This window comes from Eleutherodactylus coqui, chromosome 2 (assembly GCF_035609145.1).
Source record: "Eleutherodactylus coqui strain aEleCoq1 chromosome 2, aEleCoq1.hap1, whole genome shotgun sequence".
Classification (NCBI taxonomy): domain Eukaryota; kingdom Metazoa; phylum Chordata; class Amphibia; order Anura; family Eleutherodactylidae; genus Eleutherodactylus; species Eleutherodactylus coqui.
The window spans coordinates 16414326-16558504 of record NC_089838.1 but is presented as its reverse complement, the minus strand read 5'-3'; the positions used below and the strand labels follow the sequence as shown (position 1 = coordinate 16558504).

The 144179-nt window shown below is 43.9% G+C and overlaps 1 protein-coding gene across 1 annotated transcript; it reads left to right on the top strand.

The window, feature by feature from the left end:
* The first annotated feature begins 41550 nt into the window (after window positions 1–41550).
* On the top strand, window positions 41551–94985 carry LOC136610205 (neuropeptide Y receptor type 2-like). Its single transcript, XM_066589446.1, has 2 exons — window positions 41551–41732; window positions 93653–94985. Exon 2 carries the CDS (start codon window positions 93666–93668, stop codon window positions 94815–94817), a length of 1152 nt encoding a protein of 383 aa, XP_066445543.1. The 5' UTR covers window positions 41551–41732; window positions 93653–93665; the 3' UTR covers window positions 94818–94985.
* Window positions 94986–144179: the final 49194 nt, after the last annotated feature.

The following is a 144179-nucleotide window of genomic DNA, read 5'->3' as shown; positions in this document are numbered from 1 at the left end:
ATTCCCAACTACTCCTCCTTAGTCAGACCTCATATGGAATACTGTGTCCAGTTCTAGGCACCCTGATTTGGAGCAAGGTCAAAGAAGAGTTACCAAGATGGTGAGCGGTCTGCAAATCATGTCCTATGAGGAACAGTTAAAGGATCTGGGAATGTTTAGCTTGCAAAAAGGAAGACTGAGAGGAGGCTTAATAGCTGTTTACAAATATCTGAAGGGCTGTCACAGTGCAGAAGGATCAGCCCTATTTGCATTTGCAGAAGTAAAGACTAGAAGCAAAGGGATGAAACTGAAAGGGAGGAGACACAGATTAGATATTAGAAAAAACTTTCTGACAGGGTGATCAATGAGTGAAACAGGTTACTACAGGAGGTGGTGAGTTCTCCTTCAATGGAAATGTTCAAATAAAGGCTGGACAGACATCTGTCTGGCATTATTTAGTAAATCCTGCATTTTAAAAAGGGGTTGGACAAGAAGACCCTGTAGGTTCCTTCCAACTCTACTATTCTATTATTCTATGAAAGATAAGGCAGAAGACAAACAGCAAAACAGAGGACAAAGCAAAAACCCCAGGGTGATTAGAGCCAATTTTTGGGATAAAACATTTCCAATGTGACTGTTACGAACAAAGGAATTATGCTGCCGACTCATTATCTTCTGCTTTGTATGCTGTTATTGTGGTAGTTACTATGCAACTGTTCCCACAGCTGAACCACTGGAGGAGATCTGCTGACCTCGCTACTCAGAACACCTAATTTAGACAGGAGTACCTCATTGGCTAGCCTCCCTTTAAGTTTCCCTAGCTTCTGCAGTGTGGTTACTGGTGACAGCAGTAATAATAGGCATTTACATACAGTACTTATAGTTTTTTTTTTTCTAATATCATGTTCTAGTCTATTTTGTTCTTGTTAGTTTGGTCTTGTTTCTATGATTATGTTTAGTGTACTCTTGTTTCCTAGCCAATAATTTTGTCTGCTCGTTCCTTGTTTGTAAATGTCAAGATTTGGTTCATTTTTCTGCTTACTTATTTGGCTTACTTTCTGTGTCCTGGTGCCCTCTATTCTCAAGGAATTTAGGGCCGCCATGGTCATAACTGGCGGTTATTTAGGGACAGTGGTGTCTGGTGTTAGCGTCAGTGTCAGGGTGAGATTAGGGAAAGACATAGAGAGAGCTAGTGCTAGGAATAGGATTTCTCAGGTTATTTCTGCTCTATACCATTGGCCTCAATCTCCACTGTTAGGTTCATCATCATTTTCATCTTTTTCAATTACCATCACCTTCTGCCTCCTTCATCTATTGGTGAGCCCCGAATTTTGTATTTGTTTTTTCTATGGTGTTAATACATTCTCCATATCTATATTTATTGTGAAATCCAGCTTTAACAATATTCAGCTCTACTGTAAGTACTGGGGATATTTGAATACTGAGAGTCATGGTTAGTACTCAGGAAAGGTTACCACTATACATGAAGTTAAGAGGGTTGTCCAAGTTAAGGAAACCCCTGTAAATGGGTTCCCCATGCATTAAAATGAAAAAATGTTCAGTTACTCTCTTCTCTCTGCTCACCATGTTCATCCTCTGCCACTAGCTCCAGTCTCCCAGTGACATGCTAAGCCCATCTACAAACAAGCTGCAGCAGCGAAGGACAGTGCTCAGCATCAAGGCGGAGCATTATCATTGGCTGCTACAGCAAGTGTATGGGACATTACAGCTGCCTGAAAGCAGATAGTGAAGACCAGAGCCAATGATAGAGGATGAACAATGGGAGAGGTGAGTAAGTGCTATTTTTTTGTTTTAATGTTTGGGGGACCCATTAACACAGACAACCCCTTTAAGTTCTTCTGCTTAGTATCCAGTCAGCATTACTACAGTGACCACACATGGCAGTCAAATGCAGGAGAGTAGAGTTAGTGAGAATCTGGCAGAGTTTGTTTTAGGTGATGAGTGTTCGGGGGAAGGTGTAAGTTGGGCATTTTGCCTTGGCCTATGTTTTTAGATATAAGACTAGAGCCACAAGATGAATCCATGCACCAAGTGACAGAAGACCTAGCTACTGGTTGCATACACTCCCTGGAAAAAGTTGCAGAAACTTCTACTGGATTTTAAGAGAAGATACACAGTAGAAATCTGATTGATTAGCTGGATGAGCAAGACATGCTGCTATGCGCTAAAGACTTAATTTACAAGAATCCATAGAGACTGAAGTTGGGGCGAGCCTGAGGCATTCTGTGTTTCGGCATGCCAAAGGAGCTGCTCTACTTCGCTACGTACTTTCATGAGTAATTAACCCCTTATTACTCAAGAGGGAAGAGTCATGTATTGTTTCTTGTTTTCATAGACAAATAATCACTTTGCCTTCGGGAAAACTGAATCTCATTGTAAGTCTATTACAAGCCCAGTAGAAGAATTCAGTGAGTGCAATAATAGTTCAACATATTGAAAGATCACAAACCTCTTCTGTTTTGTTGTCATTTTCATTAAGTACTATTTTATGTCACTAATACAAAATACATTGCTCCTAAATGATAAATCGGCCCCTACTCTTGTAATAGAGGACCTTAGGAAAACCGAGTTACAAGTTCCCTGCAGTAGCTACAAATGGCGATTAGGGCTGGGTTAGGGCTCCCACACACTTTTTGTGCAATGCATTTTTAACATTAGAAAGTCCCATTAACATTTGAATTAAAGGGAGGACGCAGGGGATACATGCTCTAGGGCAGGGGTGTCAAGCTCATTTTCACGGAGAGCTACATCAGCATTTTGGTTGCCATTAAAAGGTGGTGTGCAATTGTAAAACTGTACTTTAAAGAATATATTAAAAAGCGGTGTTGGGGAGAATAAATTGACCAGAACAAGGTTCCATTCCATGAAAATTGAGGAACAAGTCCCCCAAAACAGACTCCCAACGTATGGGAGTTAGCTGAACCTGGTGAAAGGTTCCCAAAAATTGCTTAGTTCAGAGCCCAACTCACTGAATTAAGCAGCAGTATAGCACAATGATGTCTCTGATCTGTGCAGCAGGCCCACAGGATATAGACAGGCAGGCTGGAACAAATTGTCCCTTCCAAGATGATAGAGAGGACCAACCAAGATGTACAAGCTGCCTCACCTTCTGATAGTCTACAAGCAGCACTGGTACTGCAAATTAGGTCAGGCAGGAAAAGCAGACAAGTGAGTAAACAAAGCTATGTTGGTTGCAGTAATTGCCACAGTGCTCTGTCCACGTGCCCGATATCACAGTGTAGTGCCCAGATAGATCCCGTTATCCAATGGCAGGCCACAAACGAGTCTACAGTGCAGAGGGTCTTCCTGGCACAGTTCAGGAGCTTCAAATCTAAAAGAAGCTCTTCTGCATCCAAACCTTACGGGCCAGATAAAATGACGTGGCGAGCTGGATTCAACCCATGGGCCTTGAGTTAGTCCACACACAAGGATAACTTTCTGAACAAAACTGGGATGGTCGGTAATGTCTGTTTACTGTAAGCGTTGATAACAGTTCAACAGTAGATTGGTCCAGATACAGCAAGAGAAGGTGGTTTGATAGAGAGGATACTCGGGGCAATCCAGACAATCCACAGTCATAGTTATCTGTGAGATCCCGATCCTGGTGACTATCTTTCTCTCTCTCCAATTCTCTACCAGTACACACTCATGCTTCCTGTGCCTGAATACGCCAAGCAGGGATCCTTCTCCTCACTCGGTACTTAGTGGTAGCACCGGTACATCCTAGGCGGAGTACTCCTGGGCTGCACAATAGGGAATCACTCCGCCTCCTCCATGCCACCACACACTGACTGATAATGCAGTGTCTGCAAGTGGGTAGACTCCTCTCTCACTGGCTAGCTTTCAGACTCTTGCCAGACTCACACTAAAGCTCAGAACTCATTTGGATTCCCCTTCCAAACACATATATCACACAAGTTCACATGACACACAACATGATACATTTCTCAGACATAACCCAGACATTAAACCATTCAGTGCTGCAGAGGTGCAATACACATTAAATGCATACACATAGAAGACGCTGACAATACTATTGCACAGGACAAACACTTTACCTCATGGAGGGGTCCTACTAACTCTGGGCCACTACACATATGCTCTCCCATCTCTTAAAGGGCCAGCATATGCACCCATCTTTCCAGTCCAAAATCCTAGCCATTCCTGGATTATCTAAGGCACTTACTCCCACTGGAAGGTGCCAGAACAATAGGTTCCTGGTGGTTTTATGAAGGTGAATCTGTATCCTACTTGAGTCTAAGTTTTCTGCCTAATTACCCAGTTCCAGAACTCTGCCTGTCTTGACTTCGGTCCTTTTATATTCCCTTTATGTTGACTATACTTTGCCTGAATGCTGTCTGCCCTGACCTTCTCTCTGCTAACCGTGTTGATTGAACTGTGCCTGCCCTGACCTCAGTCTGTTGATCTGACTATTTTCTTGCCTGTCCATTTGTTACCACACTTTGGGGCCTTTTAGTTTAGTTGGTTCAGCTGTCACTGTACTGAGGCTACTCCTGGGAGTTCCCTGCAATGAATACCAGGTTCCTCATAAAGGGGTCTAGAGGTGAATACCAAGGAACCCCTAAGAGCAGCCCTCAGGAGTATTTCAGTCAAATCAGTCAGTGACACACTGGGTCCACACCTGCCGTGTTACACTCTCCCTACCTGTCTCGCTAATGTCTCCCTGACACTGTCCCTTGGCACCAGACCCCACTGACTCTAAACAGCTCTAACTCTCTATAAAACAACATCCCTGGCTTGGAGGGCCCAGATAAGAGGCTAAAGAAGCAAATGCGAGAATGACCTAAGAACATGAGAGATAGTAGTTGCTATTAATTGCTGAACAACCATAGACCACTGAGAAGAATAATATTACTAACCTATAAACCACCCTACCGTATGTAAAAATCTAATTTATGTAAAAAGCTGGAAAAGTCTATATAAAGTGGGGAATTTTATATTCTACATTAATGACACTAACACACTTAGAAACCCCCTCTATAAAAAAACATACATTGACTTAGTACCTGTTAGAATAAATAGATTCTTCCCCTTCGCTACACCATGCTGTTTCAGGGGATGTACGGAGATGGGATCCCAATTACATATCTGGTGGACGTGTCCGGAGGTAGTCAGACTCTGGTCACAGGTACATAGTTTAAAGCATAGATTATTCATAGGCCCATTCCAAAAATCTCCAATGATGTTCCTACTGGGAGATCGCCTCCCCGGAATTAAGCACCAAGCTCATAAGCTTATTCAAAAAATATCTATGGCAACCAGGATCCATAGAGCGGCTAGATGGAAACAGCCCACCCTGTCATTTAGAGAAGTGCTGAACAGGATGCCACAAAGTATGCGAGGCTACATACCATACAGTCTGACACCCTACAGAAATATGGAGTGTTGTGGAGACCATGAATTGATCTAGCCGATATCCCAGGTTTTAGACAGAACCTACTTGCAACCTAGAACTATCCCGTTAACCAGATATTAGTGATTAATTATCTACTGTTCAAGTCTACTGTGGTTGAAGAACCAATGAGAAACAAGGTGACCTGCGTTAGGGTTTGTTTAGTTTTTGTAGTTTTGATTTATAATTGAGGATTATATCGAAATAATGCAAAGTTTTGACAATTTATGAGAAAGTTTATGACTAGAGATGAGCGAACCTACTCGGCCACGCCCCTTTTTCGCCCGAGCTGCGATTTTCGAATACTTCCGTACTCGGGCGAAAAGATTCGGGGGGCGCGGTGGGTGAATGGGGGGTTGCAGCGGGGAGTGGGGGGGGAGAGAGAGGGCTCCCCCCTGTTCCCTGCTGCTACCCCCCGCTCCGCCACGCCTCCCCCTGCCCTCCGAATCTTTTCACCCGAGTACGGAAGTACTCGAAAATCGCGGTGCTCGATCGAGTAATTACTCGAAACGAGTATATATGCTCATCTCTATTTATGACAAAATTTCCAATATGTTAAAAAACAAAATGTTTCCTCTTGCTCTGCCCCCTGCGTGGGGAAACTAAAAAAACATACATTGTCTTTTACCACCCGTTCTTTGTAAACCCATCCTCTCTAGCAAAGAGGCCCATCTGGCAGCCTTCATCTTCCTAGTTTTGCTAGGATCAAAGGGTAGTATTGGACCAAACTAAGCCCTCACCTGACTACAGACCCCAGAACAACCCAGGCATTACCAGCCTATTATAGCACTGCTCTAGTACTGGACGTTTATTCTGAAGCCCCTTACTAAAAAAAAAAAACCCTTTTATCTAAGGCCATTCTTCAGTGCTTTCTGGGTTCCATGAAGCATGATAAGGTAAACTACATAAAAATTCTTTAGACTGATTTCTCCGGCTATCTACAATGATAGAGAAAAGCAAAATCACTACGCACTGACATGCTCTTTATGGGTTCACTAAAAACTAATTAAAAGACAGTAGAAAACATATGCAGAGTCACATTGATCCTTAATAACCATATCAGGGAAGTACAAGATTTACCATTGTCCTTATCAGGCACATAGCTGTGCTGCAGCTAATTGGAAGACCATTGTTATTGTCTACAGGTAAACTAGTTAATTTCCTATTTAGCTCTATTTTAAGGCTCCTTTGGCAGATGCAAATACACAATAGGATATCATTATGCTCTGAGAAAACACAATACAATATAATAATGACCTGGAAAATATTGGAGGCCTGAAGTGGTCTTGTAGAGTATGAACAATGGACCCTTGTTCTTAAAAAATAATACTACTGAAGTATCTAAATTGCTACGTCCCCATTTGACTGTCTTGTTTGCATCTAGCTGTCTAAAGGACTACACTGATAAAAAGTGGCATTCTCATTTTAAACAATTATGGCATAGCCACAGGCTTTCTCAAAGGAGAGAAACTAGAGTCAAATAGACCCCAAGGGCAAATTTTGGACCTTTCTTCTCCATCCAGTGCAGACCGTCATGATAACTTCTTTTAGCCACAACTGTTTCGCTCAGACGGCCACGGTACTGAAACTAGCAGTCTGCTGTTATAGCGCAACCATGCTAGAGAATGACACTTTGTGCATTTGGACATTAGTTGGAGCACTAGTGTTGTATTTAGTTGCACTTTGATTGCGCAGCGTCTGTTCATCAGAATGATTCCTGACCTACTTCTCTGACCCTTTCATCATGAGTTATTTCCAGCCACAGAATGCCTTTTGCTGGATATTTTTCCTTGATCACTGTATTCTCTCAACAAGTTTCATAATGGTCTCCCATTTTTGAAATCCAGACCTCGACTAGTCTAGTGCCAATGACTTCATTGGACGTCGCTCAGTGTCTTACAGCAAGAACAAATAGCTTCACATACACAGGCTAGAAATTAATAAAGTTTGCTTAAACTGATTTAAAAAAGTGGATATACATATAAGATATCAAAATTAATGGAGATAAAAAGACATCAAAGATATCAAAAAAACAAATCAGATCGTGTCACAGTGCAAATACTATGTCTGCAACATACAGAAAAGCAAAATAATATTATAGTTAGCATAGGTGAGCAGGCACTCGTTGGGGTAGATCTGGGGGTGGATGGTAGTTCGGGGGAGCAGTATGACCAGGCAGCTAGCTGGGTGACAGGAGGGGTAGAGAGAAGAGAACCAGGGGGGCTAGTCCTGAACTGGCACATCCCAACAATTTTGCAAAGTTGGTAGATGAGAGAGTTGCCATTACAAGATTACAACTGCTGCAGCACGACATGGCCTCTGACTGCTAGGGAGATGACGTCATTATTAGGGAGAAAGACAGGGCAATCTGACGATCCCAGTCTTGGTGGCATATGGTGTGTTGTCTCCCTGGCCCTCAAGTTAGACACATCACGGATCGGGTTGGCAGATTACTGGGAGTGGATGGTGGATCCAGCGCTCATGGTGCACATTTGCACAAATGACAATGTTAGAGGTAGTTGGAAGGACCTCCAAAGTAGTATTTTCTGAAATACTACCTGTACCACGTGACACACCAGAATGGCAGTGAGAGATTAGAGAGGTAAGCAAGTGGCTCTAGAGTTGGTGAAGAAAGGAGAGGTTTGGGTTCCTGGAGAACTAGGCTGACTCTGCTGTCTGCTACAGGCTCTACTGTAAGAATGGGCTGCATCTCCATGAGGAGGGTGCAGCTGTGCTGGGGGAGAAGATGGCTAGAAGGTTGGAGGAGTGTTTAAACTAGGGACTGACAGGGGGAGAGCAACCAGAGAGATAGGGGGAAAGACAGTATAGACAGTGACCTGGGACTAAGTAATGGAAATGGGGGTGGCACGGTAGGAGGGGTTAGTACATTTAGAATAACCAAAACTTTCCAAACTGTATGGTGGGCACTAATTTTATTTATGGGCGATTAATTGTGATTTGTTTTCTCTTTTTTAGTTTGGATGCCAGTGCCCTTGGGCATAATTTGTAGTAGTGAGTAGTGAAGGAGTGAAGGAGTCAGATAGTTTGCTTAACTTGTTGTAAATAAGTTGTTAATATTCAATAAGGCAGGGAGATGAGGTAATTTTCTTCAACACATACAGTGAATAATAAATTATATACAATTTGCAACATTAGAGATATTTATGTCTGGTACTGGTGTATCTTAATGCCATGGCTTCCATGGAGGAACACCCCCGTCCCAGCCCTAGCTCCTGATTGGTGTAATAGCACAAGATCCTGGAAGGTGCTGTGGTGGATGATGAGCAGTGGGTGATGAGCGCTCTCTGTGTCTTAGCTGCCGCTCCACCCCTGTAACCTGGCTATGTGTAGCAGTACCGGTGCTGTTGCCTGCGTACTTGAGAGAGCCGCGCTCCCTGAATGTTACCCGATGCTCTGCTCCACCGCTGTTACTCAGCTGTGTCTAACAGTCCAATGACGCTGGGGCCTCCCTGCTGTCCTGATGCTGTCATCGTTGTGTCCCATGGCGCTGCAGTCTGCGGCCACCAGCTGTGACTGTGTCTACCCCCGGCGCTGTGGCCTCCTTACTTGCAGCCAATGTGCAACTTACATGGGGGGGTCTGCCTTTTAGCCCTTTGCTGGGAAAGAGGCTTTAGGACACTGTGGCCTCCCTGCTGCCGACACCACTCAGCGCTTCACAAGTCAGGGGTTACCGCCTTGTGGGCCACCGGCAGGGAAGCTAGGGCTGCATGGCTGAAGCGGAGGCCAAGGTATGCATGTAACATACATCCTTAGTGGGCTGCCAGGACCTGCAGCCCAGCCTTCTGTGCAGCCAATCACTTACAGGGGGCCTCATTTCCCTATCAATCTTGTCTTTACCAGGACTTCCTGGTGGCGTCAAGATACATCAGTACCCTTGTATCTAACACATTCATATCTTGGGAGAAGAGTTACCAAGATGGTGAGCGGTCTGCAAATTTTATTCTATGAGGAACGGTTAAAAGATCTGGGAATGTTTAGCTTGCTAACAAGAAGGCTGAAAGGAGACAATAGCTGTCTACAAATATCTAAAGGGCTGTCACAGCGCAGAGGGATCAGCCCTATTCTCATTTGCACAAGGAAGGACCAGAAGCAATGGGATGAAACTGATAGGGAGGAGACACAGATTAGATAATAGACAGTGAGGGTGATCAATGAGCGGAACAGGTTACCACAGGAGGTGGTGAGTTCTCCTTCAATGGAAGTGTTCAAACAAAGGCTGGACAGACATCTGTCTGGAATGATTTAGTAAATGCTGCACTGAGCAGTAGGTTGGACCAGATTACCCCGGAGGATTCTTTCAACTCTACCATTCTATGATTCTTAAAACCGGAAAGGGGGAGGGGTTTGTCTTTATGTAAAATACTGTTTAAAGCCCACATTACAGGAAGATATGAGGGAGGGAGATGAACATGTGGAGTCTCTATGGGTAGAAATACATGGAGGAAAAAACTATAATAAAATCTTCATAGGAGTTTTCCATAAGCAACCAAATATAACAGAAGCTACTGCAAATCTATTATTGAAACAAATTGATGAAGCAGCAAATTACAATGAGGTAATTATTATGGGAACTTTAACTAGCCCGATATAAACTGGGAAGCCGGAACCTGGGGATCTCATAAAGGTAACAACTTTCAGCATTGGTCCAGGAAAATGTAGTATTGCATGGTTAAAGGGGTTTTCCAGGTAGCACCCAGTGTCAGACTTAGGATACATCGGGGTCGGAGCAGAAGCTGCTGCAACGAACCCTGTGTAGTGGTCAGCACTCGTAATTTCAAGTGCAGCTCTCAACTAATTCAACGGGAACTGCGCCTACAACTACAAGCGCCGGCCACTACACAGGGTTGGAGCAGCGGCTTCCGCTCTGACTCTGGTGTGTCCCAGGACTGACAGTAGGTGCTGCGTAGAAAAACCCTTTAATCATTATCATCTCATTGTTTACTTTTATTTTCATGCTCTTAATTAAATATTGTGCCCTCTAGTTACTCCATCTGCTGCATCGTGTCTTAAATCCTGCATCACCTCCACCCACAAAACTAGTGACACCTGACTGCTGGGTCGGTGTAGTCTGTAACCATGCAGACATATAGGACTCATTATGAGTTTTGTACCCACAACTGTAGTATATTTTAATGAAAATGTTTTGCAAATATGCTTCCTTTGTCTATTTTAGATACACCAACGCAGTTTCCTATTCAGAGTAAATTAGTATATGACTAATCTGAGATCCACAAATATGAAGGGATATCAGTGAGGTGATTTACAGTATCTATAGTATAAATACAGCTCTTTATGGGTGTAGTTGTGAGCACAATATCAGCCAACGGATGTAGCACTTCTGTTTGGAAATTACATCTGCTTCGCCTCTATTCACATCTGCATTGAAGGCTCCATTCAGAACCTTTAGCATAGATTCAGCATGAAATGCCAGACAATAAAGGTGTGCATGCAAGAAGTTTTCATCCGGTAAAAATGCTGGACAGGTGCCAGAACCAAACGGACCCCATTCTAGTCAAAGGGGTCTGTTTGGCACAGTTTAGTTCTGTTATGAGATGGATACGTTCATCCAGGGGATTCCGTTTTCCTATTGTTAAGAAGAGGGAATTACTATCCCATATGTGAATTTCTCTCTTTCTTCTCCTGCACAACTTGCCTTACAGACCTGGTAAGTGTGAATTGACACCTTTTTTTCCCCTCCCATTGACTCCAATGAGGTTTCAGAAGACAAAGAGCAAGGGAAAGGTTTCCATTTGCTTTTATTCTGTTAGGTTTCTGGATGGATAAATAGCGCAGTCTGCAGCATTATTTTTTTATCCCCAAAAAATGGAAACCTAATGGAATAAATGCAAACAGAAACCTCTCCATTTGCTTTACAGAGAGAGACAGAAACCTGTGGTTTCCCTGCTGGTAACCATTGAGCTGACATCAGTGTGTGCACCCGGGATCCTCCTCCCCTGACCTCTCCTTCTGCGGAACCAAGTCCAATTCCCTGCTTGAGCTGACGGTGGATTTCTGAGGATTTTGTGTGAAACTTGCATGGGTGCACTCCATTGTTTCAACTCTTACTGGTGGACGGATGGATGTTTTTTGTTTATAAATGCAATCTTTTCCTTAAAATTGGAGTTACACTTACAAATTGTGCGCCCGCTGGGGCATCTTCACCAAACTGTGTTCAAAGATAACATTGGACACTAATAGCAGACTGGTAGACGTGTCTATTTTCAATGTTGTCTAAGTGAAAGGTCAAGTCTCTAAGTTGCTTCTGCTGTTTTTCCACTGTTTGAGCTAATTGTTGAAAGTCCATTGACGGGGCTACCACATTCTCCTCCAGGGCCGTAACCCTTTCTGTCAGACTCTGTACTGAGTGGTGAACCGCCTCTATGGCTATTTCATGTTTCTCATCGATACACTGCAGCTGCTCTTCTAGGTCCGTTCTAGTAGTAGAACTTGAATCATGACCCAAACAGCCTGCAGGGTTTGAAAGTCATACGACGGCGGTTCTGGGGGGTTATTTGCCGTGGCTGTTTCAGTTATTCTGCGCTTTACTGCTGTGTCCTCAAATGCCATGCTAGTGGTTACAGAGTGGACTCCTCTGTTAGCCTTCCCTATGGGACTGCGCTCCTGTCTTGGGGCCCCGTAGGTGTCTTGCCCAGCTGGTATGGAGGCTGAGAGGGCTGGGGAGCCTGGATATATACTCGTTTCTCCTGCCCAGTTCCCCACATGACCGCGTTTGGTGACTGAGGGTCCCAGCTTGGAAGCAGAGCTCCTGCGTCCCCAACATGCTGCAGCGCCGGCTCCACATGAAGACTGGGCACCATGTTGGAATGAGGCTTCCCTGCTTCCGTAGCACTCCCTCCGTGCAGAAACCTGCTCAGCAGGGTCCCGCTTGCCAACGGCTGGCCTCTTCTCCACTTCCCCAAGCGTGTCATAGTCAGGTACAGCTGCAGTTGTCTGTGTCTCAAGTAGTGTGAGTGTCGGTGGCTGTGGAACTCCATGCCGTGTGTCCTCACTCACTCATGCCTAAGCCACGCCCCCGCAGGAACAAATTTTCTGATTTTATAGAAGTCTTTACTAAAGGGTGTGGCTTTTTTGGAGCGTGTATCAAAGCTTCAATTATCCGAAAGATCATTCACATTTTTCCATTTTCATTATAGTTTCATTTAAAGTGGTTTTTTTGTCTCGTAATCTTGTATATATTATATTTTTAGATATATCAAATTCACTTTCTGTGGAGCAAGCTCTTGTGAATTTCCCCAATGGAACTGCATTAATCGTATGTTTTGGGTGAGCGCTGGATGCTTGTAGGATAGTATTCCCCGATGAGGGTTTTCGAAAATAAACAGGCGTCTATCTTATGTGTATCAACATTCCCTCTTAGTAATAAATCCAAGAAGGATTCCTCCTCCTTGTGGTAAAACGCAAGTTAAATGCATTATTATTAATGTATTTTTCAAATTCCACAAGAGCACTTTCAACACCATTCCTCTGTATGTCATCATTCCATGTGACGATGACATCGTCTATGTACCGAGCATACCACACCATGTGGCCACAAAAGGGATTATCACATGAAAAAATAACTCCTCCCACCAGCTCATGAGCTCAAGGTTAGAGATTGTCGTAGAGAATTTGGAGCCCATCAGGGGCTCTTGAAACCTGTAAAAAATAATTACCGTCAAACATAAAATAATTGTGCTTGAGAAAAAACACGTTCCAAGATAAACTCCTTCAAGTGTGCTGTTTATTTACTATATTTCTCCAAATGAAATTTAACTGCCTCAATGGTCACATGGTGTGGTATGCCCGAGTACAGATTTCTAACATCACATGAAACCAAAAATAATCCGAATTCCATACAATATTCTGTATTAGCTGTATAACACTCTTGGTATCTACTAATAATCCTGGGGTCTGTGTACCAGTGGTTGCAGGGATCGATCCACCCACAAGCTCAATCTCTCACAGAGTGAATCGATCCCTGCAACAATAGAACGCAGGGGGGGGGAAGGGTTTCTTTGTGTATCTTCGCAAGTCTATGAAAAATGGCCACCGATGGATTTTCAGGGCAGAGAGAAGCAGCCTCTTTTTCTTCTAATATTCCTGCCGTTATTCCCTCCTTAAAGGGGTTGTCCCGCGAAAGCAAGTGGGGTTATACACTTCTGTATGGCCATATTAATGCACTTTGTAATGTACATTGTGCATTAATTATGAGCCATACAGAAGTTATAAGAAGTTATTCACTAACCTGTTCCGTTGCTAGCATCCTGGTCTCCATGGTGCCGTCTAATTTTCAGCGTCTAATTGCCCGATTAGACGCGCTTGCGCAGTCCGGTCTTCTTCTTTTCTGAATGTGGCCGCTCGTGCCTGAGAGCGGCTCCTCGTAGCTCCGCCCCGTCACGTGCCGATTCCAGCCAAACAGAAGCCCTGCGGTCCACCGAGGGTGAAGATCCCGGCGGCCATCTTCACCAGGTAAGTAAAAAGTCACCGGAGCGCGGGGATTCGGGTAAGTACTATGCGGTTTTTTTTTTAAGTCCCTGCATCGGGTTTGTCTCGCGCCGAACGGGGGGGCCATTGGAAGAAAAAAAAAAAAACGTTTCGGCGCGGGACAACCCCTATAAGCAACTTGGATAACTGTAGAATACAGTCTTGTGTGGGATTTCTCCCAATTTTCTTGTAGATCTTGGTGTCATTTAATATATAGGCCAATTTTGAATAGAAATCAGTATCCAAAATGACTAAGTTTCCACTTTTGTCCAATTTTCTGCTAGTCAGATTTTTGGTGCTGGATATTTTCTTGAATTCCTTCCTTTCTTTGGCAGAATGGTTGGCATTCTTGGTTTTTCTAGTTTCGTTATTTCTTTGTCATTTTAGTAGTTCTTTTTCCATGATGAATTGAAAATCGTCCATGCATTTTGCTCTTGACGCTTTGGGGTAGAATGTCAGATTGGGCATTGAAAACTCGATGTTGTTAATAGGGTCTGAGTCCATGTGTGTTCCATATCTTTCCCCCTCTAGATCTTGTAAGTCTAATAATGCTCATGTTTCTTTAAAGTTCTTATTCATAAATTCATTAGAGAAAAAATAGTTTTATTGTTTGTTCAATGTATTGGGTCTTTATTTGATGCCATTTCATTTCTAGAAAAATGTTTCTTTACAGTTAAAGTTCTAATAAACTTATTTATATCTAATAAGATGTTGAATAAATCAAAGTCTGAGTCAGGTGCAAAATTTAAACCTTTATTTAACCCTTTCCAATCCACTGTCTGACCTCTGAAGACTTTATGATTTAAGGCTGTACACCTCTGATGTTGGAAGACGTCCGTCGGGGTTCTCTTACTGTATATTGCCAGCCTCTCTGCTGTCGGAGCCTATCCAAGTGTCATCTCATGCAGTACTGGCTTTAGCCAGCAGATAGCGCCATTGTATAACGGCAGAAAAAGAGTAAGCCCCCTAGGAAAACCAGGATAGAAATTGGATTGGAAAGGGTTAATATAGACTCCTGTTCTTTTGAAATAATAAATGGTGTTAGGAGGATTACATTATTGTCTTCTATTTTCTAAATCTGCTTGGATATCTTCGTATGCCTGGTGTTCCTTCTACTGCGTTTTTTAAATTACTTCTGTGGTTGACATATCTGCTTGTTGTTGTTTCGGGTCCCGATAAGTTACAGCTGGAAGTTTCTCATTCTGTAGTAAATTCCTCGGTATCCGAGGTGGAGAAAGTTACCCGGTTATTAGTTTTCTTTTTCTTTCTATCTTTCAAAATGGATCTATACCTCTTATGGACTGGATTTCTTCTCCAACTATAGACCTCCTTATTTTCAGAATCTCTTTTATCCCTTTCTAATTTCCATTTTTTAATTGTCATAATAGAATCATCCATTTAATTAAATTTTCTTTTCATTTTCTATTCAAGGTCTCATATTCCTCTGGTTTAAGTTTGTGCAGTTTCCGCTTTTTTAACGTCGACTTTCAAATCAGCCAGTTTTGATTCTTCATATTCTACAATGAGATTGATTAATTTCATTGAACATTCGGATAAAATGTCATTCCATTTGTCCATAAATTCTTTTGAGTTCTCCGTTCTAGGTAATTTCTTTATTTTCAGACCTTGGGGTATCATATGTAATTCTACGTATGTCTTTAACCCTTTGCAATCCAATTTTGGATTCAGGGTTTCCTAGGGGGCTTTCTCTTTCTGACATTATACAATGGCACCATCTGCTGGCTAGAGCCAGTACTGCGGTAGAGGACATGCTTGAGAGGCCCCCCCGACAACAGAGAGGCCAATAATATACAGTAAGAATACCCTGCCAGACGTCTTCCAACATCGAAGCTGTACAGCCTTCAATCAGAATGTCTTCAGACGTCAGACAGTGGATTGGAAAGGGTTAAACTATGCATGTCCCACCATATTTTCAATTCATTCTTCTTTGCTTTTTCGAAAGTATTGTAGAGAGTTTTTATCTCTCCATTGGATCTGTGGAAGGCTGTGGTATAATTAAACATCTGCAACAGCCTGGAGTGACGTGCTTCAATCTCTGGATCACAAGAGGGATTCATGTAAGAGGTTAATGGGCACTTGTTACTGCAACGTTAATTCTATGTTGCTTATTTCACAAAAATGTAACAGAGGCAACCCCTTTACATCTTGAATGTCTATGCAATGTAGGGGTAGGCGTTGGAGCTAGACTGCTACACATATAGAGTGCAAAAAAGAAGAAAAATGTTGCTCACCATCACGCTCCCCATAACATTCAGTTCACAGTCGGCAAGGCTTCTTCACATATACAGCTCCACCGCCCAGTCTTCAGCGGTAATTCATATGTAGTATATAAAGGAAAAGAGGAAGCTGATTAAAGTGATAAAGATTCTCTTGCCTTTATTTAGATAGTGCCATATATATCAGAGTAAAATTCGGACGTGTTTCTGTCCCAACCAGGACATTGGTAAGCTGTATTCACAAATATTCATAGACACATAATATAATGACATCAATTCATTGCACAATAAATGTAAGATTATCAAAACATTAGGAAAAATATAAAAATGTAAAATCAGCAAAAAACAAAAAAATAAAATCAATCAATATATAATAAATCAGATTTCATGTTTAAACCTTTCGGAAACTGTGTATCTAATGTGAGTATCCAGAAGGCTTCCCGTTTTAGAACCTGTTCTTGACTAGTTTTCAACTTCCAAGGTGTCTGACCCTGACCTCAATGAGATGCCGGAAATGTACAGCAATAGGAGGCAGTGCTCTAATTGCTTTCAATAGAAGAAAAGCCCTCTATGGCACTTCTACCTTCAATCCCAATAATGATGATATTTGGCCCTGCTGCATTGACAGAGGATATTCTGAGGATAGGTCATCAATAGTATTTGCCCAAGAAATTCCTTTAAAGATGGCTGGACCATTGTACAGAACAAGCACTATCACCTTTTTTGTCACTCCTATCCCCTCATAGATTGTAAGCCCTGGCTACTATTTTTAAATTGATGATTAATATGTTAATCTCTTTTGTTTGTGCAGGTACCTTTTGATTTGTAAAGTATTGCAGTAAATGTTGGTAGTATGTAAATAAACATGATTATTAAATAAAGGCACACAAAGCCTGGTTACTGATGACAGGTGAGACAAAAGTGGAACTTTTTAGCACAAATGCAGAAGATTTTGAACATTTGGTTTTGCGGAAAAAGAACTTTACCCATCCACACTAAAACCTCATCCAATTGTGAAGAATGGTGGGGGCATTATGGTTTGGGGCTGCTTTGCTGCCTCAAAACCTGGATGTTATGTGATCATCAAGAGAACAACAAATTTATTGTGTCAAAACATTTTACAGGAAAATATAAGGGCAGCAGTCCATGATCTCAAGCTAAAGAGATTGGGCGATGCAGCAAGACAATGACTCAAAGTACACAAGTAAATCCTCTAAAGAATGGTTGAAGAAGAAGATTTGTGTTTTGGAATGGCGAAATCAGAGTCCTGATCTTACAAAAGTTTTCCAATGACTCAAAATTTCTCCACAACCACTCTGTCCTTCGGGTTGCTGCTGACTAGGACATGTGACTGCTGCAGCCAATCACCAGTGACTTTCTATAGCCAGTGATTGGCTGCAGCTGTCACATGTCCTGGTCAGCAAAAACCAGGAAGCACAGAAAGGTTGTAAATAGAGATGAGCTAGCGTACTCGGAAAAGCACTACTCGCTCGAGTAATGTGCTTTATCCGAGTATCGCTGTGCTCGTCCCTGAAGATTCGGGTGCCGCTGCGGCTGACAGGTGAGTCGCAGCGGGGAGCAGGGGAGAGCGGGCAGGAAAGAGGGAGAGAAAGATCTTCCCTCCGTTCCTCCCCGCTCTCCCCTGCAGCTCCCCGCTCCGTGCCGGCACCCGAATCTTCAGGGACGAGCACAGCGATACTCGGATAAAGCAAATTACTCGAGCGAGTAGTGCTTTTCCGAGTACGCTCGCTCATCTCTAGTTGTAAAGCAATATTAAGTCATGGGGAATCCCCTTTAATCCTGTGGAGATGCTGCAGCACTACCTGAAGAGGACTGTGCATACAAAGAATCCCAAAATAATGATGGACTGAAACACATTAGCAGGAAAGAATGATGCAAAAGACCTCCTTAGCATTGTGTAAATCTTGATTGCACCTACAGGGAACTTTTGGTGGAGGTGATTGCCGCTTAAGATGGATCTAAAAGTTATTAAATTCAAGGGTTCACTTACTTTTTCTGTCTATATTGTGGATGTTTACTCAGTAAAAGACAAGAATGGTCCAACTTTTGTGTGTTATTAGTTACATTGTGTTTATCTATAATTGTGACTTAGATAGCAATCAGGCCACATTTTATTGGCAATACATGCATAAAAGCAGGTAATTCCAACGGGTGCACTTACTTTTTTCCTTGCAACTGTTGACTTTAAATTCTACATTTAGTATTAATTTAATGTTGTCCATCGGACATGCTTGGAGCAAAATTCTTATGTTTGAGGAAATACAATGTGCTCACATTTTATGGATTGCACATTGTGTCAATAAGGACTTTTTATGCCATCAGGCCGGCTGGATTTTTCCTTCTGTCATTAATCTTTGGCCGGAACATTGTGAATGTGCGCCTTGGGGAATTTTGCATTTAAAACACAGTCCTTCAAGGTTTGATCTGTGCTGCATCTGTTTCTTACACTGAAACTAGCAAATTGCTACAGGAAAGGTTTATTCTTTGTGACTTTTGCAAAAACTGTAAAGCTGAGGTAACATAGTAAAATAGTTAGACAAAAGGGAGACAATCCACATCTTGTTCAGCCTGTTTCCATCCCGCCTTGTTGATCCAGAGAAAGGGAAAAAAAACATTGAAGTAGAGGGTTAGCCTATTTGGGGGAATAAGTTCTTCCCAACTCCATAATGGTAGACAGAATAATCCCTGGATCGACATCTGAAAGTTCCTACCTGACTCCAAGACCTGGATCAACAACCCCGCTGGTTAGTTAATGTCTATATCCTGTAATATTTTAGCACTCTGGAAAGGCATCTAGTGCGCTCTTAAACCCCTCTATCGATTTTGCCAGCACCACATCCTCAAGCAGAGAGTTCCAGTGTCTCACTACTCTTACAGTAAAGAGTCCCTTTCTGTGTTGGTGATGAAACATTCTTTCCTCTAAACGTAGCAGATGCCCTCTTGTTACCGTCGCAGTCTTGGATATAAACAGATCATGGGAGAGATCCTTGTATTGTCCCCTCATGTACTTATACATGGTTATTTGGTCCCCTTTCAACCGTCTTTTTTCCAGGGTGAATAATCCCAGTTTTGATGCCTCTCTGGATATTCCAGTCCTCTCATTCCGTTTATTAATTTAGTTGCTCTTCTTTTAACCCCCTCAAGTACTGCAAGATCTTACCTGCACCGGTGACCAGAACTGTGCACAGTATTCCATGTGAGGCCTGACAAGTGCCTTATATAATGGGAGGATAATGTTCTCGTCCCTCGCCCCTATACCTCTTTTAATGCACCCCAAGACTTTATTTGTTTTTGCAGCAGCTGACTGGCATTGATTGCTCCAGTTAAGTCTACAGTCAACTAGTACCCCCAGGTCTTTTTCCATATCACTTTTCCCTAACAGTACCCCATTTAGTGCATATTGGTGTTATTTGTTGCTCCTGCCCATGTGCAGAACCTTACATTTATCAATATTGAATTTCATTTGCCATTTTTCTACCCAAACCCCCAGCTTATCTTGGTCCATTAGCTGCTGTGCATTGTCCTCCGTTGTATTAATTATCTTGTATAATTTCATATCATTTCATATCATCTGCAAATATAGATATTTTACTGTGCAGTCCCTTTCTCTCTCAGGTCATTGATAAATATTTTGAACAGAATGGGGCCTAGTAGTGAACTTTTTGGTACCACTCCAGCGACAGTGGCCCAACCAGAGTATGAACCATTTATTACCACCCTCTGGTTTCTATCTTTGAGCCGGTTCTTTACCCAACTACACACGTTTTTGCCCAGACCGATCTGTCTTATTTCATATATCAACCTATTATGTATCATGGCATCAAATGCTTTAGAAAAATCCAGATATACGAGATCAATAGACTCTCCCAGGTCCAGCCTAAAGCTTATTTCATTGTAGAAGCTGATCTGACATGATTGACCGCTCATGAACCCATGCTGATGAGGCATTATTCCGTTGTTCTTCTTGAAGTATTCCAGGATGGCATCTTTTAGAAACCCCTCGAATATTTTTACAATTATTGAAGTGAGACTTAAGGCACATTTAGACACAGTGATTATCGCTCAAAATTTGCTGAAAAGCCATCTTTCAGTTTTCTGCAGAACGACAGTCTTAAGTTCGGCTTCAAAACCATTGTTCAGCAGAACAGCTGATAAGATGGACCGCACACTGTGCTCTGCCTGGGGACAGCTGATTGCAGCGTCTCAGCTGTTCTCAGCTGTCAGCCCCACTGGCAGAACAAAAGGAATTTATTCAGAGAACAGTGGGCGGTCCTCTGAATAAATTCAGCTCCTTACAGCTCACCTGCTGCTGATTGGTACTTATAGGCAGTAGTGCCAATTAGCAGATTATGCAAAATCATTGCTCAAAAGCCATCTTTTGAGTGATTATCTGTGTCTGTAAATGGGCCTTTACCGGCCTGTAGTTATCAGGCTTTCTTCTTGACCCCTTTTTGTATATTGGAACCACATTGGCTATATGTACAACCCCGGTCTCAATAGTGTCCCTAAATATAAGAAATAGCGGTCTATCACGTCACTTAGTTCCCTTAGGACCCTTGGGTGTATTCCATGTAGGCCAGGCGATTTGTTGATTTTAGTCCTTTTTAACCGTCTCTGCACTTCCTCCTACATGATATTTAGTGGGGATAGGGGTGGGTTCATTTTATTTCCCTGTGTCTTGTGTGATATTTCTTTTTCCTTCATGAATACACTTGAGTAAAAACAATTTAATAGAGCTAAAGCTAATAATGAATTTAGCCTTGCGACAGAGACCAAAAGCAATAAAAAAGGATTTTGGGGATATGTCAAAAGCAAAAGAAATGTCAAAGATTCTATTGGATGCTTGCAAGATGAAAATGGTGAATTGGTTAAGAATGATGCTGAGAAGGCCGAACTTTTAAATTTCTATTTTGCATCTGTTTTCTCTCAGAAAGTAGATGGAACATCAACTGATTTTCCCTATGCTATTGGGGGAATAAAAGAATGCAAGCTATCTGTAAGTAGAGAGATAGTGAGGGAACACTTAGCTTATCTAAATGAATTCAAGTCTCAAGGTCCAGAGAATTACATCTTAGGATACTAAAGGAGGCAGCAGAGGTAATTGTTGTACCTCTCGCCATAATTTTTGAAAATTCCTGGAGAACAGGAGAAGTCCCAGAAGATTGGAAAAGGGCAAATGTTGTCCCTATCTTCAAAAAAAGGGAAGAAGGTGGATCCAGGAAACTACATGCCTGTGAGCCTGAATTCTATACCAGGAAAGATCTTTGAGCAAATTATTAAACAGCATATATGCAAGTACTTGGATGAAAATGGAGTAATTAACCAAAGCCAGCATGGGTTTGTAACAAACAAGTCATGCCAGACTAATCTAATTTCCTTCTATGATAGTATCACTGACTGGGTTGATCAGGGAAATGCGGTGGATATAGTTTTTCTTGACCTTAGTAAAGCATTTGACAAAGTATCTTATACAATGCTTATTGAAAAAAATGACCAAATATGGGATTGACCAGGCAACTGTTAGGTGGATTCACAACTGGCTGAGTGATCGTACTCAAAGAGTAGTCATAAATGGCTGCACATCCAAGTGGAAGAATATATCAAGTGGGGTACCAAAAGGCTCTGTCCTAGACCCAGTGTTGTTCAACATTTTTATAAATGATCTGGAGAAGGGATCAACAATGTGATGCAGCAGCCAAAAAGGCAAACACAATTCTGGGATGTATTAAGAGAAGCATAGAGTCTAGATGATGTGATCATATACCCTTTTTTCTTCCTTAGTCAGACCTCATCTGGAATACTGTGTCCAGTTCTGGGCACCCCACTTTAAAAAAGACATAGACAAACTGGAGCAAGTTCAGAGAAGAGTTACCAAGATGGTAAGCAGTCTGCAAATCATGTCCTATGAAGAATGATTAAAGGATCTGGGAATGTTTATCTTGCAAAACACAAGGCTGAGAGGAGACTTAATAGCGGTCTACAAATATCGGAAGGGTTGTCACACTGCAGACGGATCAGCCCTATTCTCATTCGCACAAGGAAAGACTAGAAGCAATGGGATGAAACTGAAAGGGAGGAGACACAAATTAGATATTAGAAAAAACTTTCTGATGGTGAGGGTGATCAATGAGTGGAGCAGGTTACCAAGGGAGGTGGTGAGTTCTCCTTCAATGGAAGTGTTCAAACAAAGGTTGGACAGACATCTATCAGGGATGATTTAGTGATCCTGCACTGAGCAGGGGGTTGGACCCGATGAGCCTGGAGGTCCCTTCCAACTCTACCATTCTATGATTCTATGAGTCTCTATGCCTCCTTGTCAGTTTTGATATTTTCCTTACATAATTTGTTTTTTTCCTTGTATGTTTTTAGTGTTTCTTCCCTGCCTTCTTGTTTTAATAGTTTAATGTTTTCTTTTTTTCATTTATTGCCCTCCTTACAGTCTTATTGAGCCACATTGTTTTTTTTTACTTGTAGTTCTTTTATTTTTAAAGGATATGAACTGTTCACTTGAGGTATTTAGCATGTTTTTAAACTTCTCTCATTTGTCGCCTGTACTGTTATTTTTAGGAACATTGTACCAAATAATATTACCAAGAGTAAATCTGAGCTGATCAAATTTTGATTTACTAAAGTTTAGTTTTTTGTCACTCCCTGATAAGGCTTCCTATTGAATGACAGCTGGAAATTAATTATATTGTGGTCACTATTTTTCAAGTGTCCCACAACCTGCACCCCCACGTTTCTGTCCAGTTTGTTAGTTAATAATAAGTCAAGGATGGCCCTCCCTCTAGTTGGGTACAGTAGTTATCTTTAATTGTTCCCAAGAACTTATTGCCCTTGTGAGATTCGTAAGTTTTGTCTTTCTATATTATAACTAGATAATTAAAGATATACAATAAGAATGCTAGATTTGTCTGTTAAAAATCTCAAGTCTTAGCTTTTTTGCTCTATAATTAGTCCCAAGCTTTAGTCTTCTATTAAAATAGAAGTGCAGTTGCAATTAAATGTATTCAAACCCCATAGCATTAGGATTATTTGCCACATTTAGGCCTCAGTCACACTAGCATGAAAATCACGTTGAAGATAGCCATGCGAAAAAAATGCGGTTAACTAGGCTACAAATCACATAAATGGATGATTTCCTGCTATCTTGTCTCAGGCTTAATTAACGGTGAAATTGCCCATTCACACAATTGGGAGCTGCATGTTGATTTAAAAAAATGCTGCTGCTCCATGGGGGAGAGAGAAATGAAGGAAAGCCCCGGGGGACCGCCCTGTTCCGTGGGGCTTCCCTTAATTTCCTAGAAGAAGGAAATCCCTAGTAGCAGCAAGACCTGGGTACCCCCGCAGGGGAGAAGAACAAAATCCCCAGCAGCGCGATGCCAGGGCTCCCCTGGAGGAGAGAAGAAGGGATACCCCACTGTGGGGGATTTTCTTTTATTTTGTGATTTATGCACCGTTATTCCTGAAAAGTTAAAGGATATCCCTTGTCTTTTTTTTTTTTTTTTTAATACTTTCTTTATTGAAAATATAAGGAAATATAACATACATAGAGTAGGCGTTGGAAAAGCAGAGATCATTGGTTACAGAGCATGTACATTTCCAAAAAAAGTCATCACAATATTGTTTATTTTTAATTATTTTAACTAATATATTAAGCAGCATAATGCAAAAGTTTTATAATGTTATAGGCATGGACAGGGGGGAGGGAAGGATTGTGGGAAGGGGGAGGGGAGGTTATGAAGATTGGGGTGTCGGGATGGGTGGAGGGCTAGTAGGATTAGGGAGGGGCTCCGGTTTTCTTACTTGAAAGAAGGAGCGATACACCCAAACGGGTGTCCAACTTCACAACCAAGTATCTGCGATTTGAGTCTTTTTAAGAAAAGAAAAAAAATTGAGATCAGCCCAGGATTCATATTACAATCTAGACGCCAAGGCATGTTTTGGTCTGCCACGGATTCCAGACTGTTAAGAATTTGTGATGTGACCTGGCGGCCCAGCTTGATAGTTCTTCGAATCTGCAGAGTTCGTTTACCTTAGCTATCCACTGGCTTATTGTAGGGGGGTCGGGTTGTAGCCATTTTGTGGGGATCAGAGCTTTGGCTGCCATTATGAGGTGGGTGATTAGGTTGGACTTGGAGGGTTTATAATTAGTGGAAGGCCTAGCTAATATTACGTATTCAGGTGCAAGCCTAAAATTGCTATCTGATATTTCTTGTATTTTTAGTTCTACCTGGTCCCAGAAGGGTCTTAAAACTGAGCAGGACCCCCAAATGTGAAGAAGGGAGCCCACCTGGTCATCGCAACGCCAGCAGAGGTTCGAGTCAGCTAGTTTATAGGCAAAGAGCCAGTCTGGAGACTTATACCACCTCGTCAGCAACTTGTAGTGGTTTTCTTGTAACCTGACGCATTTCGAGTGTCCGTGTGAGCTACTCAACACACTCCTCAGCTCCTCTTCAGATAGTTTTATATTAAGTTCCTTTTCCCATGAGAGGATAAAGGCTGGTTTTACTAACATTTGAGATGTGAAAAACTTCATTTTAATCCGAGAAAGTTTTCTACTGGAACTGCTACTCGCTAACATGATACGCTCAAGTTCTGAGTATGAGCGAGAGGATGGGTGTTTTTGGTTGAAATGTTCCAGGGTTTTGTCTAGATGAAGATAGGAGAGGTGGTTGAGCGGTGGAAGTGCGGATAGCGAGAGAAGGTTCTCCATGAGATGTTTGTTTTTAGATGTGCGCATCTGCCAAAGGTCAGCAATAGATAGATTTTCAAGATAGGTTCACAGTTTTTCTCTGTGCGTGTCTAGTTTTAACCCTAGAAAGTCCGGGATTAGATTTAGGGGGGCAGCAGAGGATGGGTGGGGGGCTAATTTGGAACGGAGAGCATCCCAGGTCGTGCAAACTCCTTTCAAGAGGGGGTCAAAGGAAGCTTTCCTGAAGAATTTTTACGGAGGTAGCCACATGTCCTTCAGAAAATGTTTTCCGTAGGAAGCTTGTGCCATGCTCTTTACTATTTTGTTTTTCGAAGGGAAAGTTAGTTCTAGCCATTTGGTTAATTGGATAGATTTGTAGTAATGAGAGATATCAGGTAGGTTGATCCCTCCATGCTCTCTTCTCTGTACTAGAAGGTTGTGAGCTAGGCAGGGTCTCCTATGTTTCCATATAAATCTTGAGAATTTTATCCTAATCTGTTTAAGGAAAGAGTCCGGGAGGAAGATTGGTAGCATCTGCATTTTATAAAAAATCTTGGGCACCAGATAAGTTTGTATAAGGTTTCTGTGACCAAACCATGAAAGCACTGGGAGGTCATATGTTTTCAAAGCTAGTGTAATGTCTTTAAGAAATGGGACAAAGTTACTTTCAAAGAGGTGTCCAAGGTTTTTAGTTATTTTTACCCCCACATATTCTATGGATGTCTCTGACCAAGGGAAACTGGAGGACCTTTGGAGTTTTTTAATCATTTCTGGAGGAAGTGTTATATTCAATATAGTTGATTTTGCTGTATTCACTTTGAAATTGGAAAAGTGTCCAAAGGTATCCAGAGTGTTTTCTAGGCTTGGGAGAGCTTGTTCTGGGTTGGTTAAAATGAACAGTATGTCGTCTGCAAACGCTACTGATTTGAGAGAGAATTGATTAAGGCGGATTCCCTGAATTTCGCTGTTTTGGCATACTAATTGAAGTAATATTTCTAATGAGAGGATAAAGAGTGTTGGGGACAGTGGGCAGCTTTGGCGAGTCCCATTGGTAATAGGGAAGGGTAGTGAGAAGGAGTCATTCACATTGATTTTGGCGTGAGGTTTAGAGTATAGTGTGAAAATTGCATCAATTAGCGGGGGAGGGAAGTTGAATTTTTCTAGGACTGCTCGCATGAAATTCCAATCGACTCTATCAAACGCCTTTTCGGCATCTATACCTAGGAAGATTAAGGGGATTTTCTTTTTTTGGGCATAATCAATTATATGTAGGAGTCGTGCTGCGTTGTCTTTACCCTCCCTCCCCATGACAAACCCGGACTGTTCTTCATTAATCAGGTTGGGTATGAATTTGTTTATTCGCTTGGAAAGGATTTTGGCCCAGATTTTGATGTCTAAGTTTAGAAGGGATATTGGCCTATAGCTGCCGCATGAAAGGATATCCCTTTTCGATAAACCGTTCTTTCGAAATCAAAGCCTGTTCTTTAAATGTCTCAATTAAGGAACAATTTCTCCTGATACGTTTAAACTGTCCAAAAGGGATATTAGTCCTCCAACTTTTCTTATGGCAACTCAAAAAATTTAGATAGCTATTACAGTCTTTATGCTTAAAATGGGTCTTTGTGTGTATTACCCCATAAATAGAAGACAATTCTAGATGTAAAAAAAACGACTTCGGATAGGCTTATATTATTTACGAACCCAAGCTTAAAGTCATTTTGGTTGATCTGGGTTATAAATAATTTGAGATCATCCATCTCACCATCCCAGGTCAATAAAATGTCATCTATGAAGCGTTTATAAAAAATAATACGTTCATCATCAACCCCTTAGTGACCAAGCCTGTTTGTTAGAGATGAGCGAACACCAAAATGTTCGGGTGTTCGTTATTCGGAACGAACTTCCCGTGATGCTCGAGGGTTCGTTTCGAACAACGAACCCCATTGAAGTCAATGGGCGACCAGAACATTTTTGTATTTCGCCGATGCTCGCTAAGGTTTTCATGTGTGAAAATCTGGGCAATTCAGGAAAGTGATGGGAATGACACAGTGACGGATAGGGCAGGCGAGGGGCTACATGGTGGGCTGCATCTCAAGTTCACAGGTCCCACTATTAAGCCACAATAGCGGCAAGAGTGCCCCCCCCCCCCCACTGTCAGCATAAAGATCGTTCTCCTCTGCCACAGCTGTAACAGCTGTAGCAGAGAAGAACGATGTTTGCCCATTGAATTCAATGGAGCCAGCAATACAGCAGGTTCCACTGAATGCAATGGGCTGCCCGCGATCGCAGGATGAATGGTCGGAAAGGGGTTAAATATATAACCCCTTTCCTGCAATTCATCCAGAAATGTGTTACACTAAAAATATATACCGGCGTATAAGGCGACCGGGCGTATAAGACGACCCCCCAACTGTCACCTTATACGCCGGTAATACAGTGGAGCAAAGAATAAAAAGCATTACTCACTTTTTCAGATGATCTGCGGCGCTCCTGCAGGCTGTCGCTCCCTCCTAATCCACGGCAGAGTATTCCTTTCTCCACGAAAGGCTTGAAATCCCCGCCTTCCCTGTCTTTATATTGGCCAAAAAAAAGCGCTAACGTCTCAGGGAAGAAAGTTAAATTAACCAGTTACGAATAACGAGCATCCCGAACACCCTAATATTCGCACGAATATCAAGCTCGGACGAACGCGTTCGCTCATCTCTACTGTTTGTGCCTTAATGACCAGGCCAAATTTTGGAAATCTGACATGTGTCACTTTAACATAGAATAGCTCCATTTCTGCTGACTTAGCACTCTGCACCACACGAGGTAAATTACTATGGTTTTGTTCAGTCTGGGGGCAATGGTGTCTGGCACTCTTTGGTGTGATCACTGGATCTTATCCACACAATGTCTCTTAACCACAGTCAACTCTCTACGGCCACCCCAAAATGCATCTTCTGCTTTCTCTTACTAGTCATGCACTATATAACTTTGCTTTCCAATGCTGAGCTTCTTATCTTCCACACTGGGACCACCTACATACACATCCAACAGTGTGGAACAACATCAACAACTTCTTGAACACCCTGCTATGTATGTATACGCTTGGACAGAGCCAACATTTGTCTTTTTGGGCCAGCACTTAAACGAAAAGCCAAGTATTGAATCAGCCACAAAAAGTCTGCGTCACGGTATGCCATGGTTTCCCACCTAGCTTGCCTACTGCTAGGGCCGTGATCCGGCGCCACCATCATCCATTTACTGCTCTCTGTACTCACCCCTCCACTGGCTCTCTGGTGTCTGCTTGAAGGGCTCATGCGTGCACCCGCCATCTTTCCTAAAGGAGCAGTGCACACTTCCTAAACCAGGCCCCCTCCAATCCTGTCACAACATCTGCTATATTAGACATTCACACCCAGATAGCCCAAAGTAAAATTAGTGTGCGGCAAGGTGGATCCACATCTCTCTGCCTAACAGTTTAGCAGGTTACTTCGGACCCCAATTTTGTGTTCGTTGGTCTGCTTCCCTTTGCTTAAACTACTCCCAGGCCCCAACAGTAATAGGTCTGTTTTCTGCTGCTTTCCCTCACCCTTATCATATGTGTACTCTGAAGATCTGCCATGCCGAACTTTGGATAAAGAAGCCGCATCATGCATCTGGTAAAAGAAAAACCACCGAAATCCATGTTCAGTACATTCTTCATGTTAAAACTTTCACAGCAAAGGGAAAATCCTGAGCTTCCCTTACCTCGAATTTGAAGACTTTAGATATAATTTCATTTGCATAGATTATACGTTACAGAACAAAGACAAGTCAGTGCAATCATTTTCTTTTTATGCTTTGGAGCGTTTTCATGAATAGAGCGGCTCGTGTATCGCAGACAGGAAAAAAAAAACACAGATTCCAATTTCTGAAGAACATTGAGATGACTGGACCAGGGCAGACGATTTATCTGGAGGGTAGCATAGAAATGTCACAGGCAGTGCAGGCAGAGCCATCAGCTGTTGGAAAGTGCTGATAATCTCTGCATATTAAGTGGTAGCATTAACCCTTTAACTACCAGCTATTTTTCGGATTTTCGTTTTTTTCCAATCCTCCTATTTCAAGAGCCATAACTTTTTTATTTTTCTGTTGCTACAGCTGTACAAGGGCTTGTTTTACCTGAAATAAGTTGTATTTTTTAATACTAATTAAAAACTCAACACATTTTAAGTGGGATGAAATGGAAATAAAATGCAGTTACGCCCTTTTTTTGCTTTCACGGCATTCATGTTGTGGAAAAAAAAGACGCGTTAACTTTATTCTATGGGGCAGTACAATTATGAGGATACTATGTTTATAATGCAAACTTTCAATATAATAAGAAACATTTTTTATTTAAACATGAGCAAGGATGGTGTATGTCAAACCAGCTTGAGAAAGACCCAGAGGGTGGGTCAAAACGTCGCTGTCTGGATCATGGAATAAAGAAAATTTCCATTTGATATTGAAGTTATCTTGATTATATGGACTGCTTTATTACACCTCGGATGCTGCTCCTACCATTGGATTAAGTGGATACTACGTTTATTGATTTTTTTATGCTTTATGATAAAGGTGAGTGAATTTTTAATATTTTATATATACCATGTTTCCCCCAAAATAAGAGACTGTCATATTAATTTTTGCCCCAAAAGAGGCACAGTGTCTTATTTTCGGGGGTGTTTTATGCTTACCTAGTCGACGGTGTCCCAGTACCTTGTACTGGCCTCCGGCGCTGAGGTAGGCTGCCATGTCCTGACGGCATTCTCTTTCTGGTAACGGGGCTTTGAATACCCTGTCTTCAACAAGCGAGTGCTGTGATTGGATTATGAGCGACGCTGGCTTAGCCTATCAGAGCCTTTCAAACCTACTTAGAGTTCTTTCTTAGGCATAAGGAAGAACCCCGAGAGGTTCGGAAGCTCTCATGTATTTTTGTTAGCCATTAAAAGGTATCATATCTACAAGATTACTTGGTCTCTCTCACTAAGAACAATCACACTTTGCTCTACTGGCTAACACGGTTCTAAACTTTTTCCTGTTTTTAGCCAGAAAAAAGAAACATGCCCATCCAATTCAGCCTATTACCCACCAATGTTGATTGTGAGGAAGGCAAAAAAAAACCCATTGAGGTAAAAGCCAATTTTCCTAATTTATAGGGAAAAAAATCCGTTTATGACCTCAATCTGGCAATCAGAATAATCCCTGGATCACCGATCCTTCTGAAATAGTCAGTGACTATAACATGTAATATTTTATCATTCAAGTAAGGTGTCCAGGCCTTTCTAAACCTCTTTTATCGAGTTCACCATCACCATGCCATCAAGCAGAGAGTTCCATAGTCTCACTGCTCTCACAGTAAAAAAAAACCCTTCTATGTCATGTAGAAACCTTCTTTCCTCTAGCCGTAGAGGGGACCCCCATGTTATAGTCACAGTCATGGGTATGAATAGATGATGGGACAGATGCTTGTATAGTCCCCTTGAACATAACTTTTGGGTAGCCACTCAAACCTCTTTTATCTAAAGTAAATAACCCTAATTTTGATGACCTCTGTGGGTATTGTAGTCCACCCAATCAATGTATTACTTTAGTTGCCCACGTTTGTACCTGCTCAAGCTTTAATATATCCTTCTTGAGTATCCATGCCCCAAACTGTACACAATATTCCATGTGTGGTCTGACCAGTGACTTGCAAAGCAGAAACACAATGTTCTTGCTATGCGCCCCTAGACCTCATTTGATGTACCCCATGATCCTATTTGCTTTGGCAGCAGCTGCCTGACACTGGTTGCTCCAGTTAAGCTTACAGTTAACTAAAATACCAAAGCTCTTCTCCATATCAGTTGTGCTGATTGGTTTCCCATTTAGGCCTCATGTCCACGGGCAAAAGAAGAATTAAAATCCGCAGCGGATTTTAACTCTTCTCCTGCACGCGGATCCGCACCCCATAGGATGCATTGACCACCCGCGGGTAGATAAATACCCGCGGATGGTCAATAAAAGTGATTTTAAAAAAAATGGAGCATGAAAAAATCTGAACCATGCTCCATTTTCATGCGGGTCTCCCGCGGGGACGGCTCCCGCAGGCTTCTATTGAAGCCTATGGAAGCCGTCCGGATCCGCGGGAGACAAAAATCAGATTTTACTCACCCGCTCCGGTTCTTCTCTTCGCCGCGGCGCCATCTTCTCTCAGTCGCGGCCGGATCATTTTGCTTCGGGCCGGCGCATGCGCGGGGCACGTCACCGACGTCATCCTGCGCATCCGCCGGGCCGAAGAAAGAAGATCCGGCCGCGACGCAGAGAAGATGACGCGGCAGCGAAGGAAGGATCTGAAGCGGGCGGGAGACATTTGCTAAAGGCTTACAGTCTCTTATTCTGAGTCATATAGAGAAAGTTTCCTTCTACATTTGTTATTCCATATGTTACCTGCGGTGTTTTTTTTTTCTCTACTGTATAAACTTAGCCCAGGAACTGTTTGGGGGACTGGTGTTAGTACATCCTAATCAGATGTGACCAATGCAGTTCTCCAGGAACCCAAACCCCTTCTTCCTACACCAAATCTGGAGTCATTTGTTTATTTCCCTAATTTCCTGCTGCCTTTCTGGTGTACACGTGATACAGGTAGTATTTCACAAAATACTACTTTGGAGGTTCCTGCCCTAAGCTTACATTTTAGTTCCTTGAAATCATTTTGAAGGACTTTCCACTTACCTCTAACTTTGTCACTGATGCCAATGTGTACTATGACTGCTGGATCCTCACCAGCCTTTCCTAGTAATCAGTCAACCCAGTTTGCGATGTGAGTCAGACTCGATCGGCAGAAAAACAACACACCATTCAACAATCCCGATCTTTGTGGTAGATTACCTGGTCTGTCCTAATAATTAAGTCTCCCACTATCAGGACCTGTCTAGCCTGCCCTCCACTCCTATTCCCCTTCTTACTGGAGCAGACATCCCCATGATGGTCAGAATCCATGTCGTGTTGCAGCAGTGCTAACCCTGTAATGGCATTCCCCTCATCTGCCAACTTTACAAACTTGTTGGGGTGTACCAGTTCTGTACTAGCCTCCCAGGATCTCTTCCCGCACCAAACCTTTTATTTTGTTCTACCTCTCCTAGCACCTACGTAGGATCATAAAGATATATTAGAAAAAATATATGCAAAAATTCCAAATAAATTAGCAGAAATTAAATAAATTACTCTTCCAAGTCCCTGAATCTAAAGTCACTGATCCCAAGTCATACACGTAAGACTCAGTACACTTTGGAAGACAGTACACTCAGAGTACAGCACAAACGCTCACTTATGTTTGATTTAGATAGGACTTATCTGTAAAGTTCTGCTCCTCCTCTGTTTAGAAATGAGGTGTTTGTGTTTATTTCTTTCATGTTCCAAGAAGAAATTTAGCTATCTCTGTCCCAGAGGTTAATAAAAGAGACCTTGGCTCATACCGGACACTATGCTGCTGCTTTAATCCCTTAAAGGGGTTGTCCCGCGAAACAAAGTGGGTCTGTACACTTCTGTATGGCCATATTAATGCACTTTGTAATGTACATTGTGCATTAATTATGAGCCATACAGAAGTTATCAAAAGTTTTATACTTACCTGCTCCGTTGCTGGCGTCCTCGTCTCCATGGTGCCGACTAATTTTCGGCCTCTAATTGCCAAATTAGCCGCGCTTGCGCAGTCCGGGTCTTCTGCTGTCTTCAATGGGGCCGCTCGTGCAGAATGCCGACTCCGTGTAGCTCCGCCCCGTCACGTGCCGATTCCAGCCAATCAGGAGGCTGGAATCGGCAATGGACCGCACAGAAGCCCTGCGGTCCACAGAGAGAGAGGATCCCGGTGGCCATCTTCAGCAGGTGAGTATGAAGACGCCGGACCGCCGGGATTCAGGTAAGCACTCTCCGGTTTGTTTTTTTAACCCCTGCATCGGGGCTGTCTCGCGCCGAACGGGGGGGGGGGTTAAAAAAAAAAAAAAAAACGTTTCGGCGCGGGACAACCCCTTTAACACTACAGAACATACAGTTACATCCTGCAGGTTGGGTATGTATGGAGGGGGATCGTGGGTCAATCCTGCTTTATACAATATGGATGACAACTGTTTCTTACAGCCAGCACCCACCCATATCAGCCCCGATAAGCCGCACCGCTGATCGGAGCCGTTAACCCTTTAAATGCCATCACCAATTCTAAGAGGTCGTGAGCCTTCTGAAAGACATGGCATTGCATCATACTGCAGGAGCAATCAAAGCATCGCAAGTTCTCCTGCCCTGTGGGAACTTAAAAACACTATAAAATAGTTTTAAAAAGTCTTATTAATTATTTAAAAAAATTAAAAAAAACTATTTTGCCATATTTATAATAAAAGAATCTAAATAATAAAACAAAAAACATATTTGGCATTGCTGCATCCATAAAAGTCTGATCTATCAAAGTAATACATTGAGCGGTTTTGAACGGGCGGAGGTAGGAAGGCAAATCTATTAAATAGTTTCTTTTCAAATGTTTTCACGAACGAAAAAGAAATGTCACCAGAGATGCATGGGATTAAAATGAACCCCCCGCTAAATATTCCATGCCTAACACAGGAGGAAGTGCAGTGTCGATTAAAGAGGATTAAAGCGATAAATCGCCGGGCCCAGATGGAATACACCCAAGGGTTCTAAGGGAACTAAGTGACGTGATAGCTAGACCGCTATTTTTTGTATTTATGAACACTATTGAGGGGTTGTATCATTAGATTGGCGCATTGCCAATGGGGTTCCAATATACAAAAAGGGGGCCAAAAGAGAGCCAGCTAACTACTGGCCGGTAAGTCTCACATCAATATTGGAAAAATATTCGAGGGGTTTCTGAGAGATGCCATCCTAGATTACTTCAAGGAAAAGAACGGTATAACTCCTCATCAGCGTGGGTTCATGAAGAGTTGATCATGTCAGGCCAATTTGATCAGCTTCTACAATGAAGTAAGTTCTAGGCTAGGTCAGGGAGAGTCTATTCATCTCGTATATATGGATTTTTCTAAAGCATTTGACACCGTGCTGCATAATAGGCTGATATATAAAATTAGGCAGTTTGGTCTGGCAAAAATGTGTGTAGCTAGGTAAAGAACTGGCTTGGAGATAGAAAGCAGAGGGTGGTAATAAATGGTTTGTACTCTGGGCCACCATTGCTAGTGGGGTGCCACAGGGTTCAGTATTAAGGCCCATTTTGTTCAATATCTTTATCGATGACCAGAGAGAGAGAGAGGGACTGCACGGTAAAATATCAATAATTGCAGATGATACAAAATTATACAAGGTAATTAATACCACCGAGGACAATGTACAACTACAAAAAGACCTAGAAAGGCTGGGGGCTGGGGTAGAGAAATTGCAAATGAAGTTCAATGTTGATAAATGTAAGGTTATGCAGATGGGCAGGAGAAACGGATGTCGCCAATATACACTAAATGAGGTACTGCTAGGAAAAAGTGACATGGAGAAAGACCTGGGCATACTAGTGGACTGTAGACTTAACTGGAGCAATCAATGCCAGTCAGCTGCTGCAAAAGCAAATAAAGTCTGGGGGGGGGGGCATTAAAAGAGGCATAGAGGACGAGGGCCGAAAACATTATTCTTCCACTATATAAGACACTGGTCAGGCCCCACATGGAGGAATACTGCGAACAGTTCTGGTCACCGGTGCTCAGGAAAGATGTTGCAGTGCTGGAGGGGGTTCAAAGAAGGGCAACGGAATGAGAGGACTAGAATACCCAGAGAGGCTAACAAAATTGGGATTATCTACCCTGGAAAAAAGACAGCTGAGGGGCGACCACTTAGAATTTATTATAAGTTTTTCATTATATTATATAGTACCATTGAAAAAATACAACTTCTCCTGCAAAAAAAAACCAGCCCTCATACATCTATGTCGATGATTAAATAAAACAGTTGTGATTTTATTAAGGTCGGCTTCACACTGGCGATAGTCTTTCTTGCAATGCGAGAGTGAGTGACAATTAGAGATGAGCGAGCACCCAAATGCTCGGGTCCGCGTTATTCGAGTCGAGCTTTCCGGAAAATTCGAGAGCTCTACTCGAGTAACGAACCCCATTGACTACAATGGGTGACTCAAGCAGTTTTGTATGTGGGACACCGGGAGCCGAGCTTTTTTTTTTTTTTCTTGGTTCGTGTGTTCTCTCTCTTTCTCTCGACAATGCATGATAATGAAACCAATCATTTTCAATGGTTTCTTTCTCGTTTGCGATGCCTTTACTCAACCCTTACAACGCTAAGAAAAATCAGCTCTATCGCCCATTGTTTTCAATGTGGTTAGCGGCATCAGCGCCAGCCCCATTGAAAACATAGGGAGTACATTGCGCTCCCCTGATGCAGCTGGGACAGCTATGGCAGGGAATTCCTTCATTCCCCCAATGAATGGCTGACCACTGCATGTGTTTGGCTGAGCGTTGTGACCAATCACAGGCAGCACTCAACTGTCATTCAGCATTTTTCTATAAAAACTCAAAAATGTAATGTATAAACTGAGAAAAAAGTTTAAGATTTAACTTTATTTTGAATTACTGAACTAATATTTAGTGGCATAACCATTGTTTCTAAAACTGCTGGACATCTGTTTCTCAGATGGTGTCTATCAATTTCTGGCACCTCTGAGGGCTCGGTCAGACAAGCAGATATCCAGGCGTTTTTTCTGTGCGGAAAAGAAAAACGCACTGCGAGCGCGGTATATGATCCGCACCTACAATAGAAAGAACATATGGCTGGCAATGGAAGGGGTCATGCGGATTTTTTTCTGCATGCAGTGCATTTTTTTCTGCACTGAAAAACTTGCGGATATTCGCTCGTCTGACCGAGCCCTGAGCCGGTATTCCAGCCAAGAAAGATTGCACCACATTCCACATTTCTACAGTAATACATTAATACAGAATGTAACTCAGGATCAGTACAGGATAAGTAATGTATGTACACAGTGACTCCACCAGCAGAATAGTGAGTGCAGCTCTGGAGTATAACACAGCATGTAACTCAGGATCAGTATAGGATAAGTAACGTATGTACACAGTGACTCCACCAGCAGAATAGTGAGTGCAGCTCTGGAGTATAACACAGCATGTAACTCAGGATCAGTACAGGATAAGTAATGTATGTACACAGTGACTACACCAGCAGAATAGTGAGTGCAGCTCTGGAGTATAATACAGGATGTAACTCAGGATCAGTACAGGATAAGTAACGTATGTACACAGTGACTCCACCAGCAGAATAGTGAGTGCAGCTCTGGAGTATAATACAGGATGTAACTCAGGATCAGTACAGGATAAGTAATGTATGTACACAGTGACTCCACCAGCAGAATAGTGAGTGCAGCTCTGGAGTATAATACAGGATGTAACTCAGGATCAGTACAGGATAAGTAATGTATGTACACAGTGACTCCACCAGCAGAATAGTGAGCACAGCTCTGGAGTATAATACAGGATATAACTCAGGATCAGCATAGGATAGGTAATGTATGTACACAGTGACTCCACCAGCAGAATAGTGAGTGCAGCTCTGCAGTATAATACAGGTTGTAACCCAGGAGCAGTACAGGATAAGTAATGTATGTACACAGTGACTATACCAACAGAATGATGAGGCCAGTTCTGCAGTATAATACAGTAATGCGACTAAGGATAAGTAAAATCAGTAATGCAATGTATTTAAAAAGTCACTAGTCCCCACAGGGCGACGTGTTCATCAACTCTGCTGGCAGCATTACAATAAATGTTATTGTACAGTCGGTTTTAGTATCTTTTCATGATGCATTAACAATTAAGCCTTGCCTGCTGATGAATACTAACTATGGCATAATGTTCATTTGCATTTGAAAGTAACAGTAGATTTTTTTGTTCGCCTCCATGGTATAAATGTCACCTTAATAAAATCTAGAATACGCTGATAGTAACGGCGCAATTTTTTTTTTCTGTCGCCTTTGGCTTACTGTCTGACTTAATTTTAATAAATAATTGATATTTAAATGACTGGTTTAGAGCTAAGAATATTTGCTGCTCAAGCATTATCAAAGTCAAGTAATTTCAGTTCTCATGCAGAACTGGTATTAGGATTGACATGCAAATTTCTCTGTCTGTGAAGGTCTTTGAACATCTGCTTGGTGGCGTGAGAATAAGAAATGTATCACTGCGCTCATCATAATTGCGAGGATCTTGTATGTGACCGTGTACAGGATAGCAGTCCATAATCAATAACCTGATAGATCACTGTTTTTGGTAGAAGTGATATTTCTACATAGCAGGTAATTTACTTGTAAGTGTAGTAGAGTAATGGAAAAAACAGAGCCAACAATTAGGACTTGTGTGCTGCTCATTCTGAGTAATGAGCATTTCCAAAATAATAGCAGTGAGGAGTTAAATTGTGGAAGTCATTAATTCTGTGGAATAACAGGGGGTAATTTTGGCCCCGCCTACCTCCCACCCATGCCCTGCCCACCTCCATTGAACTGAATGGCCAACATTGCTATGAATAGGCAGCGTTAACAGCGCTGCCAAAAACGTGGCACAACTTTAGTACCACTTTTTCAACCACATCTGAACTGCACCCAAAAACGCACCAGCCACCGCATCTGAACTGAACATAAAACCACACCCAAAAACCCAATAGAAATAGTGACACCATCCGCCCCCCGACACTGCCTCCACTAGTAATCGTGACATCATCTGCCCCCCGACACTGCCCCCTCTAGTAATAGTGACACCATCCGCCCCCCAACACTACCCCCAGTAGTAATAGTGACACCACCTAACCCCCGACACTGCCCCCAGTTGTAATAGTGACACCATCCGACCCCAACACTGCCCCCAGTTGTAATAGTGACACCATCCGCCCCCCAACACTGCCTCACTAGTAATAGTGACATCATCTGCCCCCGACACTGCCCCCAGTAATAATAGTGACACCACCCACTTACCCTTCAGCTGAGGACAGTCGGCCGGTGGATGCTGCTGTCAGGATTGGCTTCAGCGCGCACTTCCAAGTGAACTGCGCATGCGCAAAGAACCAGATTCACATTTCGGAGAGCCGACAAGCGCTACTGCGCCTGCGCGACAAGAAGACCACCAGAAGAGGAGAATTTGTTGTATCCAGGGATGATAGAATGGTAGGCATGAGGGGGGCACCTGTTCAGTTAAGTATATAACTTCTGTATGGCTCATTTACAAAGCACACAGTATATTAGAAAGTGCTTTGTAATGGCCATACAGAAGGGCATTCATACACTTGTCACAGCCGGACAACCCCTTTAAGGTAGAAGGGCAACAAATATTGAACATGTTGGTTATTTCCTAGTGCATTTCCTTTTAAAATATTGGGGAAAATGGGTCATTTCAGACACTGTGTGTGTAAGTGGCTATAAGTTAGTGTGTAAGTAAGGGGGTGGAAGAGAGTAAGTGAATGTGTACGTGAGGGGGTGTAAGAGAGTGAGTGTGTAGTGGCCCAGAACTAGTGGGGCCCCTCCATAATGTTACATGTCTGTCTCGTGCCATTGTGCTGTTAGTGTCTTAATTGTAGTGTGCATTTGGTATGTGTATTGCATCTCTGCAGCACTGAATGGGTTAATGTTTGGGTTATGACTGGCCAATGTATCTTGTTATGTGTCACCCACAAGAAATGCAGAGAAAAGAAGACTTCAGGCTTCGCTCCTGTGTATCTAGGATGCGTTATTCCCTGAGGAAAAATTGTATAGTGTTGCAAGACAAGGTAGAACTGCCTAAATTACAATTTATTTACAGAACATATGGAGGACAAGATGGAGGCCCAAGATGGCACACAGGCTTTTTCTTACTTCACTACTAAAGAACACGCAAAACTTTCCCGCCAATCAATTTTCACCTTGGCTGTAGGAAAGGTAGGGGGGGACCAGCCAACTCGCCCTCCTTGTGATCAGCCCAGCTTGCCTGCATATGTTGTTTTGCTGCATGTTCCTCCACTTTCTTCCTCTGGCTGCGTGTCATCTTAGGCTCCTCCAGGGAAGTCAGGGTGACATTGCTGCCACCCCAACCAGATCTTCATCCCTCCTGGGGTGCAGTCCTCCATCCCCCCGACCGAAGCCGGAGGGAGGAGGTCCAGGACTCCATGACTGGAGCAAGCCCAGCACCTGTAGCCTTTGCTGGGTATGTTTTCCTCTCACTGGTAACGAAAATCTGGATCTTGCAGAGCTCTCAAACACACACCCTACTTCAGAGCTGCACTCACTATTCTGCTGGTGTAGTCACTGTGTATATACATTACATTACTTATTTTGCTCATCCTTAGTCACATTACTGTATTATACTGCTGAACTGGCCTCACTATTGTGTTGGTACAGTCACTGTGTACATACATTACTTATCTTGTACTGCTCCTGAGTTACATCCTGTATTATACTGCAGAGCTGCACTCACTATTCTGCTGGTGGAGTCACTGTGTACATACATTACTTATGTTGTACTGCTCCTGAGTTACATCCTGTATTATACTGCAGAGCTGCACTCACTATTCTGCTGGTGGAGTCACTGTGTACATACATTACTTATCCTGTACTGCTCCTGAGTTACATTCTGTATTATACTGCAGAGCTGCACTCACTATTCTGCTGGTGGAGTCACTGTGTACATACATTACTTATCCTGTACTGCTCCTGAGTTACATCCTGTATTATACTGCAGAGCTGCACTCACTATTCTGCTGTTGGAGTCACTGTGTACCTACATTACTTTTCTCACTGTAGACACGCTAAAAACGCTAATTGTTGCCCTCATCCACTTCCACCTCAAGTATTGCAACTTGTTGCTGATCGGCCTCCCCTGCACCAGACTCTACCCTCTCCAATCCATCCTGAATGCGGCAGCCAGGCTCATCTTCCTGTCCAGCCGCTACTCGGATGCCTCTGCCCTGTGCCGATCACTGCACTGGCTGCCTGTTAAATACAGAATTCAATTTAAACTCGCTACCTTCATCCACAAAGCCCTCCACAGTGCAGTGTCCCCCTATATTGCCTCTCTCATCTCAATCCTTCACCTAGCCTGGGCTCTCCACTCTGCTAACAAAACTAGACTGTGCGCCCCTTTATTTCGAACTTCTCATTCTCTCCTCCAAGACTTCTCCAGAGCAGCACCGGTCCTCTGGAACGCACTACCAAAGGCTACGTGAGCAATCCAGGACTCGCAGAACTTCAGGCGTGCTCTTCAGGGAGGCATACTGCATTCCCTAAACAACCCCTCTGTACGCCGCCTGATAACATGCTCCCTGACCTATTGACTACCATCCTTGCCAGCCACCATCAACTGCCCTTGCAGTCATACCAATTCTGCTGTCACACGGCTAAATGTCTGGCCATTGTCTATGTGTATAGCATTCCTCACTCTCCACCCCGCCATACCGCGCACATCTCCAGCCCCTTTACCTTCTGTATCACCCCACTATTCGTAGTATGTAAGCTCGTTGGAGCAGGACTCTCACCCCTATTGTATCCGTCAACTGATTACTATGTAATTTTTGTACTTTTGTCTTTCTGTATTCCCCCTGTCTTTGTAAGCGCTGCGGAATGTGTTGGAGCTATACAAATAAAGATTAATATTACTTATCCTGTACTGATCCTAAGTTACATCCTGTATTTTACTCCAGAGCTGCACTCACTATTCTGCTGGTGGGGTCACTGTGTACATATATTACTTATCCTGTACTGATCCTGAGTTACATCCTGTATTATACTCCAGAGCTGTACTCACTATTCTGCTGGTGGGGTCACTGTGTACATACATTACTTATCCTGTACTGCTCCTTAGTTACATCCTATATTATACTCCAGAGCTGCACTCACTATTCTGCTGGTGGGGTCACTGTGTACATACATTACTCATCCTGTACTGACCCTGGGTTACATCTTGTATTATACTCCAGAGCTGCACTCATTCTGCTGGTGGAGTCACTGTGTACATATATTACTTATCATGTACTGATCCTGAGTTACATCCTGTAATACAATCCAGAGCTGCATTCACAATTTTTTTGGTTGTTGGAAATAGTCAGAAAGCTTCTTCTTAAACCCTTACAGCTTAGCTGAGTTCCTATAGTGGAGTGGAATGTTTAGTTTTATATATCAGTATCATGTTTAGTGTTTGGTATAAACATGATCTGTATCAGATTTCAGGTGATTTGAGCTCTTAAAAGCTACATAATTACCAATACAACTGAAGACTTTATACAAGTAACCAGGATTTGCATAATATAAAGTAACCCAAGGATGTAGATTATGACATGAGGTTTTAACAAGGTAGCTGATGGAAATGTGAACCTTTCCCCTCTTTGCCTCCTATCTCTACTATTTTGCACTCTCTCAGTGGAGATGTTGCACTCAGAAGTGAAGTTTTCTTGTCACTCCTTATCCAATCCCTTCCAGGACTCCAATACCTTGTGACTGCTGAGAGGGAAGCAGAATTCTCCGTAAGAATGAGCTGAGCTGACTAAGGAACCCTAAGCTACACCTTACTGTGCTCAGCCTATTGTGCACCTTCCCTCCAGGACCTCATTGCCTATTCTATCATCTTCACACCTGTCATCCACAGCAAATGCAGAGGGGTGACAATGGAAATAAGTATTTAAATGTGTTCCCTAGAGGATACAACCCTTGGCATGGTTTAACAGCATGCAGGCAGCATTCAGAGTCAGTCCACCTCCCTCCCCTCAATTATGCTCTCTTCCTCTAAGCATCTACACATGTATCCGGCTGGTGGTGGATTCTCTGCCTGTTGGACATCTGAAGACAAACTACTCCTTGCTGTGGTCCAAGGATTCAGGGATGTGAATACTACAGGTAACACAGTATATCTTTTTCTACACATATATGCATCTAATTAGGGAGCATAATCTTCTAGATAGTCATTTCTAGGGAATGGAAGCTCTAGTATATACTGATTAATCAGCTTACTGCTGCTCCTATAGGCATTTAATGTATGGAAATCACCTTAATGATGTGACTATAATGCAGCTTAAGGTTTGCCTCTATTAGTAAACTGGTCAGATGTTAGAAAAACTAATATAAACAAAGTAGTGTAAAAGGATAACGCACCAAAAGCTAAGCAACATATTGTATAGATGTAGGGAGCGGAATAGGATGGGACTGTCTGTGCATTTTTATGGATTGAGTCAAGGTACTATAATGTAGTAGGTTTACCTGCAGTCCTATGTAAAGTCACATTGCAACAGCAGGCATTGAGCCAAGTAAAATGCATGAAGTGCACTTGAATTTAAGTTAATATAAGGTAAATGTGAGAATAGTCTATGGGAGGTTGAAATGCACTGACTGATCAGCAAATTGTCCCTAGATGAGAATCTTAAATGCTGGCAACTATGGTTTAGGTGTGAACCAGTCCAGGGAGCTGTAGATTCACGCTAGCCTCTTGTCACATTGACTGATTTCTCCTAAAGTTACACCTAAAATGATGTTTTGGGGATAATGACTAAATCTCATGAGCTAATTTGACTACAGCATGGCTGCTTGTCTATGAAAGGTAGATAGAGGACAGAGAAATCAGATACAAAGATTGGGAGATTAGATATGAAGATGGATGATGAATATGAGAGAGAGAGAGAGAGAGAGAGAGATAACAATGTAGCCAAGTTTAGCATGAGTCAAAGCATCATAACTTTGTGTCACAGTTCATTTGTCCTTTTAGTTGCTTTACAATGTATGTTGTTGCACTAAGATAAGACAATCATGGTTAAATTATCTACACCAGTAGACTGGTAGATATGTAGAGTTATCACAATCTGTTATCTAGGGTTTTCCATAGGACAGAAGGTAAACCTATATTCTCACATACACTAGCCATGCAGCCAAAAAGGGTTACTGCTAGCGATGAGCGAACGTACTCGTTTAGGGCAATTACTCGATCGAGCATCGCTTTTTTCGAGTAACTGCCTAATCGGGCGAAAAGATTCGGGGGGCGACGGGGGTGATCGGGGGGTTGCAGAGGGGAGTGGGGGGGGAGAGAGAGAGAGCTCCCCCCTGTTCCCCACTGCTACCCCCCGCTCCACCACGCCGCCCCCCGAATCTTTTCGTCCGAGTAGGCAGTTACTCGAAAAAAGCGATGCTCGATCGAGTAATTGCTCATCTCTTGTTACTGCACATAAAGATTTACATTTTCAGCTCTGCTACATCTATATTTCTACACATGTATCAGTTTGTGTTTGTCATTTTGCAGAAGCATCGATACATCACCTATCGATAGGATTGCAACATACACTGCATGTTGGACTCTATAGTAGGGTGCTTTCAGACGAGCCGATTCCTGTTTAAACAAGCGAATGACGTCACCACTAGCTCGTTAGCTCTCCTGTAGCCTCTTTGGACAGGTAGTTATATCGTTGGCTTGTTCAAACGAGAATCATTGCGAATCGTTCAGTCTTTCCCATTCGCTGTGTACGTGTATAAGAACCCCTGAACGAGCGTTGTCTAGACCGAACGATTATCGTTCGCTTTCATTCATTTGAATGATTTTTTTTAACAATTGTTCCGTCTCAAACGCACCGTTTAGTAAAGAATGAATGATATGGGCAGCGCAGGACAAAGAATGCAGTCAGGCATGTTAAACAAATCGCTCAGTGCATAGCATCACAAATAGAACTAAATCAGCCTTCACATGTTCTTAATGAATGCCGTTCTAGCCGTAATGTCATTTTTCACTTGTGAGAATCGGCGTTGCAGATTATATCGGTGACTGGCGGTTTCCTTCTACTGTGCTGTTTTTGTGACATCTGACAGCATTAATGTACTTACGGCACTAAATTGTTCTCATCTACTATAATTAAAGTATTGTGATCTCATACAATTCCAGCAAGGCATAAATGCTATGAGATGGGTCCAGGCTATGAGAACATGAGAAGCATACAAGAAACACCATATAACCAAAAATCCACAACACAAAATCGGCTATATGTTAACCCTTTGCAATCCAATTTTGGATCCAGGGTTGCCTAGGGGGCTTTCTCTTTCTGCCATCTGCTGGCTAGAGCCAGTACTGCGGTATAGGACACGCTGGGGAGGCCCCCTGACAACAGAGCGGCCAATAATATACAGTAAGAATACCCTGCCAGACGTCTTCCGACATCGGAGCTGTACAGCCTTCAATCAGAATGTCTTTAGACGTCAGACAGTGGATTGGAAAGGGTTAATAGATGCGCATTATCACTATATGAACACACAGTAAAAGGATGCTGCCACATTTATGTAGGGAAGCGCACGTGGCCATCGCTCCATGCATTCAGGGACACTCGGGACTCCCATTCTCCTGATTGGTGCTAGGCATGACCTGGGAACATATATGATTACACAAAGAATATTTTGCCAAACTCCTCCGTTTGTTATAGAACTAGCATATATACACGTTTCAAGGCTATCCAACGTCTTCCTCAGTATTTACTGGGGGCAGACATAGGCAGGGTGTTGCAAGCTGATGGCATGTCCAATATATACTGTTTTTACAATAAACTGAGAAGTTTGGAAAAATTTGCTTTGTGTAATCCTATATGATCCCAGGTCACACTTCACACCCAATTTTCAAATCTTTCTGGTATTTGTTATCTCTACATCCACCAGGAAGATGTGACGGTGATTGGGGTTGGCTGCACCTGACATTAAAAAATGACTCCTCTTTACTTAAAGGATCTAGTCCATATACCCCTACGATGAACATAGTCCTAACACGCTCTTTTTCAAATTTCGCTTGCTCCACCTCCTTCTATTCTGTCCGGCTGAGTGGTGGAGGTACCAGCAGTCAGATCACCACCGATCCGATACTGCTCACCTATCCTTTTCGGTAGGTGATACTTTCCTTTGGTGGAACAACCCCTTTAAATATATTACTCTGATACACAGGAGGAGGAGTACTGTAGTGTACGGCACTTAGACCACCAACCCACTCATTGTATTAGCTTATGGGAAGAAGCCCTTCAATAGGCCTCTAGGCAGCTAGTCTTTCTGAACCCTGTTCATGCTGAATCTGAGCTGGTGCACTCATAGCTCCCACTGTACAAGCAATGGTTCCCATCATCACTCCTTGTCTAACAGTGATAAATCCTATGACTCTGGCACTCTTTGTGGTCACTGCCGCACTGCAACCAAATTCCCCCTTCCTCCTTTTAATATGCTCTCCTATTGGTCCCTGTCTATGCAGCAATGCTATGGTGCCACACTTAATATTATTACACCACTCTCTACATCAGTATTGAGCCCTGAGTGGACTCGCATTGATGCTGGACTCCTTCTCCTGCAGACTAGCACCCAAGACAATGACTGAGTCTGGCAGTGCGGCAGTGAAAAGATGCCATCGGGCCAGAAGGGGCCATTGCATGGTGCCCTCTGCAGCCTTGAGAGTTGGCTGTTATGGCATTAGAAACATTGTGCCTCAGCATCTGTACATGGAGCTCAGGTACATCCATAAAACCATATGGGGAGTACATGAGAGACAGTGAGACCTGCTGTGAGATTGGGCCAAGTTCTGAGCCAAGAAGTACTTAAGTGGGTTGTTGAAGAGATGAAAAGAGGGACTTCGGAGGAGTAGAGCCACCTTGTAAGGACAATGTATGTGCGAAAGTGAGCCAGGAGGAGCTGGAAGCCAGAGAGGCTGTTACAAGGGAGTCAGTGGTGGCATCCTGGAGCAATGTTCTATCCCAACAAGATCGGCTTCAGATTAGGACTGGTAGCGCCAAAGCTTGGATAATACTTGGAGAGTCTCAGGCTCAGAAAGAGTGCGTCGTAAGTGGAGGAAACGAGAATGTGCCTGCAGGTCACTGCACCAGTGGGACTGATACGGGATCTGCATCTGTAAATACCCTCTTCCTACAAATAGGGAAGGAAGCAAGAGGTACCAGGAGTCAAGTGCTGTAGATAGAGAATTACTGTCAAGCTGAATTGTGTGCTGCATTCACAAGCTAACGTGGTGTCTGCAAGAGGTACCGTATATACCGGCGTATAAGACGACTTTTGAACCCTGAAAAATCTGCTCTGAAGTCGGGGGTCGTCTTATACGCCGGTAATACAAAAAAAAAGTGTCAAAAAAAAAAATCAGTACTCACCTCCCCCGACGGTCTGTCGCGCTCCGGCAGGCTATCGCTCCCATCTGGTCCCGGCAGAACATTGCTTTCTGAATGCGGGGCTTGAAATCCCCGCCTCCAGAAAGCTAATACACACGCCGTCAGCCAGTTACAGCCATTCAATGACATCATTGAATGGCTGTGATTGGCTGAAGGCGCACGTGTGTTTTAGCCAATCACAGCCATTCAATGATGTCATTGAATGGCTGTAACTGGCTGACGGCGTGTGTATTAGCTTTCTGGAGGCGGGGATTTCAAGCCCCGCATTCAGAAAGCAATGTTCTGCCGGGACCAGATGGGAGCGATAGCCTGCCGGAGCGCGACAGACCACCGGGGGAGGTGAGTACTGATTTTTTTTTTTTTGACACTGTATTACCGGCGTATAAGGTGAAAGTTGGGGGGTCGTCTTATACGCCGGTATATACAGTAGTAATTCTGTGATGGACTGTGTAAACTCTTTTTTTCCCCGCATTGTATCACATCACTCATGTGTATGACCCTATTCAAAAGAATGGCGCTCATATTCGTGTGAGATTGGCGCATCTTTCAACGCACAAATCTTGGGTATGAAAACAGCCTATATGCTACATGTACACTGCTGAGGTTGGTCTGGGTGATCCTGGAAACCTGTAATGACTTAGTGGTCAGAGAACCCCCTGAAGGTGCCTGGGCAATGTGATATCTATAAGTGGGTGGTGCCACTGAGAGAGCAATGCTTAGGTGGGGCATGCTATGGTAACCCTCTCTTTGATCCATAGTGGCACAGAAAGTATGAGCAAGAACCATCAGCCATCTGGGGTGCGACATGATCCTTGAAGGGGTCCACTTCTAGCTATTTTTCTGCAGCAAGCAGACAGCTCCATACATTGTGCAGTGGCTGAGGTTGGTAGAGCAGGCCGAGCCCCATTCACTTCAATAGGAATCAACTGGCAGTACCAACCCCAACCACTGCGCAATGTATGGAGCTATCTGCTTCTTGCAGTAAAACGGCTAGAAGTGGGACAACCCTTTTAAGATTTTTAAAGAAACTGTGCAAGTCTTTTTTAAGTGTACTCATACACTGCTGTCTAAGGGTGCCTACCCACTACAGTTTTTTTTCACTGCGAAATTCGCAGCGTTTTTTTTTTTCTGCAGAGGTCTATGGGACTTGTAATGTTAAAATCGCGATCGCGCAAAATCGCAATTTTCACGGTAAATTGTGATTTTAATAGCACGATATCCCGCTCGCTCATGTGAAATTAGCCTAAGAAATCTGCCAAGAGTGACGGAAACTGCGAAGCTGTATACCTCCTTTAGAGATAGCAATCATTTTGCCTGAGAACCACCTAAAGTGACAATAACCGCTAAAAGGGTTTTGCCTCTATGTGTATAAGCACACAGACGATGTTGGTCTGGGTGATTCTCAAAATAGAGGTGCTTAGGCAATATATAGAAGTAGGCGATGCCACTCAGAGAACAACACATAGGTGGGACAAGCTATGATAGGGACTATGCTCCCCTGAATCCATAGTGGCATGGAAGGTATGTTCAAAAGCCAGCCGCCATCTTGTGTGTGAGCTGACCCTCAAAAGGGGTGTCTGAGTTGTATTTTTTCAGTAAAACCCTGTTCCTCATGCTGTAACATAACTAACCAGCGTATACTCACTCCTATGTTTGACAGGCTGCCGTCCCGTCTGGTTTATGGGTTACTACAGGCACTGCAGCCAATGACAGAGCTCAGCGATTGAGCCCGTAGCTCTGTCATTGGCTGCAGCACTTGTGACATTCCGTAAACAGACTGAGACAACCTGTAAAGTTGTGTCAGAGGGGAGATCTGGAGAAGTAGCTCCGGACATAGCAGGAAGCTGAAACTATACCATTTAGTTATACAGTATGGGGAACAGGGTTTTACTGAAAAAAATACAATTTGGACAACCCCTTCAAGCCTCTTAAAGAGACTGTACAGGTGTTCTAATCTACTGTCTAAGGCCTCATTCACACAGGAGTATTTGTACTATACATTAAGCGAGACAACTTCACGTCTTCATCGTGGGAAACGGGCAACAGTCAAGTAGGGGGCTGCCTGACAGGATGAAGTACGGTGGCCGCTACGGTAGCCGTGAAGGCCTGTCAGGAACCTTGAATATGGCTGGCTAACGAGGCTCTGATGAAGGCCGGGCAGCAGTGGTTCCTTGCTTGCTGAAGGCGGATACACCTCCTAGTCGATGCAAACAGCAACAGCATGCAACAGTGAAGGGCCTAGTAGCAATACACTTGTGAAATGGGCCTCATTACTGCACTTGTCCCAAGGCAATGAAGTATCCAGGGACTCCCGATCAAAAAACAATGGCTAGCACTTCAAGCACCAGAGTTAGAGCCCCTGACAACCCGAGCTCCCGTTGCCAACCAGCACCTCACAGTGCAAGCATGAAGGAAAGAGCGAAAAGCCCAATTCGGGACAGCCCTTTCTGAATGAAGGTTGATCCCCAGGACCCCAAAAACTGACCTGCATTCAGTCACCCGCTTTGCCACATGGAATGTCCTTACTTTGCCACATGGAGTGCTTCCAGGTGGCACTCATCAACGAACTGGCTAGATATAACATCACTGTAGCCGGCATCACCAAAGCTCATCTACTGCATCATGACCAGCGCAAGGTTAATGGCGCCACCATATTACACTCAGGGAGTGGCACTGATCCTTCGTCCTCCCATAAATCAGTCCATGGAAATATGGCATCCGATCTTTCTGCGTCTCCTTAACGCCAGGTTTGTTCATCGTCACGGTCACATGTCCATGATTGTGGCATATGCACCAACTGAAGAACACGGCATTCGACTTGGTCGATAGAGAAGCCTTCTGGAAGGCCTTGCGTGGCATTGGCGTTTCCACATCCTTCTAAACCTACTAAAAGACATGCATCAAGGCACATCCGCCAAAGTCCGTATCAACAGTTCAACTTCTGCTAGTTTTGAGACCTCGTCTGGTGTTCAACAAGGCTGAGTCTTGGCTCCCGCACTCTTCTGCAGGGCCATGGACTGGATTCTTCAGCGTATTGTCCATTGTCAGAAGCTGTCCTGGCCCACGGTGCTCTAACCACAGCAATTGCTAGGAAAATCAAGAGACGACCCCTTGCTGGATGGCGGAGGCCTCCTGCTCGTCCGCGGCGTTTGTGGCTGCAACAGATAGGCAACAGTACCTCCTTCGACATCAATACTGAATGGAACGATGCTCTCGGTCGGGGTCATTCTAGATCGGCGCTACAGACCCTCGTCGTTCAAGCGAGATAACTAACTATTATGTGAGTATTTTTTTACACATATAATACACAGTGCTGAACAATTGATTTGCATGGGGGTTTTCAGAACTGTGGTTTTTCACGTGCGTGCAAAAAATCACAGCATGTCTTATTTTGATCCGTATTACAGACTGAAATAGGACATTGAAGTCAATGGGAGTGGATAAATGCACTGCATCTTTTTGAATTTATTCAATGGGACATTCATGCATTCATGTAAATGAGCCCTGAGAGATTTCTCAAGCGTGATGGAAACTACCAAGCTGTACACTACTTTTGGAGATTGTAACCATTGTGCCTGTGCACCACTTAAAGTGACAGTAACCTCTAAGGCCTCAGTCAGACGACCGTTTTTTGCCGCGATTTGCAGATGCGCATGCGATCTGCGCATATATAGAACCATTGCTTCACAATGGGATCGGTCACATGTCCGCTTTTTATGCGGATGTCCGATAAATTATAGGACACAACGAATCACAGATCGCGCCTATCTGCGTTCTGCGATTCCTTGTGTTCTATATATGCGCTCAATGGGGCCGGCGGCAGCAGCGCCGACACCATTGAGAACATAAACTATAAAGATCATTCTCTTCTGCCACAGCTGTAACAGCTGTGGCAGAGAAGAACGATGTTCGCCCATTGAATTCAATGGAGCCGGCAATACAGCCGGCTCCATTGAAAGCAATGGGCTGCCGGCGAGCGCGGCATGAATTTTCGGGAAGGGCTTAAAAATATAAGCTCTTCCCTGAAAAACATCCAAAAGTGTGTAAAAAAAAAAAAAAATATATATATATATATATATATACTCACCTTGTCCCTGCAGCCGGAGTTCAGCCGCTGCCGGCCGGTAGTTCTCCTGAACTGCTCTGTGTAGTATTCAGCAGGCGGGGATTTTAAGGACCAATCAGGGGCAGCTCTCAACTATTGAATGACAGCTGATAGCTACCCCTGATTGGTCCCTGCGCTCAGCCAATCAGAGGCAGCACTCACTCACCCATTCATGAATGGGTGAGTGAGAGCTGCCTCTGATTGGTGAGGGCTGTGACCAATCAGAGTCAGCCCATTAAAATCCCCGCCTGCTGAATACTACACAGAGCAGTTCAGGAGAACTGCCGGCCGGCCGCGGCTGAACTCCAGCTGCAGGGACAGGGTGAGTATATTTTTTAAAATATTTTTACACATTTTTGGATGATTTTCAGGGAAGGGCTTATATTTTTAAGCCCTTCCCAAAAATTCATGCCGCGCTCGCTGGCAGCTCATTGCTTTCAATGGAGCCGGCTGTATTGCCGGCTCCATTGAATTTCAATGGGCGGACAGCGCTCCTTTGATTGGGCCCGTTTCGCCGAAAACGCTGCTAGCTGCAGATTTTTCGGCGAATCGTCGGCCTGCTCACGCGATTTGCGGATGCGCATCCGTCATGCGATCCGCAAATCGCGGAAAAAAACGGTCGTCTGACCGAGGCCTAAGATTGTTGTATCTTCTCTTGGGTAAAAAAATAATGTCTGCAACCTTTCTGCAGCGCATATTACCTTTTTCAATTCTGCACTAGCTGTCATTTGTGTTGGTTGCTATATTGGTATATTCAAGCAAACTACTGATTGCCAATTTTACGGCAAAACTTCGTTACTACATAATGATATGTGATATGAGCATTTGAGAACATTGGGGGATGAGTATCAGCGCATCACCTAGACATGATGGAACAATGGGGCTTATAACAATTGCAGACAATGACATTATGAGCACCACATCTACATACCAACTGGCATATGATATGTGATGTTTTATGGTTTGCATGTTGCCTCCCCAATGGTAATTTCTGAGGAGAGCAGATATGGAGGTCATTTTCCATGACTCCTATGTTGTATAATCACATTGTGCTCTACTGTATACATCATTTAGGATGATTCAATAAATATCTGTAATGCCATTGTTACAGGAAGAAACTGGTAAATTCAATTTGTTAACTTTAGAGAAGTTGATTTGCATGAGATGGGTTATTTTTCTTGGTTCGATAATCAGCGTTTTTCTATTACGCATCGGAAAAGAGATTTTAGTGGAGCATAAAATGGTAGCCCCCGAGGGCAGGAATAGATGAGAGCTGGATTTACATTCTCCGCTGGAGTGTAGGAAATTTTATAGAGAGATTTGTTTGGCTGTGGCAGGTGATATGCAGCGGCGGGGGTCATGCTGGTGGCAGTTATGCAAAATAGGATCGTTCTTATTAGTAACTTTAAAATGTATTTACGATTTTGCGCCCGAATTACTGAAGTATTTAAAGCTAAAGCTTTCTTATCCGGATAACAATACTCAACTAAAGTGAAACAGTAAGATATATTATGAATTAGGGCTCAAATGAAACAGGTGGTCGGATGGGTCCGCTTGGTGGTTGTTTGTCACAGTGTAAGGGGGTTCCCCTGGTGGTGAGTACCATCCCATTAGGGAATTGGGTCTTATCTCAGGGCTCAATGGTAGACACTTAGGCTTGCCCACTTGCTCTCAAGCTGGAGAGCCTTCTCGCTTGTACCATACACCATACCCATGGGTATGGAAATATTGTCAGTCACAGGCCTGTAGTAATTTTGCCATGGGCTTTTGTCTGTACAGATGAACATCATAGACCATAGCTACCAGTATGGCAAAGGACTGGTGCTCTCTAGTATGGGGCTGGAACGAGGGGTCTGTAGGCAGAAGCCTCGCATGACAGCTGGAATTGGGTAGCCGGTGGAGTTACGAAAGATTAGGGTTAATAATAGGGGTGGGAGAGAGTTAGTGGGAGTGGACTAAGAGAGTGATTGGGCAGTGAGGAAAGGGGGTGAATTATGTTATAAAAGGGGGGGCTGTTGAGTGGGAAAACCATCTTGGGGATAGAGAATGAAGAGTAAGAGGAACTTACAGTTTTGATCTTAGGTGTCCAGGGACAGTGATGGAGGAGATTGAGGTGGTGCTGGCTGAGCTCCGGGTGGCAGCCAGCGTGCATGGAGCTGATTGGTTACAGGTTCTTGTGTTTGGGGCACTTGGTTGCATTCCAGGACCATCAGGAGTATCAGGTGAACGAGAAAGATGGGGGCAGCCCACGATGCTTATTGAGGAGCAAGGTTCACCAGAGGCTCGGCCACTGAGGATTCCCTTTGGGGACCCTCTGGGCAGCTTTTCTCTCCCTACCACTGGGGGCAGGGGAGCACGGCTCAGGAGACGTCTGTGTCAGCATCTGAATGGACGGCTGCTAGGTTTTCAAAGGGAAGTGGTAGTCATTTGGCAGTTGGGGATTAGGGGCATGAGGTGGTGTCAGGTACTGCAAGAAGTAAACCATTTTGTAGGGGTGGATAGAACTCCTGACACATTAGTGTTACATGTCGGAGGGAATGACCTTGTGAGCTGCCCAGCTCAAGAGCTTTGGAGAGATATACAGTATTACTTTTTGCGCCTTCGGACCCTTTATCCTACTGTGGTGATCATATGGTCAGACATCATTTCGTGGAAGTGTTGGCAGATGGTTCGTTCCATGGAAGGTATTAATAGGGCTTGATTGAAGTAGAACGGCATATTTCGGGTTTTGTTTTGCGGAATGGGGGGAGTTAGTATAAGCCATGTTCATTTGGAAAAGGGGTCGGGGATTTTTGGTTAGCAGAGGGGGTGCACTTAAATGATTTATGGATAGACATGTGAGCTCTGGCAGTACAAGAAGGAATTCAGAGGGCAATGCTTTTGGTGGGGGCTGCGCAGGCTTAGGTGGTAAGCCGTATTGGCTGTGGCGGATGGGGGGGTCCTTGGAGTCAGTTTTTCAATTGGTTGGAGGGGAGCTTGATGGGCATGAATTAGCTAGTATACTCCCTCCTTTGTGACATTTGGTGGTTGGTGTCTGGTGCTGTGGGACTTGGCTAATGGAGGCGGTGGCACGGTAAATCCCTACCGGCCTTGATCTACATGTATTAGCCACCCAGAGGTGGCTTGTGGGGCCCCAAGTCGGTCAGTAGAGTTGGAGGGCAGGTTCTTTTATTATGAATATGTTAAGACCCAGATTTTGTGGCTCCAAGGACTCCCCCTCGTTATTTTGTGTTTTATTGCAGGATAGTTTTTCATGTTAAGTATGTTAATAAAATCGCTGCTGTGGCCAATTTATCCAAAATAAATATGAGTTTATCGTTATTAAATAGATGAGGTGCTGGCTGCAGCAGAGGCTACTCTAACCTCCCTGGGTCATGCTCATAACTTTATTGTCATCCGGAACTTTAGAAATCAGCACCACCTTTTTAGGTTGAAGGCGATAGTAACAGCTCATGACGGCAGCACACAACCTCACAGAAGGGGACCGTTATAGTTTCTTGTTAACCATAACTTCGCAGCTAAGTATTAAAATCCCTTCACGGCGCACAGCAAGCTGGATTATATTTTCTTCAGGCCACTAAGCTGTCCTATGTTCTCTCTTTTCTTGTTGTGTCACATCAGAAAGCTTGCTTAAGTGGTCTATTACATATCACCTCTAAGGCCACATGTGAAATGTTGTCTAATACTTGTCTTTACCATTAGACAGGTATTAGACAGGTAATAGGCTCCTATGCGATTGTGCTGCTGCCTTCAGAAACATGGCTGCCACCTAAAGTGCAAAAAAATAAAACACAATTGGGTACACACTTGACCCTCTTAACCATATGTAAAGAAGAGCCATGGGCAGAGGTTCAATGATGTCACACATAGTTCCCAGATGCTCTTTCAATTCCTGTATGTCATTGATATTCTCCCCCAAAATTCATACTTGTAGAGAAAAATACCTCCGAACTTAGAGTATGCTGTTGGATTCCTTATATATAAAATCAAAAACACATGGAGTTACAATAAGGCCCTATGTACGGGTTATTCCTTAGCTTGACTCTAAAGCCCCATTTACACGCAGCGATTATCACTCAAAATTTGCTCAAACGATGTCTTTTGAGCGATAATCAATACGTGTAAATGCTACCATCATTTGCTTTCCATTCGAATGATGATTTTTAGCTGGAGAGCTAATAGCCGGCTGTGATTCTGGGAGCGCTGATAACATTGTATTCAGCTACAGTCCCGCAGCAGAATAAAGGGGCTGCATGCAGATAACAGACCTCCTGCTGTTCTCCGCATATAGCTCAGGGAGGCTCATTTACATGCAAATGAATGTAATAAGCTGCTAATGGGCATTAGTGCCCATTAGCAGCTTATGCAAAATGATTGCTCAAACTGTCAATCATCCTATCTTTTGAACAAATTTTGAGCGATTATCTTTGCGTGTAAATAGGGCTTTAATATGATGTGATATCACAGTCTGCCAAGTTATCAGTATGGTTTATTTATACTTTCAGTTACTTTACAATGGGTGTTGTTGTGTTAAGATAAGAGAATAATAGCTTTTTAATGGGTTAAGATAAGATAACTTTCTGCTGTGATATCAGAATGAAGGTAAAATGTATCCCATCTGTACGTTTATAGCATACATTTGTTGATAATCCTCCACTTCTCCTGCTGTCTCCAGCTCCACCACTGGTACCCCCAGGACTTTGGGGTCCCATATCCTTTAGTCTCAGAAGTGATGTCCCACCCAGCTTGACTGAAGACGAGGTTCTCCCCAAAATGTGTATGCTATCCTGGTTTTTCAATATACATAAGAAAAGAGAAGTTGGATAATGCCTCCTACTACTCTACCATCTTTTTTGGAGAGCTGCACCTATCCCCCAGTTTTTTCTTTCTATAGCTTTTCACACTATTAAGCAATAGGGGCACAAAGAGGACACTTTTACCTTATGGGTACAATATTTCCAAGTGGAAGTCCAAAGGGGGTACTATTAGCTTATGTGGGTACAAAGGAGGCACTATTACTTTGTTGGGGACACAAAGGGAGTACTATATTTGTTGTAAACTAAGTAGACATAATTACTTTAAGGGGGAACAATGATTAAATTTTAACTGTGTAGAAGCAGAGAGGGGGCATAAAGAGGGTATTATTACTGTATAGAGAAAACTAAGGTAGCAGCACAATGGAAAATCTTCAGGTGCCCCCTTAATTTTAGTGCTCATGACAAAGATATGGACTGGTTTAAAGGAGATGTCCCGAGGCAGCAAGTGGGTCTATACACTTCTGTATGGCCATAATAATGCACTTTGTAATATACATTGTGCATTAATTATGAGCCATACAGAAGTTATAAAAAGTTTTTTACTTACCTGCTCCGTTGCTAGCGTCCTCGTTCCCATGGAGCCGACTAATTTTTGGCCTCCGATGGCCAAATTAGCCGCGCTTGCGCAGTCCGGGTCTTCAGCAGTCTTCTATGGAGCCGCTCGTGCCAGAGAGCGGCTCCGTGTAGCTCCGCCCCGTCACGTGCCGATTCCAGCCAATCAGGAGGCTGGAATCGGCAGTGGACCGCACAGAAGAGCTGCGGTCCACGGAGGCAGAGGATCCCGGCGGCCATCTTCAGAAGGTGAGTATGAAGACGCCGGACCGCCGGGATTCAGGTAAGCGCTGTGCGGGTGGTTTTTTTAACCCCTGCATCGGGGTTGTCTCGCGCCGAACGGGGGGGGGGGGGGGGTTTAAAAAAAAAAAAACCCGTTTCGGCGCGGGACATCTCCTTTAATTATAGAGTAAGAAGTGTAGAAAGAGGCAGCATCCGCGGCAAAGATTTAAAAGGACACTTTAATCCAATATGGTCCGTATAAAGCAGATCGCAGCAGCAACGTTTCAATCCTCGCAAGGATCTTTGTCAAGCCATAGATCAGGGTGTAACTCTCAAGACATTTCCCCTCTATGTCTCAGAAAGTAGAGCCACTCAAGAAAAAATTGCTCCTGTCCTGGTGAATCTTCTGCAGTCCTAGTATTTTGCAATCAGCTGATTGCCTTGAGTCCTGCATTCTCAAAGGAGATGTGCATCTTGGCACTACCCCTTTAAAGAAATCTTATGAAATGTATGAGTTTGCAATCAAGTGACCAAAATGATTCTCATAGCTTAAAGGGGTTGTCCCGCGCCGAAACGTTTTTTGTTTTTTTTCAATAGCCCCCCCGTTCGGCGCGAGACAAACCCGATGCAGGGGTTAAAAAAGAAAACCGGATAGTGCTTACCTGAATCCCCGCGCTCCGGTGACTTCTTACTTACCTGGTGAAGATGGCCGCCGGGATCTTCACCCTCGGTGGACCGCAGGTCTTCTGTGCAGTCCATTGCCGATTCCAGCCTCCTGATTGGCTGGAATCGGCACGTGACGGGGCGGAGCTAAGAGGAGCCGCTCTCCGGCACGAGCGGCCCCATTCAGAAAAGAAGACCGGACTGCGCAAGCGCGTCTAATCCGGCGATTAGATGCTGAAAATTAGACGGCACCATGGAGACGAGGACGCCAGCAACGGAACAGGTAAGTGAAAAACTTCTGTATGGCTCATAATTAATGCACAATGTACATTACAAAGTGCATTCATATGGCCATACAGAAGTGTATACCCCCACTTGCTTTCGCGGGACAACCCCTTTAAGGACTACAGCACCAACACGTTTTTACACTGCTCAGCACTTGGAACCTCTGTTCACACAATTACAAATTAAAGGCCCCGGCTATTGGACACTCATTTTATCCATTCGTGTCCTATTCAGGTACATTTATTAGGGATTCTCCTTGAAGTCCTAGACTGAGATATACTGTCACTTGTATTTTCCTGCGGGCTGAGCAGCCAGTGGTCTTGTTCCAACAGCTCTATACCATGTACATTGACATTTTCTGGTTTTTCGATGGTGATATTATCAGATGTCATAGACCATTTCAATTGAAGAGAGTTTTTGTATGAAAAAATAGACAACTCTATGAATACTGATGACGAAATCCGTCTTCTGGCCAGCTTGAAGCGTTAATGCTTAGGAAAGATAATCTATAGACTGAATTGATGGCTCCCCAGCAGCTGCAGAAAACTAATTATATACAACGGAAGCAGCGTTATTTGTCAGGGGGTCTTGTTCTAACCACTTTACACACTTGTCACATGTCTCACATAATGAAATCCCAACATGTCGATCGATGTCCCCTTTGTTGATTCCTTACTCATTACATTTCCAAACACAATGATGGTAGATGAGTAAGGTTATTCTCTTTAGCATATTGACAGTTTACATACTGTTTGTCAAAGACAATCAAGCATCTAGAAGGGGTTGTCGTTTTGCTGCAAAACTCAACACGCAGTTAGGCTCCTTTTCCATGGAAGAATAAATCATTCACAGTTCAGTCGTTGGTCGTGTTTTATACTGAATGATTATCATTCAAATTCACATGATCCAGCAAATTTCCTAAATGCTAAAGGTTTTGTGTAAAAGGGCCTTCACATCTCGGGCATTTATGGAAATTATTAGAGTTGTGATGTGATTAGATGAATGGTTCTATCACCTGAGGCCCTAAAAGTGGTTCCATCCTTGGCCTATAAAAAGAAGGAAGCTCCTTGTGTGCAGTGGACCTCTTTTTCCAGCTTGTTGACCACTAGATGCCTCTACAAGGCTATCAAGAGTTAAGGCTAAGAGTTTGAGAGGGGCGCATTATTGGAATGCGAGAAGCTGGATGGTCGTATAGACAAATTGCCCGCCACCTGGGCCATTTTGACTAAACTGTTAGGTGTTGGGATGTGTAAGGGAATACACACAAGGAAACTGGGCTCAGGATGGCCTTGACAGACCACCAGCAGAGAGGATCATCTGATCATCAGACAAGCCCGAGCAACTTCAACTGTTTCAATGTCCACCATTCAGAGACACCAGTGGCACCATCGAAGTTGGCTGGCAGCTTGACTCTTTTCAGATGGCTCTGTGCACATGTTATTCCATTCATCTCTATAGCAGATTATGCACACAGAGCTGTATAAAAAGAGTCAAGCTGTGCGTGTGAGCCAAATTCATGAGGAACAGAGCATGGAACGAGGCACCCGGTGAGTATGAAACACAGCTTCCTGGACTCCTCATTCCTCATCTATGAGCCCCAAACCATAATTTATAGGGCTGAAAGTTGATAACAGGTTTCGTTTAACCAAAATGATCCACTGGAGAAACAAGATGGAGAGTGCTAAATATTACATCTACACTGAAAGGTAACTTTATTAGAGATCCCATCTAGTAGTATGTTGGACCTCCTTTGGTCATCAAAACTGCAGCAAATCATTGAGGCATAGATTCTACTTAGGTGTTGACATAGTTCTGCAGGAATATTGGCCCATGTGAACAGGAAGCTTCTAGTAATGCCACGAACTAGATGGAGGTATTGACCTGTTCTGACCAGCTAACAGGAATGGTTCATTTATTCATCTGACCAGGCAATGATTTTCATTGCTCGGTGATACCTTTTTGCGCTGTTTTGCCCGCTTCAGTCTTGTTTTCTTAGACAACAATGGTGCTGGAACTGGTGCACGGAATGTCATAACAAACTTTCATAAATCACAAAGATCAGTAATACATATCAACTATAATATAAGTGATCTTACCACCGAACATATTGACCCAGCAATGGCGGTTTTCCTCACATAGTCCGAAAGTAATTCAAGTATTGTCCAATAACGTGTCCGCAACTGACAGATGCATACTTCTATAACAATGGTTCACTAAGTCATCCCAGGAAGATATTTGTCCAGCCATTGTTTGACTTCCATTGAAGGAGAACTCACCACCTCCCGTGGTAACCTGTTCCACTCATTGATCACCCTCACTGTCAGAAAGTTGTTCTAATATCTAATTTGTGTCTGCTCCCTTTCAGTTTCATCCCATTGCTTCTAGTCTTGCCTTGTGCAAATGAGAATAGGGCTGATCCCTCTGCACTGTGACAGCCCTTCAGATATTTGAAGACAGCTATTAAGTCTCCTCTCAGCCTTCTTTTTTGCAAGCTAAACATTCCCGGATCCTTTAACCGTTCCTCATAGGACATGATTTGCAGACCACTCACCATCTTGGTAACTCTTCTCTGAACTTGCTCCAGTTTGTCTATGTCTTTTTTTTAAGTGGGGTGCCCAGAATTGGACACCGTATTCCAGATGAGGTCTGACTAAGGAAGAGTAGAGGGGGATAATTACCTCACATGATCTAGACTCTATGCTTCTCTTAATGCATCCCAGAATTGTGTTGGCCTTTTTGGCTGCTGCATCACATTGTTGACTCCTGTTCAGTCTATGATCTATTAGTATACCCAAGTCTTTTTCACATGTGCTGCTTAGCCTAATTCCTCCCATTCTGTATGTGCTTTTTCCTTTTTCTTGCCCATATGTAGGACTTTGCATTTCTCCTTGTTAAATACCATTCTGTTAGTCGCCGCCCACTGTTCAAGCTTTTCTAGATCTTTTTGAATACTCTTTCTTCCCTAGTGTTAGCTATCCCTCCTAGCTTTCTGTCGTCGGCAAATTTGATCAGTTTCCCATCAATTCCCTCCTCCAGGTCATTTATAAAAATGTAGAACAACACTGAGCCAAGGACAGAGCCTTGTGGTACCCCAATTGATACATTCTTCCACTTGGATGGGCAGCCATTTATGACCACTCTTTGAGTATGATCACTCAGTCAGCTGTGAATCCACCTAACAGTTGCCTTGTCAATTCCATTGCAGCGTCCCAAAAGGTAACTCAGGACACGAGGCCCATGCTGAGGAGTTGGAAGGGTAAAGCTGTCACTTGTCACGATGGCACTTACCAAACTCCTCCCCAGAGGGACTCACGCAGCCTTAGCCAGAGCATCGCTGGGCCTCTTCCGGACACCTCTAAGAGAGGGATGGCCAATATACATGCCATAGAACTTTAGATTGTCACGTGACGCCACTGTTGCTTTACTTACCAGAATGAACCACGGTGATAATAAAGAGATTACACACATGTTTTGGTGTTTAAGTACCTCAGTTTCTAGGAACAGTCGGGGCCTGACAAAACTTTACTGGAAAACTTGGACACTTCACAATTTAAGAATACACTGGTGCAGGCAAAACAAAAGAAGGGAGGAACTCAGGATGATGTCAGCCCTACAGTCTCTGTTATCTGTATAGTGCCACTCCTGGAAGGGGTAGGGGATAAACTCTCCTCAGACACTCACAGATAAAGTACCTCTGCATGGTGATCTTGTCTCGCTTTTGTACTCGCGTTCTCTCACTCTCTCCTTAATTTCTACTGGCTCTTGCATTGGGGTACTTAAGGTATCTTTCTTCCTCTTCCATCCTCTTCACCACATCCTCTTCACCACTCCTCTACCTAATCACTGAAGATTCTGGAACACTCATACGTATAGACTCTAACATAACATGTGATAGGACATAAATTAATACATTTGCAGGCATCTCCCAATCTCATGCAGACATTAACCCTTCATCTGCTGCAGCTGTGCAATACACATAACAAGAGACAATACAGTTTGCACAGTGCATCCACACAAAGGACATGACATGTGTGACATTTATGGAGGGGCCAGGAATAGGTGTTCTGGACCACTACACCATATTTGGTCTTTTTTTTCAATAAGTATAGTATGAGATACTTTGTCAAATGCTTTGCTAAAGTCAAGATATCCTATGTCCACCGCGTTTCCCTGATCGACCCAGTCAGTAATTCTGTCATAGAAGGAAATTAGATTTGTCTGGCAGGACTTGTTTATTACAAACCCATGCTGGCTCTGGTTATTTACTCCCTTTTGTATCCAAGTACTTGCATACATGCTGTTTGATAATTTGTTCAAAGATCTTTCCCAGTATAGAAGTCAGGCTCACAGGCTTGTAGTTTCCTGGATCCACCATCTCCCTTTTTTGAAGATAGAGACAACATTTGTCCTTTTCCAATGTTTTCGGGCTTCTCCTATTCTCCAAGAATTCTCAAAGATTATGATGAGTGGTTCAGCAATTACCTCTGCTGAAACACTCGCCATAATATTCTATACAGCTATGATAGATTTGGGATAGTGGCAAAGCTCGGACACATTTACACGCACAGCTGATACTTCATATACTGAATTACAAATTTGCAAAGGCAAAGCAAGAAACAGCAGAAAATGCTCAAAAATAACAGCTGTAGATTCTGATATGTTCTAATGTCTCACAATTACGATATTATTCTTTAAGTATCTGTGCTCACCGTTATACCCTGGGATAAAGGCACATAGAGGTGCGGGTTGAGGGGGTCACAGATCTAGCATCTATTTAATTTGTATCTAGCACACTCTCTGGTGTGATTGCAGTTAAAAAAAATTGTTAATTGAGCTAAAGGACAATGGCGCTGATGAGAAAATGAGTGCTCCTGCCAGCATGTGCAGGTGAGGAGAAACAAAACACAGACACTGAAAGCAACACTACAGGAGCTCATTCTTTCCCTTGTAAAGGGGAAATGAAATGAGTTTCTTTTATGTTGCCATATACATCTCTTCATATTTTAGATGCTTCCATATTCCCCACCACAAAAAGAAATATGAGCAGTGGAACTGGAGTAAAACTGGACATAGATATTCAATGTTAGCTGATCCCACCACATTTGATGGAATCGGTCAACCATCTAATGTGTATAGGGATCTCTTGACTCTTTCCCGATGACAGATGTCAGGGAAGAAAAGGATGGGGCAGTTGATTTCAATATGGCCAGTCATGGCTGGCTTAGTTACATGCATCTCGTGTTGTTGCACCAGGTGCTAGCCACCAGCTTATAGGGGAAACACCAGGTAGATGAAGGCTGGGGGCAATTTCTTAGGTCCATTTGGCCAGATGGTTATCTTCCCTCATGAGGGAGAATCTTCTGTTAACCAAATGACTGAATGTGCTACCTGAAATATGCAGTCAGTGTCCCTTGAACAATTTTTTTAGCATGCGATCTGTGGTCATAATAATCTGTTTTACTGGTGATGAGCCTGGGGGAAGGTACTCATAATTACATACCACTAAAACTTGAAAATCTGGATGCTGGCTGTCAGGCTACCTGCTCTTCCTGGTGGTCTCTCTCCCAATGATAATTTAGTGCTTGCGGTCAGAAATTTCAACAGATGTGTTCTTGAATGATTAGCAGACTTTGCTCTTAAACTTGCATTGCAACAGCTGCGTAGTGTCACTCTAGAAATCCAAGTTATTTTTTCTCTCTCTCTCTGGTACAGAAATCTCAGCCCTCCAGTAATGCTGGGGCAGCTCACTCCTCACAAGGCTCTCTGCAAAAACTGCTGAGTCACACCAGAGCCCAGGAATAGCACCTTCCTTTTATACCCATCCAATCAATTTGTAGCTCAGGTCCTGTTAATTTACAGCAAAGTTAATAGTACAAAAACACAGACATGTGACCTCCCTGCAGATTCTGACAGGAGCATAGACTACAACAGTAACATTTATAGATATATACATGGGAATTTAAACTCTTACATTGGACCTGAATGGTGTTGGATGGGCCCCACTAAATATAATGATATCCATCTGGCTTCTGTACAAAATACCCTGTTTCCCTGAAAATAAGACAGCATGATTTTCCAGAATTTTTGAGGACGCAAAATGATTTTTCAGGCTTTTTGAGGATGCTTGAAATATAAGCCCTACTCCAAAATTAAGCCCTGCAAACAGTTAATTAAAAAAAGGCAATTTAAATAGTGTCCAGGCAGCTATACATGTAAAAAAGTTAAACATTTTTGAACAAAAATTAATATAAGACATTGTCTTATTTTCGGGGAAACACGGTAGCACAGCATGATGTGATAATTTGCCCGGGATTTTATGTCTGAGGTTCCAAACAGAGCCAAACGCAGAGATATGAATGCAACCTAAAAGTAAAGATCTAATTGGTTAGTAACTCATCACCCTTAGTAATTCAACATGGCTACTATAATAATAAAGTGATTTTGTACCTATTTATAAAGGCATTATATGGTATTTTATAGGTTATTATCTGAGTAGCTGATGTAGATTTCTCCGGTCCAGTAGAAACCAGACACAAATTAAGGAAATTACATTGCCATTAAGACGTAGACAATTAATAATGCATGATTTCATAAACACGACGACAGTGATCAGTAATTCACTCCTAACATTTGGCTTTCCAATTTTATCCTGCCTGACAGTGCCACTGCCTCGTTGTATGAAATATATAATGTCAACCAGATAATTTCTTCCTGATTTAAGAAATAAACAAGTTTTTCTTCAAAGTATCCTGGAAGAAACTGTAAATGACTGGAAATGAGCTCCGGGATATTTTCCGGACACAATTTGCAATAGATGTAGCAGCTCCATTTGGAGGAAATTCATAATTGGTAATACACATTTTGTATGATATGATAGAAAACCTTAAGTTAACTCTTTAGTTCTGTAGCTTTCGTCTGGACCTAGTGGACAGACAGCTGTACCTACAGTGACACTCATCTGTGATTGTAGACCAGTTTAGAAAATATTGTTGGCAGCTCAGGGCCCTTTTACACTGAATTATATAAATATGTTCAGATTCCCGCTGGATTGTTTAGTGTAACTGCCTCCATGATCTGAACAACGAACGATAATTCTTTCATCGTTCAGATTGTGCAGGCATAAAAATCAAAAATGCTTGGCCTATGCAAATGAATGATCTATCTATCAACGATGGCCTGTTTACTGTGATTAGGCCAGAACAATCCCCGGTCCATTCCGCCCCTAATTCTTTGAGCAATAATTGCTCCTGTATGAAAGCAGAGGAGCGATTTATTGCTGAGACAATTGTCAGGCACTTCTGCGTCAAACAATCATCCCTTGTAAAAGGGCCCTAAAATAAGGAGCATAGACTCCTGTGACAGAGCATATAGCAGGGAATCCAGGCGGTCACATGACCTCCCCGGGCTTCCATAGTGGAAGTTACACTTTCACTTTTCAGTACACAGTGCTCATTGAGCGCTGTGTACTCAGGGAAGAAGGCAGACAGGGTTAAAAACCCCTCCTGCCTTCACCTCCGGGTTATCAGCTGTTACTAACAGCTGACAACTCGACCTTCTTCTGATTGCTTACAGAAGCAGGAAGCTTTAATCCCCGCCATAATTTTTCGTATTTACTCTGCCTGGTCCTAAATGTGTTAAAAAGGGACCTGCCACTGATAAGGTCAGTGGAACGATTTGCCTGGCTCTAAAGCCGAGCGCTATTGATTTCTATCCTTTTTTTTGCATACTCCCTTCCCTTCACCAAGTTGGACTATTTCTAGGTCTAGATGCTAGCACAGTCAATCTGTCAAGTGGGTGGTCCCTACAACTTACTGTCAGTGGGTGACATAAGACTGTCAATCAATTAATTAGGGGCCGCCATGTCGTAGAACTTTGGATCTCCTTTGGCCTTCAGAACTGCAGCAATTCTTCATGGCATAGATTCCACTAGGTGTTGAAATCATTCTGCATGAATATCGGCCCTGCAGACAGGAAGGTTCTTCTGGTTGGATCAGATTAGATGAGGGTGCTGACATGTTCTGACCAGCTTTCTGGAAGGGGTCGTCAACTCATTCTACTTGAGCCAAATTCTGATCTCCCATCAGAAGGTCCAACAGAAATCTAGATTTATCTAACCAAGCAATATTTTTCCACTGCTCAGTGATATAAATTTTGTGGGTTTTTTTCCCACTGGAGTCTTGTCTTTCTGTTTCTCTTAGACAGCAACGGCGCTGGAACTGGTAGTCTGCTGTTATACCCCATCCATGCTGAGGTACTGCAAGTCGTGCCTTTGGACACGTTAGTTGGAGCCCCAGCATTGTATTCAGTTGCTCTTGATTATTCACCGCCGGTTCATTAGAACGATTCCTAACATCCCCTTGTGAGCGGTTGCACTCCTGCAGAGGCACGTGAGCGGTTGCGCACGGGCTGAGGCACATTTGGAGTGTGATCTAGTCTGTCTTTACTATTTCTGCAAGTAAATTGTAGATCCCCCATTAGGATGAGCTCCATGCCTGACAATGCCATCGAGTGTGCTACTTGTGCAATGTACTTGTGCATATTGTTGTGCAAGATGCATGCTTGTCGCACATTTGGAAGCCCAAATCATGGATCTAAATAAGCAACTGGCAGCACAGAGAGCCATTGACAACATGGAAAGGAGTTTGCTGCTCACCGAGCAGGCACTCACTGTAGTAGAGGCGGGGGCGGATGGTAGTATGAGCAGGTGGAGCAGGCAACAAGCTGGGTGACAGATAGAAGGGGGGGTAGAGGGAAGAGAACCAGGGAGGCTAGTCCTGAACTGGCACAACCCAACAAGTTTGCAAAGTTGGCAGATAAGGGGGATACCAATTCAGAGCCAGCCCTGCTGCAGCACGACATGCCCTCTGAACGCCAGGGAGATATCTGCTCCAGTGAGAAGGGGATGGGGAGCAAAGTGCAGGCTAGACAAGCCATAGTGGGGGGGACCCAATTATAAGGGGGATAGATGGGGCAATCTGTCACAAAGACCAGGATCGTCAAACGGTGGGTTGTCTTCCTGGTGCTCGAGTTCAACACATCCCTGATCGGGGTGACAAATTACTGGGAGGGGCTAGTGAGGATCCAGCGGTCATGGTGCACATTGGCACCAATGAACAAATTAGAGGTCAATGGAGGGCCTCAAAAACAATTTCAGGGACCTAGGATCCAAGCTTAGGATGAGGGCCTCCAAGGTGGTTTTCTCTGAAATACTAGCTGCACCACAAGCCACACTAGAAAGGCAGCAGGATCTTAGGGAGGTAAACAAGTGGCTCCGGAGTTGGTGTAAGAAGGAGGCGTTCAGGTTCCTGGAGAACTGGGCTGACTTAGCTTTGGCCACAGGCTCTACCATAGGGATGGGCTGCATCTTAATTGGGAGGGTGCAGCTTTGCTGGGGAGAAGATGGCTAGAAGGCTGGAGGAGTGTTTAAACGAGGGTCTGGTGGGAGGGCGAAAAGAGAAACAGGAGGAAAGACAGTGTAGATAGCAACCTGGGACTAAGTAATGGGAATGGGGGTCAAGTAGAGGGTGGGGTTAGAACAGTTAGAACTGACAGAACAGCCAATAGTACCATTAGCACATTAGCACAATGAATATAAAGAACAACAATCACCATATAAATTGTATGGCAACTAATGCAAAAAGTGTGATCGGTAAAGTGGGTGAGCTTAAAGAAAGAATGACTGATGCAAATTACGACATAGTGGGATTAAAGGAAACATGGCTTGATGATAGGTGCGAATTGGGCTGTAAATTTACAGGGTTACAATCTCTTCAGACAAGACCATGGGGAATGGACAGGGGAAGGGGTGTGTCTGTATGTTAAAACCTACTTAATGCCGAGGCTATGGGAAGATATAGGGGCAGGAAATGAACATGTGGAATCTCTGTCGGTAGAAATACAGGGAGAAAAAAAAATAACAGAAATATAGACAGATGATAAATGCGATTGGGCAGTAAAAAACATTACAAAATCCTGATAGGGGTTTTCTATAGGCCACCAAAAGCAACAGAAGAAACTGAAATCTTATTATTGAGACAAATAGAAGAGGTGTCAAACCGCAATGAAGTAATTATTATGGGGGACTTTAATTATCCGGATATAATATGGGAAGACGAAACCTGCAAATCTCACAAGGGTGATATGTTCTTTGTTATTAACTAACAAACCAGACTGAATAATGGGGGTGCACGTTTAGGGACACTTGGGAAATAGTGACCACAATATAATTAATTTCCAGCTGTGATTCAATAAGAAGTCCTATCAGGGAGCGTCAAAAAACTAAACTTTAGTTAAGCAAAATTTGATAAGCTCAGAACTACTCAGGACAGCGTCCTCAAAAATAAAATCACAGACGACAAATGGGAGAAGTTTAAAAACACCCCAATTACCTCATGTGAGCAGTTCATACCCTTTAAAAATAAAAGAACTACAGGTAAAAGGAAACCAATGTGGCTCCACAAGACTGTAAGAGGGGCAATAAATGAAAAAAAGAAAGCGTTTAAACTACTAAAACAAGAAGGCAGCGAAGAAGCGCTAAAATCATACAGGGAAAAAAATAAAATATGTGAAGAAAAGATCAAAATTGCAAAGGAGGAGGCAGAGAGACTGATCACCAAAGAGAGCAAAAATAAACCTAAACTAGTCTTCAATTATATAAACAGTAAAAGGATTTGCACTGAGAGCACTGCCCCGCTAACAAATAATGCAGGAGAAATCACAGAAGATGATGGGGGGAGGCAAATCTATTAAACAGTTTCTTTTCAAGTGTATTCACAAATGAAAAAGAATTGTCACATGAGATTTGTATGCCTAACACAGGAGGAAGTGCAGAGTTGGTTAAAGAGGATTAAAATCGATAAATCGCTGGGCCCAGATAGAATACACACAAGGGTTCTAAGGGAACTAAGTGACATGATAGCTAGACCACTATTTTTATATTTTTGGACACTATAGAGATCAGGGTTGTACCACTGGATTGGTGCATTGTCAATGTTGTTCTAATATACAAAAAGTGGTCCAAAAGAGAGCCTGGCAATTACAGGCTGGTAAGTCTCACTTCAATTGGAAAAATATGTGAGGGCTTTAAGAGAGACGCCATTCTAGAATACCTCAAGGAAAACAACAGCATAACACCTTATCAGCATTGGTTCATGAAGGGTCGATCATGTCAGATCAATTTGATCAGCTTCTATGATGAAGTAAGTTCTAGGCTGGACCTGGGAGAGTCTATTGATCTCATATATCTGGATTTCTCTAAACCATTTGACACCGTACCGCATAATAGGTCGGTACATAAAATGAGACAGCTTGGTCTGGGCAGAAGCGCATATATCTGGGTAAAGAACTGGCTTGAAGATAGAAAGCAGAGGGTGGTAATAAATTGTTCGGACTCTGATTTGGCCACTGTTGTGTTATTAGGCCCGATTCTGTTCAATATATTTATCAATGACCTGATAGAGGGGCTGCACAGTAAAATATCGATATTTGCAGATGATACAAAATTATACAAGATAATTAATACCATGGAGGACAATGTATGGCTATAAAGGACCTAGATAAGCTGGTGGCTTGGGCAGAAAAATGGTAAATTAAGTTCAATGTTGATAAATATAAGGTTATGCACATAGGCAGGAGAAACGGATGTCACCAATATATGCTAAATGGGGTACTGCTAGGGAAAAGTGATATGGAAAAAGACCTGGGGGTACTGGTGGACTGCAGATTTAACTGGAGCAATCAATGCCAGTCAGCTGCTGCAAAAGCAAATAAAGTCTTCAGGTGCATTAAGAGAGGTATAGGGGCAAGAACATTATTCTTCTGCTATACAAAGCACTTGTCGGGCCCCACATGCAATACTGTGTACAGTTCTGGACACCGGTGCTCTGGAAAGATGTTGCCGTGCTGGATGGGGTTCAAAGAAGGGGCGACTAAATTGATAACGGAATGGGAGGACTGAAATACCCAGAGAGGCTATCAAAGTTGGGATTATTTACCCTGGAAAAAAGACGGTTATGGTGTCATCAAATAACTATGTATAAATACATGAGGGGACAATACAAGGATCTCTCCCATGATCTGTTTATACCCAGGACCATGACGATAACAAGTGGGCATCCGCTACGTCTAGAGGAATGAAGGTTCCATCACCAACATAGAAGGGGGTTCTTTACTGTAAGAGCAGTGAGACTGTGGAACTCTCTGTCTGAGGACGTAGTGATGGCAAAATCGATAGAGAAATTTAAGGTGGGACTAGATGTCTTTCTAGAACACTATACTATTACAGGATATAGACATTAGCTGACCAGCGGGGTTGTTGATCTCAAATGTTGATCCAGTGATTACTTTGGCTGCCATTATGAAACCAGGATGGAATTCTTTCCTGAGCTAAATGTCTGCTTGGGGATTTTTTTGCCTCCCTCTGGACAAACAATGGAAGGGGGTGGAGGGTTTGAAGCAGACTGAACTAGATGGACATTGTCTTCATTCAGCCTAACATACTATGTTACTATGACCCCTTTTATTGATGAATTGTTTACATCCACAGGATCCCCTTTCGTTGGATGTTTTCCTAGATCACAACATTCTCGGTATACTCTCAACACCATTCATGAGAAAATCCCACAAGGTTGGCAATGAAATCCTGGCCCGGCTAGTCTAGCACCAATGACCAGGCCTCATTGGAAGTCACTCAGATTGCTTGATTTTCCCACCTAATCTGGATTCAAACTGAAACTGGTCCACAGAAAACTTGTCAGGTGATTTTATGCTGCACTCCGGGGTCTCCATTTCCATATAGGGAGGCCCCAATCATGAGAGGGTCCGGGTCTCTAATAAAGTGATCACTAAGTGTAGTTCCCATCGAATAAGTCAAAAGCATCCTTCACTGTTTTGTATACTGCTTGTGCTGTAGTTATCTAACTTCTACTAACTTTTTTTATCTGTTCCAATCTATTTATGTATGCCTGCGTTCTTGCCGCTTGCAGAGTTTATTTCCGCAGATAAGAAGTCTCCACAGTTTGTCAAATAATAAGCAGGAGACGTGCCGGGTGTTGGAGAATTTACCTGCGCTTGAGTTTACTGCGAATGTCTGACACTGCTGCAAGGAGAAAGCGTACCTAGTGACAACTCTAGGAAAACAACTAATTTGTATGCAGATTAGCACTAAAACCAAACAGCAATTATTTTAAGAAAGTCAAAAGATATTATTAAAACTATTGTTCAGAAGAAGCCAAAATCAGACACAGACAGGGCTGTTTATGAAGAACCTGCTAATCGGCATAACATACTGGGTCCCAGTCGCTCATGCTGCGCAAATCAGAGAAATTAAGCTGCATTCACACACCGTGGAGGGAGCAGAAGAAAAAGTCTGCCGATAATTTATAAATATATAAAGGTGATACATTTAAAGAGACTGTCACCATGTTTTTTCAGCCCCAACTAAGAGCTCCATAAGGTATAGCCTGTCACACCGATTACAATAAAATACGTCTGCTGTGCAGTAGTTTAGGAGAAACTTACATTTTATTAGTGGCAGAGAGACACAGAACTAGTCCTGCATATTCATGAGCTGCGGGCTAGCCACACCCATCCCGCCCTCTCCGGCCAGCCCACAGCTCTCTCTGCATGCACAGTAATAAGCAGAGAGCTGTCAATCATTAGCTGAAGAGTGAGGTGGGTGAAGCTTGCCTGCAGTTCATGAATACCCAGGACTACTTCCTGTTGTCCCCTATGCATATGCTGGTACTGATATAAAACAAGTTTCTCCAAAACTACTGCACAGATCCACACAGTAGACATATCACTGTAATCTGTGTGATAGGCTCTACCTTATGCTGCCCTCAGAGAAAGGTACAAAAAGATGGTGACAGAGTCTCTTTAAGGCCCAAAATAGAATGTAATGTATAAGCATGCAAATATGAGGGGAAATATGATACGAGATCTCGTATAAACAGAAATCCTACTACAACACCCCAGAGGAGTACCCCGGACAATTGACTAACGTGAAGAGCTGGGGGGGGGGGGGGGGGGTTAAGTGTTGGCTTGTCACATCGGCACTTACCAGGCTCTGGTCCCAGAGGGATGACACGTAGCCAAGCCCAGAGCAGTATTGGAGGCCACCTTTGACACCCCTAGGATAGGGAATGCCAATAAACTGGATGATGGGGGTAGTAGTTATCACTCGTGACAGTGATACCGTTCCCACACACCGATATGCCACACGGCAGAGAATAAACACAGAGACTTGTGTATCATACCCCGAGTCCCTAGGAATGGTTAGGGCTTGGTATAACTTTACTTGAAGAAACGTAGGCAAACAATTATTCCCAACAATGCAGGTACATTTCTTCAAAGTGTAGCAGGACAGAGCTCAGAGATCAGGGAGGATTCACAGGATGAAACTAGTCCTACAGTCCACTTTATCTGTACGGTACTTCTCCTGGACTGGGAGCAGGGGTAGGGGTCACTCCGCAGACACTCTGGCCATAATTATTTAGCTAAAGCATTAGCGATCAACCCCGCATGGCAGGCACGTGGGTGTAACTCAGCAGCGTACCTCTTTACGGTGATCTTGGAGTTAGACGGCCGCATAGGAAAACTTGTAAAATGAATTGGTACCTGTACGATGGGTCACTATATATAGAATTACTTGGAGATGTTCTCTCTTACGGGGTTTGGGACTCACTTCACTCACATCCAGACTGCAATTGCTATGGGATATCTCTCCTTTTCCTCCATCTTTACTACATGGAAGCTGAAGGTGCTTCTATGTGGCTCTGTGTTAGGTGGCACCAGTTAGAACTCTCTGAAGATGGAACTCCTTTCCCGCTCTCAATCACTCCTATTTATACCTTCACTCACATCACATGACATGACAGACAGTTACATTTACATGATGGCAATGATTTTAGTAAAGTTAACCTCTCAAACGCCGCAGCTGTGCAACTCGCATACTGGAAATGACAAGACAAGCTTTGCACAGTGCATCTACATAGGACAAACATGTATGACATTTATGGAGGGGACCAGGATGGTGTTCTGGGACACTGCAATGTCACAACCCAAACCTCAATCCAGTGGAGACTCTGTGAGATGACATGACGACCGCTGGATACCAACACAACTATCTAACTAGAAGAAGCTGGAGCTTTGCTGCTGGAAGAATAGGCAACCCCCAGTGTGTAGGTATGAGACCCCAAGAGACTTACATCTGTAATTGACTATGCTTCCCAATACCGTTGTGGCTAAGCTATACTGACGTATGTCTGGCTAACAGGTTTATATTACGTATACGTTGGAAGCATTACACTACTACATAACCAGCTTGAAACTAGAGGAGGCAGTAAGTCTTCTCAAACTGAACTTTGGTGCCAAATTAGAATTGTCCAATACAGAAATGCTCTGCAAGTTAAACAGTCAAGACTCCATATTAAAGCGCTGCGGAATACGTTAGCGCTATACAAATAAAGATTATTATTACATTCATACATTATAGCAAACTACCAGGGAAATTTGTGTTGCAGATGTATTTAGCTCACAGAGCATTGTCTGGACTACATGAAATTGTATATGCAGTGAATGATCACTTTATTAGGGTACTTTTACAAAGGCCGACAGTTACCCGAGTAATTGCATACAACAGTGATTAGGGGCAACTGATGTCCCATGTAAATAGGGAACCGACAGGGCAAGTGAATGAGAATCGCTCACTCATTGTAGTTGCTTGGTCTTTAGCTCACCAATCACAGCCCTCTCATTGGTTCATGGAGCACCGCACTGATTGGCTGAGCTGCAGTGCTTGAAAACCAATCAGAGCCCTCCCTTCCTGGAGGCGGAATAACCAGGAAGCGAGCTTGTGTCAGCAAGAGAGGACTACCAGCATGTGTGCCGAAGCACTGGAGATGAACAGGAGGACCAGGAGCATGTCTGTTAGGTAATCTCTATGTGTGTGTGTGTTGCACCGTGCTGATGGGAGGTCAGAACTTGGCGCAAGCAGCATGAATCGATGACCCCTTCCTGTCAGCTGGTCAGAACATATGAATAAGATGGTTTGGCAGCATAGATCGGTGCCTTTTCTCATTTGCACAAGGAAAGACTAGAAGCAATGGGATGAAACTGAAAGGGAGGAGACACAAAAGAAGCTTCCTGTTCGCAGAGGTGATATTCCTGATTTCAACACCTCTTTAGGGCTCCAAAAAGCAGGATATCATTTTATTTTCAGGAAACCGCGGTAAGACAATGCCTTTAAAAAAGTTTACAGGATTAGAAAAAATGTCTGCTTTCTAACCAAAACAGCACCACACCTCTCCACAGGTTGTGTGTGGTATTGCAGCTCAGATACACTCACTTCAATGCAGCTAAGCTGCAATACCACGTACAACCCAAGCATGACTGCTTTTTGGAAGAAAACCGCCATGTATTTTTAATTCTGGACAACCAATTTAAGTAGTTTTTAGAAGACTGGTGTGATGGAGCGCGTCATCTTCTCACCTGCTGATCTGAATCGTAATGCATTGACTGTGAAAGATGAAACTTGGTGGGTAGACTGCTAATGCTCTCATTGTCTTACCGTGGTATGGTGTACGACAGGCAATTCTGCGCTCGTAAGACCCGCGTTCTAACCTACATTCTATATTCATTTCACAGAAAGTGATTTTTTTGCTCGGTAATGCTCCCTGTGGTCGGCCCGCGGCTCGTAGATTACTCTGCCAATTGCTTTTCCTACTGCTGTAATCACACAGGGGAAAAACAACCTGTCATGGGAAATGGAGAAAACTTTGTTTGGATTATTCCGTCTCGCAGCCCAGCCTGCACGGCCCCATAATCCTTCAAGTAAATATTTACGCAGTGACAATTATCAAATGCGTAATATGATTGAAGCAGCGGAACATCCTCCCCCTTACGAGCACCTAGGAGCCTGGGCTTTGTTTGGTTACTTGGGAGTACAAGTGGAACGATTATACATGACCTCATTCAATAAACTAATACAAAACCCCGCTTGGATATATAAAGCCACAATTTAACTCTTTCCAAACTGCCCTGTAGTGTTCAGGGTGCTTCTTTTGATGCAACGTCTTTCTATCGAGACACTTCAGAAGAAGACGGAAGCACTAAGTATGCTGCACTTCCAATGGCTAGGTTATTACTTACAGCCCAAAAAACCCCAAAACTGAGCGTGTTTTTTATTTTTTAATAGAACTAAAAACGTAAAAAAAATAAAGAAGCCTAAACGTAATTATTATCACTGTATTTGTACCGACCTATATAACATGGTAAGTCCGGGCTCACACAAACAGATCCCAGCTGTGAGCCTGGCCGGTGACCCTGCTATGGCAAGTACCTGTATGGCGGATGACTTTGAAGGCTTGCAGGCGGTCATGCGCAGTATACGGGGATTTTTACTTTTGTTTGTATTTCCTGCGGTGTCGCTTAGTGATGACCCGGGTACCCACTGTTCAGACATCTGCAGGTCAAACGCCTCCGTCGACTTCAACGGAGGCCGTCCTCATGGATTCCGTGGCAAAATAGAGCATGCTGTGATTTTTTTTCTGCTTGCGGAATACGCAATTTGTATCCACAAGTGTGAAAAAAAATTTAAAGTACATGCCTTTCAATGCCCACATTTTACTGCGGTTGCCCGTGAGGATTGGGAATGCGGAACCGCAATTCAAATCCAGTCGTATTACACTGGCCTGAAGTTGTTTTTACCCATGGTAAAATTCAAAAAAATGGTGTAATTGTAGAGGATTTTTTGCATTCCCACAACCCACATAAATGGGGCATTATATTCGGTGTATGCATCAAGAAATTCTTCCAACGTAAATGTTATATAAACCTCTGTTAGCCAGACATACGTCAGTATAGCTTAGCCACAACAGTATTGGGAAGCATAGTCAATTACAGATGTAAGTCTCTTGGGGTCTCATACCTACACACTGGGGGGTTGCCTATTCTTCCAGCAGCACAGCTCCAGCTCCTTCCAGCTAGATGGTTGTGTGGGTATCCAGCGGTCGTCATATCATCCCACAGAGTCTCCACTGGATTGAGATTTGGGTTGTGACATTGCAGTGTCCCAGAATATCATCCTGGTCCCCTCCATAAATGTCATGCATGCTTGCCCTATGTAGATGCACTGTGCAAGCCTGTCTTGTTATTTCCGGTGTGTGTGTGTTGCGTAGCTGCGGCGCTTGAGAGGTTAACTTTAATAAAATCATTGCCTGTTTGTAAATGTATCAGTTTGTCATGTCATGTGGTATGAATGAACGTATAAATAGGAGTGCTTGAGAGTGGGAAAGGGGAGAGATCCATCTTCACTGAGAGTGCCATCTTGCCTGACACAAGTGAGAGTGCTTACACAGAGCCACATGGAAGCACCTTCAGCTTTCATGTGGTGAAGATGGAGGAGAGGGAGAAATATCCTGTAGCGGCTGAAATCTGGTTGTGAGTGGAGTGAGTCTCAAAACCGTAAGAGAGAGCATTCCTAAGTAATTCTATATAGAGGGACACATCATAAAGGTACTAGTTCAAATTACAAGTTGTTCCTGCGCAGTCGTCCAAAATTAGGATTACCGTGTAGAAGTATGCTACCAGTCCCATCCACGCGTCTCCTGTGCGGGGTGTTAGTGCTAATCCATGAAGTAAATGATTGCTGCCAGAGTGTCTGTGGAGTGACCCCTACCCCCTTTCTTCTCCAGAGTGCTCCCAATCCAGGAGCGGTACCGTACAGATAATGTGGACTGTAGGACCGGTGTCATCCTGTGTATCCTCCCTGATCTCTGAGTTCTGTTCTATTTCACTGTGAAGAATTGTACCTGCATTGTTGTGAATAATTGTTTGCCAAAGTTTATTGCAAGTAAAGTTATACCGGACCCTAATCGTTCCTGGGGACCCGAGGTACTATATCTGTGTTTATTCTCCGCCGTGCAGCATTCCGGCGTGTGGGAACGGTGGCATCACCCTTGACAACAACTATTATTCCCCTCATCCTGTTTATTGGCATTCCCTATCCTATTGGTGTCGAAGGTGGCCAGCAATCCTGCTCTGGTCTTGGCTACGTGTCATCCCTCAGGAAAGAGATCCTGGTAAGTGCCGCCATGACAAGCCAACACTTAACCCTCCCAGCTCTTCATGTTAGTCAAGTGTCCGGGGTCCTTCCTCTGGTCCTCATCAGTTTTAGGGTATGTTCCCACGGGCTGCAAATGCTGCAGATTTTCTACAGTGGAAATTCTGCAGCAAATTCGCACCCATTGGTGAACATTTCATCCACTCGTTTGAAGAGTATGTTCAGTATGACAGCTACGTTAGATATTAGAAAAAACTTTCTGGCAGTGAGAGTGATCAATGAGGGGAACAGGTTACCACTGGAGGTGGTGAGTTCTCCTTCAATGGAAGTGCTCAAAGGCTGGACAAATATCTGTCTGGGATGATTTAGTGATCCTGCACTGAGCAGGGGGTTGGACCCAATGACTCCGGGGGTCCCTTCCAACTCTACCATTCTATGATTCTATGATTCCCACATGGAGGAGATCTTATACAGCATTTACAGTAGACGTTACGTGGATGAGATTTAAAAAGTCTGCAGCAGAATGGATAAAAGGGCAAAAACACAGGATTATACGCAACTATGCTCGCCGCTACGGAGCATAGTTGCACATGAATATGTTTTTTCCCCCTTCTCAGGCCCTGATGTCATTCACTGTGTGGCTGTGATTGGCTGCTGGCGCTTAATCAGCCAATCACAGCGCTCGCTTCACTGGAGTATTCAAAGCCCCGTTACTAGCAGAAGCTGAGATGGCAGACGGGGAGGACTCTGCAGTTTGCCGCAGTGCCACCACGGACCAGGTGAGTATTGATTTTAGGGGGGCGGGGGACTGTGTTAGCTAAGTCTTATTTTAAGGGGGGCTTATATTTCAAGCGTCCCCTGAAAACCCAGTAGGTCTTACTATCGGGGTAGGACCTTCTTTCAGGGAAACACAAAATTAATGGACGAGCTTTCCGCTGCTGAAAACGAAACCATTGAAACAAATGGTTTCACTTTGTCCCATGATAATCATGGCTGCATAATGGAACAAAAACACGCCCATGTGTTTATCGCCTTCACACTGGCGAGAAAATCGTGCATGATTTGTGTGTTGCAAGGCGCACAAATCTCGCACGATTATAAACCCCAATCTTTTGACTGGGGTCATACATATGAACATTTTCTTTTCCACATCACCCCGCAATGCAATGCGGGAAACAGATCACAGCATGTCCTATCTTTGGGCGCGTCCTGGCATCACTCATTGTTTTCCACTGAGCTGGCGGCAGTATCACATCATGTGCCCGTGGTGTGATGAGAGCTCTCCCTATTGAAAACAATGGGAAGACACTCCACGATCCTCTAGAATCGCTACTTTCCTAAAGGGAACCGAGGTGGCAAAGTCGTCGTGATTCACGGCCCAATATCACGCTAGCCTAAGGGCTTAGTCAGATAACCGTATTAACGCTGGTATTTAGCCGCGTAAAAAAATTTTGGCCAAGAAACCCCACCATGCGAAGCATTAGATTCCAATGTATTCATTCAGACAAATGATTTATGGCTGTTTAAAAAAAGATCGCCCCTGGAAAAATAGGACATTTGTCGGTCACGTATTTAATACATCGCGTGATTAGGTAGGTCTTGCCGTATCTTTTGACATGATGCGCAGGGGAGTTTTTTCAGGGTTCCGTCACACAGGGTATATTTGCTACTGCCGGTATTTCGTTATAGAAAACCTGCCGCAAAGACGCTCGAATTCACAGTGGACAAATCTAAAGGGTGTGGACTCTCCACGATTCTAACCCTTGCATTAATCCACAGCATATATCCGCAGCATAAACAGGCATGCTGCGAGTTAAGAATCCACAGCATTTTTCAAAATCGCTGCAGATTCAGTGCGGGGGTTTTCCATTCTATGTGGAATAGATTTTTTGAATTTCCTTCACATGACTTTGGGCTCCTGCAAACAGGTGATTTTCCTTGTGTTTTCGCTCGTGCAAACCACAGACAATAGAAGCCATGGATTTCAATGGGTTCACTCACATACAGAGCGTAGAGAGTGCAAAAATACATGCTCTATTGTTGTCCACCCAAGGCACCATAGGAATCTATGTGCAGCCCATCTGCACTAAATCGTGCGGGGACTAATTAGGATTAGAGATGAGCGAGCATACTCGGAAAAGCACTACTCGCTCGAGTAATGTGCTTTATCCGAGTATCGCTGTGCTCGGGTCTGAAGATTCGGGTGCCGCTGCGGCTGACAGGTGAGTCGCAGCGGGGAGCAGGGGAGAGCGGGCGGGAGAGAGGGAGAGAAAGATCTTACCTCCGTTCCTCCCCGCTCTCCCCTGCAGCTCCCCGCTCCGTGCCGGCACCCGAATCTTCAGACCGGAGCACAGCGATACTCGCATAAAGCAAATTACTCGAGCGAGTAGTGCTTTTCCGAGTACGCTCGCTCATCTCTAATTAGGATGTGACTGAGCCCGGCAGTGTGGAAAAGTGCAGTAGAATGTGTGGATTCACGTGAAAGCATGTGATAGTGCTGGCTTCATAGCCGTTCACATCACGCTCTCATGAGCGTATAAACGCCTACGCTGGTCTGCAGGAGCCCTTGTTGTAAATTCTGCAAATCTTCCTCAGCAAACTCAGTTGTGAAAATTCTGCAGTATTTGCGAGCTTTGTGAATTGTTTGCTCACACTGTGGAATTTTCAGCTGCAAATTTCACCTAAAAAAACATGTCATGTCAATGAGCAAAATCTGCTTGCAGAATTCTAGTTCCGTGTCACTGCTTGATGGGGAAACACTTGTATCCACATTGGAATTCGGCACATGGTTTTTGCCCATTGACAGATCCACTCCAAAAACCATGGCAGAAACAAATGCCCTTTCAGTCCCCACACATGCTGCCACTACTACGCTTCACTGTGGGGATGGTGTTCTTGAGGTGATGGGAAGAGTTGGGTTTAGGCTAAGTGGAAAACCACTGGAAAAGCTGATATGGAGAAGGACTTGGGGGCTTCAATTAACTTTAAGCTTAACTGGAGCAAGCAGTGTAGTAGAAATCATGGTTAATTAGTGTAAAATGTCTATTGATTTGTATAAACTAGATGTATTACGCAGCTGTAGTGATTTGACTCTGTAGTGTGCTATAACAGTAGTCCAATGTAAAGTTCCAATGCAGCCACTCTAGGGTTAAATTACATAGGTATGCAGTGGAGCTGAAAGTAATGTTGGGTTTCTCTTCAGTTCCCCCCCCCCCCCCCCCCAACCTCAACTTCTGGGACAAAGGAAGTGGTCTTTGCCTGACCATATGTTGAGGAGACAAAGGCTTAGTTTGTACACGGGGCCTGAGGAGGCGGGGGTGGGGGGGGGAGGAGATTCTTTATGGCTCAACGAATAAAAATAAATATACACTTACTTATGTCGTATGTTATTCGCCCATAAAGGGCAGGTATTATGTGTTTTAATAAAAGAAGCTCTGGGGTTGTATTTCCCCCAGAACTCTCTATAAGCTTCACACTGAGGGTGACTACCCACTACAGTTCTTTTTCACTGCGAAATTCGCTGCATTTTTTTTTCTCCAGGGGTCTATGGGACTTGTTAATGTTAAAATCGCGATCGAGCAAAATCGCGATTTTGCGGTAAATTGCGATTTTGCAGCGATACGTTTTTAACATCAGTAAGCCCCATAGACACCTGGGAAAAAAACACAGCAAATTTGCAAACGCTAGTGGGTAGTCACCCTTACACGTGTCTCACTCTGAAATCTTATTATGCGCGTACATTAGAGTTTTGCAATTAGGAAGCTACAGAATACCCCAGAGCCTGCTGGAGAGATTCATATCCAGAGCAGCAGTGTCAGGCAGCTGCTGCCAAGACAGTTAGGACCATGGGGTGCATCAGGAGAGGTCTAGGGTCACATGGTGAGAACATTGTTCTTTCTCTCTACAAGTCACTGGTCAGACCACACATGGAATATTGTGGACAGTTTTGGGCACCGGTACTCAAGAAGGACATATCAGAGCTTGAGCGTTTACAAGGGCGGGCAATGAAAGTAATACATGGAATGGGCGGACTACAATACCCAGAGAGGTTATCAAACTTGGGACGATTTACTTTAGAAAATGGACGGATGAGAGACGACCTAATAACTATGTATAAATATATCAGGGGCCAATACAGGGATCTCTCCCATCATCTGCTTCTACACTGACATAGAAGGGGGTTCTTTACTGTAAAAGCAGTGAGACTGTGGAACTCTCTGGCTGAGGACGCGGTGATGGTGAATTTGATAAGAGTTCAAGAGGGACCTGGATGCCTTTCTTGAGAGACACAATATATATTATAATCATTAATAACTTCAGAAGGGTTGGTGATACAGGGATTATTCTGATTGCCAGAAAGGAACTTTTTCCCTTAAATGAGGAAAATTGGCTTCTACCTCATTGGGGCTTTTTGCCTTCCTCTGGATCAACATTGGAGAGTGGGAGAGTAATAGGCTAAACTAGTTGGACATGTATCTTTTTTCATCCTTACATACTATGTTACTATATTATATACTTAGTGTTTCCCGTAATGGCCAAAAAATGTCATTTTAGTCTCATCTGACCAGAGACCATTCTTCCATGTGTTGGGCAGTTGGTCACATGCTACTTCCCGAACTCCAAACATGTTTTATGTTTTTTTTGAGCAATGTTTTTGTCTAGCCACTCCTCCATAAAGCCCCACTGTGGAGTGCATGCCTGGCTAAGGGTGGCTTTACATGGGTGTATTCGCAAAAATGCTCATGATAGCGTGGCTGTTTGCGCTGTGAAGGTCACTTTACGGCGTGTGTTTTAGCACATTTACTGTACTTTTTTTGCTGCTGAGGACAGTTTACATCGGCTCAGGACAGACCCGTGCCATGATTTAAAAGGCTTTGCAGCCAAATTAGTTCTCAGTGTTACCGATTTCCCGCGAATATTGCACAGTTCATTGCGCAATTTAGCAATGATCAGTTGCGCATTTGCACGCCCCAATAGACTCCTATGGTGCCTTGTCCACGCAAATACACACAAAAATATAGCATGTTGTGAAAGTGTTAATGAACCCATTGAAAACAATATACTGTATGTAGACCTGTATATGCCCATTTCAGTGAGCCCTAAAACAGGCCTTGTCACGCTGAACTCAGGTGGCTGGGGCGACAAGGTTGGTTTTATACAGTTTTGATGCAATGAGATCTTCTATAAGTTTAGCTTCCGCACAAGTCACACCACATTTCATGTTCGCTGTTGGGACTCTACGACTGTATTGTATTGTTATTTATGGGGTATGATATTCATAAGTCAAGGCACGCAGAATGTGGTTGGCCCCCTACACGGAGTAAGGCAAATCTTCAATTCTGTATTCTGTCACCCGGCGTCCGGCTCTGTTTGCCTTCTGTTTATAAGGCCATATATTGTAGGGAAAGAGTATTTTATAACTAGTCAACAGGCAGAAAGAAATGCGCTGTAGAGTCGCTTTCCATCTGGCAGACGAGATAAACTCAGCAGTGGAAAGCTGAAATCCCGACTAATTAATCCTATATGACCCAATATACCTGACAGTAGGCCCCCTCCTCCTCGCAGAGCTCTCACCTAACCTTATGAAGGGACTCTACTTTTGGTTCTCCGTATTTGTCACATCTAATGCTCACTATTTTTAATTAATGTCATTTTAATGTCCAATTCTAGATAAACAATGTAACCCTTTCAAGACCTGAGATATTCGCTTTTTTACATTCCTGCTTTCCAAGAAATATAGTCTTATTTATTTAGCAATTGCCAAATTTTTAGATTGCAGGACATGTGGTCATTTCTAATGTACCATTTAATATACTGAAAAACCTTAAAGGAAACCTGTCACGAGCCACGAGCACCACAATCTAAGTTATAATGCTAATAGGGCAAGTTCGAAGGAGCCTGGGAAAGTTTTTTTTTTAGTTATACTTACCCGCCTCCCGATGCCTGCGTGGTCAGTCCCGAAAGTCATCAAATGGACTGTGCCTTCAGCGTGCAGACCAGGGGCATGACTATAGAGGGTGCAGGGGATGCGGTTGCACCCGGGCCCAGGAGCCTTAGGGGGGCCCATAAGGACTCTCTTCTCCATACAGGGATCCCAGTACTATGAATAAAGCATTATAGTTGGGGGCCCTGTTACAGGTTTTGCATTGGGGTCCAGAAGCTTCAAGTTATGTCTCTGTGCAGCATGGTTTGGGTATGGGTACGGGTACAGATAGAGGGGGGGCCCAGCTCACATTTTGCATCAGGGCCCCTGAGCCTTTACTTACGCCCCAGGTGCAGACCACGCCATTGGACTCCAAGTCGCAGGCTGTGTGTGCTGCCATTGATCCATATGGGATAGTACACAGTCTACAGCTTTGATTCCAATAACACTTTCCACAAAGATGCACCAATCGCATCTCAAATTCATTCATCTGAACGGTTCTATAGGAAACCACTGGTTCTTATAGAAGCGTTTTCTATGCACGCCTCTAATGCGCGCCAACAGCGCTCGTGTGAATGAGGTCTAATACTGTACATTTGTCACACTTCAAGGCAGCACCATCTTTACTTAGGTCCTTGATTAAAACACCAAGTTGATATACACTATTATATTATGTTTTATCCGGCTGCATTCAGACGAACGTATATCGGCTCGGTTTTCACGCCGAGCCGATATACGTTGTCCTCGTGTGCAGGGTGGGGGAGGATGGAAGAGCCAGGAGCAGGAACTGAGCTCCCGCCCCCCTCTCTGCCCCCTCCCGCCCCTCTGCACTATTTGCAATAAGAGGAGGCGGGGCAGGGGCAGGGCTAAGTTGCGATAATTGACCCCGTCCCCCCTCCTTTCATTGCAAATAGTGCAGAGGGGCGGAGAGGAGGCAGAGAGGGGGCGGGAGCTCAGTTCCTGCTCCTGGCTCTTCCAGGCTCCCCACCCCCTGCACACGAGGACAACGTATGTCGGCTCGGCGTGAAAACCGAGCCGATATACGGTCGTCTGAATGCAGCCTTACTTAAACATTTTATGTCTTTGGTGTGTCGCCGTGACACAGAATAGAATATGGGAGGTTGAAATTCACTGACTGATCAGCAAATTGTCTCTGCATGAGAATCTAAAATGCTGGCAACTACAGTATGGCTGATTGACTATGTAAGGTGGATAGAGGACAGAGAAATCAGATAGATATGAAATAGATAGATAGATTAGCGTAACTATAGGGGATGCGGTTGCACCCGGCCCAGAAGCCTTATGGGGCCCATAAGACCTCTCTTCTCCATATAGGGAGCCCAGTACTATGAATAAAGCATTATAGTTGGGGGCCCTGTTACAGGTTTTGCATTGGGGCCCGGGAGCTTCAAGTTACGCAGATAGATAGATAGATAGATAGATAGATAGATAGATAGATAGATAGATAGATAGATAGATAGATAGATAGATAGATAGATAGATAGATAGATAGATAGATAGATGTGACATGCACAACTATGCGACAACTTTAGTCAGGTGTTAAAAAAATGCTGCAAGGTACGAATGCTTTCAAAATTAGAAGCGTTAATAGTTTATTTTTTTATTACTGTCAACTAACAACATTCAAAGTGAATGAACAAAATCTAAATCAAATCAATATTTTATGTGACCACCAGTTATGTTCATGGAGGTTTTATTCACCTTGCCTACACAAACTCCAAATATTTAAAGGGGTTGTCTCGTGAAATCAAGTGGGGTTATACACTTCTGTATGGCCATATTAATGCACTTTGTAATATACATCGTGCATTAAATATGAGCCATACAGAAGTTATTCACTTACCTGCTCTGTTGCTAGCATCCCCGTCGCCATGGTTCCATCTAATTTCGGTGTCTTCTTGCTTTTTTAGACGCGCTTGCGCAGATGGGTGTTCTCCCTTCGGCTCCGCTCGGCAACATCGGTGTTTTGGCTCCGCCCCTTGTACGCGTCATCGCGTAGCTCCGCCCCATGACGTGTGCCGGTTCCAGCCTCCTGATTGGCTGTAATCGGCACGTGACGGGGGCGGAGCTACGCAATGATGCGTACAAGGGGGCGGAGCCAAAACGCCGATGGTGCCGAGCCGAAGGGAGAAGACCCATCTGCGCAAGCGCGTCTAAAAAAGCAAGAAGACACCGAAATTAGACGGAACCATGGCGACGGGGACGCTAGCAATGGAGCAGGTAAGTGAATAACTTCTGTATGGCTCATATTTAATGCACGATGTATATTACAAAGTGCATTAATATGGCCATACAGAAGTGTATAGACCCACTTGATTTCGCGAGACAACCCCTTTAAGGTTGGAAGTATAAAGAGATATACACATGATTGGTTTATGCTATGTATGAACAGTGTCCAAACATGCAAGCGACAAAGGGAAAACAGGGACCCTACACCATCACCAGGCGGCCAAATACTTACCAAAGTACTAACACAACAAGACAGATGGAAATATCAATTAGCACAAGGTATTAGTTAGTATTTTGGCCAAACAGTCCCTACACTAACAGGATAACTAAGACTGGAGGTATACCTCACCTCTCTACTCCCTCTAATAAAATAAAAACACTCAATACCTTCTGGCTTTTAAACGTGGGGTGGCCACAGCTTTATTAAATTACTATTATAACAAATACCTTTTAAAACTTTGAACTTTTTTAAAACCTAACACTCTCCCCCATGCTTCCTTCAACCTAACTTTCTTTCCTAAACCCCCAAGGCGTACGTAAGCCCCGACCTAAACAGGCTGCTAACCACTTTCCTCCTCTTGCATGGGAAGTTTTCTCTGCCTCAGAGCATGTGGCATACCTCCCTATGTTGCACTCCACCCCACCCCACTACCTCGCTCCATTGCAGCCTCTAATCCATCCTGCAACCTGGAAAAAAAAAATGTTGATACCGATATCATTTAGGTGGACGCCGTCATCCTGCATTGCGCTCCATTCCATGCTCTTCAGCTTCCAATGTTGAATGGCAATTCCTCCTAACTCTTGAACGAACTTCGACATTTTAGCATTCACTACTTTTCTAACTCTGTCAATGACCTCTGGCCTCTGGCTCCTCTCCACACCCGTCTTTGTGCTATTTTGGACCATACCAATATCACCTCCTCGAAACACTTGCGAAACACCTGCTTCGTCATGACCAACAACTCACTCATCTTCACGTAGCCCAGGTCACTGCCCACTGCGTGAATCAGCAGGATAACCTGGCGTGGCACCCGTTTGCTGACGAGTATGACTTCTGGTAATAATTAGAGATGAGCGAGCATACTCGTCCGAGCTTGATGCTCGTTCGAGTATTAGGGTGCTCGAGATGCTCGTTACTCGAGACGAGCACCACGCGGTACTCGTCTCGATGAAATGAGCACTGACCATTGAATTCAATGGAGCCGGCAATACAGCCGGCTCCATTGAAAGCAATCGGCTGCCGGTGAGCACGGGATGAATTTTTGGGAAGCCCTTCCCTGAAATTCATCCAGAAATGTGTAAAAACAAAAAAAATATATATACTCACCCGGTCCTGGCAGACGGAGTTCAGCCGCGTCTGTCCCGCAGTTCTCCTGAACTGCTCTCTGTAGTATTCAGCAGCCGGGGATTTAAAATCCCCGCCTGCTGAATGAGCTGCCTCTGATTGGTCACAGCCTGACCAATCTGAGGCAGCTCTTACTCACACCCATTCATGAATTCATGAATGGGTGAGTGAGTGCTGCCTCTGATTGGCTCAGCGCTGAGTAACGAGCACCCGAGCATTTTGGTGCTCGCTCATCTCTAGTAATAATCTAAACCATCTCAGGCCTCTAATGCTTAACCAGTGCACGGTTGCTCTTTCGACACCCAGACCTCCTCCGACTGGTCGAATTAATGCGCGTCTCTCCGCCCAGTGCACGTATGAATGGCCGATGATTCAGATCTGCCATGTATCCGCTGAAAACAAATTACCCAATAAGAAAAAACACCGCTCAACAATCCCTGTCCCCACATTTTTTAAAGCTAACAAAAAACACAAACCGCTACCCAGTGTCTAAATTACTCTGCCGTAATGTGCTCACTATGGTTTACTCACAACCTTCAGATTCAGCCTAACGTAGGACTTGTACGTGCCTGACTTCCATCTACCCAGATGTTTTATACCCTCCTTCTCAACCCCGCAGTCATATGCCATGGTTGCTGCGCGATCTGAATAGAATGCGTGCCAAACTCCTTGGCTTGCACGCCAGCTCTGCCTAAAGCCGCACGCAAAACCACTGAAAACGCGTTAGCGGGAGGCCCGACACGTGCGCTATAAAATGTTTGGAGGTTGGTCTTCTAGAGATGTACTGTTTAACTAACAATTATCCATGACTCCAGACACCAGCTTTCTGAAAGGGAATGCATAATGCCAGCACCCAATAGCAAGAGGGGCTGGTATTTATATATATATATATGCATGACGATTGGCTGGGGGGATAAATCCACACCATCAGCATTAATGCACAAATTTCACTTTGCTACATTGGTTTTGTTCTTTCCAGCAGGTATTGGGTTAAAAAGGAATTGCGTGAAGACTGTTTTCCCATTTCCCTTCCATAATTAAAGATCTCAGTGATAGCACTAATTAAACAAAGGCAACAGGAGCTGGAAGATATTTTAGTTATTCCCAAGGCATACATTGTGTACTGAATCCCGCCACAGACATAAAAGACAAACTTTACTTGCTAGGTCAGGATGCGTATAAGTTTTTAAATTAAGTTCAGTTCTAAAAATCATACATCCAGTGATCACAGGTGATATCTTCTCTGAGTTTGCATTCCTCAACTTCTCCACTCAGCCCAGACTACCATGAAGACTTCTTGCAGCCAAAATACCAGTACCTTTAACAGTAATAGTGCTCACTCGTAGTACCCCCAACAATTACTATGACAGGGTGGCTTCATCCTAATAGAGCCCCAAAAAGTGATGACAATAGTAATTCTCTCTCACGGTGTCATTCATTAATAGCGTCCCCCATAGTGCCCCAATTAGTGATAATGCTCCCAAGAGTGCCCCCATCAGTAATGGTTTTTCCCCCACTGTGCTGTAAATGTAATGTATGCTATACGTAGTCTGTATTGTCTTGTATATTGTCTTTGAATGTGGTATGATTCAGAAGAGCTGTCCCTGTTTGGAAATGTAGTGTTTTGTCTTGTGAGTATGTGGTCACCTGACCATGCTTTATATTAAAGTTTGCAGAAGGTGAGTGGAAGAGAGTCTATTCTGAGTTGCAAAGGAGGTAGAGTGAGAGAAGTCAGGCTGGGTCTCTCTGGGGCTCTGCAGGGGAGGGCACGAGCAAGTCTGCCATGCCCTAGGAGAAACTTTGCCTTGCCTGACTGAAACCCAGAATAGAGGAGGCCGACAGGATGGCCTAATGGCTGCTTGGGGACTACTACCCTCAGGAGTTTGCAGCCTAAAGAGAGAGAAAGGAAAGAGAGGAGTTGCCAGCCAACATAGAGTGCAACGGGACTTGTGAATATAAACCGGTAGAGAGCTGAAGAGAAGAAAGTGTGTTGCCAGGACCAGGACCCACAGATAACGGGACTTTGGTTTCTCCTGCCTACTAGAGATGAGCGAGCGTACTCGGCCACGCACCTTTTTCGCCCGAGTACCGCGATTTTTGAGTACTTCCGTACTCGGGCGAAAAGATTCGGCGGGCGCCGTGGGTGAGTGGGGGGTTGCAGCGGGGAGTGGGGGAGAGAGGGAGAGAGAGAGGGCTCCCCCCTGTTCCCCGCTGCTACCCTCCGCACCGCCACGCCTCCCCCCGCCCCCCGAATCTTTTCACCCGAGTACTGAAGTACTTGAAAATCGCGGTGCTCGATCGAGTAATTACTCGAAACGAGTACGTTCGCTCATCTCTACTGCCTACCCATGTATCCTCCCTGTCACACCGCATACCGATTTGCTGCTTCAATTGTTGCTGGATGTAAAGTGTTTTGGACTGCTTTACTAAGTTTGTTCAGTAAACGAGCTTTGCCGTCCGTTGCCGGCTCTGTGCTTTAAAAGTTATCCCTGTGAGTGGACTGCTTTATTTACAACATCATTTGGAACCACTTCAGCAGATGGAACAGTGATGTCACGAAACAAAAGTTGGGTTACCCTCAGGGTGGAAGATGGTAGTGCCACTGTGACAAGGCCCAAACTCTACCCCGCTGTCTCCTAGGCTGGAGCCCACTCCTCAGACACTAATATTACCACAAAGAGATAAAAAGGGTGGCCAATATTCACCTAATTCTTGTTCTATGCCGCCTTCAGCAGGAGTCTTCCAGCCAGACAGCCCCTATAATTGCAACCTGGGGTATATATACTTAGATCGGAATGTTATTCACTGGTGGAAGTAAAGGGGGTGCTGCCGTGAGGTGCGCCGAATGTGTTAAGCGTCACAAGCCTCTTAAAATATTTTCTGCATGTGGCGACTATGAGCTGGTGTAGGTTTCAGCTATAATTTCCACCAGTTTTTGGTGCAAATTCTAGTAAAGCTGATGGGTCATGAGTAGAGATGAGCGAGTATACTCGGTAAGCCACATTACTGAAGCGAGTAGTGCCTTAGCCGAGTATCTGCCCGCTCGTCTCTAAAGATTCGGGGGCCGTCCGGCAGCGGTGGGGGAGAGCAGGGAGGAAAGTAATGGAGGGGAGATCTCTCTCTCCCTTCCCCCCCCCCCCCCCCCCCCCCGCAACTCACCTGTCACCTCCGCCGGCCCCGAATCTTTAGAAAAGTCGTCAATTATGCTGTGTACTATAATTTGGAACTTTTTTACACCAGTGATCTGGTATACAAAATAGATCAAAGATGCCCCGCTGTCTGTATATTCTCTTATCTTCATATAACACCTCTGTTTGCTCCCCGCTGACTTTTCACACTCCCCACCGAAAAGAAAAACTTGAATCTCTTCATATTTGAAGATAAACAGTATATAAGACCAGCAGGAGACGGTCATTAGTATTTTCCTCATTTTTTTCTTGGAACACTCCTTTTGTCTTGGTGTGACAGATGGCTTTCATTTCTGAACGTTCAAGTCTCCGGTAATTTCTAGGTGTTATTTAGGATGTAATTTGCGCCAGCTCCACTTCCATCACCTCTCATTTAACGTCTGAGAGCTCAGCCTCTCCTAGAAGAACGCATTCTTATTTTCTAAAAGGTGTCGTATCACATAAGAAAAACCTGGCTGCTTTTTCTAGAAACAGCGCCACTGTAGTTTCTAGGCTGTGACTGGCGTTGCAGCTCTTTTTTTTTTATTTTGTACATTTTTTGCATAAGAAGTTTTAGGCTGGGTTCCCACATGGCGTATTCCCAGCGGAAAACTCGCAGTTTGGCCACAGCGAAAAACCGCGAGATTTCCGACAGGCAAACGCTGCTTCAAAACCCGCGGCACTTAGCACTCCCATAGAGGAGAGCTGGGCCGCAATGTAAAAAAAAAGAATGGACATGCTGTGGCTGGGGAATCTGCGCCGCAGCTCAGGCTTCTACCAGTTTTGCCGAGACTGATACGCCGTCTCCTGTGGACGAGATTTCTGGACCCAGGGGCATTAGTGGCCCCAGGGGCATTTGCCGCTGCAAAATTCCGGACGGAATTTGCACAGCAAATCCGCCCTGTGTCAACCCAGTCTTATACTTAAAATTTGAAAATACAGTAAAAATGTACCATATTTTTTGCTTTATAAGACGCACTTGGGTTTTAGAGGAGGAAAACAGGAAAAAATATTCTGAGCTAAGGCCAGGCTGTGAGGGAGGTATTACAGGAGGAATAAAGAGCAGTAGTACCGCCTCAGAATGAAGTATATACCACTAGGTCAACCTGCCATTCAAGATCCAGGGACAGCTGAGTGTAAATGTATTGTTGTCCTATTATTTGTCACCCAGCTTTCCAGGAGCCCTAAATCGCATGTTTGACTAGTTATAGTGATGTATGTGGTAAAAATGCTTGCATAACTCTGCAGTCGGTATTCAGGATCCTGGAAGAGAATTCATTAGTTGTTATCCAACTTTTCAAGAACCCTGCATGGCACATCTGATTATAGTGAGGTATACATTTTAGCAGAACAAGGGACCAATCAGCTGTACCTACAGGTGTCTCTCCTCCCCCTCCCAGCTATGTAGCAAGGATCTGTGTGATAAAGAGTGGGGTGGCTGCTATGAAGTCGACCTGCGATCCTTATCACACAGCAGAGGAGAAGAGCCGACTGTACGAACAGCTGATTACTGAGCACTGGAGGCAACTGCTGCTGCTCCCCAGCCCCACCAATCAGCTGTTAGCTCTCCTCCTCCACTATGTATGCAGTCTCATCCAGCAGCTGTGTGTGGACGTGTGATCCTTAATAACTATTTGCTCGATCCTCGGCTCGTCTTGTGAATAAACCCTTAATCTGATCAGATTTTTTATGCAGGTGTGAAGATGCTTGTTTACTGTCAATACATTTCCCCATGTAAACTGGGATGTGCTGCCAATAACTGCAGAAGAATGGTCATATTAATAATCACTCAACCATTATACAGGCGATCTTCTTCCATATTATGAATGGGGTCCATTCAGTTTCCGTTTGGCCCTCCAGCATTTTACTGAATGAACAAATCCTTTGTGCAGGACTTATTCGATGAGTATTTCATGCCGATCTGCAATCTAACCTTCAAATGGAGGCTTTGAACACAGATGTGAATGTAGCTACATGTTTGTTAGGGGGCAGAATATTCGCCTACATAAATGCGACCCTCCAGTCCTGGGGACAGTGTTCGTCCTGGGAGGGGATTAATATTACCTGCTGTCCTCCATTTGTTCTGGTGTGCCATGGATCTGCTAGTTACCTGGCCCTTCTTCAGGCTTCCAAAATGGCTCCTCTCACTTGAGACACTTCAAGCTGCTTTTGGATTAGGCAACAGTGGCCTATAAAAGCAGTATGTAGTGTCTTAGACTGATGATGCACTTCTTATGTATAAAGTGCATCAAGTATTTAGAATCACAGAATGCTAGAGTTGGAAGGGACCTCCAGGGTCATCTGGTCCAACCCCCTGCTCAGTGCAGGATTTACTAAATTATCCCAGACAGATATTTGTCCAGCCTTTGTTTGAACACTTCCATTGAAGGAGAACTCACCACCTCCTGTGGTAACCTATTCCACTCATTGATCATCCTCACGGTCAGAAAGTTTTTCTAATATCTAATTTGTGTCTCCTCCCTTTCAGTTTCATCCCATTGCTTCTAGTCTTTCCTTGTGCAGATGAGAATAGGGCTGATCCCTCTGCACTGTGACAGCCCTTCAGATATTTGTAGACCGCTATTAAGTCTCCTCTCAGCCTTCTTTTTTGCAAGCTAAACATTCCCAGACCCTTTAACCGTTCCTCATAGGACATGATTTGCAGACCTCTCACCATCTTGGTAACTCTTCTCTGAACTTGCTACAGATCGTCTATGTCTTTTTTAAAGTGGGGTGCCCAGAATTGGACACAGTATTCCAGATGAGGTCTGACTAAGGAAGAGTAGAAGGGATAATTACGTCACATGATCTAGACTCTATGCTTCTCTTAGTACATCCCAGAATTGTGTTTGCCTTTTTGGCTGCTGCTTCACATTGTTGACTCACGTTCAGTCTATGATCTATTAGTATACCCAAGTCTTTTCCCCATGTGCTGCTGCTTAGCCCACTTCCTCCCATTCTGTATGTGCTTTTTTCATTTTTCTTGCCCAGATGTAGGACTTTGCATTTCTCCTTGTTAAATACCATTCTGTTAGTCACTGCCCACTGTGCAAGCTTTTCTAGATCTTTTCTCTCGCTCTTCCCTATTGTTTGTGTCATCACCAAATTTGATCAGTTTCCCATCAATTCCCTTTTCCAGATCATTTATAAATATGCTGAACAACACTGGGCCTAGGACAGAGCCTTGTGGTACAGCCATTTATGACCACTCTTTGAGTACGATCACTCAGCCAGTTGTGAATCCACCTAACAGTTGCCTTGTCAATCCCATATCTGGTCATTTTTTCAATAAGTATAGTATGAGGTACTTTGTCAAATTCTTTACTAAAGTCAAGATATACTATATCCACCGCATTTTCCTGATCAACCCAGTCAGTGATTCAGTCATAGAAGGAAAATAGATTAGTCTGGCATGACTTGTTTGTTACAAGAGAAGTGCTGTGGCCATCTTATAAAACCTGAGAGGAGTCCCAAGAACTGGCTGGTCCACAGCTCACTGGCACAAGTGGAGGATGGCAGATTATGTTACTTCCCCCCTCTCGTGCAGAGACAAATCTTGTCCTGGAATTGGAGGATCACTTTAAGCCTTTTTCACTTAAAGAAGTAATCCCAAGATTTACTTTTATCATCTATGCACAGCATAGGTGATAAAAGTCTGATTAGTGTGAGTCTAACCGCTGAGACCCCCCACCAGTCCTGAGAACGAGGGTTTCCTCCTCACTGTGAGCTCATTGCAGTCATGTGGAAATTGAATGGAGTGGTGGCTTTGCATGCACGGTGCTCTTATGTGGCAGCCCATTGATCAGAGGCTCCCAATGCAGGGGATTCCCCAAGGTGGAATGGAGTCCCTCCAAAATGACAGCCAATAGGGGATCTATGTGGGGTGGAATGTCAGTACCTCTGGCGCCACCGACTGCCAGTAGTGCTGGAGCAAGGCTCTCCCTCACCCAGATGGAGCTAGCATAGTTCTTGGCCCAGTGTGCCCTGACCCTAATAAAGTATCCTATCATATTCCTGTAACATAGGGGTGCACAACATGTGGCCCCAATCATCTGGACACAGAAATATCCTATGTGTGACCACTCACAAGTAGTTTCCATGTTAGGGTGAAGATCAGTCATAGGCCCTGAAACAGGAACCACTCGCATGCCAAACATAATGCATCTTCTTAGACAAGTGGCTTCCAGTACACTACCCTATTCAAGCTGGTTTCCGGCTCTTGTCCTGTGCTCTCTGCCGCCAATTACAGCATCCCAGCATAATGTAGAAAAGAGCACAATAACTTTTGCCCATTAGATGGCAGCAAACCCGCATATATATAGAATCCGCATATAATCCTTATTACTATCATATGAACCACACTTACCATAAATCCGCAGAAATCAAGCTTTTTCACATTATAATTGCGCAACCTATCCCTCTACAGTGCTGCTGCCTTCATCTCAATGTGGATGACAGAAATAGATGAGTATAAACTCAACTGTGACTCCGTTCAATTTTCTCCTCCCTGCAATGGGTCCAGTGAGCCTACAGTGAGGAGGAGAGTGGAACACAGGACCTTCGTTCTTGGGATTGATGGAGGTCTCACTGGTAAGACCCCAATGATCAGACTTTTACCACTTATCCTAGGAATAGGTGATAAAAGTCAGTCTTGGAAATACCTTTTTAAATGAAGCCGAGTTGTAATAATGTAGACATGTTTTTCTAATCCTTTACAATGCCTTTAATTTTCATACTACCAATTTAGGGTAAATGGGTGGGGGCTAGCACTACAGCACTGATGGAGAGGGTATATTTTTGGGTTGCTTACAGGGGTGTAACTATAGGGGATGCAGGGGATGCGGTTGCACCCAGGCCCAGGAGCCTTAGGGGGCCCATTAGATGCCAGTTCCCCATATAGGGAGCCCATTACTATGAATAAAGCATTATATTTGGGGGCCCTGTTACAGGTTTTGCCTTGGAGCCCAAGAGCTTCACGTTATGCCTCTGGTCGCTTAGATATAATTTTTGTTAGAGGAGGTGGCAGTGATTCTGCCTTCTTTCCTGGGTCCCTAACAGCCTCTGGCACCTAAGCATTCTGCACTCAGATAGCTGCTATAACCTGGGTTTAAGGACCACAAGCGTCCTCCATAAATGCATGATGAGCAGTTCTAAAGTGGTTAGTTTTTGAGTTTTTTAAAATACAATTTTATGTTATTGTTGACAATCCTAAATTCAATTGAATGACCACCACTTTTACTTTCTATTGTAGGCAAAATCAAGGTATGTTCTCAGTACAAATGGGAACATTAAAGCAAAGCAACATGACAGAAGAACGTAACTTGAGAGAATGGCATTCAAAAAGCACTGTTTCCCCCATCCAGTATTTCCACGGTTCTAGCTTCATGACAGACAGCACCAATCTTCTTTGGGTTCAGATCATCCTCATCACAGCATACTCTTTGATCATCCTCTTGGGGCTTCTTGGCAACTCTTTGGTTATTTACATGATTATGAAATACAAAAACATGAGAACAGTGACAAACTTCTTCATAGCCAATTTAGCTGTTGCAGATCTTATGGTGGACAGTCTTTGCCTTCCCTTCACCCTGGTCTACACGTTGATGAATGAGTGGAAATTTGGATCAGTACTTTGTCATCTGTTCCCTTATGCGCAAGCCATGAGTGTTAACGTCTCAACGCTGACCCTAGTTGTCATCGCTTTGGATAGATACTGGTGTATTGTATTTCACTTAAGCAGTCGGATCTCCAAAAAATTCAGCTTCTTAATTGTCACCATCACATGGGTGGCAGCTTCCATTTTTGCTATTCCTTTAGCTATTTTTAGAGAATATAGGTTTGAAGACTTACCAGCCTTGAAACTCAAAATAGCTGTTTGTGCCGAGAAGTGGCCCTCAAATAATAGCAGGGATGCAGCCATCTACAGCATTTCAATGCTTCTTGTACAATATGTCCTGCCTCTGGTTGTAATATGCTATGCATATATGCGAATATGGTTGAAGCTAAAGAACCATATAAGTCCAACACCCAGATGTGATACCCAACAACGGAGGAAAAATACAACCAAGATGCTGGTCATGATGGTTGTTGTATTTGCCGTTTGTTGGCTTCCCTTTCACGTCTTCCAGTTGGCCATTGATTTGGATTGGGTCCTTGTATTTCAAGAGTACAAGCTCCTTTATTCCATCTTTCATGTCATTGCTATGTGCTCTACCTTTGCTAACCCACTACTTTACGGCTGGATGAATAAGAACTACAGGAATGGATTTCTTAATTTTTTCGGCTGCAATAATAAACTGCAAAGTGGCCAAATCGATGGCTCCCTCCGGGGTCATTCTTATACTTTCCGTGCCACCACTTATCATGGGAGTTTTCGGCATGCCGTTGAAAATGGACATCCTCCAGCCCATGTGTAAATACTGTAGCTTCTGGGTTGCTCTCAAAACTTTTTTCAAAGCCATTTGGTTATCACCGTACAGTATCTAGTACACATATAGCACCCATTTAGGACATAGATCCAGAAACTCTATGGGTGGTTTAGTTGTATATATGACCATGTAAACAAATCCATATAGTGGCCATATTTAGAGACGAGCGAGTATACTCGCTAAGGCACATTACTCGAGCGAGTAGTGCCTTAGCCGAGTATCTCCCAGCTCGTCTCTAAAGATTCTGGGGCTGGCGCATGTGACAGATGAGTTGCGGTGGGGAGCAGGGAGGAGCGGGGGGGGAGAGGGAGAGAGATATCTCCCCTCTGTTCCTCCCCGCTCTCCCCCGCCGCTCCCCGCCCCCCGAATCTTTAGAGACGATCAGGGAGATACTCGGCTAAGGCACTACTCGCTCGAGTAATGTGCCTTAGCGTGTATACTCACTCATCTCTAGACATATTGTTACATTTTATAGCTAGTATCTCTTTAATTTATCATTATGTTGAATTGATCAAATTACCGTATTATTTTAGTTAAATTATTTGCTAATTTACTCCCAAATGTACAGAAAATGTATATTTTCAAAAATCTTTGATGACCTTTAACAAAGAATTTATTGGTTGCTTTGGTAAAGCTAACAGGCGGTAGTTGCTTTTATATTTTAGCTATACATTGCTAGTGTACTTCAGTTACTCAAAAAAATTAAAATTGTGGTCTCCAAAGCTGTGGACTTGGCTAATTAATGTTGCATACAGGGCTGGAGCTATAGGATAACACATCACCGTGGCTTCTTGCTAACACATAACCATGGATTACACATGATGAGGAAGAAAGGCAAAATTTTAAAGGCAATTATATTGTTAAAGGGAATCTGTCACCTACTTAACACTTACATCCCCGGACTCAGCAGCCCATAAGCTTAGCTAGCTAAGTAGTAAAAGTAGGTGACAGAGTTTCTTTAAGTGGTTTATTTTTCTATCAATCAGAGGCTTAACTATGAGGGGTGGAGGGTAGCCGTTTCACCCGCACCCTGGTGCCTTATGCAATTGCAATCAAAATTATTTACCCATGTAGCAATTTAGTATGCTTTGGCAAATTTACTAATTTTCAGCTATTTGCTAAAAAATAAAAAAAAACAAGAAAAATGTAAATAGCTCAATACAACTAATATAACTAAAGGTTACTTCAAATTCTTCAAAAAAAGGCCACTATACATGACTACAGTAGTCTTAAAATTATTTAACCCACTGAATAAAATCCCTAGTAAGAGCAAACATTTGCAAATCAGGTGTTGTCTCAAACAAACCTGATGCAACTAATGAAGGTCTTCATTAAATGCATCAGGTGTGCTTGATATGAAGCACAGCAAACTCCTGGACTGTCTAGAGCTTTGTTGACTGTGAAGTTTGATTGCATGTTAGAAATACAGCATGGCTGAGGCCACTCTTACACATGCGTTCACAAAACTGCAGCATTTTACCGTGATTTCTAGCAGCGTTTTTGAACGTATTGCACAGTGTTTGACAGCGTTTTTTAATGCACCCCATCATTGTGATGAGGTGAGTTAAAAAGCGTCAAAATGCACGAAAATAGAGCAGACAGCGCTCAAAAAGCGCAGAGTTAGAAACCACACATTCAAGCGCAGGTCTGCGGAGCCCCATTGAAATCAATGGAGGCAATGTATCGCGGTAAAAAGCGGGCTATGTGAGAGTGGCCTAAGGGCCATTTTACTCGCCAAGTGTAAATGCATGCCCTGACTGAATGAAGGAGAACTTATTCACTTCTAATTCGACATTCAATTTATGCATGCATAAAACTGAACGACGGATTGGTCGTGTAAACAGCCAGCCATTCATTTATGAACGACTGCCTAATTAATGTGAATGAAAGCCGGCGTTCTGTGCCCCCCACCCCCATTTACTGAACAACAATCATACCTATGTACAAGCACATCACAGATCATCACTGGGATGACCACCTGTTGGGCATCTGCACCTGATAGGGCCCTTTTATACTGGATGACCTAAGTCAAGTAAGCAGTCGAAAAGGTTAAGTGAAGAGATAAATGCCTTGCACAAACACGAAAAAGCATACAAAAAGATAGAGAAAGGAACTGAATATTCCTAGAGATATTCTCAGATGGAAGCAGTTCAAACTTGTAGGAACACTGGCTACATTACCTGGATGTGACAAAAAGAGGAATCTATCACCGGCTGCCACCAGATTCCTCAAGAGGCAGGTAGTAAAAACCCCTCAAGTGACTGCAAAATACCTGTAGCAATAATTGGTGGTAGCAGGCAATGCGGTTTCCATTTGTACAGTAAGGAGCATACTAAGTTCTAAGGTTTTTGTCAGAACTCCAAGATGTACACCTCTACTGACCCAAAAGCACAAGAAAATTCAGCTCTGATATGCTATTCTGTGGAACGATGATACAAAACTAGAACTTTTTGGGCCTATAGATCAGCGGTACGTCTGGAGGAGGAAGAATGAAGCAAATGCTGAAAAGAACACCCTACCTACAGTGAAGGGTGATCAATGAGTGGAACAGGTTACCACGGGAGGTGGTAAGTTCTCCTTCAATGGAAGTGTTCAAACAAAGGCTGGACAAATAGCTGTCTGGGATAATTTAGTGATCCTGCACTGAGCAGGGGGTTGGACCAGATGACCCTGGAGGTCCCTTCCATCTCCACCAGTCTATGAGTCTATGGTCGGTGATGCTCTGGGGCTGCTTTGCTTCCACTGCAGCATGTGGAGGGCAAGATGGAGTCAGTCAAGTATCAGGAAAATCCTAAGAAAAGATGTCATGCCTTCTGTGAGGAAGCTGAAGCTTGGGCATCAGTGGATCTTCCAAAAGGACACTGATCCCAAGCAAACCTTAAAGTCCACCAAGGATTAGTTTCAGAAGTCCTGGAAGGTTCTGGAGTGGCCGCCACAGTCACATGACTGAACCCCATTGAAAATCTGTGATGGGATGTGAGGAAGGCTGCAGAACACAACCCAAGAATATTAGTGACCTGGAGACCATTGTTCATGAGGAACTGACTGAGATTCCATAGAAACGTTGTCAGAAGCTTCTGTCTGGCTATACATCAAATTTGCAGCAGGTCATAACAGCAAAAGGAGCTCCACTAAGCATTAAAGATGCTTGCCATCAAGGGGTTGAATAATTCAGAGTGCAGTAATCATTAAAAGTGACATTTTGTGATTCATTTCGAGGAACCACTCGTTGTATAGAGCTTTTTAAATTGTTTCTGTTTGACTGTTTTTGCAAACAGCTGAAATCTAAAAAATTGGCACATAAACCTAAGGCCGGCTCGCATGACCATGCTTGAATGCGGGACGTTCGTGGATCTCTCGCTCTTGAGCCCGCAGCAAGTTCACAGTGACATGCGTACTTGCTGTGTGCTGCCAATCCCCATACACTATTTTGGCATGTATGCACAAGTAAAACGTGCCATGATAGAACATGTGCCAATTCTATTTGTGCAAATACTTCACGCAGTGCGCGTGAGCAGCCTAATTAAAATCTATGGGATATGCATATTACGTGTGTAAAAACTACACAGGTAATATGCAGTGAACATACGTGGTGTGAACCCGGCCTAAATTGCAATGGGGGTCTGATTCATTTTGATTGCAATTGCATATCTAATATCTGCCTACTCCTCTATGATGTAGCTCAGTGGATGAAACTATGGAGAGCCTGTCAAGATAGGAGAAAGAGGTTGGCTGCGAAGTTAGGCTTAGTGGCTCTACTGGCTGTGGAGGTAATCTGTAGGGAGTCATGGATGGACCAGTGACCTTCCCTATTACAAATTTTACAAGGCTAATACCAATATGTAAATCATCATAGTTCTTAAAGAACATGGAAGATGTTCAACCCCTTAGTGACCAGCCCATTGCCTTTTTACAGGCAGGCTCTGGATGGGATTGCAGGAGTAATTTAAAATCTCCCCGCACCTAGCTACTAAATGTAGCCGAGAGCCTGGAGATTTCATGGTTCTTGGTCACGTGATCGCTGTTATCCAATGAATAGCGACGATCACGTAAAAGTTTAAAAAAGCTAAAGTTTTACCTCCCATCCCAGATCCGATCCATGAGGGGAGGTGAAATTACTTAACTAAGGCCACCGGCAATGTCCACTAATTGGATCCTTATCCGTTGCCTTTCCCCAACTTTGACGCATGTGCACGTCGCCAACATGGTGAACACAAGCGCAGAAGCTGGGGAGGGCACAGGAAATTTAAAATCTCCTTGCTCCTGGCTACTAAAGGTAGCCAAGAGCTTGGAGCAGTACGGAGGGCTGCAGTGAGCGGTCCTCTGTCACGTGATCGCTATTATCCAATGGATAATGGCGATCATGTAAAAGTTAAAAGACAGTTAACGTTTGAAGATAAGGGCCACAATGGGGGTATGTTTCTGAACATAAAACAAACAGGGGTATCCAGTTTGGTGTGAAAGTCTTCATTCAGACATGTGCTGTACAAGAAAAACTATTTTTAAAATGACACAATTGCCAAGAAAATGAAAATCGTAATTTGTTTCCTTCTTTGTTTAGATTCATTCAAAAACTGTTTGGTCAAAATATGCAGTACACCCATAGATGAATGCGTTAGGGGTCTAGTTTCCAAAATGGTGTCATTTGTGGGGGTTCACCATCATTTTGGCCGCTCAAGGTCTCTACAAGTGGGCAATGGGGCCTAAATCACCTTCAAGCAAAATGTCTGATCTGAAAGCCACTGGCTGCTCCTTTCGGTTTGGACAGAAGATTAAGGCCCCAATGGGTATGTTTGTGAACACAAGACAAACAGGGGTATCCATTTTGGGGTGCAAATCCTCATTTTCATGTGCATCATAAAAAAAAAATCTTGTCTTTAAAATGACATATTTGCAAAAATATTAAATTTTATTTTTTCTCCTCTAAATTGCATTAATTTCTGAAAAGAAAGTGCGGAGTTAAAATACTCCTGACTGCCCTCAGTAAGTAAATTAAAGGGTGCAGTTTTTAAAATGGGGTCATTTGTGGGGGCATCTATCATTTTGATACCTATGAGCCTTTGCAATCTTGGATTAGTGCAGGAAAGCAATGTGTTCCTCAAAATGTTAATAATAATCAAAAATGTTACATTTGTACGTCTTATAAATGGTTAAAAAAGACGAAAGTTTTTCCAATGTGCGCCCAGAACAAAGTAAACAGGTGGAAATATAAATCTTACCAAAATTTTCTATATTATGCTTGCATATATTTGAGATATTGCAGTTGAAAATGTGAAAAAAATGACGATTTTTTTCAAAATTATCGGAATTTTGACGCTTTTAATCAATATACACAAATTCTATCAGTCTATTTTTATGGCCTAAATGAAGTACAATATGTGGCAAAAAAAATAAGGCCAGAATCACTTGGATATGCAAAACCTTTATGGTGTTGTTCCATTTTAAAGTGACACGTGTCAGATTTCCAAAATTTGGCCTGGTCATTAAGGTGCAAACAGGCTTGGTCACTAAGGGGTTAAAATTTTCCTCCGTTTGGCTTCTGTAGCCTGTATGTAATGCAGTGTAATGCAATACAACCTGCTGGATCTGGTATGAAGCCCCACTCCTCCCCATCCCACAGCTGACTCATCATGCCTCTCCCCACCACCAAAAGCCTGAGCAGCTGCAGAAGTATCTATCAGGCATCTGATGCTGAAATTCTGAGCAGTACATACTTGACTCCTTACCTCTATCTCCTCTTAGGAAAGGACTGGACCAAGCCGTATTGTCAGATCATAAGTGAGATAGACAGTTGTGTAGCTGGCCAGACATTTGGGGGAAGGGCACAGAGTGGGCCTATGATCTTGAGAGACACAATGGGAGGATAATATAATTTTGAGGGTTGAAAAAGGGGCACTATAACTTTCAGAGGTACACATGAGTAACTATTACATTATTGAGACACAGAAGGGGCACTATTACTCTTTAGAGCAATAGAAACAGTAGGCATTTTTATTTTATGGGGCCACAGAGGAGGGCACTAGTTCTACAGGATAGCCCTAAAAAGGGGCATTGGGGGTATCAGCAGGATGTATGTTCCTGCTTGGTCTGCAATATTTGTTGACAGTCAAGCCCATTGTCTTTTCACAATGGTTCTGTATATAATTTTATATGTACAGATAGTATAACTATTACTATGATGAATCACAACTGCAGTCTCTCAGTAAAAAGTGAGGACCGCATGCCGGGGGAATCTATAGCATGAATGCCTTCCCTAAGTGCCACCCACAGCTGGCCCATGGGCCACGGCAGTAATACAGCATATGGCAGGGGTCCATGGGCCCCAGTTCACTAAGGGACTGGGTCACAATTATGACCCTTAGCGGTACGCCAGTGTTTATCACTTATCCTGAGAATAGGTGATAAGGTGTGGATTAGTGAGCATCCAATAGCTGGGACCTTCACCGAACACAACAGCGGTGGGCCCAAGTATCCCTGTATGAATGAAGCAGTGGTCATATGTACTCACTATTGCTCCATTCATCTCTATAGGACTGTTGGAAATAGCTGCGTTCTCTAATGTCTCATAGGGATGAACAAAAGAACAGTGTGCAAGCATGACCCCTATTCCATTCATATAGGGACACTCTGAGACTCCAGCTCTAGTGAGTGTCCCAGTGGTTAAATATTTTAACCAAATTTTCTCCCCTTTCACAGCTCAGGGTCAACGAGAGGCAAGCCACGCAACTGCAATGAGGCCTATGGGGCAAGAATGGTCAAATTGCCCCATTACATTGCTGACTCACTGGGCCCTAGCTGAAAATCTGTTCAACTGTACAACTCTCTTTGTAACTCACAGTCCTGCCAATATGGAAACCACTTGGCTCTGTGCAGGGGTGCAAACTGTAGTACCCCAGAGTTGGGTACTCCAGCACTTTCTGTCATGATTACAGTGTGCAATGAGGTTTAATAAGGGTTTATGAAATGTTATGATGTTATTGTTCATATTTCTCACTAATATAGATATACTGGTAATTTCCCCCAGCCCATTGTGAGTACAGGTCACCTAGCAACAGTTTGGATAGTGGTTAGACAGGTATCAAAGACGGAGACTGCCTGGGATTGGGTGATAGTTCCATGGAGATTGGGTTAGGGTTACAGTATAACAAGAGGAGTGGGCAGAGTTAAGGCAGTCTAGTCCAGGAACTCCTGAGATAGATACCGGGAAGGAACAAGGAGAACGCTTTTACTAAGTCATCAGAGAAAGCCAGTACGGTGGGAAGGAGAACAACAAAAGTGTGAGTACTTAAGAGCTAATCAGTAGAAGAGGAATGAGAGAAAAGAAGAGAGCAGAAAGAGACCTATGTCGGCTAGACATAGGCACAATCAGGAAGCAAAGCTGAAAGGAAAAGTACGGAGGATAAATGTAATTCCCTGTACCAAGCCCCTGAGAATCTGCAGAAGTAATTAATGCCAGTAACTGTAAATGTCTACTCTAAAGTCATGTAGTGTGAACCTTATGCAAAGAGTCAAGTTAACCCTTCATCTGCTCTTAAAGAATAAAACTGTTTTAGTTTACTTTACCACTCAACACCTGGACTATCTTTACACCACTAACTCTATCTACAACATCTGCACTGAGAAACCACACTCCAGGCAGGACAGAGGTTTACCCCCATTTTTGTTTAGTTCTCCACTTTCTGTATTTTATTATTTTGCTTGGAACAGATCCCTACCCGTACATGATCTGGCATCACGACAAACTAACATCTTTCCCTACCTGACTCCATAGCTAGCACCCCACTGATGGCACAAAGGACACACTTTCTTTGTGGGGTCACAGAGGGACCACTATTAGTTTGTGAGGCTATAGAGGGGTAATATTACAGTTCTCTGTGGGGCCACAAAGGGCACACTATTACTTTGTAGGACCATGGAGGGAGCACTATAATTTTTTGGCATTATTGCTGTGGGGGGCATTGATAGGGACATTGGAAGTAGCATCAGGAAGAAAAGAGTGTATAGAGATAAGTTGTAGCTGGAGGAAGTCTTCGTAGCACTCTGGCCAGATAAAGAAAAAAACTAAAAACGGACAACACCCATCAAAGTACATGCCACCTGTGATCACTGGTGGTACCTGCACTGTAATCACTATAACTGTATAGAACTGGTATTTGACAATTATATGGTGACTGCCTTATAGATAAGCTGCCTCCAGTGTTTTTTTGGGGGGGTAGAAGGGCAGTACTGAGTTTTGCTACAGGGCCCCACAAATTCTATGTAAGCCCAGTGTATTGGAGCATGACATTCCCACATAAAGGTTGAGATTATTATGGATCAGTGAAAGATTATTAAAATTTGCCTACGCTTTCTAGACAAATGATTCCACTGCAATGCAGTTTAGTTGGAGGATTTATTTCTAAAAAAAAATAAACAGCGTCTGAAAAGAAATCTCCAAAAACTGCACGGCTAGCCCTGACCCCGGTCTCTTCAGCGCTGCATCCAACACTCAATTACTATTTATACTAGAACCAGTGACAGAGGAAGAGGTCTCCAGACTGCTCTCGGCTGCTCGCCCCACCACCTGCACTAGCGACCCTCTCACCTCCTCCGGTCCCTTTCCCCAGCTGTCAATACTCACCTCACCACCAATTGCAACCTCTCCCTAACCTCTGGCACTTTCCCCTCCTCATTCAAACACTCCATCATATCACCTCTGCTAAAAAAAAACAACCCTTGACCCGACCAATCCTGCCAACTACCGACCTGTCTCAAACCTCCCCTTCATCTCCAAATTACTAGAATGCCTTGTCTACTCTCGCCTCACATGCTTTCTCTCTGATAACTCTCTCCTCGACCCTCTCCATTCTGGTCTCTGCCCTCTACACTCGACCGAAACTGCCCTCACAAAAGTTTAAAATGACCTGATGACGGCAAAGTCTAGAGGCAACTGCTCCCTACTAATGCTCCTTGATCTCTCTGTTGCATTTGACATTGTTGACCATAACCTCCTCCTCACTATGCTTTCCTCTAATGGCCTAAAGGACATTGCTCTCTCTTGGTTCTCCTCCTACCTCTTTGACTGTTCTTTCAGCGTCTCCTTTGCTGGCTCTATTTCCTCTCTACTTCCCCTCACTGTCGGGGTCCCCCAGGGCTTGGTGCTTGGTCCCCTTCTCTTCTCTATTTACACAGCCAATTGGATAAACCATCCTCAAATTCGGCCTCCAATACCATCTCTACACTGATGACACCCAACTATACACCTCCTCCCGTGACTTCTCTGAACCATTCCTCCAAAATATCACAGACTATCTGTCCGCTGTCTCTAATACTATGTCCTCCTTTTTTCTCAAACTTAACTAAAACTGACCTTCTCGTCTTTACACCGACCTTCCCTCAACATTCCAGTGCCTGCTGCCTTGGGGTCACACTGGACTCTGACCTCTCCTTCAACCCCCCCATCCAATCTCTGACCTGAACATGCCACCTACACCTCAAAAATATTGCTAAAATCCATCAGTTCCTCACCATGGACACGTTAAAGACACTTGTTGTCGCCCTCATACACTCCCGACTTGACTACTGCAACTCGCTATATATTGGCCTTCCCTGTACCAGACTCGCTCCTCTCTAATCTACACTAAATGCGACAGGTAGGCTAATTTTTCTATCCAGCCATTTCTCAGACGCCTCTGCATTATGCCAGTCATTGCATTGGCTGCGCATCCACTGCAGAACTAAATTTAAACTCCTCACCCACAAAGCGCACCACCGTACATCGCTTCCCTCCTGTCCATAACCAACCCAACCGCACACTCCGATCTGCTAACACACTCAAACTAAACACCCCTCTAGTACGAACCTCACATGCTCGCCTCCAGGACTTCACCAGAGCAGCACCGATCCTCTGGAGTGCTCTACCCCAAGGCATCGAGACAATTCCCGATGCACAAAATTTCAGCCACGCTTTAAAAATGCACCTCTTCAAGGAGGCATATCAAATCTCCTGACCTAGTCCCCATGCCCCTCCCTATGGCTCCCCACACCTTCCACCCTGCCTATCACATATGATCTCTACCCCTGCACCTCCTTACCGCCCCACCCCGTTTGTTTTCTAATAACTGATTTCCATATGTAATTCCTGTACTACCTGTGCTCCCCCATACCTCCCCCCACCTCATTTGTTTCAAACTGATTGTATATCACATGTAATTGTTGTATTGTCTGTGTACTTCTGTGCTTGAAAGTGCTGCAGAATAAGTTGGCGCTATACAAATAAAGATTATTATTATAAGTAACACTACCATTAGTATACACATATTTCTATATTGATTGAAAACACTAAAACTTAAGCTCCATTTACACGGGACGAATGTTCAGTTTAAACAGCAGCCGTTCAGTTGTGAATGGCTGCTATGTTATGCCAATGGAGAGGGCGGGGGAGGAGAGAAATCCTCCTGCACTGCCCCGCCCCCCTGCTGGCTGCTCTGTGAGTGAGACAGCTCTGCTAGCTCCAGTGCAGGAAAACGAGAGTGAGGAAACACAGGGATGAGTGTCAGGCATCGTTTTTTTGACATTCGTCCTGTGTAAATAGACCTTAAAGGGGTTGTCCCGCGAAAGCAAGTGGGTCTGTACACTTCTGTATGGCCATATTAATGCACTTTGTAATGTACATTGTGCATTAATTATGAGCCATACAGAAGTTATCAGAAGTTATTCACTTACCTGTTCCGTTGCTAGCATCCTCGTCTCCATGGTGCCGTCTAATTTTCAGCGTCTAATCGCCGGATTAGACGCGCTTGCGCAGTCCCGGTCTTCTTCTTTTCTGAATGGGGCCGCTCGTGCCGGAGAGCGGCTCCTGGTAGCTCCGCCCCGTCACGTGCCGATTCCAGCCAATCAGGAGGCTGGAATCGGCAATGGACCGCACAGAAGCCCTGCGGTCCACCGAGGGAGAAGATCCCGGCGGCCATCTTCACCAGGTAAGTAAAAAGTCACCGGAGCGCGTGGATTCAGGTAAGCGCTGTGCGGTTTTTTTTTTAAGTCCCTGCATCGGGTTTGTCTCGCGCCGAACGGGGGGGCTGTTGAAAAAAAAAAAAACCCGTTTCGACGCGGGACAATCCCTTTAAGTGTATTAACACACTCAGTATGTCAAAGGCTTGCATAGATAAGAGCTGAAACGGCACTATCTACAAAGGACACCTTTCTGCTCAGATTCTGAGCTCAATTATTCACATGATCCTGCATGGGGAGAAAATATGTAAAGGATTTAATTCTTTGGAAAAAAAATGCTTCTCTGCTGCATCTCATTGCTGTAAATGTTTTGTCATCTGGAAAAGAAAATGATATTAAAATAATTGCTTTGCCTCTATGTGTAAAGCCGAACACACACGATCGTACGTTTACCCTATATTACGCGCGTGTGATGCCTTTTGCGGTTTCTCTTACATTTGCATGCATGTATTGTGTAATACACGAGCACAAAAAAGAATGCAACATGTTCTATTTTGCCGCATATTATGCTTGAGAGCCTATTGTTTTCTATGGGTGCGTAATCAGCGCCGCCCATACACAATTACATTGCATATATGAACCATTGCAAAGCGACAGCACAGGAAATGTAAATTTAAAAAACCAGGAAGACTGCACATGAGAGCATACATGAGATACACGGTCATGTGCTGTACAATATCGCTGCCATACACCGCAATAGACGGGCTCCGTAGCTGTAAAAACTAGCGTGACTTACACAGGTTTTACATATACGGTTGCATGGCCCAGCCTAAGACTCTAAATACTCCATTGAAGTCCTGATGTAGAGTTTAGATGTTAATTTCTTCATTTATTAGTTGTTGTCAAACTACAGACCTGTGAGCCTGACTTTTATACCAGGAAAGATCTTTAAACAAATTATTAAACAGCATGTATGCAAGTACTTGCATAAAAATGAAGTAATTAACCAGAGCTAGTATGGGTTTGTAACAAACAAGTCATGCCAGACGAATCTGAACGGTTAAAGGATCTGGGAATGTTTAGCATGTAAAAAAAAGGCTGAGAGGAGACTTAATAGCTGTCTACAGATATCTGAAGGGCTATCACAGTGCAGAGGGATCAGCCCTATTCTCATCTGCACAAGAAAAGACTAGAAGCAATGGGATTAGAGATGAGTGAGCATACTCGCTAAGGACAATTATTCGATCGAGCATTGCCCTTAGCGAGTATCTCCCCGCTCGGGAGAAAAGGTTCAGCTGCCGGCGCGGGTGACAGGTGAGTTGCGTCAGTCAGCAGAGGGGAGCGGGGGGGAGAGAGGGAGAGAGATATCTCCCCTCCGTTTCTCCGCGCTCTCCCCCGCAGCGCCCTGCTGCCGCCGGCAGCCGAATCTTTGCTCCCGAGTGGGCAGGTACTCGCTAAGGGCAATGCTCGATCGAGCAACTGCCCTTAGCGAGTATACTCGCTCATCTCTAAATGGGATGAAACTGAAAGAAAGGAGACACAAATTAGATATTAGAAAAAACTTTCTGACAGTGAGGGTGAGCAATGAGTGGAACAGGCTACCAGGGGAGGTGGTGAGTTCTCCTTCAATTAAAGTGTTCAAACAAGGGCTGGATAAATATCTGTCTGTGATGATTTAGTGATCCTGCACTGAGCAGGGGGTTGACCCGATGACCCTGGAGGTCCCTTCCAACTCTACCATTCTATGATCATAGGTCAAGGGGATAGAACCATAGAACGGTAGAGTTGGAAGAGACCTCCAGGGTCATCTGGTCCAACCTCCTGCTGAGTGCAGGATTCAAGTGCTAGATCATGTATGTAAATCATTTTTCAGCTGTATGCCGCATGGTTTAGGTATGGGTACGGGTACAGGTGGAGGGGGACCCTGATCTGAACGTTTGCTCCCGAGTCTCTGAACCTTTAGCTATGCCCCTGGTGACAAGTGGTTTTGGTGGGACAACCCCTTTATTTCTGAATGACTACTGGTTATCTACAGTACAAAAGCAGACTTCAGAAGCTGAGAAGTCATTATGGAGTCCATTAAAACTTTTCACAGGCTTCAGTGCACATGGATTGAAGGACGCAGCGGCTATGGACATTTCGTTTCAGTGATTTGATTGAACGAGATATGACTGGGGGACCTTGTCTCTGCAGTAATGTTTTACAACTACAAAACCAAAATGAGAAGATTCACAGCTGTCAGTATATACAACGGTGATAGACACGTTTTGAAATAACCCAGTTGGAAATGTTTATATGAAGTGTAACAGGAGTGACAAATAACTGTAAAATATGGCAATGATTTAGTGAAATATACCCATTATCATTAAATGGCAGGTCATGAATTTCTTAAAGAAGCGCTAACTAGAGATGAGCGAGCGTACTCTCTAAGGCAAACTACTCGAGCGAGTAGTGCCTTATGCGAGTACCTGCCCGCTCGTCTCTAAAGATTTGGGTGCCGGCAGGGGAGAGCAGTGAGTGCGAGAATGAGCAGGGAGGAGCAGGGGGGAGAGAGTGAGATCACTCCCCCGTTCCTACCCGCTCTCCACCACCGCTCCCCGCTGGCACCCGAATCTTTAGAGACGAGCAGGCAGGTACTCGCATAAGGCACTACTCGCTCATCTCTAGCGCTAACCTATAAAAGCAACGTTCAGTTGCAGATTTCTGCCATATGTAGGCAAATGTCTGCAGAGGTTTCTAGAACTGGAAGTAAGTGAGATAAAAGAGCAACTGCTAAATTGGATATTTTATGTCAGTGATTTAATTAAACTCAATAGGCAGCTGATAAAACAACTTATATATTGTGTTCAACACAGGAAATGTAGACAAGAATGACATTGAAAGAAAACTCTCAGGCACAGAAAATGGGAATGGGAAAATTCAGTGATCTAAGCTAATGGCTCTCAACATGGGCATTATTGCCCCCCTGGGGGCGTTTTCACTTCTCATGGGGGCGATGGAATGAAAAGGCGCGGCAGGGGGGCGTTTTGTTTTGCTGATTTTTTTTTTTGTCTAGTAACTACATTTTTCTAAAAAATTAGTAGTGATACCTTGGTTTTTGTCAATCTGTGAAATCCGATACCAACGAAAACCGAGGCAATTATTTCCATATGAATCACTTCCATGTAATGGGAATTGCGTGCAGCCTGTGCGCCTCTATCATATAATGTATGACTTTTATAACGTGGGTACTCAATCCATTTTCAGCAGACGCAGAAGAATTTCATCCAAGATTACAAGAGCAGTTGATTGACTTGAAACACGATGGTGAAGCTCAAGCACTTTTCCAACAATGTGGCTATGAAAGTTTTTGGGTGAAAGTGAAGAATTCCTATCCTATCCTGTGGCAGGAAGTTAAGTTGCTCGTGTTAGCTTCTCCATCTACATACTTAGTGGCCAGGGGCTTCAGCGCGGTTCATCGGCTCCTGACAAAAGTGAGATATGTGTAAGGGGCGACTTGAGACTGTGGTTGATAAAGATAGAACCAGATATCCTGAAATTGGCGTCTGCTCAGAAGGCCCAAGGCAGCCATTAATGAGACAGATTGATTGTGGCAAACATTATTATTATTAGTCGAATTTCATTGTTCTTGCATTTTAATTAGTCTTCTGACCATTAAGGATTAAAGTGTATCTTGCATTTTCTTTATACGTTGTATGTTTCTATCAAATAATAATTAAAGATGGTATTATTGCTTGCTTCCCCCCAAAAATTATCTTTTCCAATAAAACCTATTTATTATTGTAACCACAATTCACCTGTTTTTTAAATATTTAGCACCTATATTCTAGCAACTAAGATTTAGCCGAGTAAGATACTTCTTTCGTAATTTTTAGAGACATGTTTTCACCATTAATGCTAATCTGTTAAACACTATCAAACTTTCCAAAAAAGTATTCAGTATTTTAGTTTGTACTTTTAACTTTGTAAAAAAAAGTAAGCTTTGACTGGGTTTATTAACCCCTTCCCGCTCCAGGGCGTAAACGTACGTCCTTGGGATAGCGCGAGATCACATATGATACTGCACTATCCCGCAGCGGGAGCCGGCTGTCAGTCACAGCCGGCGTCCCGCTGCAACAGCGGGTGGGGCATCGGAGATGCGCCCCCTGCTGTTAACCCCTTCCCTGCCGCGATCTAAGTAGATCGCGGTAGGGAAAGAGTTCACAGAGGGAGCGCTTCCTCTGTGTCTTCGGCCGGCTCTCGCGATGTTATCGCGAGAGCACGGCCTGTCGCCATGGCAACAGGACGCCAGACACTGGTGTCCTGTATTGCCCTGCCATGCCTTATCACAGTGATGGGCAGTACTGTGGTCAATGTCCCCCAGAGGGACACAAATGAAAAAAAAAAAAAAGATTTCAAAAAATGTTAAAAAAAAGTTTAAAAAAAGCTTTTTTATGCTTTTTCTCAGATTAGCATAAAAAAGGTAAAAAAAATTAAAACCCCACATGTTTGGTATTGTCACGTCCATAACAACACGTACAATAAGCTGTACATTCTTTTGACTGTGCACGGAAAAAAAAGCTTAAAAAAAACGCTAAAAAACTCACTAAAAATGCAATAAAAGTGATCAAAAAAGCCACATGTACCCCAAAATGGTACCAATAAAAACTACAGCTCGTCTTGCAAAAAATAAGCCCTCATAGAGCTGAATGCAGCAATTTAGAAAAAAAAAAAAGATTTCCAAAAAAAGGGTTTTTATTGCAGAAAAGTGGAAAAACCTAAAAAAAATGTAAGAATTTTGGTATCATTGTAACCGCACCGACCCGCAGAAAAAATGGATTGTCTTATTTATGCTGCATGATTAATGCTGTAAAAAAAAAATCTATGGCAGAATTGATGTGTTTTCTCTCCCTGCTATCATAAAAAAAAAAAATTTACAATATAGTTAATGCACCCAAAAATGACACAGATAAAAACTACAGTTCGCCATGCAAAAAACAAGCCCTTATTTGGCCGCGTCGACAGAAAAATAAAAAAATGATGACTTTTGATAAATGGAGAAGAAAATCCGCCAAAAATTGTTGCGTCCTTATGCCCAAAATAGGCCATGTCATTAAGGGGTTAAACTAGTAAGGCTTGGGGGCCCTGGCCACCATCCTAATACCTAAAGGGGAAGCTGGGCTGAAAAAGGTTGAGAACAACTGATCTAAGCAATTTCCAATGAGGCCTGGTCATCGGTGCTAGACTACCCAGGGTCAGAATATCACTTCCAACCTTGTGGGTAATGATGAGCGAACTTTTAAAAAGCATGGTTTAGTCGGTTTGACATACTTTTGCAAAATATTTCATTCGTTCCACATTGATTCGAACTGGAAGTTCACCAAAACCCTTAAAACTGGTGTATAACACAGTCTAAGTGCCATAAAAAAAGCCATTCGTAACACTTTGAGAGTGTTATACATGGGTTTTATGGCTCTTAGACAGTTATAGACAAGTGTTCGGGACTAATGTTGAGTGAACCAAACCAATAGAACCCTGTTTCAGGGGAGGACTGTGCTAAAAGCTCGGTTTGGGTTCATACTAGATGACCAGTTTCATTGCCATTGTGCCTAAGGGCTTAAACACATTATCGTGTTTTTCTTCCCTTATAAAGCCTTGATAATCACGGCCGTATAAAGAGACAAAAAAAAACACCACTGTTCTCTATAGGACCTCAGTGGTTTCATTTTCACTGCGGTGATTTCTCAGTCGGGATTTGTGTGGCCAAGAAAATATAGGACATGTCCTATCTTCCCCGCATGTGCGGGGAGAACACATGTATGGGGAGAATCGGGCAGCTGGTATTTTCCCACCTCTTTTTTCAGACTCCTGCGCCCTGGCGCAGAGTTTGAATTGCCATCGAGGGAGGGAAAATCTCCCTCGTTCAGATGCAACTGTCGAGCAAAGTGGCGCCCACGGCAGTGTGTGTTCAGCCTAAAGAACACAAAAAGACAAGACTCCAGTGTGGTCAAAAGAGAACAGAAATGGGATCACTGCACAGTGAAGAAACATCACCTGGTCAGATGAATCCAGATTTCTGTTGCACCGTGCTGTTGGGAGGGTCAGAATTTGATGCAAACAGCATGAATTGATGACCCCTTCCTGTCCACGATTCAGGTATGTCAATTACTACATCTAACAAGAAACTTCCTGCAAAACTACTTAATCACCTAGTGGAATTTATGCCACAATGAATTGCTGCGGTTCTGGAGGCTAAAGGAGGTTGAACATGCTACTAGATGGTGGGGCTCTAATAAAGTGGTCATTCAGTGTATATGGCTGTATTATTTGGCCTTTTTAAATTAATTTAATGGTCAAAGGGTAATACTTCACTTCTTTCTTCTGGTCTATGGGGAGATAGAAGAGCAGGTGGCGTGTATGGTGAAGGAAAAATGGTCTTCATCCAAATCTTGATCCAAGTTTCTGCTTTTGTATTTTTTTTTTTGGCTTGGGGGATGTTATCTGTTAGCAGTCCTTATTTTATGTACTTATTACTAACTGGAAATTACAAATCTAGTAGAAAAAAAAATATATACCTGTATGTATCTTAAAGATACCAACATGCTGGAAACTTTTGTAGGTTCAGTTGAGCTATTGATAGTTTCAAAATAATGAATAATGGAATAGCATTCACCGTTCATGTTCAAACACCGTACAATTCTGCCAGATCTGGTAAAACATCTTCAGCTACATAATAAACGACTGTCTTCAGGTCAAGTCTTGTATGGTGCCTCTATATCAGACATACGAGTACATTTACTGCTGGACATGCTTGTAAACTGATGGGATTCACAGCTGTACTATTGTATATTGGAAAGTGTGAAGGGTCTCAGTATATATTGATCTGACTGATAATTGAGTCCACAGAAACTTTGACAGGTTGATGAGTGTTAATATATTTTTCTCATGCTCAGTATAGGAGTAGACTGATAGACAGAAAGATGGCTAGATGGATAGTGACAAAAAGTTAGTAGTGCATGTCAATGCTGAATAAAAGAAGCTCCACCTCCCTCCTAAACCAGCCTGAACTCTCTCAATGCTATGAATGCCATATAAAGGGAATTATTAATACTGCACTGCAAGCAGGGGAGTGTAGGGACTATTGTAATGAGAGGAGCTGCTGGAGAGCTGAGGTGCTGCTGATAGTGTAAGAGTATGCAGGGAGAAGTGGGATTCTGCAAAAGAGTGGCTGCTAATAAGTTGAGTGTTGGGTCTCAGGTGCCCAAGTAGCTTGGAGATTGGCTAAAAAGCCCCCAGTGCCGCAGAGCAGGGGCTCAAGGCCCAGAAGGATATCAAAGAGTTCGCTGGCAACAACTTGTAAGTGAGGCCAGCCTCAGTAAAACCACTAGGTGTACACACTGTAGGGATTTAGCAACCAATAGACCTTTTATGGAGGAAAGTATTACACCAAAGGATTTGGACTGCTTGAGAACTTGACAGTCGTCTACCGGCCCCTGGGTCCCACCTGTCTGTTCCTGGACCACTTCGTCTCCTGGCTCCAACACTTCCTATGCTGCGAACTCCCAACATCTTCCCACCTGTCTCCCAGCGTTTAATGCTCACCTTCTCCCTTGGCCTATCACAACTCTCAGACTCCTCACTCACAAAGATGGCAACATTCTGGATCTAATTTTTCTCTGCCCCTGCTCTGCCTCCCACTGCACTAGCTTCCCCCTCCCACTCCCAGACCACAACTTCCTCTCCTTTTCCATCAGGCACCCAAGCATCTCCCCAGACCCTTCCACCTATCACACTTCTAGGAACCTCTAGACCGTCCACACCCTGCAGTTTGCCTAGACCTTACAGTCTTCCCTGTCTCCCATCTCTCTCCTCTCATGCCTCAATCTGGCTGCCGAACACATCCCCCACGACCCAAGCCAATTATCCCATAATACGACAACCTTGCCCGACGTTCATGCCCCAAACGCGCTTCATCCAGCGATTCTATAGGTGTTCTGAACGACTGTCGTGCAAATCCAAACAGCCTGCAAACTTCACCCACTTCAAATTTATGCTCAAAACCTACAACCTTGACCCCCACCATGCCAAACAAATTTATTTCACCTCCCACGTCTCCTTACTATCCCACAACCCCAAACGACTCTTCAGCACTTTCCACTCCCTCCTCAGACCCAAAGAACAGGCTGCCATGATGGATCTCAGTGCTGGAGAGCTAGCCGCCCACTTCAAAGAAAAAAAATCAAGACTGGCTGGTTGGCTACAAGCATTGCAACAGTATTGGTTTTTTAAATGGGAAACAAATTGTCCCTGGATTATGTTTTTAAATGTATATACTGAAGGGAACGCAGTATGGAAAAAAGAAATTATAACTACATACTGTATGCTTCACTGACAAGAGTGATACTTACATACATTCTGTACCCTGGTGACTGCGTGCGGATATCAAACAGCATTTCCATTAGCAGACCCCATAATAACATCTAATTATGTTGTCTTGACCTTTTCTAAAAGAGATCAAAGAAGCCAGGTCATATGCTTATAATTAATAGCGCCTTTAATCATGGTGATCCCTCTTTCAGGATAAACACAGTGCATGGCTGAGTGCGTGTTAAGTGCAGATTACAGAGTTTATACCATGAGTACCTGTCTGATTTGACAAGTATACAGTATTAACCTCGTTGCAGATGCAAAGTGCAGCAATCTGGCTAATCTACAGTAACTCATAGTACTAAAATGTCCAGCCGGTGGAAACGTCCAATCAAAGGAAATGTCACTTTGTATACATTGGCAAAAGTTTATTTCCATTTTTTTTAGCTCTGTCTTCAAAGATCTTTTTTTATCAACTTAGCTGTCTGAGGGCTAATGGTCTCACTTATTCTACCATATAATGTACTGAAAAACTTTTAAACAATTTTAAGTGGCCTGTAGTTTTTATTGCTACTGCTTTGGGGGGTACATAAAACTTTTTGATCACTTTTTATTCAATTTTTTTTCAGGGGCACCCAAAAATATACCAATTCTGGCAATGTACATTTTATTCTTTCTGATGGCATTCACTGTGCAAAATAAAAAATCCAATATTTTAATAATTCTACTTATTTTACCAACACAGCAATATCATGTTTTTTTTTACCTTTTAGATTATTTTAAAGCAAAAGTTAAAGAATCAGCTTTTTTTTTTTCCATTTTATTAAACCTAATTTATGTTTTTTTTAGTCCCACAACGGGACTTGAACCTGTGATCATTTAATTGGACAGTCTATATATTGCAATGCTGCACTATATACTGCAATATATAGGTCTTTTAATGCATGTCTATCCACAGTATAGGGAATAACTTGCCGATTGGTGGGGTTTCCACTTCGATCCAGAGATATTGCCTTTGGAACATCCATGAATTTTGACTATGGAGGCCATGCATGCCCGCCACTTTGGCATTAACTCCAATTGGAATTGACGGAGTTAGCCAAGTTCAAATGCTTGGCAATCTCCGGCAAACCCATTTACTTCAGTGGGGCTGCTAGATATTGCCAAGCACTTCAATTTACTTATATTCAGTGGTCCCACTAAAGTGCACGGCGTAGTTAAATTTTGGGATACACCAGGGGTGATATCTCTGAATTGGTGGAAGTCCTTACCAATCAGCAAGTTATCCTCTATCATGAGGATAGGGAATAACCTCCAGGACTGGAATACCCCTTTAAGCTCTGCCACGGGTAACCCATCAGCACCCCACATTCACAATGTTGCAAGGGGATGGCATGCTAAAGGGGCTCCCCTCTGATTAATTGTCTAGACACCACAGTCAAGACTGACCACGGTATCTAAACTACTAATCGGTCACGTAGGTGCTAGCCTAATCATGGCCGGCAGCTGTTAGCTCCATTTAAACCCAATGATCACATGACATATGTATATGAATTGGGGTCATGAAGGGTCTATTAAGGTCTATTGCAAAGTTCATTTTTCATTGTAGATGTATTTGGACAGTTAAAAAAATGTGGTTGTGAAAGTGGACGTAGCCTTTAATCATCATATACTTGTTGAGGACCTTGGTAACATTTTTGGACCTGTGCCCTAAAGCTTCACGCTACACTCCTAAACTAATATAAAATAGTCTACATTTCGCTACCAGAATATAAATATCTGAATATATCCACAATGGTTATAATTTCCCTTCCACGTAATTAACATAACAAGTTGTCAATTTCCTCTTAGAAGTCATAATTGCCGTCCGCTAATTGTATTCAGCTTTCGTTACAATAAATGTAATTAGTTTGATCCCTTACACAACATGTGCCCCAGGATCATCTGCAAAAAAAACATCACCAGGAATCTTAAGGCCATGTTACATGCTAAGGAAAAGATCTGCACAAAACCCAGGCGGACACTGACATGCAATGTGTAACTTAAATTCGTAGCATGTCAATTTTATTTCCGTTTAGGGCTCGGTCACACGACTGTTTTTTGGTCCGATCTGCAGACGCGCTTGCGATCTGCAGATCTATAGACCCAATGCATTCCAATGGGATCGGTCACATGTCTGCTTTTTATGTGAATGTGCGATCAATTTTAGGACACAACGATTCGAAGAACGTGCTTATCTGCGTTCTGCGCATCGCTATGTTCTATATATGCGCTCAATGGGGCCGGTGGCAGCAGCGCCGACCCCATTGAGAACATTTACTTAAAGATCGTTCTCCTCTGCCACAGCAGTGGCGGAGGAGAATGATGTTCGCCCATTGAATTCAATGGAGCCGGCTCCTTTGAAAGCAATGGGCTGCTGGCGAGCGCGGGATGAATTTTCGGGAAGGGCTTAAAAATATAAGCCCTTCTCTGAAAACCATCCTAAAATGTGTAAAAAAAAAAAAAGTATACTCACCTTTTTCTTGCAGCTGGAGTTCAGCTGCGTCCGGCCGGCAGTTCTCCTGAACTGCTCTGTGTAGTATTCAGCAGACAGGGATTTAAAATCCCAGCCTGCTGAATGGGCTGCCTCTGATTGGTCACAGCCCTCACCAATCAGAGGCAGCTCTCACTCACCCATTCATGAATTGGGTGAGTGAGTGCTGCCTCTGATTGGCTGAGCGCAGGGACCAATCAGAGGCAGCTCTCAGCTGTCATTCAATAGCTGAGAGCTGCCTCTGATTGATCCGGTGAGTATACGTTTTTTTTATTTTTACACATTTTAGGATGGTTTACAGGGAAGGGCTTATATTTTTAAACCCTTCCCGAAAATTCATCCCGCGCTCGTCGGCAGCCCATTGCTTTCAATGGAGCCGGCTGTATTGCCGGCTCCATTGAATTCAATGGGCGAACATCGTTCTTCTCTGCCACAGCTGTGCCACAGCTGTGGCAGAGGAGAGCGGGCAGCGCTGCGCCGTTTCGCCAAAAACGCTACTAGCTGCAGATTTTTCGGCGAATCGTCGGCCCCGGTCACGCGATTTGCGGATGCGCATCCGTCATGCGATCCGCAATTCGCGCGAAAAAGCGCCCGTGTGACCGAGGCCTTATACTGCGGAATCAACCTCTTCTCACTGAGGGGGTGAATTCCACACCAAAATCTGTGTTAAAAAAAAGCATGTCACAATCCAAACCAAATGGTGCTAGTTTTGATGCAGACTTTCAGCTGCAGAATGTCTGCTGTGGAAATTCCTGTTGCAAATCCACCCTGTGTGAACTTACTGTGATAGATGAAAGGAATTAAGCACAGATTCATGTGTCAATGAGCAAATTCCTAAGAAGACTGTGAACGGGGTTTAACTTTTTCTTGTACAGAACAACCTTTGGACATTAATACTCAGTACTACATAAGGTAACTTTTATGATCTCATACTGTACATCAAGGACTGAAAGAACAAGAAACAGAGGGAACTCGAAGGACATCACTGGTGTCCATGATGGGAGAGGGAGCGGATCTTCACTGAACTGCTTCTATTGCCATCCCAGTGCTGCAGCCATCAGTGGCCAGGATTATGGAAACAGAAGAACTGGCTGCTCTATGCTGTCTCTATAACTCCTGTTGAAGTGAATTCCAGTTATGTAAGCAGTGTAAAATAATATGCTATGCTCTTTCCGTAATCCCAACCACCGGTGAAAGCAGAGGTGAACTAGGACAGTGTTGGGACATTCCCTACTCTCTTTGTGTAACATATATAAAGGTTTCCATCATGTTCTCCTCTCTCTTCTCTCCTCCTGGAATATGAATATATATATATATATATATATATAAGTTTCCATCATGTCTCTTCTCTCCTTTCTTCCTCCTGTAATATATATAAAGGTCTCCATCATGCCCTCCTCTCCCTTCTTCCTCCTGTAATATATATAAAGGTTTCCATCATGTCCCTTCTTTCTCTTCTTCCTCCTGTAATATATATAAAGGTTTCCATCATGTCCCTTCTTTCTCTTCTTCCTCCTGTAATATATATAAACGTTTCCATCATGTCCCTTCTATCTCTTCTTCCTCCTGCAATATATATAAAGGTTTCCATCATGTCCCCCTCTCCCTTCTCTCTTCCTGTAGGATAAACATTAAGGACAGCACTCCACAGTTATGGAACAATACCTTTAAATCAAAGGTTGTATAGAGCAAAGAATTATAAATTCAGGGGACTTACCCAGTGTCTAGTGGTGTTCCCACCTGGGAGACTCCACTAGCACCTCCAAATCCCGGTAGGTTTATAAAAATGACAATAGGCTCCCCTCGTAGTCTTCCATATCCTCTGGCACTAAGAGAGCTGCAGATCGTGCAAAGTATTCCAATGTAGAAAAAAAAAACTATCCGCGCTCCTTAGGAAAAAAACATCTAGGTAGCCTTCGTCATATGTGGATAAACCTACATTTATTAACAATGCAACACGTTTCGTCACTCACCGGCAACTTTATCAAGCATAAACACATACCGACTTATCACAGACCTTTATACAGATAGATTTCCTCACAATTGTCATGGCTGCCGACACATTCGACGGTGCGGTGGCGTCAACTTCCGGGTTCGAAAGACCAAAGGTGAGGGACAGCACGCCTGAACGCACCTTGGAACGCAAAGGGTGCTTACAAGTGGCCCAACGTGCGTTCCAATTGACGTGGTGACATCACCATCCAGTTTTTTTTCTAAGGAGCGCAGAGAGTTTTTTAATTATTTTTTCTCTCTCCTCCTGTAACATATATAAAGGTTTCCATCATGTCCCCCTCTCCCTTCTCTCCTCCTATAACATGCATAAAGGTTTCCATCATGTCCCCCTCTCCCTTCTCTCCTCCTATAACATGCATAAAGGTTTCCATCATGTCTCCCCTCTCCCTTCTCTCCTCCTATAACATATATAAGGGTTTTCATCATGTCCCCCTCTCCCTTCTCTCCTCCTGTAAAATATATAAAGGTCTCCATCATGTCCTCCTCTCCCTTCTCTCCTCCTGTAACATATATAAAGGTTTCCATCATGTCCTCCTCTCCCTTCTCTCCTCCTGTAACATATGTAACGGTTTCCATCATGTCCCACCTCTACCTTCTCTCCTCCTGTAAAATATATAAAGGTTTCCATCATGTCCCCCCTCTCCCTTCTCTCCTCCTGTAATATATATAAAGGTTTCCATCATGTCTCTCTCTCTCCCTTCTCTCCTCCTGTAACATATATAAAGGTTTCCATCATGTCCCCCTCTTCCTACTTCCTCCTCTAAAATATATAAAGGTTTCCATTATGTCCCCCTCTTCCTTCTTCCTCCCGTAACATATATAAATGTTTCCATCATGTCCCCCTTTCCCTACTCTCTTCCTGTAACATATATAAAGGTTTCCATCATGTCCTCCCTCGTACCTTCTCTCCTCTTGTAACATATATAAAGGTTTCAAATAATCTCCCCTATCCCTTCTCTACTCCTGTAGCATATATAAAGGTTTCCATCATGTTCTCCTCTCCCTTCTTTCCTCCTGTAACATATATAAAGGTTTCCATCATGTCTCCTCTCCCTTCTTTCCTCCTGTAACATATATAAAGGTTTCCATCATGTCTCCTCTCCCTTCTTCCGTCCTGTAACATATATAAAGGTTTCGATCATGTCCCCAATCTCTGTACTCTCCTCCCGTAACATATACAAAGGTTTCCATCATGTCCTCCGTCTACCTATTCTCCTCCTGTAACATATATAAAGGTGTCATTCATGTCCCTCTCCCTTCTCTCTCCCTGTAACATATATAAGGTTTTCCATCATGTCCCCCTCTCCATTCTCTCCTCCTCTAACATAAATAAAGGTTTCCATCGTGCCCTTCCCCTCCCTTGTCTCTTCCTGTAACATATATAAGGTAGTTCGGGAGAGCAGGGCAAGCAGTCAGCTAGCTGGATTACGGTTAGGGGTAGAGGGAAGAGAACTAATTATCCCCCTCTACTCTTCTTTAGTCAGACCTTATCTGGAATACTGTGTCCAGTTCTGGGCATTCCACTTTAAATAAGATATAGACGAACTGGAACAAGTTTAGAGAAGAGTTACCAAGATGGTGACCGGTCAGCACATAAGGTCCTATGAGGAATGGTTAAAGGATCTGGGAATGTTTAGCTTGCAAAAAAGAAAGCGGCGAGGAGACTTAACAGCTGTCTACAAATATCTGAAGGGCTGTCACAGTGCAGAGGGATCAGCCCTATTCTCATTTGCACAAGGAAATAGTAGAAGCAATGGAATTAAACTGTAAGGGAGGGGATACAAATTAAATTTTAGAAAAAAACTTTCTGACAGTGAGGGTGATCAATGAGTAGAACAGGTTACCACAGGAGGTGGTGAGTTCTCCTTCAATGGAAGTGTTTAAACAATGGCTGGACAAATATCTGTCTGGGATGATTTAGTTAATCCTGCACTGAGCAGGGGGTTGAACCCAATGACCCTGGAGGTCCCTCCAACTCTACCATTTTATGATTCTATGAAGATGAGGAAGGGGGAATGCAGGACAGGCTAGACAGGTCCTAGTGATGGGGGACTCAATTATAATGGGGACAGACAGGGCAATCTGCCTCAAATCCTGGGATTGTCGAACGGTGTGTTGTCTTCCTGACACTCGAGTTCAACATAATACGGATTAGGTTGACTATTACTGGGGTTGGCTGGTGAGGATCCAGCGGTCATGGTGCACATTGGCACAAATGACAAAGTTAGAGGTCAACGGAGGACCCACAAAAACAATTTCAGAGAACTAGGATCTAAGCTTTCGGAGAGGACCCCCAAGTTATTTTTCTCGGGAATACTACCTGTGCCACAAGCCACACCAGAAAGGCAGCGGGAGATTAGGGAGGTAAACAAGTGGCTCCAGTGTTAGTGTAGGAAGGAGGAGTTTGGGTTCCTGGAGAACTTGGCCGATTTTGCTGTCAGCTACAGGCTCTATCATAGGGATGGGCTGCATCTCCATGGGGAGGGTGCTAGGGGAGAAGATGGCTAAAAGGCGGGAGGAGTGTTTAAACTGGGGACTGGGGGAGGGCAAAAAGAGTAATAGGGGGGAAGACAGTGAAGACAGTGACTTGGGACAAAGTAATCAGAATGGGGATCGAACAGGGGGAAAGAGTTAGTACAGTTAGAACTGATAGAACAGCTAACAGGACCATAAGTAGCATAATGAATATAAAGAATAACAACAACCGTATAAATTGTATGGCAACAAATGCAAGAAGTCTGATTGGTAAAGTGGGTGAGCTTGAAGAGAGAATGTCTGAAGAAAATTACGATATAGTGGAATAACAGAAACATGGCTTGATGATAAGTGCGATTGGGCAGTAAATATATAGGGTTACAAGCTCCTCAGAAGAGACCGTGGGAACCAGAAAGGGGGAGGGGTTTCTGTATGTTGAATCCTACTTAATGCCAAGGCTACGAGAAGATATAGGTGTAGGAGATGAACACATGGAATCTCTGTGCGTAGAAATAGTGGGAGGTAAAAATAACAAAATTCTGATAGAAGTTTTCTATAGGCCACCAAAAATGACAGAAGTAAGGGAAAAATTATTAATAAGACACATAGAAAAGGTATCAAACTGCAATGTTTTAATTATTACAGGATCCTTTAATTATCCAGATATAATATGGGAAGATGAAACCTGCAAATCTCAGAAGGGCAATAAATTCTTAAGAACAATTAAAGATAACTACCTTCCCAACTTGTACAGGAGCCAACTAGAGGGAGGACCATCCTGGACTTATTATTAACAAACAAACCAGATAGAATCACGAGGGTGCAGGTTGAGGGAAATTTGGGAAATAGTGACAACTATATAATTAATTTCCATTTGTCATTTAATAGGAAGCCTTATCAGGGAGCGACAAAAAAACTAAACTTTAGTAAAGCAAAATTTGATCAGCTCAGAATTGCTATCGTCAACATTAATTGGGACAACGTCCTCAAAAATAGCAGTGCAGGCGACAAATGGGAGACGTTTAAAAACATTCTAATTATCTCATATGAGCAGTTCATACCTTTTAAAAATAAAATAACTACAAGTAGAAGGAAACCAATGTGGTTCGACAAGAATGTAAGGGGTGCTATAAGCAGAATAAAGAAAGCGTTTAAATTATTAAAACAAGAAGGCAGGGAAGAAGTGCTAAAAACATACAAGGAAAAAAACAAATTATGTATGGAAAAGATTAAAACTGCCAAGGAGGAGGCAGAGAGACTGATTGCCAAAAAGAGCAAAAATAACCCTAAACTATTTTTCAATTCTATAAATGGTAAAAGGATTTGCACTAAAAGTTCTGGCCCTTTAACAAATAATTCAGGAGAAATCATAGAACATGATGGGGGGGGGGAGGCAAATCTATTAAATAGTTTTTTCTCAAATGTATTCATGAAGGAAAAGGAATGTCACATGAGATGCAGGTGGATAAAATGAACCCCCACCAAATATTGTCTGCCTAATGCAGGAAGATATGCAGAGCTGATTACAAAGAGAAAAATTGCTGAGCCCAGATGGAATACACCCAATGGTCCTAAGGGAACTAAGTGGCATGATAGACAAATTGCTATTTCTTACATTTAGGGACACTACTGAGACCGGGGTTTTACCACTAGATTGGCATATTGCCAATGTGGTTCCAATATACAAAAAGTGGTCAAGAAGAGAGCCTGGTAACTACTGGCCGGTAAGTGTCACTCCAATAATTGAAAAAATATTTGAGGGGTGTCTGAGAGATGCCATCCTGTAATACCTCAAGGAAAAAACGGTATAACTCCTCATCAGCATGGGTTCATGAGGGGTCAATCATGTCAGACCAATCTGATCAGCTTCTACGATGAAGTAAGTTCTAGACTGGATCTGGGAGAAGCTATTGATCTTGTATATCTGGATTTTTTAAAGCATTTGACACCATGCCACATAATAGGTTGATATATAAAATGAGACAGCTCGGTCTGGGCGAAAATGTGTGTATATGGGTAAAGAACTGCCTCAGAGGCAGAAAGTGGAGGGTGGTAATAAATGGTTCATACTGTGATTGTGCCACCGTTGCTAGTGGGGTGCCTCAGGGTTCAGAAGTAGGCTCCATTCTATTCAATATATTTGTCAATGACCTGATAGAAGGAATGCAAAGTAAAATATTGATATTTGCAGACGATACAAAATTATACAAGATAATTAACACAATGGAGGACAATGTACAGCTGCAAATACACCTAGATAAGCTGGGGGCTTAGGTAGAAAAATGGCAAATGAAGTTCAATATTGATAAATGTAAGATTGTGCATTATTCTTCCACTATATAAGGCATTTGTCAGGCCTCACATGGAATACTGTGTACAGTTCTGGACAACAGTGCTCAGGAAAGATGTTGCATTGCTTGAGGGGGTTCAAAGAAGGTCAACTAAATTAATAAACGGAATGGGAGGACTGGAATGCTCAGAGAGGCTATCAATATTGGAATTATTCACCCAGGAAAAAAGATGGTTAAGGGGTGATCAAATAACTATGTATAAATACATTAGGGGACAATACAAGGATCTCTCCCAGAGGAAAGCAGGTTTCATCACCAACATAGAAGGGGATTCTTCACCGTAAGAGCAGTGAGACTGTGGAACTGAGGAAGTGGTGATGGCAGAATCCATAGAGGAGTTTAAAAGGGGACTAGATGTCTTTATAGAGTGCTATGATATTACAGGATATAAATCAGCAGGTTGGTGATCCAGGTTACATTTAGGTAGGAACTATCAAAGTTTGATCCAGGGACTATTCTGACTGCCATTATGGAGTCGGGAAGGAATTTTTTTCCCCCAAATGGGCTAATTGGCTTCTGCCTCTTGGGTTTTTTTGCCTTCCTCTGGATCAACAAGGGGGTTGATACAGGCTGAACTAGAGGAACATTGTCTTCATTCAGCCTAACATACTATGTTACTATTATATATTTATTGTGGACAGGTGAAGGGGAAGTTCTGGATGGAGTATATATCTCACCCACAGACTTGGACTGGGTGAGGTAGCATCCAGTAGGTTACCAATTGGGTAGGTTCCCAATTGCTTACCTGTGAGTAACTTATTTCATTACTGGGGCAGAAAGGCTGCCCAGCTGACAGTCAGAGTCAGGGCTCCTTCACATGGCCGTAGGCGTTTTTACATTCGCCCACTGGCGCCTAGTTTAAACACTCCTCCAACATTCTAGACATCTTCTCCCCCAGCACAACTGCACCCTTTCTATTGAGCTGCAGCCCTTCCCTATGATAGAGCCTATAGCCGACAACAAAGTCAGCCCATTTCTCCAGGAACCCAAACCCCTCCTTTCTACACCAACTCTGGAGCCACTTGTTTACCTCCCTGATCTTCCACTACCTTTTTGGTGTGGCTCGTGATACAGGTAGTATTTCCGAGTATTGTCAGAGGCAGGTTACGTTTCCATTGCACCCCCCCCCCCACCTTATAACATACTGTGCATTAGAGTGTCAATGCAAAGCAGTCAGAGTGTTGATTGTTGCTTCTTTAAATGAGCTAGTAATTAAAAAGTCTACTTCCACCAATGAAGGATAGTTCCTGAGCGCTATCTTCTTTTCTTGTCCTTTCCTGATATATGCTGACTCCAGACTATTGAATCAGGTGGCTATGATTGGCGCTCTCTATTCTGGATGTCTATGCTGGATGGTGATTTATCCTAACCCTTTGAGGTATATATTCAAGTCCTACCAGGCTATTAGGTATGGTGGTGCACCCAATTGAACCCTGGATCCACACTACAGGTGAGTCTGTTCCTGTATTGTCTTTTGAGAATGGATTTTGTGAGCGCTTTCCACTTGTGTACTTCTGACCTGGTAATTAAAAAGTCATCATTTTGTTTCAACCGAATTTACCGCAGCGGATTAGCCGTCCATTGTGGATGAGATTTCTGAGAAATGCTCACCATTGGGTAATATTAAAAGTATGATGTTTTAATAGTTTTTTAATAATACTTTTGTAAGCAAAAAAATCTCGTTTATTTTGTATTGTTTAGATCTTTTTAATTGGAAAAATGAGAAAAAGGGAGATTGTACTCTTAATATTTTTTAATAGTGGCTGACAAGTGCCCCAAGTATATAATGTAATACTGAAATGATCAAGTGGACATTGCATGTCTTGCTTTAGTTTGTGATATGAACAAAAATAGCACATTCTGCGCTTTTTTTACATGTAGAGCGGGTCCAAAGAAAAAAAAAAAATCACATGTCTTAGGACTGTTTCAGACGACCGTATATCGGCCGGGTATTTACGCCGGCCGATATACAGCGTCTCTGTCTGCAGGGGGAGGAGGCTACAAGAGCCGGGAGCAGTGCTCTGAGCTCCCGCCCCCTCTCTGCCTCCTCTCTGCCCCTCTGCACTATCTGCAATGAGAGGAGGTGGGACAGGGGCGGGGCTAAATTTCTGGGAATTAGCTCTGCCCCTGTCCCGCCTCCTCTCATTGAAAACAGTGCAGAGGGATGGAGAGGGGGTGGAGAGTTGGTGGAGAGGGGGCGGGAGCTCAGAGCACTGCTCCCGGCTCTTCCAGCCTCCTCCCCCTGCAGACAGAGACGCCGTATATCGGCCGGCGTGAATACCCGGCCGATATACGGTCGTCTGAAACAGCCCTTAAAAGGCACATGGAAGTCTGTGGTCTGTGTGCTGTCAGTGTGCAGCCAGTTACAAACATGGGATGCACACGGACAAAAAAAGGAAGTGTGAATAAGCCCAAGGAGCCACTTCTTTTTTTTTTTTTAAATCAGGTTTATTGAGTTTTTGGTTTTTAATCATAGTACAGAAGCATGAAAAATTCACGACTAATGATTTATGCTAACAACGGGCAGACAAACGTGAATAAACAAACAATTTGCATATTCTTTAGCAACAGTGCCAACTATGAGATTCTTGGATTATATATTCAGAGCCCCCCCCCCTTCCCTGGAACCGGGTCGCCTGCGGAAGCAGGGGAGGGGGGGCTCCGAGGGGGGGGTAGGCCCAGCCCAAACTTAGGTCCTTCACTCTCCAGAAAAAACTTTACCAGGACGGGCGTTGACGTAGCCTGGGTGTTGCTTGGGGGAAGAGGGGGGTGGTAGGGAGAGCTAGGGAAAAGGATGGCAGGGGGGGGGAAGGGTTACCGGGCGGTAGGGCTTTGGCGCTGAGTCTCCGCTATGGTATCGCTAGCCGTCACTCTCTCTCTTACCCCAGGGTCCGGGGAGTCTTCCACGTCAGTGCAACATCTCTCCTGCGTCCAGTCTCCAGCGTCCGGGGTCCGATATATTCTCCTAACCTCATAAGATATCGGTGGAGGCTTTTTGGCATGCCACTCCCAGGGCTGTGCCCCCTCTCAGGTCCGTTGACCCGGGGGGGTTTGGGGTTGCTGGTTACTTCTTCTCAGCTCCCTCCAGGGGTGCCATGTGAGGATGAAGTCCTCCTGTGTGTTCCTAGACCAGCTTGTTAGCTCCTCTAAGTCGCATATTAAATCTACCTTGTCTCTCCATTGGTTTAAGGAGGGAGGGGTTTGTTGCAGCCAGTGGAGCGGGATTAGTGCTTTTGCAGCATCTAGTAGGTGGGCAATCAGCTTGTGTTTGTAGGGGTGGAAGTTTGTGGAGGGTCTCCACAGGAAGATCATGTCCGGAGTAATTTTGAAATTAGGGGAAAGCGTTCTCAAGTCGCTTTCCACTCCTCCCCAGAAAGGTGCTATTTTTGGGCATTCCCACCAGATGTGGAGGTAAGATCCAACTTCGTTGTTGCATCTCCAGCATGTGTTATTGGGTGCTAGCTTGTAATCTTTTAACCATTGGGGGGTTTTATACCACCTTGTGAGAAGCTTATAGTGGCTTTCCTGCATTAGGACACAGGGGGATAAGCCGTAAGCTGTTTTCAGAATGAGTTGGGTTTCTTTTGTTGAAAGTGAGATCTTTAATTCTTTTTCGCACGAGCTTAAGAAGCTGGGTTTAGAAATTCGGGGAGGGGCTATGTAGTTCTTACGAATATGAGATATTTTTTGTTTCGCACCTTTAGCTTCTGTTGTTTTTTCAAAGACAGTCTTTGGTCTAGATGACATAAATTTAGCTAGAAACTCGTTTATTACTTTTTTGGTATGCGACACCTGGAGGAAGGAGAGTTTAATATTTGGGGCTAGCGTTGTGACGATGTCTTCAATGGGTTTATGGGACAGTAGCTGTATGTCTTTGATTTTGACTCCTTTAAATTGCTTTCAGATGCTTAGTGAGCCCGGGTCAGATTCCTTTCCAAGAAGTCTACCCAGACTTCCAATTGGTGTTAAGGGAGAAGGGACCGGAGCTAGTTCACCTTTGAATTTGTCCCATGTCTCGCAGGGTCCCCTTATGAGCGGGTCGAAGTTTTTTGCCCTGTATTGGGACTTCCTGGGAAACCATAGATCCTCCACCAGAGACTCCCCATATGAGGCAGACGCTATTTCCTGCAGCAAAGGATCCCTGGTAGGGTGTGTTAGTTCCAACCAGTAGTTAATCTGTACTGAGTGAAAGTAGTCCTGGAAGTTCGGTAAGTCTATACCTCCTTCCGTTCTCCTCTTAGTCAGTAGGTTATATGCTAATCTGGGTTTTTTTTTGGTTCCAGACAAAACTCGTGCATAAAGTACGCAGAGTTTTGAAGAACGAAATCGGGAGGTGTATTGGGATCATCCGCATTTTGTAAAGTGCCACTGGAAGGATATATGTTTTTAAGATATTCTTTCTCCCGAACCACGAGAGGGAGGGCAGGTCGCATGATCTCAGCAAGCTTTTGAGTTGGCCAATTAGGGGCTGGAAGTTACGTGAGTAAAGGTCTCCTGTTCTCTTGGTCAGTTTGACCCCCAAGTAGTCCACTTCTGATTCTGACCATTTGAAGGGTGAGGCGGATCTCAGCGGGGGGCACATTGAGATGTTTAAGATTATGGATTTGGCAAAATTCACTTTGAAGTTTGACAAGGAGCCAAAATCCCGCAGTAACGAGGTTAGTCTGGGTATGCTCCTCTCTGGCTTGGTAACCACAAACATCACATCGTCTGCAAATGCTGCCGCATGCAATGTGTTCGAGTTTATACGTAGGCCAGCTATATTTGGGTCTTGTCTAACCCACTGCAAGAGGGGTTCCATCGTGAGGATAAAGAGCGTAGGGGATAGAGGGCATCCCTGACGTGTCCCGTTCCGAATCTCAAACGTGGGGGAAAGTGTTTCGTTAATTTTTAGCCTGGCGTGGGGTGCTGCGTATAGGGATAGAATGGCCGAGATAAATGTTGGGGGAAATTTAAAACGCACTAGTACTCTTTCCATGAAGATCCAGCTCACCCTATCAAAGGCCTTCTCGGCGTCTGTGCTGACGAGGGCCATCGGTATTTTCCGGTTGCGGGCATATTTGGTAGCATGCAGCAGTCTCAGGCAATTTTCTTTACCCTCCCTGCCCTTCACAAAGCCGGTTTGTTCTGGGTTTATCAGATTTGGGATGAAGTCCCCTATTCTTCTGGCCAATAATTTGGCCCAGATCTTGACGTCTAGGTTAATGAGCGATATTGGCCTAAAGCTACTGCATTGCTCGGGGTCTTTACCCTCTTTCTGAATAAGGGTGATATGTGCCTCTTGCGCCTGCCTGGTTAGGGGTGCCCCGTTCAACAGGGCATTAAAGGTCTCTGTTAGCCGAGGTATCAGTTGCGGTTTGAAAGTTTTATAGTAATTTAAAGATAGACCATCAGGGCCTGGACTTTTCCCCTGCGGGATGGAGTCAATGACTTCCTCCACCTCCCTGCTCGTGATCGGGGACACAAGTGTGATAGCATCTGTCTCATTGAGATTTTGCAGTTCCAGAGATTTCAGGAATGCATCTATTCTTTCCGGGGTGCTCTGGCTAGAGGAGAAAGGCTCCGAGTCCCCCAGGTTATATAACTGGGAGTAGAATTGGGTAAATTCTTTTGCAATGTCGTTTGTAGCGGACACTCTAGTTCCCTTACTTGTTTTTATTGAGAGGATTGCGTTACGGGTTTTAGTTTTTTTCAGCATTGCTGTTGTTATTTTACTCCCCCGGTTCCCGTGGGCGTAGAAGGCCTGCTTAAGATACATGTGTTTTTTGATGAATTTTTCAGTGAGGCGTGAACGGAGTTGGTATCTCAAGGAGGTTAAAGGGGTTGTCCCGAGGCAGCAAGTGGGTCTATACACTTCTGCATGGCCATAATAATGCACTTTGTAATGTACATTGTGCATTAATTATGAGCCATGCAGAAGTTATAAAAAGTTTTATACTTACCTGCTCCGTTGCTGGCGTCCTCGTCTCCATGGTGCCGACTAATTTTCGCCCTCCGATGGCCAAATTAGCCGCGCTTGCGCAGTCCGGGTCTTCTTCTTTTCTGAATGGGGCTCCGTGTAGCTCCGTGTAGCTCCGCCCCGTCACGTGCCGATTCCAGCCAATCAGGAGGCTGGAATCGGCAATGGACCGCACAGAAGCCCTGCGGTCCATGAAGACAGAGGATCCCGGCGGCCATCTTCAGCAGGTGAGTATGAAGACGCCGGACCGCCGGGATTCAGGTAAGCGCTGTGGGGGTTGTTTTTTTAACCCCTGCATCGGGGTTGTCTCGCGCCGAACGGGGGGGGGGGGTTTAAAAAAAAAAAAACCCCGTTTCGGCGCGGGACAACCCCTTTAATTCTTCAAGATTGTTTTTAGACTGGGAGAGTTTTGTGACACTTTCTAACCTTGCGATCTGCGTTAACAGAGAATCTATTTCTTTTTGTTTTTGTCGCTTTACTCTTGTGCCCAGCGCTATAAGCAGGCCTCTTACGTAGGCCTTGTGTGCCTCCCACACCGTCGGGGCCGCGACGCTACCTTCCATGTTGTTCTTAAAATACTCTTCTAGCAGGTCTCCAAGTTTGGTCTTATCCTCTAATGGGGCTAGAAGTGAGTCATTCAACCTCCATCTCCACTCCCCCGGGGTCACCTGTTGTATGTGAATGTCTGTATAAACCGGGGCGTGGTCCGAAACCGTGATCAGTCCCATGTGTGCTTTTTTCAGGTGAGGCACCAGGCTGGTAGAGACAAAGAGATAATCTAATCTCTGGTATGAGGAGTGTATTGTTGAGTAATGGGAGTAATCCTTGACCGCTGGATGAAGGTATCTCCAGGCGTCTAGGACTCCTAGATCTTGTAGGGACCGCTGTAATTTTTTGAGTTTAGACTGGGAGGTCTGGGAGCGCCCCGTTGAGGAGTCGAGAAGTGGGTTTAAGGTGACATTTAGGTCCCCTCCTAGAATTATCTGCCCCTCCGCAAATTGTTTAATGATCTCCAGCTGTTTGATCAGCCAGGGTACTTGGTCATTGTTAGGTGCGTACAGATTTGCGATAGTTAGTTTAGTATTTTCCACTGTGCCTTTAATGACTAGGACCCTTCCCTCTTCGTCTGTGTATTTGGTATCTAATTTGAAAGGGATTGATTTATGTAAGAGGGTGGCTACCCCTTTGGAAGCCGAGCTTGGGTGGTTGTTGTGGAAGTGCTGCTGGAGGCCAGCCCCGGGAATGGGAAGTGTCTATCTTTTTTAAAATGTGTCTCCTGGAGTAGGAGAATCTTAGGTTTGATTTGTTTTAATAGGTGGGCTATGTTGTGTCTCTTACCTGGCGAGTTCAGACCCCGGACGTTGAAGGTCGCAAAGCGCAACCGCGCCATACTTCCACAGGATATTTGCGTGCAGGTTTTGCCTGTTGAAAGAACGAGAGAACAGAGAGGGTGAGAGCGCCACCAAGCCAGTCCCAGTCCTTGATTTCCAGATGCAGGTGCACCTGGGGTGTGGGTGAGGGAGCAGGTAGGTGGGGAAGGATGTCAGGTGGGTGAGATAAAGAGGAAGGTGTATTGGGATACCGTTTGTGTACTAAGTCGGCCCCCGAGGACTCACAGGGGTCTCAGTATTGGGACCAGGGATTGAACCAAAGAAATCTTAGGCGATTCTCTGTATCGCTCCCGTAGCAGTGGTGTGGGGTATATGTTTGTGGGAAACAATCTCAGGTGGGGCCTGCCCGGGTATGGGGCCGGCTCCATCGCATCAAAGAGGGTTAGCAGGGGGAGGTGAAGAGTGCTAGGAAAAGATATAAAACGATAAAATGTCTCCATTGTTTGAGTCAACTTGTGTCAAACCATAAGGTAATCGAACTTAAGGTATTCGAGGTGGTGATCCTCTGCGGGACAGAGGTCGTTTAAGCTTTTCTCCCGGAGGGACAGAGATGTCTTCTTCCTCAGGTGTCTTCCTGGGATGTGCCGTCTTTACTTTTCTTTCTCTTGCCCCTCGGGGATTTGGAGCTCCCCGTGGGGAGGACCGTTCCCGGGGGGGGGGGCCAGCATGGGGAAAGACGGGAGATCCGGCAGAGGAAGCCAGTTTGGAATTTCGATTGTTTCTATTTCTAGAATCTGCCAGCTTCTCTGAAGGTCGTCCGGCGTGCGGATGTTAACTCTGCGTCCTCTGAGGTTAATTCCTAGACCAAATGGGAACAGCCACGAGTATTTTATGTCTTTTGCCCTTAATGCTTCGAGTAAAGGCCTCAATGCGCGGCGTTTAGCCAAAGTAGTTGGTGCTAGATCCTGATAGAGGTGAATTGCTGCCCCCTCATAGAGCAAGTCTTTAGTATTTCTTGCCGCCTCCAGAATTGCTTGCGCGTCTGGGAAGGTCAGGAGCTTGCAGATTGTGTCTCTGGGCGGCTCCGTTCCAGATGGTGGGGGTCTCAGGGACCTATGAATCCTCTCAACTGAAATTCGTGAAGCTCTCTCGCGCCCAAGGAGTAGCTCAAATATTTCCATGGCGACCTTTGGGAGCGCTTCTGCGGCCCATGATTCTGGCAGACCTTTTATTCTTATATTATTGCACCTGTTTCGGTTTTCCAGGTCTTCTTGCATAGTAAGGGCCTGATTTAGGTAGTGGTGTTGTTCTATTACTACCTGCGCCAGTTCTGTAGAATGTGTAGGTATGTTTGCTGCAGAAGTCTCCAGTGCTTCAACCCTTCTGCCCATTGACTTTAAGTCCTCTTTAATGTCTGAGAGGTCAGACATGATGGGTCTTACTGCACTTGTGATAAGGTCCCTCATGAAGCTTCGTGAGAGTTGTTCGTTTTCCTCACCGTCCGAAGAGGCCTCATCTTCTCTCTCAGTGTTGGGGGGTGTTGGTGCTGGGAGGTTTAATGCTTTTTTGCTAGTCGGGTGAGGTGATCTTGAAGTTCTTTCTTTCAGAAATTTTTGCATGTCGGTTTGACTTTTGGAAGGACGAGGAGTTCCTAGTGTGTTGCTGCTCCTGTCTCTGTTATTCTTCCCCATACTGCTATGAGATTGACTTATCAGATGTGTTTTTGAGTAATACGATGGAGCCCGCTCCCCCGGCGCGTTCCCACTAGGTGGACATTGTTTGTGCGGGTCTTTCGCCCCTGTTCAGGAATAAGCTGTTTGCGGTCTGCAGCTGTGTTTACTGCAGGTGGTAAAAGGCCAAGACTTCTTGTAGGGGGGGCCTAGTAGAGGCAAGGTAGCGCTCTGTGGGTAGTTTTGTTCGCCCTGGCTCCGGTAGTAAGAGAGTTGGGAAAAGACGTGTTTGTCTTGCGGGAGCAGCGTAGGTGATTTATGCGGCTCTCGGGGGCGCTTTCTCCAGAGGATCGGGGGGGGGAGGCTAAGTGCTTTTATTGTCCTGGCTTTCTTGTCTGGGGATGTGTCAGTCTTGTTGGCCCTTAAAGGGATTGGCAATTGGTGCTTAACTGTAGAGCTCTGTTCACAGAGTTCCTCTGAAAGCTCAGACACGGCCTGCTGCGTGGCTGTTTTGCTGCGCTAGTGAGGAGCTGGCCTTCAGAGTTTAGAAGTTTAGAAGGAGAGGTGGATTGTCCGGTGTGCCCGGAAAGGGCTGTTGGTGAATAAATGTCCCTTGAGTTAGACGGTTACACGTGTATAGGTTCGTGTGCGCACTGTCCCTTTAACTGTGCTTTGCCAGTGCGATTGAAGGAATGCCCTTGCAGGGATATACAGGGGCTCCCTGTGGGAGGTCTGTACTGGCTTGGCAAGGAGCTGATGTTGCCCCAGCACAGGCTAACTGTAGCTGTTTCCCCCTCCCTTCAAATCTCTGCCGGCGTCCAGGAGGCCAGGGGTTAAGTGGCACCGCTCTTCTTCTGTTTGTCTGGCTGGGGGGGTGGGCGGACTCGCTCCCTTCTGGTATGGGCGTAGGGGGTCAGCCCCGGGTGGTGGCGGGAAATGGCGAGAGAACCGCGGCGTCGGGGGATCGGGGGGGCCGCAGGGCCGTGATGTGATATTAGGCAATACTTGCTGTTTGTAGAATTCAGCCGACCCGGGTGTAAGGAGCCGGGCGAGCGCTTTGCAGCTGCTGCTAGGTGACGTCGGCTTCTCCTTGCCTGCGCCAGCTTTCCTTCCTCCTCTGTACCGCTGTTCTGCTTCCCTCGGCAGCCTGCACCCACCCCCTCCTGTCGGTTCAGGGTTGGAGGGCCTCCCCGGATGGCCTCCTCGGCTGCGCTGCTTGCTTGGGTCCGGTCCGGTCCGGTTGCGGGGCGCGCTTCCGGCCCGGTCGTGAAAATCTAGGCCCCGGCTTCAGGCCGAGAACAAGGCCCCGGCGGATAACTTCTCCCGGTGGGGATCTGGAGGGTCTCTTTTTGTTCCCCAGTGCTCAGAGTAGCTGTTGCTGGTGTTGAGCAGGGTGTCCGTGGGTTAGTTGAGCCGATAAGACCCTCTAACTACAACAGATTGCAGGAGCAGCGGCTCCGTGCGTCTGCTCTCTCTGCTCACTAGGCCACGCCCCCCCCAAGGAGCCACTTCTAGCATACACTGGGGTCCTATGGATATGGTTCACATATGGGTCTGTAACATTCCAGATGCACATGGTGAATGTGTTCTCAACACTAAATGTGACCGCAGCTTTGTTCTATATTTCTCTGATGACTTCGTACGTTTTCCGATGTTGTGTTTAAATTAGCTGGAGAGCTGCATGCTGCTTCTAAAGTCTAACAATGTCCAATAATTAGGGAGACTATATGATATTGAGAACATTTGTGGCTAATGGATATCTGTGTCCCATGTGCTGCATAATGAATCCAGCATTTTACCGTATTGAAACACTAAACCCCAAGTTATGTGTGTTGCGATGTAAGACTTATGTTTACAGATGGCCAAATCCCCCTGCGGTTCAGTTGGCAGAACAATTGACATTACATCTTTTTTGCAAATTATTTTCCAACTTGCTAGTGAGTTGTTCAAAGACTATTTCATTTTCAAAGCCGTTTGCAATCTGCTTGTATCGTTTAATTTTATTTATGGTCAATTTAACCCAAAAAATGTACAAAAAAAATTGTTACAATTTTTTCCCTCAAAACACTAAGGTTACTTCAAACGTGGCGAAATCGCTGCAGGCATTCCACAACAGAATACCCCCAGCAATTCGGCTGGAAATCCGTGATGGCCAAACCCGCGCATAAACCATGCAGATTTGGCTGCCTACGAATTTAACCCTTGTATCTCAAGGGCTGAATTCCACATCATAAATACACATACTGAGGGTTTAGAATCCGAAGCTTTTTTAAAAAAATACTGCTGATGTGTTGCGGAAAATGTCCACACGATTTAAAGAGATTTTTTAAAGCCCAATTCCAGCAACAATTCCACTAACTGAAATTCCACAACATTTCCGGACATAAGCCCAGCTTCAGATGAGCTCAAACATATTTACTTGCGCATGAGCGTAGTGTTTTTATGGAACACACCGAAGTTAGATGGAGCCATGGCAACGGGGACGCCAGCAACGGAGCAGGTAAGTGAATAACTTCTGTATGGCTCATATTTAATGCACGATGTATATTACAAAGTGCATTAATATGGCCATATAGAAGTGCTTAACCCCACTTGCTTTCGCGAGACAACCCCTTTAACTCCTTCAGTGGCAGGTTTCTTACCCCCCTGTCAGACCTACCAGGGCAGGTTTTTTACATGGGCCAATCATTTAATTCCAACTAATTTTCCAGTCGCAGTCCAAGAGCCATAACTTTTTCCTTTTTCCATTGACACGGCCATGTGAGGGCTTGTTTTTTGCAGGACAAGTTGTACTTTTTGATGCTATCATTTTTGGGTCTATATAATGTATTGCATAACTTTTGTAAAAAAATTTGTAGGGAGATTGGGAAAAAAAAAGAAATTCTGCCATTTGTTATTTGGATTTCTTTTTTTTTTGCTTTCAGCGTGCAGAATAAATAGTGTGATAACATTATTCTCTGAGTCAGCATGATTCCGGCGATACCGAGTTTATACAGTTTTTTTATGTTTATGGTTTTATATTTTAAAACATTTTTTTTCCTTAAGGGCGGCTTCAGACGACCGTATATCGGCCAGGTTTTCATGCCCAGCCGATATACGGTGTCCCTCTCTGCATAGGGAGGAGGCTGGAAGAGCCGGGAGCAGTGCACTGAGCTCCTCGCCACTATTTGCAATGGCAGGGGCGGAGCTAAGTTCCTAAACTTAGCCTCACCCCATCCCGCACCCTCCCATTGCAATTAGTGGCGAGGAGCGGAGAGGAGGCGGGAGCTCAGAGCACTGCTCCATGCTCTTTCAGCCTCCTCCCCTGCAGAGAGGGACACTGTATATCGGCTGGGCGTGAAAACCTGGCCGATATACGGCCGTCTGAATAAGACCTAAAGGTTTGCTTTTGTGTCACCACATTCCAAGAGTCGTATTAACTTTTTTTTACCATTGCCAGAGCTCTACAAGGCCTTATTTTTGACGGGATGAACTCTAGTCTTCATTTATCTAATTTTTATCAACGGAGCTGTGTAAGGGTTTTTATTTTGCGGGATGAGTTGCACTTTTTATTAGTACCATTTGTTGATCCGTGCAGCATTTTGATCACTTTCTATTCCGTTTTTTGTATGGTGAGATAGGCTAAATTAGCTATTTTTACCACGTTTAAATTTTTTTTTCCATGCTGTGCACCCTGCAGATTAACCCCTTCCCGTTCCACTTCCCATCCTGCAGCGTCGGGGTATGTATGAAGAGAGGGCGTCAGTGGTTTTATTACTGGTAACACCTGCGGGCAATAGCTGCAATTTTACTCCACTTAGAATTTTTTAAAAGTTTTTCAGTACATTATATGGTACCTTAAAAAGCACCGTTTGATTGCAACTGTATGTTCCTGGCTATCTATTTCTCATTTTCTGTATTTAGGGCTACTGCTAGCATCCAGCCCTGTAATTCTCATATTTCAGCTTTTACACTAAACCTTATGCTATTGTTGCTTCTTACACTTTGTTACAAAGTCTGCCTGAAGATGACATTGCTGGTAAAGATTTACGTTCATTGTTACCTGTGACTTGCAGCAAAATGCGTGGTAGGACTTTCTGGAGGACATCGTTCCACTATGTTACCAATTGTGCCTGGAGATGACTCTGAACTCCATGCCAGGTAAGAATTTATGCTCATTGTCTGTGAAGAATTGAACATCACTGATGACCTAGTTTTCTATTCTTCATCGGGGGCAATAAAGAGTAAGGAAGGATACACTAATGGGTTTTGGACAGAGACCTGAATGTGATTCCAGAGACAAGTTTACAGAGGAGGCTGAAGCCTACCACGTTCTGTTTAGACAATTCAGCTATTTGATCCTTTCTGAACTTTCTCTCATTCATAAACACACTCCCACGATCAACAGGAATCGTTCCGTAAAGCAAACATGTATCCTGAATTTTCCATAAAAGAAAAGAAACCCTTGTATATGCAATAATATAGATAACCTCACTACATTCACACCATGGACCCTTTGTCCTTAATGTTATCATTAAAGATTCCACCAAGACATTGGAATGGAGATTAGCAACCAGAGCAGTACGAATTCCTCCACCCCCCCACACACCCTCCCCGCATCTTACACAATGGTGACTCTTAAAATAGAACTGGAGGTTCTGGTAATCCTTCAGGTTATCTTCATACTGTATCTGCTTACAATATTACAGTCTCCTTTGCACAAATAAAGTTTCTGTTCTGCTTCGCAACTTTCCACCTACTGTCAGCTTTGATTAGATTTGGAACAGCTAAAACAGACCAAGCAAAATCAACTTCAACAACTACTGGCCATTACAGTCCTCAGTGGTCCATAGAACAAAACCGTAAGAAAAAAAAGTAGTACAGGCATCAAATTTGCACCTTAACCTAAAAGTGGCTATATGTAGGTCATGATTTGACCAAGCATAAGTTGTATGGTGATTAGAGAGACCTTGCCATACTAAAGGCTTGTCTATCCGATCACCGAGCTACGCAAGGTTTGAGAAGCTCCAAAAATGGTGAAAGGTTTCAAGAAGAAAACTTATCAGGACAGACTTGTACCAAGATCCAAATAGGATAGGTGAGCCTTATAATTGGTGGGGGTCCAACAGCTTGGACAACCCCTCCCCTTACGGTCCCCATATGGAGCTATAGTAATGCATGTGTGCCGCTGCTTCATTTATTTCAATGACAGTGCTGGAAATTGCTGACTACAAGTGCTCTGCAATTTCTGGTGTTTGTCATTGAAATGAATGAAACAGTGGTGCTCATGGACGATCTCCTCTCCATCCATGAGAGGACCTTTGGGAGCCCTATTGTTGGGATTAGTGGTGGTCACGGTGGTTCAACCCCAACTGATCATAAAGTTATTCTAAACTGCTGACAGAATCCCTTAAAGAAGTAATGGGGTTTTCCCCCTTAAGACAAAACAGGAGGAAATGCTGTCAATGCCTGATTGGTGGGGGTCCAACCACTAATTAACTTGGAATTTCATTACTTTCAGCCTTACAAAAGACAAGGTAGGGGATGCAACCTTGTGATGCATGTCACCAAAAATGTCACAAAGCTATTGAACATAAAAGAGGATCTGTAATTCTACGTCAAATGAAGCCTTGTAATAAAGTTGTTTCAGTGTCGAATAAAGTCTTCACATCAATAGAATGAATTAATCATTTCTCTCGGCATACAAAAATGGACAATGCAGGTATAATTATAAGGGATGATCTCTAGGCAGTCATTTACATGAGTGTGTATAATTACAAGGAAATTACTATAGCTGCTGCTATGTGAAATATATTAGAGCAATTATGCCCCATAATTGCATACCACTGTGGCGTATGTTCTGCATGCACGGTGCGGGTATGGTGATATCTAACAGTACAAGTGCTGTAACCAGCAGTTATCATTTCACATTTGCTGACATAGTAAAATGACATATAAGTAAAGTGTTGGTGCAAGTACAAAATCTCTTACAAGCAGGCAAGTAAAATCTCTTCCCCTATGCCTCCACAGAAATCATACCTATACACTATTTTACCAAAAGTAAATGGACACCTGAGCAAGAACAAAAAGTAGTATTTAATCCCATATGCTAATACTTACTGGTGCCTTGTTTGACCTTAAAGGGGTTGTCCCGCGAAAGCAAGTGGGTCTATACACTTCTGTATGGCCATATTAATGCACTTTGTAATATACATTGTGCATTAATTAAGAGCCATACAGAAGTTATCAGAAGTTTTTCACTTACCTGTTCCGTTGCTAGCGTCCTCGTTTCCATGGAGCCGTCTAATTTTCAGCGTCTAATCGCCGGATTAGACGCGCTTGCGCAGTCCCGGTCTTCTTCTTTTCTCAATAGGGCCGCTCGTGCCGGAGATCAGCTCCGTGTAGCTCCGCCCCGTCACGTGCCGATTCCAGCCAATCAGGAGGCTGGAATCGGCAATGGACCGCACAGAAGCCCTGCGGTCCACCGAGGGAGAAGATCCCGGCAGCCATCTTCAACCGGTAAGTAAGAAGTCACCGGAGCGCGGGGATTAAGGTAAGCGCTGTGCGGTTTTTTTTTTAAGTCCCTGCATCGGGTTTGTCTCGCGCCGAACGGGGGGGCTGTTGAAAAAAAAAAAAACTCGTTTCGGCGCGGGACAACCCCTTTAACGACATGAAGGTTGCTCAGCTCACACTTGCCTTTTTTGCACAATGCTTTCTCATGTAATGTTGGACTCTGTTCATAAAAGAAACCTTGATGCTTTGGGAGACCCACCACGCAGGTGCATTAACCCTTTGCAATATTTGGATTCAGGGTTTCCTAGGGGGTTTTCTCTTTCTGCTATTATACAATGGTGCCTCCTGCTGGCTGGAGCCAGTACCGCAGTATTGGAATGCTAGAGAGGCCCCCGACAACAAAGCGGCCAGTAATGTACAGTAAGAATACCCTGCCGGACGTCTTCCGACATCAAAAGCTGTACAGCCTTCAATCAGAATGTCTTTAGATGTCAGACAATGGATTAGAAAGGGTTAAGAGACATCGTATACATTCTGGTAAACAGTAACAGTCTTTACTTGGCATCTATATGAGCAATACAGTCTTTACAACTTGGCACACAGTTTCAGAACTTTGCAATACTGTCTCAGTCTTTCACCACTTTTTCAGTTACAGTCTTTAAAAACAGACAGTAGGCCTGCTGTGCCTCCTAGTCACCCTAAACAGTTCATTGAGGAATGTCCTCACAGTCTTTATGGTATAAAGTCTTTCATTCTCTAAGGAATACAACAGGTTAACTTTGAGAGCTCATTCGACTCCAGAGTCCTGAAGTGCAGCATCCATTAGGGAGACCCCGGATACCTGACATACATGGGGAGTTGGGAGGGTAAAGTGTTGGCTTGTCACGGCGGCGCCTACCAGGCTCCTTCCTGGAGGGACTTATGTATCCAGAGTATCGCTGCAGGCCACCTGGGACACCCCTAGAATAGCAAATGCCCATTAAACAGAAGAACAGGGAGTTAATTGTTACAGGTGACGCCACCGTTCCTACACACATCGGTATGACCCTCGACAGATAATAAATTCAATCACAGACAATTGCACGAGTACCACGGGTCTCTAGGAACAGTTAGAGCCCAGTATAAACTTTACTTGAAACTTGAAAACAGTTAATAGAAGGCAGTTCAATTGTAGACTTTACAGTGCGGGAAACATGACTAGACTTCAGAACATAGTACCTCCGCATGGCTCCCATAAACTCAAAGATGCACATGTGTGAACAGAAAAATATTATCTTGCAGTACCTCCACCCCTATTTGGAGATGCGTGGGAGTGACAATTAAAGGGTGTACCCCTATGCGGTGATCCAGGCCTCAGACGGCTGCATAGGAAGATTAAACGATTAGTTAGTACCTCTGCACTGACCTTGAAAAACAGTTATTACTCACTAATGCTCTTTCACTCTTGGGGGCTCACTCCATTAACATCCAGCTTACAAGCGGCATGAGAAATCTCTCCTTATCTTCCATGCTTCAGTACATGAGGCCTGATGGGGCCCCATGTACCTGGACCTCCTGAACAGCAACACTCTTGAAGATATGGACCCCTTTCCCGCTCTCAGGCACTCACTTTTATAACCGCCTCTCATACCACATGACATAACAGGCTGATACATTTACATGCAGGCTTTGGATTTTACTACATACTTAACCGTTCTAGCGCCGCAGCTGTGCAACACACATACTGGAAATAACAAGACAGATTTGCACTGTGCATCAACATAGGACAAACATGAATGACATTTATGGAGGGGACCAGGATGATGTACTGGGTCACTACAGAAGCTCCAGGGCTGTCCTGCAGTACAGTGCTTTTGAATGATCCCAACCTCCAGGGTTCTCTTATGGCACACGACGTCTGGCCACACCCAGCTGCTCCCACAGACCTCATGCACACCTCAGGGCACTGGCAACAACACCTGATTTAGTGTTCCACACACCAACATTTGTACCAACTCCAGGGCATCATCCTATGGGGCTTACGATTTGTCCATCAGATGCACAGAGAAACTTAGTAAATTGATGGTAGAAAAAAAAAAGCCTTGGTCCATCTAGTCGGCCCTTATATTATTTCCTTTCTTTTTTCCTTGTTTAGTACTGTTTCTTGCTTTCTCTGGTAAATATACCTAGAGTTACCCCGTGACGCTCTCCCCCTGGGATGTCATCCAGACCAGTGAATTGGACCGCTATTGGCATTTGACAATATCCACTATCCAGGATTTTCAGACGTACTGAGACCCCTCCCTATAAGGTCCGGTTACGTTTGGGGTGAGTTTACTATTATTTCTTCCTCACCCCTCTCTCATCATCTTTTTTCTTCAACTTCACCATTGGAACGCTATTAATCTCACGTTTCTTAGACTTGTTATATTAGTTATTTTGAGCTATTTACATTGTTCATTGTTTTTTTTTCTTTGCATACAGCTACATATTTACAAAATTGGTAAATAAACCTGATTTGCAATGGGGGGGGGGGGGATAACTTTGATTGCAACTGAACTACTCTTTCATTAAAAAGAAAAATTCTGATTTCCCACCAAATACTCTCAGATTCTGCACCCTATATTAGTGTTTATTTTTGTAATAAACACAATTCCCTCCTGATCCTTTCAGGAGAGAGGGGACATGATGGATTCTAAAGTTTTCCATCATGTCCCCTCTTTCCCTATTCTCCTCCTGTAACAAATATAAAGGTCTTGTCCTATACCATATATCAAGGTTTCCATCATGTTCCCCTCTTTCCCTATTCTCCTCCTGTAACAAATATAAAGGTCTCCACCATGTCCACCATGTCCTCCTCTCCCTTCTTCCTTCTGTAACATATATCAAGGTTTCCATCATGTTCCCCTCTACCTGCTCTTGTCCTATACCATATATCAAGGTTTCCATCATGTTCCCCTCTACCTGCTCTTGTCCTATACCATATATCAAGGTTTCCATCATGTTCCCCTCTACCTGCTCTTGTCCTATACCATATATCAAGGTTTTCATCATGTTCCCCTCTACCTGCTCTTGTCCTATACCATATATCAAGGTTTTCATCATGCCCCTCTCCTTTTTCTCCTCTGTAAGATAATATAGAAAAAAGGTTTCCATCTTCACTTCCCTCCAACAGCTCTCTAACTTCTGTCCTTCTATACTTACATAATTAGACATAGCCACACTATATATACAGTGGCTATGTCCGCATGGGGGTGGGGGTTGGCGATGACACACCTGCACACTCAGTCCATGTAAAAGTCCAAATAACTTTATTTGCTTGACTTCTCAGCACCAGCAAGGAAATCCAGTGCAAACACATCAGCCACTGACAGCACATACATTTGGTGCTATGAAAATAATAAACACTTGCCCATCAAGGAACTAACTCAACAGTAGTTTCTCACTAACTACTACACCGTGGCCTATCGCCACTACATGTACCAAAGCCGTCCTTTCCTGGAGTAGTTCCAGCTCCCTCGCAGAGCCTTGCCTAGCTCTGGCTTCTGGCATTGTGCTCTGTTCTCCCAGCAGCAGCTTTGGCTTCCAGCAATGAATTGAATGTGTCTGGAGATTTTAAGTCCTCCAGACACACCCACACATCTGTCCCTGCTGATTGGTGCACCTTCAGTACACAAACGGCCTGATTACAGACTCCTGCAGGCCATTCTGTGCACAGCCTTACCACACACACTATATTTATGTTGGGGGATGGTATGAATAATGGGTATTAATGTATCTTGTCACAACCGGGAGCTAGGGGTTTGATAAAGGAACCCCTTGGATGCAGGAACACCCCTGTCATGCCCCTAGCTGCCGATTGGGTGACTTCTAGAAGGTCCTAGCAGCAGCGTGTGTGTAGATTGTTGCCTGGCATAGACAGTTAGGATTATGGGTCGTGTTCATGTTAGGCTTACATTATTAGCTGTAAATACTTCCATGTTATAGGGGTAACATGGAAGCATTTACAGTGAATAATCTAAGCATAACATGAAAACTCACCCTAGCCCTAACCGTCCAGGCCAGGCAACAATCTATACAGATGCTGCTGCTAGGAGTTTCCCGGAGTAGCCGTCCCCCATGCATGTCCCCTAGTCATACCTCTGCGCTGCCTCACTGCTATAGTGTCTCTTGCCGCGGCACAGCCGCTCCGACCCTTGCCGCTACACTAGGGGGATTAGGGATGGCTGTGCATCTCCTGCCACTGCTGGCTTTGCATGTCCTGCTGCCGCAGCCGCCACCACCGCCACCGCTCCTAGGTTTGCCGACGTCCTGCCCTGCCAATGCTGCCTGTGGATCCTCTGCAACGGCGCTGCCACTGATGCCACTGTGGTACAACCTTAGTGCCCTGCCAGGACCTGCACACTAGCTTGCTCTGCAGCTAACAGGGAGCGTTACTGGCCAATGCTACAGCGAGAGTTACTGGCCTGTCACTCTTGTCTCCACCAGTACTTTCTGCTGGTGAAAAGATACAATAATACCTGAATAATGACCCTTCCCAACAGTATCTGGTGCTAACCTGTATGGGACAGGGAAACGTGGCACCTTCACTTAATGGAAGACTGTGTGTAATACTGAGTTTCTCTAATCATTGCCTCCACCAATGATAGAGCCCATAATGAAAACTGGGGTCTCTTCCTGGGAATAACCTATACATACACATATGGAAAAACATGCATTTAAAATATACACTATATACCTGGATATATGTATGTATAAATGTGCATGGGGTCCCATGCACGATACCTCAGATGTCAGAGACGAAGAAGAGTCATGTTGCAGTGCCCCCTCTGAGGGTGATTGTAGATATAGAAATCTGCAGGGTGTGAACAGCGTTTTAATGGAGGTCTGGATAGGAACAATGATACGTAGTGCAGCAGCTGTTCTGATCCACTGATTCCACACAGGAGTTGAATAAAGAAACAAGCCTGACTACACTATACTAGTCCCTAGTTCTATCTAATCAGTGTGACCAGATCACTAATTTCCCTGTGAGCTGTCAGTCACATAAACTACCACTAGTGCCTGAACTACACACCAATCCCTATCTACATCAGATGGCCAAGCCCTCAAAAAAGCATGACATAGTAATTATGGAAGATCTTAGCTATCTAGACATTTGTTGGGGATCTCTTTCACGTAAAAGTAATGGATCCACTCAGACCTCAAGGTTGGATTTCAGAAAGGCAGATTTTAATGAATTCAGAAAGAAAATAAGAAGAATCCAATGGCG

What these genes read in the sequence shown, in the direction of transcription:
- LOC136610205 (XM_066589446.1), top strand. Translation starts at nt 93,666, where the DNA reads ATGTTCTCAGTACAAATGGGAACATTAAAGCAAAGCAACATGACAGAA.